At 43.5% G+C, this 126,595-nt stretch overlaps 3 protein-coding genes across 3 annotated transcripts; 1 reads left to right on the top strand and 2 right to left on the bottom strand.

Annotated features, from left to right (window-relative positions):
- Window positions 1–34,011: 34,011 nt before the first annotated feature.
- Window positions 34,012–55,590, bottom strand: ADPRHL1 (ADP-ribosylhydrolase like 1). Its single transcript, XM_084280580.1, has 7 exons — window positions 55,233–55,590; window positions 51,313–51,477; window positions 44,632–44,757; window positions 41,910–42,050; window positions 39,369–39,496; window positions 35,756–35,888; window positions 34,012–34,480 (listed from the first exon to the last, which is right to left on the bottom strand). Exons 1-7 carry the CDS (start codon window positions 55,444–55,446, stop codon window positions 34,323–34,325), a joined length of 1,065 nt encoding a protein of 354 aa, XP_084136706.1. The 5' UTR covers window positions 55,447–55,590; the 3' UTR covers window positions 34,012–34,322.
- Window positions 55,591–63,368: 7,778 nt separating this feature from the next.
- Window positions 63,369–88,683, bottom strand: DCUN1D2 (defective in cullin neddylation 1 domain containing 2). The gene is made up of 7 exons (XM_084266592.1): window positions 88,646–88,683; window positions 85,971–86,187; window positions 82,718–82,886; window positions 79,967–80,097; window positions 67,054–67,136; window positions 64,926–65,022; window positions 63,369–64,204 (listed from the first exon to the last, which is right to left on the bottom strand). Exons 1-7 carry the CDS (start codon window positions 88,646–88,648, stop codon window positions 64,125–64,127), a joined length of 780 nt encoding a protein of 259 aa, XP_084122718.1. The 5' UTR covers window positions 88,649–88,683; the 3' UTR covers window positions 63,369–64,124.
- A 3,625-nt stretch (window positions 88,684–92,308) lies between these two features.
- On the top strand, window positions 92,309–123,239 carry TMCO3 (transmembrane and coiled-coil domains 3; the record flags this gene model as incomplete). The annotated part of the gene is made up of 12 exons (XM_084270556.1): window positions 92,309–92,755; window positions 97,648–97,827; window positions 101,577–101,768; window positions 102,561–102,689; window positions 104,483–104,575; window positions 105,725–105,911; window positions 106,823–106,940; window positions 107,496–107,691; window positions 113,829–113,979; window positions 120,522–120,601; window positions 121,104–121,253; window positions 122,871–123,239. The coding sequence occupies 12 exons, from the start codon at window positions 92,309–92,311 to the stop codon at window positions 122,982–122,984; spliced, it is 2,037 nt and encodes a 678-aa protein (XP_084126682.1). The 3' UTR covers window positions 122,985–123,239.
- Between the last annotated feature and the right edge of the window lie 3,356 nt (window positions 123,240–126,595).

Here is a 126,595-nt window from a genome sequence, read left to right as displayed (position 1 = left end):
GGGTAAGCAGCCACAGTGGGTCCCGGCAGGGGGGCGGGCGGGCACGCCGGACCCTCCGGTGGCCGCTGCCAGGCACCCGCCTCAGAGCCGGCGCCCGCCACACGGGCCCGGGGTGGAGGAGGAAACGAAGCGCCGCCGCCGCCGCCGCTACCGCCAGCAGCTCTACCTGTACGCCCAGTCCCGCCCGTCCTCTCGCCCCTCCATCGGCCGTCCGCGCTCGGCCTCCCCCCGGCGGGGAGCGCGCCGCCTCGGCCGCGCGGCGAGCGCTCCTCAGACCGACCGGCAGCACCCCGGCTCCATACGGAGCGGCTCCCAAGTTCAACTCTCCTGCCGCCCTCCGAGGGGCGGAGGCAGCCGCCGAGTCCCGCCTCCCGTGCTAGGGGCTGGGCGCCGGGCAGGGCAGCTCCGCGCCCGCGGGGCCGGGCGGCAGCGAGGCGAGGCGAGGCGGTCTCAGCCGCCCCCGCTCCGTGCCCGTGGCTCCGCCTAATCTGCGCGGCCCCCTCTGCCGGGTGCGGCGGGCCTCCGGCGGGGCGGGCAGCTCGGCGGCGAGCAGATGTTGGTCTGTGCCGATGATGCTTTAGATGTGCGTGCCTCACAGTTCCGACGCGTCTTGGGGGAAATCCAGGTAGTTTAGTGCGAGGGAAATGCCTCCCTAACGCAGGGTGAGAGCGGCCTCAGGTGCGGCCCAGCCAACCACGGGGATAGCCAAGGAGCAGAGGAGGTCGCATTAGTGTTTAAGTTCGCCTTGATGCTTCGGGCTCTTTTCCCCGGAATCCTGACACTCTTTCATTTCATTTTCCCAAATAATTCATTAAAGTCAGTGCTTTTTTTTATTTTTACATAAAATACTGGTAGCTTTAGGTCCTGATGACTTGTTTCCACCATCAACTAACCGTCATTTAAATGTGATTTAAATAGTGAATGGCAGGTTGTCAAAAGGGTGGAGTAATAATACCCAAAATAATTCCCAAAAAGGCTTCTCCGTTTCCAGAGCCCACCACTGACATTAGGACACGGCTCTTCGTCTTCAGAGGTGTGGAACAATCCCCGAAACCCACACAGGCTCTGCCCTACCTGACTGTCAGTGAAGTAACATACTGCCGAACGGAAAGGAGCAGAAATACATCCTCCCTTGTTCTTTTCAAATCAAGTTCTGACTTTGCACCCAGCAAAGTGCTTGGAAAATTACAGCTACTCCCAGAGAAACATTATCTCGTTCAACCAGGGAGTAAGGGTTGCTAAAGACAACAGATGGGATTTCACAAGGGAGATCAACAGTTGTCCCCTCCCAGCACACTCCTCGAGACAGCTACCTCCTTTCTGCGGGATCAAAGGCAGATCACACAGAAATGTGGAAGTAGTTTGACTGCCACAGGAGGGAAAAAAAAAATAAAGATTTGTTCTTGGTTTAACTACCATCACAGGGTTGTAAAAGTTTGTGATTGTTCAGCAAAACTTTTTTTTTTTTCTTTTTTTTTTAAAGAGAAAATTCTGTGCTTCAGCAAGCACAGGGCTTCTCTTGCAGGAGGGTGGTCCTGCTCAAATTACTGTGCGGCGTCACGAACACGCTTGGGTACTGGCAGGACTGGAACCTGATTACAAACCAGCCCAGGGAGAGCCAGCCGGTGCCTGTGCCAAGCCTTTCCTTTGACATCCCGCCAGCGTTTCCTTGGCGGAGCGTAGGCAGAGGCACGCTCTGCAAACAGCTCTGCCCCAGTGACTTGGTCAAAGTTACATAGAAAATCCTTGGCAGAGCTGTGAATAGAAGGAGGCCATGCTGTCTCATGGAAGAGGAGGAAGCGTCAGTTCGGCAAAATACCCCCTTCTCCCCCAAAATCCTGAAGCCTCAGGCTTGTTTGGTAACAGGGCTATACTTGGCCTAACAAGGCCAGGCTCTTTGATGCATGTTCCTTTAAAAATGGATCCTTCAAAAGTTCCCTGCAAACAGCAGATGGTTTCTGTGATTAATTAAGGGTACATCTGCAGTGCATCAAGGGTAGCCTTGTGTATACCGCGGTGCATTTTTACTGTCAGCAAGCCTCAAATGTTATATGCAGTTTCTGTTGCTCTAATACAAGCATAATAACTTTGTGGTTCGCTCAGATTTATGCCTGTTTCACACAAAGGCTCCTATTAAGGAACTTGATGTAACCCCGTTAAGAAAGCTACTTAGAATATTAATTGATTATTAGAAATAATTACTAAACTTCAGCAGTAATTTGTAACTATAGTTGCATCCCCATATTGCAACTGATAACATGAACCAGCCTACTGTTTGGCAATAGATAATACCTTGCTTGTCCTTCAGAGGGTATCGATGCTGCTCTCTTCTGGGCAGATTATACATCATACTGATTTTAAAGGCATTCAGAGAAACTAATGTACATACCCTCAAATCCGAAAAGCGCGTGTGCTTGGTGATGTGATCAGCAGAAACGGGTACTATTTACTTTCAGTCCTTTACTTCTGAAGGAGTTGGTGGCAGCAGCAGCGTGCAGGAGGGCAGAGCTAGGTGACATTCAAACTGGTGCAGCTCACAGCCTTCCTACCTACCACCTGGCTCAGTGGAAATGTATCTTATATAACTTCCCCCCCCCCCCTTTTTGCATCTGAACCTTACCCCTGAATTTTTTTACAGTATGGAGAACATGTTAAGTAGAAATTCCCATCCCACTGCTGCCAGAGTAGGTCCTTAAAATAGCGACTTCCCTTTAAGGGTAGGCATTTAGATGTGTTCCCTGCAAAGGCAGATAAAGACAGCAGACCAATGTTTCACAAGCTGAGGCATTCAAAGCTCTGCCTGTCTTATACCCTGTATTTTACTGAGGAAGGCTTCCCTACTTGTGTTTGCAAAGCAGTTGTTGTTAAATAACGATACAGCCTTACCAGGAATTAGGCTGGGGTGCCTTTTACACTTTCCAGAGCTGTGAAATGTGCACTATGCCACATGTGCTTGGTGTATCAACAGCACTGAAACGTGGTCCAGCTCCTCACATACCACCCCACAGCCTGTCGTTACTTTTAAGCCAGAACTGGGGAAGGAGCATCAGGAGAAAGCCTTTGATAATATTTGTGCCTGGAAGTATTTCCTTGGTTGCCTGAGGGGCCCATAAGGCTTCTTCATCTATCCAAGAATTGAAGAAATATCTCTGTTATTTTATGTACCATAAAAATGCCAGGTTTTTTGCCTGAGATTCTTTTCACTCGCTGCAGTGAGGTCAATGAAGAGAAATTGTTAGGAGTGTGTGCAATAGAACTGTGAAAGAGATAAGGTTTGTGTGGATATAGAAGGTGTACGTGGATATAGTGGGCCTACTATCTTTAGGACAGCATAAGTGAGTCTGTTTGTTGAGAAACACCTGTGAGAAACAGCATTTCCAGCACAACTAGAAGCTTTGTGTTTCCAGACCCCAATAATAGGGTTTTAAAAAACCCTAGCTGCTCACAAAACAGTTAATAGCCCCTGTTTAAAAAATATGCACCAGCACTGGAGAAGAGATAGATAATTCTTGCTACTGACTGAGTGTTGTAGTATCCAAAACAAGTGATAAAACCCCCACAGCATACGTGGCTTCCCTAGCTTGTGTGGTTTGTCACACAGCCACTCATCTCTGTGCCCATATCTAGTAAACCACTCTGTGCAAGCCTACCCTGCTTTGGTGGAGCTGCATCCATTTGGCTTGAGCTACTTTCCTATGAGCAGAAAAAAATCTGCTACTCCATACTTGGGAGAAACTATTCAAATTAAGCAGAATTGGCAGTATAGAAAAAAACAGTAAAAAGTACACACACATATATATCCCAGAATCACAGAATCATAGAGGTGGAAGGGACCTCAAGAGATCATCGAGTCCAGCCCCCCTGCCAAAGCAGCTCCCCAGCTCATATTGCACAGATAGGCGTCCAGATGGGTCTTGAATATCTCCAGAGAAGGAGACTCCACAACCCCCCTGGGCAGCCTGTCCCAGGGCTCTGTCACCCTCACTGTGAAAAAGTTCTTCTGCATATTGGTGTGGCACTTCCTATGCTCTAACTTGCAGCCATTGCCCCTTGTGCTGTCTCCACAGACCACTGAAAAGGGGCTGGCTGATTCCCCCTGCAATCCATACCTAAGATATTTATAAACACTAATTAGGTCCCCCCTTAGTCTTCTTTTTCTCTAGGCTGAACAGTCCCAGCTCACTCAGCCTTTCCTCATACGGGAGATGCTCCAGGCCCTTAATCATCTTCGTAGCCGTCCTCTGGACTCTTTCCAGGACATCCCTGTCTTTTTTATATCAGGGAGCTCAGAACTGGACACAAAAAATACATATATATATATATATATATATATATATATAAAAATCAATGCAAGTGTGTATTCTAACCTAGGCACAATATGCTCCAGGACTAGACAACTCATCCAGCTAACGAAGGAGCACCACCATCGCATCCAGATGCCTTTGGTTCCTGTTACAACCAGCTACCTACCAAGTTTAGTCAACCTTCAACCTACGTATGGGTAGACACTCCTGATGGGTGATGAAATGCTGCCATTGCTCCCTATTTTTGTCCCAGAAAATTGTGCCATGCTTACATAATTGTAGTCTGCTGGCCTGATTAAACTTCTTCATGTGAATGTTTCCAACAGCAGTCACTGAACTTTAGAACAGACTACATAGCAAGCATGGAAACATATTTAAAAAAATTAATTTCCTCTATTCCCTGAAGGCTTCACAGCTTTGCATCTATGAAGGTTACTACCTGCTAGGACAACTTACAAACCCATATATAGTCCAGGAAATGCCAGTATTTTGATTACTCTCAGTATGACTGTGGCCTCAGGAGTCAAAGCATACTGATAGGAGGAACTATAAAAAGGAGCTCTAAAGCTTGCTGCGTACCACTGCAGCTGCCTGGAGAATCAACATTACCCATGGAAATCTCTGCAGAAAGGTTTTTGCACTCAGCTGCCATCTTCCAGCTGCGTCATAAAAGAAGGCTCAAGGCTGTAAGTGACAACACTGGAAACAGCAGGGAAAGAGAAAGGATATGATAGTGCCCTTGGCGTGAAAAACACAGCAAAATTTTGTGTCAGAAGTGATATGGAAAAAAACAAGCAAAGATTATTAGCAGGAAGGGTTCCTAACACAGAGATGTCCTTAGAAAAAGGTCAGTAGCTATCACAGACCAGTAAACTAAAGGTATGGAATTTAAGTAAACCAAAAAAAGAGGTCCATAGTGGCTAATTACTCAGTGAATCTAGCTTAGTCAGGCTGCAACTTTGTAAAAAGTATTTATTATTTCAATTGACAAAATGAAATATCTTCCAAATGGCTTTGGTTTTGGGGGTTTGTTTTGGTTTGGTTTTCCTTATCTACTTGAATGATCATGAGGGGTATGCTGAAAGCACTTTAAATCCATGCTGATGATGTTTATTTTCTTGGCTGCATGAGGTCAAAGCTAACTGAACTTGGAAATTTCACACGAAGAGATGACAGACAAGATCAGAGAATATTAAGTCCTCCTTACCTCTTTCATCCCCTTTTTCTTTCATGTACTTGTGAAGGCATCATGCCTAGCAAATCCATCAGCTCCAAGATCAGTTATGGGGTTCAACCTGGATGTTCTTAGGGTGTCTACTATGATTTTACATCTGGTCCTAGTTGGGAAATGTAAAGGCAAACCTTCTCCTGGCCTTCCCTTGCTTTTGCATTAGGACTGCTGCAAGGACTCTCATTTTTCAATCATCACAAGCTGTGTCTTTTTCCATGAGGAACAGGCAGAGTTATCATTGCAGGTATTTAAATATAGTCATTGCATAGAAACGCCTAGTGTTAGCTGTGAATAACATTATCTATTTTGCTTAGTTGTCTCTATACAGATAAAAGTTTCTATAAAAGTCATGCATTAATGAAAAAAGATCCTTAAAATAATGACACAGTTTGGTGTAAAAAGAATGTATAGCTATCCATTCAGGAAGAGACATCCATCCCTTGTGTGGAATAAGGAAGGAGTTTTCCATGAGCACAGTTAATCCTGTTTCTGTAATTAAATACTATTTTGTAATGCATAGGTGCCAGCGCACCGAGTTTAGGTGAGATCAGCATATTCCCTCTCCTTAAGTTCCCAGCTTTGGAGTGCTGGTCTCTGCAAATTTAATCTGCTCCTGAGGAGGTTGTTGTTCACTGCAGCTTTCTGCGTGTTTATTCCTTACACATTTTTCAAAGTCACAGGCTGAAAGACAAGTGAGGTTTGTGAACACCCAAACTTGGGTATGACAACAAGAGCAGCTGCAGCTGCTTTGAACTGCAGGGTTATAGCAACAACCATCGGTACAGGTATGCATCGGTATTTATATGTAATCAAGGTGTTGGCTGAACCATCATGTTATTTTAAAGTTCCTTAGAAAGGGAGGAAACTTTGATTGCAGCATGTGGGATCAAATTATGACCTCTCCCTGGCTTACTATGTCAGGTTACAGATTATACCCCATGACTAACAGTGGAGGAAAAATTAAGTTCTCATTTTGTGTTATTTTGCAGATAAAGGCCCCCAAACAGTAATGTTACCACTAGCTGATCCACTGTCAAAATTGAACTTATTTCATTTAAATTTCCTTTTGGTATTTCAGGTATTTTTGACATGGTTCTTTCCTGTTTCAAAATAGTCAAATTGAGGAGGGATGTAAAGCACTGGAAACTATCAACATTTTGGCATTTCCATGCTTTGCTGAATAATACAATCTCAGCCAGCTTTTTGATTCTTTTCCCCATTGTAGCTCACATGTCAACAACACACCAGATTTTTTGGATGGAGAAATTCTATTTTAGCTATGTGTGAACTGAAGAAAATTGGACGTTAATTTGTCTTTATATCCAGTCAGCCACAGGACCCATTGCATATGACCATACTCCATATTTGTATTGCTTCTGCAACAAGTACCTGGTATTTCTCTGTTTTCATATTTCTCAACAACATATTTTTCAAGGATTTTCTTTTCAGAAACTCTGATAGTATCATATTTGTAATAATTTTCTTTTTACATGACATCACCACCAGTTCTCCATGAGCAATTGATAAACTTCTGAACACGATCAAGTAAGCTTTATGATAACTGGCTTTCCTGATCCATGCAAAGTTATTTTTTCATGATTGTAAAAGAGCGTCTTCCCATTAGATGCTGATGGAAAATTGATCACAGCCATAACCCATACGTAGATGCAAATCAACCTACCAAAATATCTAAGTAATACTTAGAATTGACATTGGACCATTACAGTTTTGTTTGCTGTGGATATGCTTTTGTGGTCATTTAGCCCTGTTTGGAGGCCAGACGCCCTCCAAAGCCACTCGATCACTCCCCTTTTCAGCTGGACAGGGGAGAAGATACCTATTGAGAGGCTTAGGGGTTGAGATAAGGACAGGGAGAGATCATTCCTCAATCAGTGTCATGGGCAAAACACACTCAGCACAGACTAAAATGAAGGAAAAAAAGCATCTAATTTATTACCCTACACTGCGCACCCAAGTGAAACCAGAGTCAGATAATAAGTAAACTCAGATCTTAAAACAGCTCCCCCCACCCGTCTCGTCTTCATGGGCTCAACTTTATTCATGATTTCTCTTCCATCTCCCCCCAAGGGTGGCACAAGTTGGGGGGGAAATGGGAGTTTCAGTCAGTTCCTCACAAGTTCTTTTCCTTCTTAGTCGTGGGGGCGGTTGGGGGGGAAATTCCTCACACTCTTCCCCTGCTGCACCACGGGGTCCCACCCAGGGGAGTCAGTGCTCCACAAACTTCTCCAACGTGAGTCCTGTCCCACAGGACTTCAGTTCCTCACCAGCTGCCCAGGTGTGGGTCACTGCTAATGGGGCACAATCATAGAATCATAGAATGTCCCTCAAGTTTCTCAGGCCCAGACTGCTCCAGCCTGGTCCTCCATGGAGTCACAAGCCCTCCCCGCCAGCAAACCTGCTCTGATGTGGGCCTCTCTTTCAATACTCTCTCTTCTCTCTCTTCTCTCTCTTTCTCTGACTCTCTGTAGGCTGCAGGTCCTGCCAGGAGCTGTGGGTCCTCTATATGTCCCCACTCACTCAAGCATGGGGTCTCTCTACAGGCTGCAGGTGGGATCTCTGTTCCACGTCACCTTCCATGGGCTGCAGGGGGACACCTGCCCCACCATGGCCTTCTCTGCAGGCTGTAGGGAAATCTCTCTCTGGTGCCCAGAGCGCCTCCACCCTGCTTTTCTTCACCAACCTTGGTGGCTGCACAGTTTCTTACATCTTCTCACTCCCTTCTCTGGCATCAAAAAAGTGTCTGTTGTGTTTTTTTCCTCCTAAATGTGATTCCCAGAAGTGCTATGACCGTTGCTGATGGGTTTGGCCTTAGTCAGTGGTGGGTCTGTCCTTGAGCCCAGTTGGTGTTTTTACTCTGTTTGGCCTAGGGAAAGCTTCTAGCTGCTTCTTGCAGAAGCCACCCCTGCAGCTTGCCCTCCTCCATCAGAACCTTGTCATGTAAAACCGCACCACTTTGTAGGGGCCTGCTCCTCCACCCTACCCTACTCTGTTACAATTTAGCCCATGAGATCTACATATGATGAAACCATTTGGTATTCTGAAGAATGATGCTGTAAATAATCCCATCTGCAATTCTCCTACCTACACTGTGTTGGAAATATCTCTCAGACATAGCTTTTTTTTCCATTTCCATGTCAGTAGAAATGCCCTGTATAAAATTTGCTCAGAATTACAGACTTTGAATATTTAATGATTCTGTCTACGTGCAACAGGTTAGTTTGTGTAAGTGATCAACTACCAGCAAAGAAAGCTCAGATTCAATCCCACAGAAGTCATCAGGGACGGGGGGAAGAGGCAGGCTGAGTGTTCATCACACCTCTTTTAATAATTTTCTGTCCTTTGTTTCAGCCTGTGCTAGCCTCTGGGATTCCAACAGCTGTGACAACACAGCACCAGAGATCATGTGAATCACTCAAGGAAAGGAGATTATCCCCTTCCAGTATGAAAAACTCTTGCTCAGTATATCACCTAAGGAGAAAAAAAAACAAAAAAGAAAAGAAAAAGTGAATTGTCTCTCCAGCTCTGAAGCCAGCCCAAGATTTGGAGCCCCTGAAGGCTCAACATGGGGGCTGCTGAGATGCTGCTGGGAATCTCTAGCACTCCTAGCCAGAGATGTCCACTCCCTGCCCAAAGGAACAAGCTGACTCTTGCAGAATATATTACAGATGGCTGCTCTTTCTCTCACATGGCATTTCCTTGCTTGTGTTAGAAAAAAATAGAGGCTGGGGGGTATATGTTACAGAAGGCCAGGTTTTAAATGTGAAAGTAGAGCCACAATTTGACTTCACATTTGAATAGCCAGGTAAAGCAAACATGAAGGAGATGCAAGTAGAAAGCAAGCATATTCAGCTGTCCATCCAGCAGAGAAAATGCTGGTGTGTTGGATATGGTGCAGAACACTGTGGAGTATTTCCCCTGCACATCACAGGACCAGATAGATCTCACAGGTAAGCTGCAAGTCTAGCACCTATATGCAAGCTGAGAATCAAATGGCTAGATACCAGGAAGATGGACAAGTGCCTGAGAACTTCCTCAGACACACTCAGTGCTTCAGAAAATTAAAAAGAACCAAACAAACAAACAAAAAAAAAAGGTGTTTCCACAAAGAGGACTCTTGGAAGTTCCCTTCTAGGAAGGACTCAGCCTTTCAAAGTGTGCCATCTGTATTTTACATTGTGAGTGAGGAGCGGCTGAAGGAACTGGTTAGCCTGGAGAAAAGAAGGCTGAGAGGAGACCTTATTGCTCTCTACATCTACCTGAAAGGAGGTTGTAACCAGGTGGGTATTGGGCTCTTCTCCCACATAACAAGTGATAGAAGGAAACAGCCTCAAGTTATGCCAGGGGAGGTTTAGAATGGTTATTATGGAAAATGTCTTCACTGAAAATGTTGTCAAGCTCTGGACCAGGCTTCCCTGGGAAGTGGTGGAGTCACCATCCCTGGAGGGATTTAAAAGACATGTAGATGTGGTGCATAAGGACACGGCTTAGTGGAGGACTTGGCAGTGGTTGGTTAATGGTGAGCTTTGATCATAATGGTCTTTTCCAACCCAAACGATTCTGTGACTCTCTTCTACCCTGGTGGCTCTTTTGTTGGCAGTGGCTTCATTTTAGAGTACTGATGTGTGGTTCCTACAAGGGATGGTTAGTGTTCACACAAACTCTGTAGTTTCTAGCCTGAAACACATGCCAGATCAGCAAGGTGGTGTATTTCCCACAGCAATGATTATGTGTTCCTGGCAATGCCATTTGTATTCCGAGGGGAGAAAACTAACACTGAGCCTTACAGTCACGTTTATGTGGTGATAATAAAGAGTACTTAAAAACCTTGCAGTTGCTGTCAAAGTCCCTCACAAAAGAGACACTTATGATGCAACAAGAGACAGCTCTGATGAACTGTTTTCTGTGAAGAAGTAACTATTAGGTAACACTCAGATCACAATCAACGGCTGTTTTTAGCTTTTCAATGGTCTATTTTGCTGCTTTAACACCCTTCAGTATCTTCTGTAAATATGTCCTCCTGGCTTCTGAGACTTGTGCTTCCCAGAGTCACAGAGCTATCTACAGGTATTTGCATCTGGACTGTGTTTATCATTTCTGACTAAAGAGTTTGGAGGAACAGTGGAGTATCATCAAAAAGTATTAGAGAAATTCACAGCAGATGATTGCAAAGAGCAAAGCTGTGAACGCTGAAATATTGATTATAAGGACATGCAAGGCACAGATCTTCCCCCTTCTGTTTTAGCACTTACCTTTAATTAAACTGAAAGCTTCTGCTGACCAAATGCATCTGAGACCTCCTCCCTGAGCGTGGGTACCTCAGTACAGTAACCAAGCTGATGGTCTGTACTATTAAAGAGGGGTAAAAATAGGTTAGAGTAAGGTGAGGTAAAATCCATCTTAGATGAGTGTGAGAAGAGACAAGGCAGGGCACCAAAGAGAATCATGGCATCGGGGTTTCTGCAGCTCAGATTTGAACGTGGCTATTTTTAGAGGACCTGTTGTACATACCAGCAGCACTAATGACTGCCAACAGAGACAACCACATTCCTGGTGCCAGTGACATCGTGTGCAGCTCTCAGGGTTTAGCTGAAGCATGTTTTTGCCAAGTAGATGTTAAGTAATTCATTCTATTTGCTCCCATCAAATAGAATTATGCTTCTCTTTTACCTCTCTTACCCTCTGGGATGCCATTTTTTAAAATAAATCTGCGTGGAGCAAAGGACTTACAAAGAAAGGCTTGAGAGGTATTAGCCTGAGATGAGTGATGTGGAGCCAAGCCGAGATGTTGGGAGGTGAAGCAGTCCTTCCTGAGAAATTTGTCCCCCTAATTACTTAATCCTGAGAACAAGCAGACAGCCAGACTCCTGTAATCCCTAGCAGGGGAGATGAAAACACCACGTTTTTCTGTCAGATGGGTGCCCTGAGCTGGCCCAGAGTAAGGCAACTGTCACAGGACAAAATTCCTTCAGCTTTGCTAAAGGCAGATTTCTCATCACCATTTACTCTTAGCAAGCTGTTTGCTCACAGATCTACCCGCAGCAACGAATGACAATATCCAGAAGTGATCAAGTAGCCTCGCCAGAAAAGCTTCCAACTGTGGCCATGACTGGGGGATGCAGCATTAGCAGTGGTGGGGCGTCAGGGGGAGCACTTTGATCTAGGCCTGCAGCAGAAAAACAGCCAAAGAAATGTCAATAAGGGGCTTGAAGCAAATCATCCAGTGTTTGATTATTGATCTCAGCAAAGCAACCTCCAGACATTTTCAAGTTTGGAAAATGGAAAGAAAGAACCAGATCCTACAAAATGCAGATGCTCTGGGTAGGTAGGCTGTTGGTTTGTGCTCAGCGCAGTTACTGAGCCCACTGCAGACATGACATCAAAACCCTTTGCCCCAAGGTGGCAGGACTTTGCAGACATTGGGGTGGAGGCCCTCCAGAATTATTTTTGTGGTGTGGAGGGAGCTGGTGTTCTCACTGGAGAGGGTTTGCCAGGTGTGCAGTCTTCCTCTTAGGCCTGCACCATCATGTCATCTAAATGACCCTGGGGTTTTTTGTCAGCAGTAATTTGGAGCAGCAGTCAAATGATTTTCATCTTGAAAGATATAAGAAGATGCTTTGTGCCAAGTAGTAGTGGGGCTTTTAAGACCCCAGTGCTCCAGTATTCCCGAAACCCTGTAGCTCCTTCGCTCTCAGCTGAGCCTGGAAGCCCTGTGCACATTGGGAAAGGCAGAGGTAGAGGCACAGAGAGTTTTACAACAAAGCAAGAAGGTTTTGTCAGCCAAAAAATGCTGTGCATGCAAAGGGAGTGCCCTAGTCTAGTGAAATATGCAGGTCTCTGCTCCCCTTAGCTCTTTAACTCCTAGGTCCACAGGGCCCTTCAACCATTGTGGGGTCAAAGACGAGCTGTTAAGCCCTAGAAATGAAGTAGAGTCTGTGGGCAGCAGGAAGGATGAGGTACTGAATGATGAACACGTTGGTAGAGCTCAGCCCTCGTGCAAATATATTAGGCCTGGCTTCTCTGCAGTGCATTTATGGTCCAATAGCTGAGAGAGCATCCTCCTGCAATGCAGAAAATGTCATAGGGGTCTCTGCTACCTGCTTTGTAGCCATTCTGGAAGCAGGCAGCTGCCTGTCTCTTGTTGCTGCTCAGGGCTCTAAGATGCAGAAGGCCCTGCCTTTCTCTTCGCAGAGCTTCTCCTGCAGCCAGGGTAATGGCCAAGGAAAAACCCCAAGCTATCCACGGGTGAGTGGGAGCCGCACTGGAATAGGAGGAGTGGCCAGCAGGGACAGGTTGGTGATTGTCCCTCTCTACTCTGCCCTCGTGAGGCCCCATCTGGAGTTCTGTGTCCAGATCTGGGGCCCCCAATACAAGAAAGATGTGGAACTGTTGGAGAGGGTCCAGAGGAGGCCACGAAGATGCTTAGAGGGCTGGAGCAGCTCCCCTACGAAGAGAGGCTGAGGGAGCTGGGCTTGTTCAGCCTGGAGAAGAGAAGGCTGTGGGGGGACCTCATTTGCAGCCTTTCAGTCCCTGGAGGGAACATACAAACAGGAGGGGAATCAAGTTTTTCAAAGGGTATAAAATGGCAGGACAAGGGCGGATGGACTACAGCTAAAGGAGGGAAGGTTTAGACTAGATATTAGGGGGAAGCTCTTTACAGAGAGAGTGGTGAGGTGCTGGAACAGGCTGCCCAGAGAGGTGGTGGATGCCTCATCCCTGGAGGTGTTCAAGACCAGGTTGGATGGGGCCCTGGGCAACCTTGTGTAGATCCAGGCCTGGAGGTTGGTGGCCCTGCCTGTGACAGGGGGTTGGAACTCTGTGATCCTTGGGGTCCCTTCCAACCCAGACCATTCTGTGATTCTATGATTATATGAGTGGAAAAATCCTCCCTCCCCTACCCAGTGTTTTAGTTATTTGAGCACCAAATTGTCACCAAATTTGAGATGTGCAGCCAGAAGCCAGGATGTTTGTGCATTTGTGTAGCTGATCAAAATAGTGCATTGAAAATGTTTTCTTTAATGGCTGCTTGTACTTTCTTTAATAAAATGCCAGCGAAGCTTCCGAATGGAAAGATTACTGCATTACTGAAAACTCTGTTTGTTTTAGGGATTTTCCCAGGAATTAATGAGCAGCTGCATGTTGGAAAGGAATTCCAACTCATCATGCAGCTCTCAGGAGGGCTCAGAAATTTTTATTGGAAAGTAAATGGAAAATTCAGAGCAGGTTCTCTATGTATCTTGGAAATATGTGATTCACATTCCAGACTTATTTTGTAGCCCTTGGACAGGGCAGAAATGTAAAGGGAAAGGTAGGAAGGTGGAAAGGAAGAGAGGGAAGCTAGCAATAGGAAATGTGTGTGTCATGGGATGAACTTAGTGGAGTGCTCATGTGCACAGTCAGGGAAAAACATGTATTATTGTGTCTATTAAAAGCACTTGACGTCATATTTTTACTGTTATGAAGTATTCATATTTTTGCTTTGGTGAATTGGTGAAGGAGCCCAGATGAGTTTAAAACACAGATAAGAATTTTGAAAAACAAATACAGAAAACTGGTTTTCCTAAAAATATGTGATGATTCACCAGGGCCCAAACTCAACATTTTTAACCTCCTTGGAGAACGTGGCTCATGGTGGCCCAGAGGTCAGTAACTGCGAGTCATTGCTTGAGTCTTAGATCTTGCTGTGGGATGGTTGAGGATATGTGTATCTCTTAATTCATGTCAGTGTATTACAAAAGGGGGGATGAGAAAATCACAGCATGATCAGCATATACTTTTACTTCATCTCCTTAATTTTCAAGATTCTTGTGCTGTGGACTGTGGCTGCTGCTGAAGTGGGTGGTGAAGTTCCCTATTTCCCTTGCAAATAATCATGTTTCACCTTCAGCCACAGTACTGATATTCCCATCTTCGGGGGCAATAGCCTCACGCCTAGCGAGCAGCTGGTCTTGCACACGAAATTAAGCACCATGGAAGAGCTGTTAGGGAGGGTAAAGTGTTAACTCGAAGCTACCATCTTCACTGGTGGTTGCGTTTCAGCTTCCCTCACCAGGCAGGGCTCTCTCCCCACCTCCGAATGGCAAACTCGCCATCTGCAGGCCAGCAAGGACATTCACAGCGACCAGGGAACAAGCTCGGGGACACCTTGCTTGGGATTCCCTCTGCTTTTACACACCAGTTAGCAAAAGGCAAGTGCCCTTTTTGCTATTATCCCAAAGTAGTTTAGAGTGTCTGTCTCTGGAGCTTAATCTTATCCCAGTGGATTGTTGAAAAAATGTAAAAAAGGAAAAAAGATTTAACATTCTTCTGCAGCAGGCTGCTTCTACCCTTGCTACCCGAGTCCCTGGTCGCAGCTGCAAGGAGAGAGAACGCTGCTGGACTCTGTCCCCTTCGACTTCCCGGCCCAGGTCATAACACCCTCCTCCTGCTACTGCAAATGGAAACATGGTTTTGATTGGAACATACTGTTTCTTAAGCATTTTTTTCCATAAGAAAATGTTTTCTTTTTGAAAGATAGTAAAACACTGTGCTCCAGGAAGCTTGAGCTTTCTCTGTCAGGCTGGAGGAACATTATTTGAGTGCCTTTTTCTATTTCAAATAAGTTTTAAGGAGAAAGGTTACCCTATTTCATAGTGAACCAGAGAATCTGCAGCCCTACCTTTGCCAGCCCTGTAAGCCATGTCCTAAATTCCATCATGCAGCACACTAGTGAGAAGCAGCAGTGCCTTGTTACTTCGATGCCTGCCCATAATTTACCGCCCATTTGGCCCCACTGGTCCTAACAACTATAAGCAAGATGCAAGCTGGTTTGCCATGGCCTCCTCTGGCTCTTGTCCAAGGTCTGGTGGTGGTCTTGTCCTACCTGGAGCTTCTGCTACAGAGGGACCTGCTCTGCTGCCATAGGGTTACAAGGAGGGCAGCCAGTAGGTGATGGGCTTACCTGCAAATTTGTCAAAGCTTTGGGCTCCGGTCACTGCTAGTTAACTTAATATGCTCTTACAACCCTTCATTAGTCACAGGGCACTCAAATTGCAATTTTAATGATCTTTACAGAGGCTGTCATGATCTCATGGCCTTCAGAAGGGAAGCTGGGTTGTTCTTCAGCTCCTAGGAAGTGGAAGCTTATCATAGTTTAGCCCCTGAGATTTGCAAACAGTTGATTTTTCAGTTAAAGCTGGGTTTCTAAAGGAGAAAGTGGAAAGAAAGATCCGATTTTGCATTTCTGTTTGCTTGGAGTTGCATGCTAGTGGTGTACATGGGGCAGCAGTGGCCACTTACTTTTAAAAGATATTTAGAAAGTCGGTGAATCAATTTTTCTATACAATACTAAGCTGTGGTGTTGGCTTGTTTGAAAGGGAGCACCCAGAGGTTGCATCTGGGCCACACTTCTGTGGCTTCCAGGTGAATTCTGAAAACAAGGGACTGGAATTAATAGAAAATACTGAATGTAATCTTCAGTCTGAGTTTTCACATTGCCTGGAAACTTCAGGTGAGCTCCTGGTTGTGGTCTGATAAGTGGTACCTCTGCACATGCACACTTGTTGCAGATTGCTATGGCCCAAAGAATTTACATATCACGTATATAAAAATGGGCACCAAGGTGAGGGGAAAACTCATTCATTCCCTTTACATGGGTGGAGAAGCAAGACTTAGAAAAGAAGCTGATTCTTTTGATATCAGAAAAACTTCCTGTATTAGGGTGGGAAATAAAGACTTGCCTGTTATTTTCATTATATTTTCTCAGAAACAGCTTGTGCTTAAGTGCTTGCTTCCAGGTGGTACTGGTACAAGTCTGCTGCTTCTAATTCCTAGTGATGTTCAGCCTCATGCCCTCTCCTGCCAGGAGTCAGGCTCCCACACACTTTACACACACCCTTTGTGCTTCTTTCAAACATGGATTTTACAAGCCAGTGAGAGAAACACCAGAGGAAAATGAGAAGTCCCTGAGAAACTGCTAGCATTGGTCTGAGTAATGACAGAGGGGGTGCAACTTGACTCCATACACAGCTGAAAAAGCATTGCTGGTGTACAGGATCACTCAGATAACCTGCTCGCAGGGGTTGTCTCCCATCGCAGCTCTGCCCACTCTCCATCACACTTCTGCTCAGAGGCCACCTCACCTATGCATGTCCCCTGGAGAATTAAAACTGAAAGAGCTGAAGGGGAGGATCAGTGGTGATTGTTTAGGAAGAGGAATCTCATGCACAGGATAACAGCAAATGTGGCCTGGCAGCCTCTCTGCCCTGGTTTCCCTGTACTGTTTGCATCCAGGCAGTGGGTCCAGGATGGGTGCTTGCTGGACCCTGGGCACAGCTGGCAGCCAAGCTCCCTGCTGCCTGCAGAGTATGTCCTCTGTTTTGCAGGGAGAATGCAGAGATGGATTAAGTGCCAAACATTGCACAGGCCATTTGTGATAGGAAGGAATGGAACAGAACTTAACTCCTCCAAAACATCTTCAGATGAGGTGGGTTGAAGCCACAGCAAGATCCCTCTCTTCGCTTCATTTGCATTTGCAGGATCAGAGGCAAGGCCCAGCTCAGACAAAGGCCGAAGATCTCTCCAGGGCTTCCTCCTCACAGGCTAGCCCTGGATTTGCCCAACTGCTCTGGCCGAGCAGTAGGCGGAGCTGAAGAGCTCGCAAGTCACCCAGAAACACCCTGTGTGTAACGGTATCTCCACAGTTAAAGGTTCGGTTCTGTCCGAGTTTCATGTTTTGAGGGAACAGCATCCAGCAGTCTCAACAGTTAAGCTGTTTTGCTTAAAGGTTACATATATGAAAGGGTAGCTCCTTGAGGGCCTTTCTGCAGCTCCAAAGCACTAATGCAGTCATCAGGATATTGGCTTCTCCTGCCAGCCTTGAATCACAGACAGCCAAACCTGATCCAGCCCTGCTGTGACACCAGGCTTGTTTCAGGGGTGCATTTAATCACTCCCACTACCAAGCAAAAGCAAGACAGTAAGTCATGTCAGGTCACACGGCCCTGCCTGGGTATCCCCACTCTATGGGCAGCATGGGAGGAAGGAACTGGTCCCACCAACTTGCTCCTTAGCCTACCACTGCTCCTATTTTGGTGGCTGGTGTCACCCCCCTGGCACACAGCCCACTCTTTGCACAGGTCCAAGGAGCAGCAGCAGCACAGCAGCCAGGAGTAAGCCACAGACAATACAGTTTCTCATGCCCTTTCAAAGCCATGGCATTTGCGTAATTGATGCTCCATGTTTTCTACCTATTCCCATCTGTCCCAGGGAACTCAGCATGTGTCAGCTCTCATGGGTGTAGGGAAAACAGTTTTGCATGCTGATGAGCTACTTCCCAGGCGCTGTTTGTCTTTGTTTCTTTGCTCCTTCCTTGATAAGGACAGGATGATTACAAGATTGTATGCTCTCCTTGTTTCCATCTCCTTGACGCACAAGGAAGACTCGGTACAAATAAGGAACCTATCTAAGAAGGAAAACAGCTTTATTAAGAAACCTGTGGTATGACAATGGTACAGGCTTGTTACGTGATGGGTATAATTTAAATGAGTTAATAAAGAAGACATCTTTTGGGGATTTCTGTGCTTCTGCAGTAAGTTACCCAGAGCCAGGAGATCGTGAGAGCTGAGATACATTTGGTGGGACCTTGTTTGGACGCCTGGATCACCGCTGCCCACACTGTTCCCATTCTTCAGAAGTACAAAAGATGTCAGTAATGCAGGCTAGCAATTCAGAGCTGCCTTTGGGTGGTTCATTGCATTGGTATGAATCCCAAGGGACCACAGGCACTTAACTCTGATGGTGTAAGTCAACTGAACATGGTTGCTTCTTGGTAAGGATGGACTGGATCTCCAGTGTCCAAGAACTCGTTTTCCTCAGTTCTTTCCAGAAGCCTTGGGGAACACAGCGATGGGAAATACTCACCTTCTTTTTAGGCTGAATCTCAACCATATAAGAACTCTCCTACTTCCTTGCAAGGGCCAGAATGACTGGCTCAGCACCTGCTGTGGTGGAGGCCAAAAAAGTGTGTGGTCTGCAGAAAGTGATTGTAGTTCCTTGCATTGAAAGCAACGTGCACTGGCTGCATTCACATTTGGTGGGACCTTGTTTGGATGGCTGGATCACTACTGCCCACACTTGTCACAGGGCTATGACAAGCTGGCAAGTTCTTGCACAGCAATTTTTTTGTTCACAGCCTTTGTGGGTTGGGGTTTTTTTGATAGATGCAGGGGCAAGTAGACACCTGTGAAACTCTCCTGTATATCAGAAATCTGGGTCAATTTTTATAGAAGGGGCTTTGCTTGCCTAACATGAGGCATCTAATGAAAGAAGCTTGATTTTCAGAGAGCACGTGCTGAGAACTTACCCAGAAAATCAGATCCTTTGATAAAGAGTCCCATGATGGATATTTGGAGTCACTAACCATTTTATAAAATATAGGCCCTAACAGCTGTTTGGTGCCTCTTTGTGGATAACCAGACCAGTGCATTATAGATTTCTAGGACTATTTCCTCAGGAAATCTTCCCTCTGCTGTTGCATGACATGCCTCATTGAAAGCCTTGCTGTCCTGTTTGCTTGCCAAGTGAGAATTCCACCGTCTTGCTAAGTGGTTGCACTTGCAGCTCAGTAGAGTACAAGCAACTGAAGGTATGTTAAGGACAAACCAAGGACAGTAAGAAGAGGTGTGTAGCAATTCCTCAAACTGTTTCAGGTCCTTCAAGCTGTCAGTGGTAAAATACTGACCTGCCAATTCTGTCACTATTCAGTATTCAAAAAGTCTTGGCAGGAGAACAGGCACCCAGCGAGACTTTTTTCCCCCCATGTTGAAAGTTCTCATCAAGGAGTGAAAAATGCTTCCTTCTATAAAAAAGAGATGCTCATGGAAATGAAAAAGAGAAATCAAGGCTAGAGGACATGATTTATTTTGGAAACCACATAGGGAGTAGTTAAAATTGTTTCTGCTGATAGCTGATAATACCCCATGCTCATTTCTCAGTTAACAGATTTCCTTTAGTATTCCAGAGCAATCCTCCACCCTGAAATCTGTAAGAATCTTTACTTGTAAAGTTATTCTGGTCACACAGACAGGCTCCTTTTGGGTAGTGTCCGGTCCTTACGGGCACAGGAGTAAGAGTTGAAATGATTCTTCTCCTGGTTTCTCCATGCCACAACACTTCCCTAAACTTCCTAAACTTCCTGACTCATCCCACCAGTATTCCCATTTCTCCTCCGCCTCCAGCACTGCTTGTTTGCAGCTTTACACATTCAGCCGTTAGATGGAGTCTTTCTACTGTCAGCGGCCCAGGGATTTCTGCTGTGGCATTTCGGGGCTGGGAGGGATGCCTTACCTAAGTGCTGAATACTCCCTGCGTGGCGGGTTATGCTGGCTGCGGGTCGAGAAGGCAAAAAAAAAAGAGGCTAAAACGAAGGGGGAAAAAAAAGTCTTTTAATTATTTTTTTTTCTGTTGTCTTTAGTGTTTTCTTCTATTACCAACTCTATTGAGACACAAAAAAATTACAGCAGGAGACAAATCCTACAACTTCAGGTCTTGGTATCTATCTTTTCTGTCATGCACAAGGTGTTAAAAGTTGTCTGAGAAACAACTCTAGAAGATGCTGATGAATTGCTAAGTTATGTCACAATTCAGAGCCAGAAGTGTGCATTCATTAATTTTTGGTTGCATTTGAACAATTTAGAATCAGCCCTGCTGGGACAACTGTTTCTTCCAGGGCTTTGTGGTTTCTTTGTTTTCCCTGGACCTGGCCTGGTTTTGTCTGTCTGTACCTACAGCTAAGCCAGGGCTTTAAGGAAGCATTACTAAAACTGGCAAAAAAATAGTACTGCTACATTTAGTTAGGACTAAGGACTTGATGCCTTCAGGTACACAGGGAGATGGTTGCCTTGGGAGATGTGTCTGAGGAAAGCAGAGGGCTGTGCTATGGTGGAGGAACCAAAACATACAGAATTGCACCTCTCATGCAAAATCATGAAAGCCAAGAGGTGTTCCAGCAAGAACCATAAAAAATAGCTGTTACCTGGTCAAAGTGAAACAGTAGTGGGGTGGTGGGGGGAGTGGTGGGGAAGCTTCCTTCACTGCCTCTCCTGGGAGATATGTTTTAAGGAGAACAGAGGCACAGGTCCTGTCCTCCTGGGGTGAAGGAAGCCAGGAAGAACTCCTGGAGACTGAGAATCAAACTTTGTCGTCTGTTGTCTCCCTTGGGCAAGAGTCTCACCAGGTTCTAGCCTGACTGCCTGCACACCTTCTGGCACAGCTGACATAGGTGAAGGTACCCCTCCTTAAACTCCTGTTCTTTCTGAAAAACCCATTTCTGTCATTTCTTTGCTTATCACCAGTGCTAAATTTTCTGCAGCATGGTGTGGAGCAGTTTGGTTTGGGCTGTTGAGTGCAAGGCACACCAGTTCTACTGCTCTTCTAGCCACTGCCACTGGAATTTGTATGGCCTTGCTCTCTCCTTTCCTGGAGGGTTAATTGTGTTCACTCCTGAAAATGCAGTGATTTCCATAAATGAGGCATTACCCTTAAGGATGTGATTAGTGCAAATCCCTGTCATGTTTTAAGTGCACTTCAGGGAGGAATGGTCAATTGACTTGGAAGGACAATTTATGTCCTAACAGCAGACATTAAGGCATGCAGCAACCTGAAATTTAACCCCCATGAGATGACTCTGCCTGAATTCAAGTGTTTGAGGCCAGGTTGGATGGTGCCTGGTCTAGTGAGAGGTGTCTCTGGCCATGGCAGGGGGGCTGGAACTTCATGATCTTTAAGGTCCCTTCCAGCCCTAACCATTCCATGACTCTATGATTCTATGGCTTGTCCTGAACACAGGTTATTGCATCTTAGTCTCCTAGTGCAGTATCTCTGTTGAGAAAAGCAGATATTGCAGGTGTCATTTGGAAAAGTTGAGGGCCTCCTGATGCCAGCTGACTCCTGGGGAACACCTGCTTAACATTTGGATAACTTTCTGGCAAACAGAAGTCCTTTAATTTGTTGCAGGGTAGTGATCTTTCCAGGTGTGAAAAAGGAGCAAAACACACACACACACACACACACACACACCCATCCCCTAAATTTCTTTTAAAAGATTAGAAAAAGCATAATTCAACAGCTTCTCCCATGCTGGTAGGATAAGCTAGCTAATAGAGAATTTACTATTTGAGCCTGGTACAAATGCTCTGTGTTGTAAGGTCTTTTCTCAAATGGGAAGTGAAATCATGGACAATAAAGAATAAATTATGGTTTAGGTTTAGTACTAAGTGGCCTTTATGGCTGCCAGCTCATAAAAGCTCGGTGGGTGAAACACACCTCTGCACAGAAGGGCAGTCTTGTACCACCAATAAATTCCTTTCAGCCTCTGTTTTGATGACTGGTGTGATATACATATGTGATTTTAATTTTGTGAGCCTTGGGATGCCAGAAAGCCTAGTTCTTGGCATGTTGTGCAGGAAAATAAAGTAACCTCTTCAGCAGCCAGGGGACACAATGTTCGTGTCCCCTCCCTCTCCTGGCAGCATCCCTGGCTGAGCCAGACCAGTTGTCACGTGTGTGACTCATGTGCATTGTGCTGGCAAATGAGTTTGATCTCAGCTTGCTGCCAGTCTTCTCTTGTCCTTGTTCCCTTGCTGGCAGTGGGTCAGGGTGCTTTGCCAAACTGGGCTGGGGGAACATCCAGCCCTCGGCTGTACAGTGTGATCATAGAGAGCATCTTAAATGTTGAATGGAAGGCACTGCCACAAGGGAGCTGGACCTCAATTTCATAAACCCTCTCTCTCCCTGTGTAGATCTACAGCTTTCTGTCCTTAGGATACGCCTTTGGAGTTCTTCCATAATAATTTTAACCTGGATACATGGTTACAATGCTAAGCTAAACTGATGCATGGGAGAGTGGTGCTGTAAGAGTTCTTTCTCTGTCACAGCTATGACACCCAAGGGAACTGCCTTGCCCTCACTTCTCCACAGCAACATTTATCACATGCAAACTTTGTGCAGAAGCTGTTATTACTGTAAACACAAATAATCATATCCCCTTAGTAGGATTCAGTGGCACTGCTTACTGCTGCGTTTCACACTGGGTTGTAAAGTAACTTCCTAAGACTTAACGTGAGCTCCAGCACCTGCCTCATGTCTGTGCACCCCAGGATTCAAAGTGGGGCAGATGTCCCATGAAAAGCTGAATTGCACCAGCAAGTTGTTGAGTCTCTCCTGATTACACTGTCCTCGGGAGAGGTCCTCAGGGCATTTCAGCGCTGAGCTTTTCTGAGCTCTTAAATTTGTGGCGTGCTCATCTGCAGCCATTAAGAACCCCTTGAAATGCTGTATCTTTACAGCAGTGATGCAAACAGTGTGTGGCCAAAGTGCAAACAGCTTCAGAGGAGGTTAAAGCACTATTTTCTCAGTATTAATATTAACGAGGCCGAATATTTGCATCCGTAGTAAATCATCTTGTAGCATCGACGTCCTTTGGGGATTTTTCCACAGATAAATGAAGCATTCCCCTTCTTCTCTCACTACTTCTGCTCACAGCATCACTCAGTGTGGCAATAGCTTAACGGTTCTCCTTAATCTCTGGAAAGGCAGAGCTTAGAACAAGTGCTTTTTGACATTAAAGCTGTCACTCTAAGCCTTCCACCGTTCCTGGAAGAAGTACTAGTGGAGTTTCATTAGAATGAGTAAATACAAATAGAGTTCACCCTGAACAGTCGTCTTTGTTACAAACAAAACCCAATAGTTAGCAAGGAGAGTCTGGAGCAGGGCTGAATTCACACTGATCTCAAAGTCCTTCTCATATTTAATTTATAAACTGATGATTAATTCAGTGATTAGCTAATTCACTTGCAGTGATTAATTTAATTCATGTCTTCAGGCTAATGTTTAAGAAAGGAAAAAAGCCCAGCTCAGATACATGCACATCAATGTCCTTGTGATTAAAAAATGATAATATAATGCCCTGGAGAGGAAAGGAAAGAAGAAAGATTGAGAGAATCGGTGGAGTGATCAGTTGTGAGTCCTTGCCTAAGCTGCAGCTGTAGTTTTTAGCTGTGATGTTTAAATGTGTCACTTACTCTGATGATCAATGGTTTGAAAGATGAATCTAAGGGTCTTTCACTGTAGCTTTCCACTGTGTATTTTGAGAACGACGCTGCTTTAGAGCAGTCCTCCGTTTCTGCTTTGTTCTCACTTATATCACCAGCTGCCTGACGCCTCCCCTCCCTTTCAGCAACATCCTTCTCGTGTCTCACCAAATTCTTTGATGAGAGCACTTGGTACTTCTTAAACCCAGGCTGTTTTTTCCTATTTTCAGTAGGATTTTTCTCATATTTTGATGCATCATGAAATGGGGATGATTTGGGGGAGTTCTCTGTGTTAGACAAACTGGTCTCTTTTGGAACAGTGTTGCTTTTACATTCTATGCCGTCTCTTGGCAGTGGAGTTTGGTAGGTCTTGAAGTCATCCACAGGACCTTCCTTTCCCAAGCCATCACTGCCGTGCTTCGCTGAAGAACGTAGCTGGTATTTCTCTCTTCTCTCAGGTCCACTCTTCTTTTCTGGACTACCAGTTTTAAACATCGTTTTTTCATCAGGTGGTGGTGGTTGCTTCTTTTTGGCTGTAACATTCTTTTCTTGAGGCTTCACCCGTGAATTTGAAGGTGGGGACTGGAACAACCCAGAACCTGCATCATTGCTTTTATCTTTTACATCACTTGCATCAGGCTTTGTAAAACTTTTAGATAGAGTTTGCTGGTTTTCTCCTCCTGAAGTATTTTTGTCAGGCTTTGCTGATTTACTTGAAGGAGGAAAGTGATGGTCCCCAGAATGCTTGCGTTTATTGTCCTCTTTCACAGCCTTCACTTCAGGTGACCTGATGTCCTCTGCTGCTGGTGTCTTTTGCCTTCTCTCTCCTGAAGAATTTTTTTCTTGGGACTTCACCACAGTCTTTGAAGAGAGTGACTTCTCAGAATTTGAATCTCCATCTTTTCCTTTTACTGCACTAGTACCACGCTCCTTTAAACCTGCAGAACCTGATTTTTGTTGCTTTTGTTCTGGAGTATTTTTTTCTTGAGGCTTAACCAATGTTTCTGATGATACTGATCGGTACTTCCTGAAACCTGGAAGTTTCTTCTCTTTTGCAGCATTCCTATCAGCCATCGTAAAATCTTCATATGTTGTTTGCGGCCTTTCTCCTCCTGGAGTGTTTTCCTCATGCTTTGCTGGTTTTTTTGAAGGAGGTAACTGGTACTTCCCAGAACACTGGTGCTCATTATCTTCTTTTACAGCCTTTGTTTCAGGTGACCTGGTGTCCTTTGCTGCTGGTGTCTTTTGCTTCCTCTCTCCTGAAAAGCTTCTTTCTTGAGGCTTCTGCACTTTGTTTGAAGAAGGTGACTTGGGCACTTTGTTTGAAGAAGGTGACTGGGGCTTCTCAGAGTTATGTTTAGTCTTTATTTCATCCAACTTAGTTTCAGGCTCTACAACGTTTGGTGATGTCTGTTTCTGTGTTTCTAGAGGGGACAATTTCTTGTTTTGCTTTGACGATGAATTTGGTAATGGTATTTGTTTTTTAGGATCATATGAAGTATTCCTCTCTCCCTCACTTTTCTTATGCTGCACTGGTTCATTTTGCAAATTGTTAGAGGTATTGTCCTCATCAGTGGTCTTTTTGTCCTGCCTTGATGTATTTCTTGGTGGCATTGAATAATTCTTGAAGTTTAACTTAATGTTTTTTTCCCCTGCACTATCATTTGCATGTTTCATTGGTTCCTTTGATGAGGACAGGTGGTGTTTCTCATTATTGCAGCAGGTGTTTTCATCCACTGTCATATCATGTTCATGCTTCACTAAATCTCGTGAAGGTCTTAGATACTTCAAACTCTGCCCAGTATTTTTTACTCCTTGAATGTTGGTATCATGCTCTGATGAAGGCAACTGCGATGTGAGAGGTCTGTGAGCATTCTGCTCATTTGAAGAGTTATTATCATGGTCCAGTGTATCTCTTGGTGTGAATACTTGTTCCTCCTCAGATTTACGCAAGACATTTCTCTCTTCTCGCTCCTCTGTCTCCATCCTATCACTCTCATTCTTCATGTTGTCATCTGGTGACAAGAGCTTATCCTTTGTATGTTTGGTGACCTTATTTCTACCTTTTCCATGCTTCTTTTGGTCTGAGACCAGCTCAGTTGATAAAGGAAACAGGTTGTCTTCCAGCATATCGCTTTGTTGCTTGGCAGTATAATCAGAAGTTGGTGTTTGATCCTTCTCCAAGGGTAGTAGGGGATTTCTTGCTAGCATAGTTTTATTTTCACGTTTTCCTGGCTTCTTGGTTGAAAGTGAAAGACAGTTCTCAAATCTCTGATGTGTATTTGTCTCTTCAGCTGTAGTGGTTTCATTTTCTGTTGCATCATTTGAGGGCAACACTTGGTTCTTAAAATCCCACACAGTTTTATTGTCCACCATCTTATCATTCCCATGATTTGTCAACTCATCTGAAGAGACTGATGGAGGCTTCTCACAGCCATGGCTGGCATGCTCATCTCCCATATCTCCAGCTCCCTGCCTCCCCAGATCAATAGGTGGGGTGGCTGGGGGATTTCCAAGAGAGTGATGGATTCTTTGCCCTGCAATCCCACTCATTGGTGTTGGTAAAGGGATTGATGAGGGTGACTGCCATGCCTCAGAGTCAGGCCAGGGCATCTCATCTGCAGTGGCCTCTTCACGGTGAAGGAAAGTTTTGAATTGATTGTGACAGGTCTCCAGGTCAGTCAAGGTACTCCTGCCCAGGGCTCTATTGTTTGCATGATTCATTTCATTTGAAGAACATAATTTGTCCTTCCCAAAATCTTCTTCTGCAATGTAGAAGCGGTGCTTCACAAGGCCACCAGGCAAAGGGCTTTGTGTCTTTTCCAAATGAGAAGAGACGTGCTCTTCTTCTGAAGCACCAGGCTTCTGCTCATGGATGTCATTTGAGGAGAGTGTGGGTTTGGTCTGGTTTGCATTTGGATTTGATATATCAGCACTGGAATTACCAAAGTTATTTTGTGGGCTGGGCATTTGAGGAGCTTGTGGCTGCTTGGGTTTGGATTCATTTTGCATTTGGCTATTGGATGTTCTAGTCTCCTCTTCCTTTTTAGTCGGGGCATCACTATCACTTTTGCCAGAAGTAGAGGGTATTTTCTCTTGACTGTGATATTTCACTACTTCTTTGGCTTCCTCAGAACATCTGCCTTTTAAATCTGGTGCCTCTTGTTGGACAATGGGTAGCCTCTTGCCAGAAGCTGGTGTTAGGGGAGTTATCTGTTGATCATTCTTTGGAGTCTCAGGCTCATGAGATGCTTGACCTCCCAGAGAGTGAAACGGCAGAATGTTTTCCAGTGCCTTCAGCTCTGGAGAATGATTTTTGCCTGCAAAGAAAGGATCCTTTTCTGGCTGTTCAAGCTCTGTGTCATCTTCCTCTGAACTGTACACATACATAGTTATTTCAGGAGTCTCACCAGTTTTAGAATCCTGAGGACTTTGTTCATGGGATCCTTCAGCTGTGCCAGAGTAAGGTGAGTTAAAAGGTGGACTGTCTTTCTCAACAGGTTGCACAGCATTGGTAATCCCTAATATTGAAGATGTATCAGACCCAGGGGACATGTTATTCCTGTTGCAATCCAGACTCCGTTCAGACAGTGGAGGAATGCCATCTGCTAGAGCTTTGTTTTCACAGGTAGTAGAAGAGCTATCTAAATTAGGGCTGAAGTCAGGTCCTTGCTTTGTGGAGTCAGTTTTAGCCTCAGCATGATCCTTTGCAGGAGACATGGCCTTGGGTGCCAGTGTTAACTCTTCTTTGTCCTCCCTATCCTGTGCTGCATTTGCAGGTGTTTTGTTTCCACCGAGCTCCCTGTTGGACCCTACCTTTTCCTTCAGGGCTGGGTCATGACCAAAAGGCTGCTTTGGAGCATTGTTCTTTGACCAGCTCCAGGGGTGGTTAATCTCAGTAGCGATGCTGAGTCGGGGTACGGGCACCGTGGAGCACACTAAGTACTGTGACTCTGGGCTGTTTATACCCGTGGCTGTCACCGCTGCCGTGCGCAGCACGCGGACCTCTGGCTTCCGAATAGCTTTTCTGCTCGGCAGGTTCTTGGTCTTCTTCTCCCCCTTGCGCAGGAGCGACGCTCTCACCTCTGTGGCTGAGCACAGAGCGTTTTGTTCAAACTTCTCCTTCAGTTTGGAGAAGACTGAACTCTTGTTGACTATTTTTGGCAAGCCACTGTTGGGGCCTTTCTTTGTCCAGCTGGGGGACTTGTCCTTGGCTTCTTTTTCTTCAGCAGCTAAAAATTTCTTCAGGATATTCTTCACTGTGTTTTTCCCAGCCATGCTGCTCCACTTGGCCCTCTCGCTAGGCAACGTGTCTGCATCCTCCTCCGCTGCTTTTCCATCTCCTTTCCTGCTTCTGTCCAGCTTGTTACCAGCCCTGCTCACCCACAGCTTCTCTTTAATGACCAGTTTGCCAACTTCTCTTCTTTTCTTGGTGTACGGCTCACGATTGTTGTTTAGAAACCTGGACCGCAAGAGCTGAAATCTGGTGGGATACTGGCCCCTGCTTGGATCTGGACGTGGCTGGTTATAACTCACCTTGTTCTCTTTACCTTCTTCCCACTTTGTCCTCTTGCGGCTGAGCTGCGGATCGCCGGCTGTGAGCTCGGTGACGTACAGCAGCAGGCTGCTGAGAACAGCAAAGGCCCCTTGCTCTGTTGCCATCCTATTGAGCTTCTTCTTCAGCACCAAAGGGTCTACCAGCATCTTATCATCTCCACAAAATCGAGTGCCTTCAGTGCTGTGCAAGAAAAAACACCAATGTTCTTTTCAAGTCATCAACATTGCTGCTACCTCCTTATTTTACTTTACTGGCATGCTGCCGCGCAGAAAATGGAAAAAAATGCTTCAATTTAGAACTTCTCAACAGAGTTGACATTAGTGGCCTGTTAAAAAGCATGCAAAGTGCTCTACAAGCTTTGTGAGGCACGGTGTAGTAGGAGCGCACAGGGCTTCACACGACGCCACACAGCACCGTCTGTTCGTTCTTCTGTGTTTTGAGGCCCGTGGAAGCACTTAGGGGAGCAAGCAATGCTAGGCAGGATCTCTTCTGTGCCATTCCTCACCCATTTAGTGTTACCGTGTCCTAATGCGAGGGCAACATCGAAGGAGTTTTCCTCTCCTGCTAGGCAAAGTGTAGGCAAAGATAAATACAGTGAGAACGTGGTCAGCAGGGAAACATGGTTCTGCCTCTGGGTTACAAAAACAAGAGTCAAACCATCAAACCAAAGTGTCAAGGCTGGAGAGCACAAATGTGCCACTGATAGTTTTCGCTGTGGGTACAGGTTAGAAGTCAGTAGGTGCCTCTCCAGAATAAAACAAAAAGCCCCCACAACATAGGGTTTTCGTGATTTGCTTTTTGGTAGCATTCAAATCCCACACCAGAACCATGCTCTTAAATAGGCTTTGTGAAGCATACCACCACCACAACAACCCTGGTGATGCCCCATGACTACAGCCCCCTTTAATCTGAAGCAAGGAGGCTGGTATGTTGGACCCACACTTGAGTTTGAAGAATCAGGCCCCTGGACAGCTGGGGATTTAGGCAATGCTTTAATTGGTGGGGATCAGTTACTAAATAAAATACTGAACTCAGCACAAAAGCTGGAGCGTGAAGTCAATAACAATAGATGAGACTAGGAAGGGAAAAACCAAGAGGTGTCGGCTTTCTGACACCATGAAAAGCTGGAAGGTTACTTCACTGAACAGTAAAATAGCTTCACGCCCAGAATGCAGCCTGCATACTGGGAGAGGATTAATTTTTATGAGCAGAAGTGGAATAAAAAATACTTTAAATTAAGTCCACATGTAGAAAATGAAGAAAGGCCGCAGAGAAGCTCATCCTTCAGGGAGTGTCAGTCATGAAAAGCTGCAGAAGCCCCAGCTGTGCCCCAGCAGCTGGTACCCCATGGACTCTGAAAGAAATTAGACCTGGTCCCCCCGCTGTGAAATTATGGGGACTGTTTGCACAGTGGGGGGTGGTCCTCCTTTGGTCGGGTAGTGACATTTGGATTCCACTTGGCTGCATTTCAAGTGCACATATTGAAAATTACATCCCTCAGCAGTGGGATGAAGTTGCCATCTTGAATGGAAGAAGGTCTATTTATGACTTTGTAGATATTTTTAAAGGCCAATAAAAGAAAAAAGCGTGACAACTGGCCCGTGTCTAACGTGGCAAACAATACTTGGTAGGTTTTGATTGGGAATAACCACATTTCAGCACAGCGCAGGTGGACGCTCCCATGTGCACAGTGTGGTAACGCCCACCCTTTCCCTTTACTGGTTTGACCGCAGCCAAAGTGTTACGCTGAAGATCCCTGTTCGTCACAGCTAGGGGAGTTTTACAGAATTCAGGGTATAATGGAGGATAAAAATACCCTGGTTCACTCTCCCTCCTCTAACCAGTCTGCTGACAGATTGAAAGCTTGCTGTGGCAGAAGACCACTCCTCCCTAAGAAGTGCCTGGCATGGTGCACACGTGGGGCCAACAGCCAGCGTGATTTAGGGTCATCTCAGATCTCTCAGAACAGCGGTGGAACTAGGTGCCCTGTTTACCTTTCCCTTCCAGACTACTTTGGGTACAATAAATGGCCAAAGGAAAAGATGGACTAGTCCTCTTCCAGTGAGGTCAGCATAGCCAAACTACTATTGATTGTGAAGGGAATTCCAGACCCTCTCTGAAAGGAATATTCACAGCAATTAATTGCTTATGAGCTACAAAACTCAAATAGCTTCATTAAACTGTGTTACTAGTGAGCTCTGTTCAGAGTTTTCTTTTTATGCTCTTGGAAAAATATATGCTAGAGCATTCTTACAGGGTGCTGCCTGAAAGGTAGCATTTATGGGAATATGGTGTTGTCTTAAGTACCAAGATGTGTTGCACGGGTCGAGTGTTTGATCTGTGTTCATCAGCAAGCAGCAGCAGAAGAGCAAACACCTATGGCATCAGTTTAGAGAATCTGCAGTTCTTCCAAGATGACCTCTCTTGCAATCCAGCCTTATGAAATCTGAAATGTGTTCTGTGTGAGGGCAGTAATGCAATGACACTGAATTCTGAGACCATCGCAGAAAATGGAGGTGGCGATGAGGATGCACTGTCCTCTGTGGCTGTAAACCAGAGTGCTTTCCCCTTGGGGAAAGGGCAAAATTGGAGGGTTTCTCAGGTTTGGGAGCATGATCCAAACTCGTGACCTATCAATGAAATATAGTCACCTCTATATCACCTACTTGATAACTCTAGTCCCATCTATGGCCAGAAGGAACCAGGCAGGTACCTCCAGTGCACAGGAGGAACCCCATGCCAGCATAAGTTACTTCTCAGCAGTGTGAGTCACCCCAGATGACAAGGCACACTTGACCTGATGCTTTGAAATGACCTAGTATGGACTTCAGCCTCCTTTCCTCCCCTGGAGACGCTGGTTTTCACTGGTCTGAATGTGCATGATGCTGCTTGGTTTTCAGTGTCTAGAGGACAGAGTGCTTGGACATCCAGAGGAGGCAAGGCCACCTTCAGAAGCTTCCTGTCTTCTTGGCTCAGGAATAATTAAGATGCATAAGACAGGCAGCTTATTTATTTATAGGTTCTTTGGTGCTACTTATCATGGCAGGATCGGAGTGGCAACAGCCTGATATGCTAATGGGTGGTGGTGGTGCAACCCTATCCCTCTGGCCAGCCTGTCCCAGGGAAACCTCTGCAGCAGAGACTGCCACGTCATGGAGCAGAGCAGAGCCGACATGCAGTGGCAGAGGAAGATGAGCTGTCTCTCTCCCCCAGCCATGCTCACACCCTCCTGCTCCAACATGTTCCTGCCTTCCCTCTCTGTTAGGGCTCCGGAGGCTGCTGAGTACCTGGGGCTGGTGGTGCCCTGTGGGTTTTGCTAAAAGCATATGGCTGAAGGAGTTCATGGTTTACTGTCTTTGGTGTGGAGAAGAGAAGGTCCTGTCTCTTAACCCTGAATGGCATGTTAAATATCTGACCATCATTGTGCACAGCCTGGCAACCCAAAGGACTAGCTGTGGTGGGGACAGTGCTCAGGTCAGGGCATGGGCAGGAGGAGGAGGCACTATGGAGAGTTCATCAAAAGAAAGGAAAACAAAATGGAAAATACTGTTTTGACTTGGAGAAGCTGACAGAGATGGATGGATTTCTCTGACTCGCTGTTGGTTGGCTCTGGGGAAATGGCTACAAGCTGGAGCACGTGAGGTGCTTCAGACTGTAGTTCTCCTCATCCCGGGGCATCCCCATCACTACTGAGCTCTGTGTGGTGTTTGCTTCAGTGAGCTGCCTGTGGGTAAGCAGAGCAACTGGGAGCAGCTCTGCCTGCTGGTTCTGAGTATTTTCAGGAAATAATGGCCAACAAAACGCTGCCAGCCTCAACAGATTCAGAAATGGTGCTTTATGGATTCAGTCTCTGGGAACCACCTTTTAAATGAGATTCTCTTATTTATCTCTGAAACAGAACTTGGTCCTCCCCAGCCTGGATAGAAGGTGAAGTGGGAACAGTTATGAATGCTCTTCATTATTTTTTTTTTGGTGATTATTTTTTCTAAAGGCAGAAGAGAAGCCAAAGTGCTGGGGGAAATCCTACCTTATGCAGGATAGATTCGTCTGTCTTCTCTATTGGTGAATTTATTACAGGTATGCTGGAGGCATCCTAAACTAAAAGGAATGTGTTTAGAAGGTCTTGGTGTTCTCTTAAATCAAAAGCTACTGACACAAACGCTCCTTTTGGTTTAGGGTATCTCCAAAGCAAACAAGAAAGCACCTTGCAAAGCTGCCAAGACATGCTGAAAACAACAGTGTGTGAAGTAGCTCAGAGTATGGAAAACCTTTTCATACAGATATTGTCATGCAGGCTGCTATTCCTAACGACAGGGACCACCTGCTCCTCTTTCTGCCACATAACGTCCCAGTGACGAGTCCAGCAATTGTTTACATGGAAAAAGGGGTAGGAAAGTACTTATGTATTTTTAGCTATCTGTTTAAAATGCAGTTCAGCAGCTGAAGAAATACAGGAGAAACCAACACCATGTAGTCAATCACAGTGAAGATTAGAAAGTGCCACATCAGTTTCTGAACTTCTGAGGTAAAACATGAGGTTAAACACCAAGGACAAATTCTGTGCTCACTACTTCTGTGTCATTTCCTTGAGGAGTCCAGATTTGTGCCCATGCTGCTGCAGGTGCATCAGAATCTCCTTCAGCAAGGTCTACTGTTTACTTTGTCTGCTGTATGCAACTTTGAACTGAATCACAGTTTGTTAGTTTTCTTAGGAATTAAAAATAATTTTAAAATTAAAAAATAAAAAGAGAAAAAGGAAAACAGGGAAAAGGAAGAGGAAAGGGAATAAAAGGAAAAAGAAAAATTAAAAAAAGGAAAAAGAAAAATGAAAACTAAAAAAGAAGAAAAAAGGAAAAGAGGGAGAGGAGAGGAAAGGAGAGGAGAGGAGAGGAGAGGAGAGGAGAGGAGAGGAGAGGAGAGGAGAGGAGAGGAGAGGAGAGGAGAGGAGAGGAGAGGAGAGGAGAGGAGAGGAGAGGAGAGGAGAGGAGAGGAGAGGAGAGGAGAGGAGAGGAGAGGAGAGGAGAGGAGAGGAGAGGAGAGGAGAGGAGAGGAGAGGAGAGGAGAGGAGAGGGAAAGGGGAAAGGGGAAAGGGGAAAGGGGAAAGGGGAAAGGGGAAAGGGGAAAGGGGAAAAGGGAAAGGGGAAAGGGGAAAAGGGAAAGGGGAAAGGGAGAGGGGAAGGGGAAAGGGGAAAATGACAAAGGAAAAGCAGTTGTATCTGTTTTCTTTCTGGGGTTTTTGTGGTGCTCAGACTTGTGAAATGTATCACAGCCTGACTGTTGACCTATTACAACTGCTTGAAGACCTCAGCCAAAAATTCTGATACTGATACAGCAACACATAATCTTCTCCATCTAAAAATAAAGAATGATGCTTAGAAAATAGTGCAAGATTAATTTATTTACAAATATTTCAGCCAGTCATATTTTTTAAAAAAGCTTCTGAAGACTGAAGAAGTATAAAAGTGTAATTCGGAAATTTGAGACACACTGATGCTTTGCTGTTCCTTGGGGGGTATTTTTAGTGTTGGCTTTTCCTTTTCTGGAAGCTTCTAATGTAACAATACCTTGCACCACAGCGCTGATGTGGGGATCAGTGGTTCATTAAAAGCTAATCCGTGAGACATTAGGTTTACAAGTGTCACAGACACATTAGATTTGAGAACAACGAGGAACACAGTGCTGAAAGGATTGTCAAATATACAGACAATATCCCCAGAAGTGGGTACTGCCATTAGTTTTGCGGGAAAGCATTAGTTCTGAAAATTAATTTCCTAGGTGTAATTACTGGTCACAGCTGTTTAGGAAGTGGCATTATAGCAAGTTAGACTGAAATCAGTCAAAAGAGGTTTTATTGATTTTTTTCCATTTGAGATTATCTCACTGGTTTTAGCAGCACTCTTTATACTCAGAAATCCCTACATCTGTAAAAAAAAAAAAAAAAAACCAAAAACCAACAACAAACCACAAAGACTGTAAATATCTAATCAGCCTGGAATAATTCACTTCTCTTTGCTGGCACGCAGTCTACACAGAGCCTTTCCAACTAACTCTCTCTGGGCTAATTCCTTCGCTGGGAGCATCAGTCAGTTATCTACAGGGTTTGATATAGTCTGTATAGGAAAGAGAAAATGCCAGAAAACGCTTTACTTTTCCTCCATGGATAGTCGGTACAGATTCTCCCCCAAGAACTCGAGCCTCTCCCTTTGCTCCAGGTCCTGGTACAAGCCTTTGGGGACCTTGCTCAGGCCGTAAACCAAGCCGTAGAGGCAGCCGGCGATGGACCCAGTAGCCGCGCTCTCTCCTGCGGGTTTAAGCACAATTGCAGGGGTGTCTCACACTCACCTTTGTGTCTGCACCCGAAACCCACGTGGGAGGAAAGGCTGCACTGCCAACAGAGCGTGGTGAGGGGACGTTGGGTCAGCCCACTCCTGCCCTAGCCCCTGGGTGCCTGGGGAAGGGAGCGATGCCAAGGAGAGTGATGCTGCAGCGGTGTGCGCTCCTGGGCATGGGAAAATACACTCCAGCACAACGGCTCTTGTGAGCAACTAGCCATCGCTCGGAAAAAAGGAGGGAAGAGTAATCGCAGGGGTCCCTGCTACACTGGCTACAACTTCTGCCCTGGTCAGGCACCACCTGGAATATTGTGTCCAATTCTGGGCCCCCTGGTATAAAAAGGACAAGGATCTCCTGGAGAGAGTCCAGCAAAGGGCTATGAAGATGATTAAGGGACTAGAGCATCTCCCCTGTGAGGAAAGGAACTGGGGCTCTTCAGTCTTGAGAAAAGAAGACTGAGAGAGGATCTGATCAGTGTTTATAAATACCTGAAGTGTGGGACACAGGGGGAAATGGGCAGCCCCTTTTCAGTGGTCTGTGGGGACAGGACAAGGGGCAATGACCTCAAGTTGGAGCACAGGAAGTTCCGCACCAACATGCAGAAGAACTTTTTCACAGTGAGGGTGACAGAGCCCTGGGACAGGCTGCCCAGGGGGGTGTGGAGTCTCCTTCTCTGGAGATATTCAAGACCTGTCTGGACGCCTCCCTGTGCAATCTGAGCTAGGGAGCTGCTTTGGCAGGGGGGAGTTGGACCCGATGTTCTCTCGAGGTCCCTTCCAACCCCTACGATTCTGTGATTCTGTGATACACGGCAAATGTCCCGGACTGGCAAGTGTACCTGCCTTCCCCACAGCACCACGTGGCACTGCACACGCTGCAGCAGTGGCTCTCTGTGCTGTGTCCTGCAGCGGAGGGCTGTGAGGGCTCTCGGTTTCACTGTGTGTAGTTAAAGGCACTAGCATTTTGGTGGGGGAAGATGCCAGCCCTTTACTACACGGTATTGGATTTACTTCTCGCGAACTTCTCAGAACTGTGACACTTAGAGGGAGCAATATTAGAAAAGCACCGTAAAGCAGCTTGTGTGGCAGCTGCTGCCCTAAGAAGTGGGGTCAGGGTGTAAAACCCGGGGTGTAGAAATAACGGGCGGCATGGCAGACTGGCCAGAGGTGGCAGCCACCAGCCAGGAGGGCTCTCTCCTGTCCCCAGCAAGGGAGCGGGGGTGGGAACCGCGGCGGACCCTCACCTCCATGGAACATGGAGCGGTTGCAGAGCTCTGTCCAGTCCCCGCCACAGCCCATCAGGGCGTCGTAGGCGATCATGGGGGCGTCATGGCCTCGTCTTCCCCCCCGGCCTTCAGAGCTCCACCTCCTGTATGTCTGTGGGAGGGATGGCAGCGTTAGGGTAGGGCACTGGAAATGGGGACACGGCACACACGGCCGTGCCTGCAGCGTGGGATGAGCCAGCACAGCTACCGCAGCCTTGGTGATGCCTGGTGTGCAGGTGTTAGCCTGCACCCCAGCCAAGAGTGCCAAGAAGTAGGTCGAGAGATTCCAAGTTCACACCCCAGAAACTCCTCATTATTTTAAAAAATTAGGGTTGCTAAGGACTTTCTTTGTTAATCCTCTTCCTGCATCCTGGAAGTATTCTCAACTCCCCTTGCCACACTTGTGCACAGGTTTCAATTAGTCGAGCTTTACATGGGGGGAGGGGGTGTGAAAAAGCTCTAGTTTGGTAATTTCTTTATGGGGGTCAGTCGCAGACTATGTTAATTCAAGTCCCCTTCTCTGACTTTTTCTTGCCAAACCCTTTCTCTCTTCCACAAGCATTGTTGAACAGGAGGGAAAATAATTTGCAAATGTAAGAAATCTTTCTTCCCCAGGAGAAGAAAGAAGAACCCCACATCTAGGTTTGCAAAGAAAAAACAGATTTTCTTTAGAGGATGTACCTCCAGAACTCACATTTCTTGCCCCAAATCCCCAAATAAACTCCTCGCTGATTGAGTAAAAAAATAGCTTCCTTTAAAGGAAATGGGCAGCTTTATTTCCTGAAGTTTAAGTTATGGTACATTCAATTGTTACTGCTTGGCTGGATCTTGACTTCTGCAACACGTATGAAGGGTTTGCATTGGTGTCTATGGCAGGTTAAGGGTGATGGTTGCACCTGATGATCTAAAGGGTCCCTTCCAACCAAGACAATACTATAATTCTATGACCTCAGCCATTGCATCCTTGGCTATCTGCATGTACATCAAACAAGGCAGAGATGGACCTCAGCTTTGCTCTGCTGCTTGCCTTTTGGTTTTGTTTGTTTGGGTTTTGGGGTTTTTTTTTTTTGCAATCTAGAGAGTGTATTTATCCTGCATGCTCTCCTTGGACACACACAAACTTTCCAGCCTTATTGCTGCCGTTTGGATGCTGGTGGAGCAGTGCTGGCACACGTGTCATACTACTGAAGGCAAGAGGACTAAGCGTGGAGGTGCTATTCTGGGCGCGCAGGCAGGCGTCTCAAGTGTCGCTCCCTTTAGCCCTTAAGATCGATGGTGCTCTGCACACATCTGCTGTCACCTTACCGTCCTGAAACAACTTTACACTAGGAACTGCTGTCCTCAAGACAGAGTCTGAGGGGACTGAACTGAAGCAAGGCAGCATTTCTCAAACTTTTCAGAAGTGCAGCTTCCCTTCGACTCCTGTGCCTTCCTGCAGCCCTGCCATGTGGCACCAGCCCAGTTCCTTAGGGTGGGCTGGCGGGCGAGGATGGGGTGTCAACACACGCTCTCTGCTGCTGAAGGCACTGATCTGCTGCCAAGCCCTGGAGGTAATTCACACATCCCTTGCTCGCTGTAAACCCCTGCAGACAGTAATTACAGCTGCCTCTGACTTCCTCACCCTCCAGGAGCTGGCCTGATGCTGGCTAGCACTCCCTTTTCACCCTTCTTGTTTCCCTTTCTGGCTTCTTTCACAGTGCTGGTTTAAACAACTCCACTGTAAGGGGACGAGACCCTTGGAGTCAAATTGGCCTGAACGACTTTGGTTTGGTTCCTCTCTCCTTTTGCCTCATATCATGTCCAGCATGGGAGAGAGAGCAGGGAGGGTGATTTGCTTGCAGAAGCAAGGCTGACCCCCAGTGCAGGACAGTTTCTATTTGTGTGTATCTAAGGTGTGCCAAATGAGTATCACTGAAAAACGACTTACCCTATGCTGGCCCACCTGGCATTTATACATTCAGGAAGGGGTCATTTGTCCTTTATCTCCACATTTCTAGTTACCTCCACACTTAAGCTGTATACCTGCTTATACAGAACATGGTCTTTGCTGCTTAGCATTTCGAGGCGTCCTTTCCCTTAGAGAGGGGAATGACCTTTGCAACGTGCTGAGCCCAATCCGAGCTGTGCTGGAGGGCTTCGCCTTCACAGCTGGCCTGTGCCTGCAGGAAGGTGCACCCAGCCAGCCGAGTGGGACCGTGCACACGCCAGCTGGCGGGAGTAGTGCCAGATATCGGTGCTGGATTAATTGCCTGCAGGAAGGCAATCAGCTATCTGGCAATCAGCTATCTGGCAAGTTAGTTTGGAGGGAGGGCAAAGGAAAGCCCTCCTGGGAAGAAGGCGGGCAGGGTGGTTGCCTTCTCCTCATTTATTCTTCCCATGGCTATAAGCACGCCCGGCTGATAAGCAAATTAAGGCTCTCAACTTCAGTCAGGCTGCGATTTCTGGCCAGTGGTGGAGTTTGAGGGCCAAGCAACATTTTGCTTTCCTGTGCATCAAAATAAATAGCTCAATAGGCTGAACTAGTTGGTCTTGGGCAATGGAAGTAAATTTTGTTTTTCTGCATTAGGAATTCATGCAGTTCTCTCTTGAAATGGTCATGGGAAAATCGTGTTGAGTTTGATCTCTCCTAAAGCTCTGCTAAGACTCCAGTAGAACTGAAAGGAACAAAAAAGCTAGTAACAAGATCATGTCATGTTATTAGTAAAATAAAACTGGAAGGAGATCTATTCTTTACATTTAGAGCAAGCACTTTCTTATTATTCCAAATCAATCTATCTTCCACTGGCACCTTTCACTGCGTAGATGAGCACCTAAAAATATACAAAGTGCCTTCTCAGAATAGAACTATGCTTTCATAGTCTGGAAAAAAAGGACTGATTTATGGGAAAAGGTGACAAGAACCACATACTTATTGCTTAGCTGCTAAGTGGAGAGCTTTGAGAGGTGCCAGCACATGTCAGAAAGCTGTAAACGCCAGAGAAGACACATTACTTCTCTTGAGTAAAGAAGATATAACCAGAAGTCATGAGGCAAAGGAAAGATCATGTCTGCTATAAAATAGCATCCTATGCAATGTGGTGAAACACCATCTCTCGAGACACTTAAAATGATCCAGGGCACAGCCTGCCTCTGCAGAGAGTTGCTTAGGACAGCTGTCTTCTGTTCAAAGGACCATTACGGAGCTCCTGAGACCCCGGGAGTGTTCTGTGGGATTCAGACCACAGGTCCATGAGGCTTCAACAAGTAACCCTGGTGAGACGCTTGCCTTTTCCAGTCCTCAAACAGCTGTAGCTTATGTTTTGTACATGTTCTGGGCACCAACGCACCTGACCCTTCGTTCTGTGCCTCTTCACTGTTTCCTCCCATTGCAGCAACCCCAGGATGGGTGGCAACTGATTTTTTCTATGCTTACACATACCTGAGCCAAGGGTGTGAGCTGTTTTATCTTTCTTGAAATTTTACAATAAAAACTAAAGACTTTCTGACATCTCTGGCACTGGAAACAGTTAAAAAAATACTGGTGTGTCTGTCTCTCTGAAAATACACTTCCCGGTTGAGGGCCTTTCCGAGCGCCTCCTGAAGTTGCAGTTACCTTTTCTCTCTCCTCTGCGTCATAGTTGTCTGGAAAGACGGGTTTATTCTGGTTTTCCTCATTGATTTCTCTCTCCTCCAAATAAAACTGCCACTTGGCTTCGAAGTAAAACCAGTGCTCCTGATATTCTGAATGCAAAAGAAATAAAGGATGCAGCATTTCATCTTGGTGGTGTTTTCAGTTCTACTGAAATAACTTTTAAAGGAAATGATAGTATTGGCTGACCTGAAAAGTGGGTATTTTACAGTGACATACACTTAACAGGCATGTGTACTAAGCATACATTTTAATATGAAGTGGATCATCTAACTGGACACTGAGGATGTGAAAGAAAAATATTTTTGGGGTCTTGTGCTGTTCTTATGGTATATTAAAATGACATTAAGATACATCAAGGCAAAATTTTTAGAGAACTTTCTGGAGAACACCCTGATGGGGAAAGGAATTAGAAATTGGTGAGACGGGAAAGACCTCTAAGCATGGCAAGGCGAACTAGCAATTCAGTATGGGACTATTGGTGTATAGTTTGAAATAAGATTAAGCATTGCTACTACTTCCCTGTCTCTGTCCTGCTTGGTCGCTCAGTTATGTGCTGCAAGTAGCCGAGGAGGATGCACACAACTAAGCTGCTTCTCTGCTTTTGCTGCTTTGCCTAAAGAGCCATACAGGTGACTCTCTTTGACAATTAAAATCCATCAGGTGGTTCAACTCCACATTAAAAAAATCCAAGCAGCCTTGCAGGACGTGATACTTCCACAAGGTTGCTGGTTTCCCTGCCCTATATGCCTGGGAATGCCCAGCTGCCCTTTTCCTGAGTCTATGCCCCAGTTTTGCCTGTTTACAGGGAAACCATTCACTAGAGCCTTAAAAAAATGGAGGGGGTGTTTAGAAAAACAGGGTGAAATTGCACTCATGTTCATCAGGCCAAGGATAGCATCTTGAGGGAAAAAAAGCAGTCACACAAAGGAAATATTGTTGGTTGAAGTAAACTACCGACACTCTCTCCATCTGCTGGGCACAAGACTGCTTTTAGAAACGCAGGTGACCTTCATGGTTTTTTTCTTATTTCCCCCATGGCCACAGAACACCAATGTTTTCTATGCAGAACCTCAACAAGCAAGGTGACGTGATTATTCCAGCACACAGGCTCGGAAACAAGGGCTCAAAAGCAGTTGCAGGAGATTTTGGTTGCATGGATGACCTGTAGAATGGTCAGAAGTCCCACGCCACCAACCCTAGGGAGGGTCTGCCCCATCCCTTGAGCCCAGCCTGAGACAACGGTAACACTGAGGTCCTTGGGACTACGTGGCAAGGAACTGCAGCTGCGTATGAGAGGGCTGCTGAGTCAAGCCCTGAGTGACTGACCACTTTGTTACCCATAGGGGATAACACAGCTAAAAAGGAGTTTTCTAAAACTGGAGGACTCTGGCAGGATTTGTTTGCAGTGCCTCTCACCAGCTAAGGAGCTTAACTTTAATGCAGGAGACTTTTCCTGCTACCAAAATAGGACGAAGCTCAACAATACGGGCAGTAGCCAGAGAGCGTGCCTCAGGAGTCCAACGCACATACCTCCACGCCGAGGGGTCTTGCTGGGGTGGAGTGACAGGGACCTGCTGCAAAGCCATTCAGAGAGGATCTCACTCACACTAATCCTGCACCTGCTCCTCATAGGTCTTGGCTAAAAAAATCCTAGTGTGCAATGAGGCGCAGATGAAAACGAGGGGTCTTTCAGAGAGGCTCCCTGGTGCTCCTTTCAGATTTTAAAGCTGGAGCTTTTCTTCCTGGATAAATCTTAATTTCTGATTTCCAGCGGATTCAACCTCTCTTAACAGCTGAACAGCAAAACCTCTTTCCTCCATGTTTTAATGTAATGACACTCGCCTCCACAGCAGATCTCAAACACATCAGTCCCTGGCAAGAGGGGACTAAAATACCTTCGTGCTGAAGATCACATACATTATTAGTAAAGTAGTGATATCAAGTTTGGTACTTGTGTTACGGTCAGTCGCCTTAAAACAAGGATGCAACAGGTTGTATCTTAAATATTTTCTCTGAAAAGCAACAAGTCAAATCTACATTCATAGCCAAAAGCTAACTCCTGGTCAGGAGGCATCTGCAGGTGAACCTTCCCTGGCCAAATAAGGAAGGTCAGTGGGTTTTCTTACGGAAAATATTGGACTGGGATAATTAATGGGAAGGAAGTATATAATTCATCTCTCAGCAGTTAGTTTGCCTGATAACCTGCTAAATATAATCTCCTCCCTCCCCCTGGCCAGAAATCCTCAAAGACTTCCTGAAAATAAAACTGTGCAGTGGGGCACTGTCATTGCTTTTCCTCCTTGCACTTTTGCCACCGATACACCGGGCACCTAACAGAGGGTAGGAGGAGCTGGTACCACCTGTGAAGAGTGGAGGAAGCAGGACAGCCTGCGGAGATGGGAGGGTGGGGGAAGCAGCAAAAACAGAGAGACTGGGAGAGAGGGGATGTCTCTTCAGTGTCTTTCTAGCTGAGCACAGTTTTAAGAAAACAACTCATTTTACCTGCCATGTGGCGAATAGTCTTCTTGCAGTATTCTTCAGCCATTGGCACAACTTTCATCATGTCTCTTCCCCACTGCACAAGAGGTTTCCCTTGTATCGCATACGCCACGAAGAGAGCTGTGCACAGGGAGCCTAGAAAGCCTGGAATTCATAGATAACAATGATTATTGCCAGTGTGCAGTCTGTGCTCTTACCATCCTTGCTGTGCCCTTTGTAAAATCATTAGCAGAATGGCAGATGTGTAGATTAATGTCAGGTAGATTAATGAAGGGACAGGCATCACCTATCTCCACCAGTTTGCAGGCTGGCTTGCAGCACGTGGAGATTCTTGAGGAATGTGCCGTGCCTGTTGGTTTTCAGCTTATTTTACATAGAAGGGAACTTCTGGTCTCGGGGGTGTAACGTGACAGAAATTGAGGTAGGAGTCAAAAATAAACATCATCCACTGATGCGATACTGAAAATCTTTTAATTGAAGTCACATGAAATAACTGACTTGCACAAAGTGATTCGATATCACCTTGCTTACAGAGTCATCTAGCTGGAGGGCTGTGGTTGTTATATCTAACACTATTCCTGGCTCATTTTCCTCTAAGGAGTCAAGTCCTTGTCTTACTGGGACAACTGCTTCTTTTCTTGAAGGAGATAAGGCCCTGTTCCCTTAGAGGAAAGAAGCCATTCCAAATAAGATATGCAATCTGGCTGCCTAGCTAGGTCTTCCTCTTTGGCTAGGAATATACTGAAGATGAACTTTCATTAATGAGCACTCAACAATTCCCTAATGTCAGAAACAGAGGGGCTTGTTTCCCATGCCTGCTTGTGCTCCTTGGAATTCTGTCAAAGGCAACAAAACCAACGCAGTGCAACATGCAAAAGAAGGTTAAGAGAACAAATCAGTTGTTTAAATAAGCCCCAGGTGAGCAAAGGTATCGATGCTTGTGCTTCTCTTGGCACATGGGTCCGAAAGCGCTCACTCATGCACAGACGTAAGCATGAACTTGGTGCATTTCCCTGAAGGTAAAACCAAATTATTTTAAGAAGTTGCAAGTTCAGATGAGGCAATTACTCATACTTTCTGCCTTAAGACTGCAATACTAGGCCAAGCCAAAAGTGTGTCTAACCCAAGGTCCAGCAGAACCTTTCAGAAAGAATAAAAACCAGGTAGAGCCAGCTCAGAGGATAAACAGCATCTAACCCAGCTGTCACAGAGATCCTGGAGTGTCACATTCAGCATGAGGGTGGCATCAGAGGGTTTAGAGGGTGAAGGAAAGGGCTAGCCAGGGGCAGTGAAGAGGGTGATAGAGGCTGGGGCATGCCCCAGGAGGTTTTTTGGGGGCTGTCGGTCTCTTCTTGCCCATTCCCCAGACAGACTCCTCCCCCTGATGTTATTGCCCAGTTCCTGGCAGCCCTCATTGTATCCTCCTGCCCCTCTCCGGGGAAGAAAGCATGTCCCAGACGGGGCTTCTGGCTCTGTAAACAATGCCAGTACAGAGTGCACCCAATTGGCTTGGATTCCCTGCTCCCCAGAGCTTCCAGACTAGCTTAGGGGCAATTTTCATAAGGGAGCTTGATTGCTTTTAACAGCGACAGCCCTTCCCATCCGCTTGCCTGATCCCTTTTGAACCCAGGCCTATCTGTGGGCTTTGCAGCTGCCTGTAGCACTGAGGTCTGCAGCTTAACCATGCACAGCACGGGGAAGCGTTTCCTTTGTCCGTTTGTTTCTGTCCTGGCTGACGCATCGGTTGGGTTTTCCCTGCCATTTCCCTGGCAGCCTTCAGGTTGGCAGTGAGGTCCGTGGTGGTCCTTCCATCCCTCTCCTCCTCCCTTCCCCACCCTGCCACTTATTTCTCTTCCCAGGAGCTGAAAGCTCCTTCTGAGTATAATTTCTCCTTGTGCAGAAGGTGTCTGATGACTCAGATGCTCCTTGCTGCCATTCTCTGGCTCTAGTAGGTCCGTTCTGAGGTGGTAGACCCTGAACTGCAAGCAGTCTTACTGCTGCTAACACATCACGGACTTTACATATTGGCCAAATGATATTTTCTGCCTGCCTTTGAAGTCTTTTCCTCTAATTTGAGCCCATTTTGATGGGTTTTCTGACTGCTTCAGAGCACTGAGCGTGCTGAACATGTCACCCCTCATTACAGTTTTAATTATCGCTGTTTAAAGCAGACAGAATGAAAACACACTTACATGGCATAAAATTGGGATGATAGACCTAAATATTCAAAACATGAAATCTACTTATTTCTTTTTTGTTTAAAGAACACTTCGGACTGTGCCCTAAAATACACCAGGTTACATTCTTTTGGCTTTCTACCTTTACCTACAGTGATTGGATATGGCAAAACCTGTCAAGAGGAAAGTGTTGTTATCATCTCCTGAACTGTGAACTTGCACGACAGCCGTTGAGTCACCTAGAGGCACGTGAGTCCTAACATTTGATCAGGGCAAGTGACTTGAATATGCTTTGGCCAGCACGGGTTGTGGTTAGTCACTGGGGCTGCAGGTGGTGTGCCTGAGGTGGTTGGTTGTGTAATACACAAGCCAGTATGTAAGCTCATATGGGTAATATACACTAGGCAAGCCACACTCCAACTGAGGTCTCAGAGTCTGCAAAGCTGAATCAGTTTAACCAGGTGAATCCACAAGGGCTGTGATAGTCCCCACGGAAGTGAAAAAAGGCCGTAGGGACCTTGGCATGTTGATATGTCAGCGGATGTTACCTGTAGGGTGGTTATGGGTCATTCGTCCGCATTCAATGCTCACTTCTATAAGGGACTCCAGCCTTTCTGGCTTCCAGTATCGCATCCCTAAACACATGGCTTTTGTGGATGCTCCGAATCCGGAACCTAAAGTAAAAAGATAAATGCCAAGCATTTAAAAGGAGACTAATGGTATACAGATAAGTTGATAAAATGTGAAACAAGCACATTTTATTTATTTAAATCATGTGTGGGAACTCCCCAGGGAACGGGAAATTAGCAGCAAAGCGAGCTACAAGTTTTCACAGAATCACAGAATCATAGGGGTCAGAAGGGACCTCAAGAGATCATTGGGTCCAACCCCCCTGCCAAAGCAGGTTCCCTAGGACAGGTCGCACAGGGAGGCATCCAGACTGGTCTTGAATATCTCCAGAGAAGGAGACTCCACAACCCCCCTGGTCAGTCTTCTAAAGTGTTTCGTGTGGAATTTTGCTTCTACACAGTCACTCTGGTTTTACAGATAGATTCCAATGTTCTCAAGTGCTATGAAGAGCACAGCAGGTTCAGAAAGCAGTGTGCTCTCTTGTCACAGCACTTGTTTGATTCAAGCTCTCACGCCGTCTTTACTCATTCTTGGCTGACATCACTGTTTTGCTGGAGAAGCCAACAATAGAAACAGAAGTTCAATAGAGAGACGCAGCCTTATTTGTTACTACGTCCTTATTTTAGTAGTCAGCATGCTGAAAGCACAAAAATTAAAGCATTTACATAAATATCACAGCTGATCTTACAATTTCAATGCATGTTCCATCCAGAGAGCTCCACGGATAGTTCACAGAATAGTTTCTGCCACATACAAAACTGTGCCCAAAGAAGAAACTAAAGGCCACGGAGCCAGAGCCTCCAAACTGAGGTAATATCAGAACTGAGGTTTCCCATAGGACCTGAAATTAGCACTTGTGCACACCCCCATTATGTTCCAGTTTGCCCTTACTGAGCTCAGGCTTGGGAATTTATGCCTCGTGCAGCACAGCGTTTATTTTTTGAGTAGCTAATTCAGTATTTTAATCCTCAGCATTGCCCCCACAATCCCAGGTGTTCAACTTCTAAACACTTGGTTGAATGGAGAGTCAAATTCACTAATGAGTTTCTCTGCAGTACTTATCACAGGAATATCAGGATCCCACAGAAGTTTTAATGAGCTTATCTTCACAAGGCACCAGTGAGGTGATTATCTCCTCTTTGCAGCTGCTGAGCCAATGCCCAAAAAAAGCATTAACTCCTTGCAGGCACCCACCCTGGGATGGATAGGGTTTGATTTTTCAAAGTACTTTTGGCATTTTTCAGCACTGTCTTTGCTCAGTCACACTTCCCAGTGACCTTGGGTGTAGTTGAGAGCAACCAGCATTTCTGTACTTGGTTCCTGGAAGATAAGGGGCTGCCTAAATTTAGCATCTGTGGAGCCTGCAGTAAGAGCACACTCTCCCTGCCATGCCCAGTCAGGCAGCATGGAGGAAGGCTGTATCTCCATTAGCCAATGCGATGGCATAGTATGGGGAATCTGAGAGCCTGAAGATGCCAAGGAGACATGGTTGGGGTTGTCACCTACCTTCAGAGGACCCCTTGACTGCTCCCCTGGGCTGTGCCTGCGGTGGGTACAGAGTACCAGGGCCTCTACTGCTTGCTGTTTTGTATCATTCCAAGAGGCTCCAGCTCAGGTGTCCTAAGACCACGAGTGTGAACAAAGTGTGGTAGTGGAAGTGGCAGAAATATTTGCTTCAAAATCAAGGCAAATCATGGATTTGCCTGAGCCAAAATGTAACAGCCACATAAGCCACCCATTGGCATCTCCAGGTGCAACACAGACCACCCTGAATTCCTCTCTGAAGAGAAGAGCTGTTCTCCATGGAGAGCATCTATCTTTAGTGAACACTCTGGTTAGGGGATCTAATTAGGTGAGCTGAAGACATTTGTTTCCTTCCTCATTTGAGTCCACTGTGCAAATTCTGTGTTTGGTAACTATTCCAGGGGGGTTAACTGCCAAGGGCAGTCTAAAAAAGGACAAACATCTGCTAAATGTGACGTGAAAGGCTTTGCAAAATACCATTTTATTCCCTGCAAGCTCAGAGCTTCCTTTCTCCTTGCCAGCTTTCCTAATAATAGTGAAAGAGACCTTTCTGGGACACCTTTGGCCTCTGCTCCTGATGAAAAGGCTGGACACTTGTCCAGGAAATGGTGTGTTTGCTCCTGTACCTCACATACATTGCACCTGTAGTCCCTGGTTATTAAGGAACCAGGGTGGATAAACCTGTTTGCCTATCCAACAAATCACAGAGAAGCCACAAGGAAGAGTCAAGAAGGAAATCCAGTCTTCCAGAGCACCAGCTTAGCTGGGAGAATGTATCTTCTCCCGCTTGCAAGACAAAACTCTCCATGAAACTGTCTGCTGCTCAAGAGCAGATTAGATTCTTCTTCACTATGCAATCCTGGCTCCTCCAAATGACACAACCCATCCCAGTAATCCAAGAGGGGAGGGTGTAGTGCTGAACAGAGCTGCTAATTAAATAACATCTCTTAGTATATCCCAAGTGGAGGATGCACTACAGCAATCTGACTGCTGAAGGTGATCGTCTTTCCAAATTTATGTGTTCCTCCAGTTTAGGAAGTTGTATTTAAACATTCTGTGGAATCAGTCAAGCAATCCTGGTAACAAAAATATTCCATCACATGGAGTAACTTTAAGCCTAGAGAGGGCTTGAGGTAATTAGCAGCTGTTAGCTTCCAGGTCTCAGTATCTACCATCTGAATCAATGAATTAAGGGACAGCAAGAGTAGTCCAAGCAAGGGATGAGACTCATGTTCCTGAGGACTGTCCTCCACAATAAGACCAATGATTGACCTAACTTATCATGTCTGACAGTGACCAGTGGAGAGGGTACTTAAGAAAGAGTAAAATAAAAGTAGGATGATGCTACCCCTTTGTACTAAGCTCTTGATAATTTGTCTCCTTGATCCAGCAGGCAGCTGCCTGTTAATCTTTCTGCTCAACAACTCTTGAAAGGTTTCCTTGTGCTTTTTTGAACTTGTATGAACTGTAGCGCCCACAAATTGGCATTAGAAAATAGTTGTGCAGATTAATGAGGTGTTGTGTGGAGAAGTCCTTCCTTCTGCTTGCCTTGAACTCATGACCTGCCAGTTTCATTTGAAGTCCCTAGTTCCTGTGCTGGAGGAGATGGTAAGGTTATTCTGTCCCTATTCACATTCTCCAAATTACCTGTGACTTTACAGCTCTCCGTGGCACTGTCAGATGTCACAGCCTATGGAAGCAGTCTTTCTACTAATATAACTATCCTTCCTTATGTCCTTTCTAGTTTTCTTGACTTTGCTGACCCACTTGGCATTTGCATTTCCAGATACTTTGTGGATGTGTTGAACAACAGAGGTCCAAAACAGGTATCCACCTTGTCTATGGAGAAGACAGCCTGCCATCTCCTCTGCTTCATTTGCCATCTCTTAAACAGCTGTCTATCCTCTGGAGGACCTTTCTGCCATCCTGCCTGTAGCAACTTAGTGCCTCATCATTTAGTGCCCTTGCTGCGGGTCATGTTGACAGTCTTTTGGAAATCCTAGCAGACCGCCTTCATAGTGCCTCCTTTTCTCTCCTGTTTCTTGGCTATTTCATGAGCTTTCTAACAGAATTCTGAGGTGTCACCTCTTGTTACAAAAGCTGTGATGACACTTTCTTATTACATCATTTTAGTTCATGTGCTACCTTTTTCCTTCTTATGATGTAATACCTCAGTGTGCTTTTCTTCACATCTGTAGAATATCTGGGATCAGCTTAATGGCTGTTGAGCCATGAAAAGGATGCGTCTTTTGTGACTACAGACTGTTCTGCATGAGAACTAAGAGCCCGGCACCTTTATCTCCTGCCCATCTGCACCTTACTCTTCTCCCCATTTTTGCTTCCCAACTTTCTGCATTTAGCTCATGCACCTCTGCCAATGCCACCAGCAAAAGGGCATGGCTCTCAAGTGCTACTAGGAAGCCCAGCAGCTGGTCCAGTAGCTGTAAGTAAAGACCTGCTTGGATGCTGCAGCCTCAGCCTGACATACTCATGATACAGGTAAAGCCAAGCTGCTCTTTGGCCTTTCACAGTGGCACATCTCTGGCTCAAGGGGTACCACCCAACTCAGATTTGGGTTCCACCTCTCAAACATCAGCATGTATCTTCTGAACAATTTGAGGGTTTGGTGGTGAAACAATAAGTTTTTACCATGTCTCAGAAACAGCAGACTCATCTGCATCAAAACTTTAAACAGATGCAGATGGATAAGCAGAGGCAAACATGAACATTTTCACCTTGAGCTTATCAATGTCACAAACTGGAAACAAGATCTTAAAGTGGAAGGTGTTTGACAGCCTTGGGCAGGTCACAGGAATCTCACCAGCCTTTACCCCTTCAATGAGCGTGGCCATGAGCATGACATGAGGTGGCAATGAGACGCACAGGGCAGTGTGCTGACTACATCCACAAGAATTTGAGCAGAGGAGCATCATAAAAGCAATGCAAAATTACCTAGGCTAGGATTTCAGTGGTTCATGGAGGCTGGCACAGGAATTCTTGTTAGAAGAGAGATAAGGTAGAATGACTACAGGAAAACAACATTTTGGTTCCAGGCCATCCGAGATATCACCCAACTGCTACGCATTCAATGCCCGTGGAATGTTTTTGCCTCAAGAAGGAATTTGTGAACATTCAATTAAAAAGTTAATTATGTCCACAGCAGTGTCATGTCTCATGGGAAGCTGAACGTCTCCACCTCAGGTCACTGGTTCTTTTGCTCTCAGAATGAAAAATAAGACTTCTCTAGATGTTGAGGATGATAGTTGTCAGACCTGATGCAGAAGGTGGACTTAAGCTGCCAGGTCTCAATGCAGGAATTTATCTTAAAGCCCACTAGCCTGGAGTATCATAAAAGCAAACAGTTCATCGTGGAGAGCTAAAGGAAGGAGGAAAGCTAAAAGAAGAGGTGTACCTCCAACACAGCAATGTGCCAGGGAACAGCCACACTGCTGCTGGAAATGTTGAGAGCAGCTCAGGGCCAGGAGCAGCTCCTACAGTTATTTTCACCAAATTTTACTTTCTGCCAATCAGAAAACATATGAAAACTGCCAAAGGAGCACTGTCTCAGCTGTGCCTGGCTAATAGTGGGGTGGGCAGCATACACGGGGAGGGGATCCTTTTCCCTCCCAGCAGCTGTTGTGAGGAGTGGGGGCCGAGCGAGGGATGCTTTTTGTGTCAGAGAGAACTGACTGCAGAGACCCAGGAATAGCCATGGCACTGTGCCACCACCGGCCCTCTGCCACGGGGCTGCATCAATAGGCAATGCTGCCGAGCGGTGCCGGTACGTACTGCAGCGGTAGAGCATCACGCCACCACTGTGCAACATCTTGTGTGAGCTGCTGTCATCTTTTGGCTGTCTAAGTCTACCTTCTCTGATGCTGTGGTGTCCCTACAGACTAATTAATCAAGATTAATTGCACCCTGTGGGTATATGTGTATGTGTGGGCGCATGTAGCTGCATGCGTGTTCTTCAGCTCGAAGTAGAGATTTGATTAACCATAAAATGCAATGATTGCAAGGAAAGAAAAAGAGAGAGGGTTGTGCTTAGGGAAGCAGGGGTAGGACTGTTAGGGATGATCAGCAACATGGTCACAGTTGTTAGCAGGGCATCTACCAGGAGAATCACAGAATCACAAGGTTGGAAAAGACCTTTAAGATTATTAAGTCGAACCATTCCCATCCTATGTTAAACCATATCCCTAAGTACCTCATTTACCCTTTTTCTAAACACATCCAGTGATAGTGACTCAACCCCCTCCCTGGGCAGCCTGTTCCAGGCCCTGACAACTCTTTCAGTGAAAAATTTTTTTCCTAACATCTAATCTGACCCTGCCCTGGCACAGCTCTGTGCCATTTCCCCTTGTCCTGTCTCCTGTCACCTGGCTGAAGAGACCATCGCCCACCTCTCTACAACCTCCCTTCAGGTAGTTGTAGGCAGCAATAAAGTCTCCTCTCAGCAGCCTCTTCTCCAGGCTAAACATCTGCAGCTCCCCCAGCTGCTCCTCATAGGATTTGCCCTCCAGCCCCTTCACCAGCCTGGTTGCCTTTGCACTCGCTCGAGGACCTCAATGTCCTTCTTATGGTGAGGAGCCCAGAACTGCACACAGCACTCAAGGTGCAGTCTCACCAATGCTGAGTACAATTTCTGTTTTCTCTCCAGTGAACACATTGATGCTTAGAGCGATTTACAGGCTCAGCTTTTTGCTTCAGATCTGCCATCACCAAGAAGATTCAAGACTACCAACGTTTAAATGAAAAATGGCAGAAAAAAACCCCAACCCTTCTTAAAATAGCCATTAAACTCAAGGACAAAGATCTGGACCCCGAGGCACAGAGCCAAGAACAAAGTCTCTTTAAATAGATGTTAAAGAGGGAAGGGTTCGTTTACGAGAGGACATAGTGCCCTACAGAAGGAATTCCTGGCAGATCTCTTGCCATCCTCAGGCAAACATGGAAACGTTTCAGGGGCCTTTGATCTCCAGGGGGGAAAAGGAAACAATTTCCATCCAGCCACAAAGCCAGAAAGCACAGGTTGCTCAAGCCAGTTTGCTGTGCAAAGGACAGCGGTACCGTACCCTTTTCATTGAAGGGCGTGTGCCAGGCGAGAAGGTAGTTGTCTGGCTTTAATTCCCTGCAGCCTTCGATGGTGGCGGGGTCTGGCCTCCTCCCCGAGAGCTTGTCGATAGCATCCACGTAGCGTTTCACCAGCTCCCGGTACAGGTCTTCTAAACACCAGTAATCTGCAGGGGGGGAGGGAAGAGAAGGTAGCTGTGTGAAGGCAGAAGAGAGCACTGCAAACAAAGAAGCAAGCTCACCATGCACTGAAGAAATGCTCCTATTCACACCTCCGATACACCGAGTCGTGTTCCTGGGGCCGCTCTCAACACGTTTTTGCACAGTGTGCAAGTGGGCTGGAGAGAGAGCAGTCCCATCTCTCTGCTCTCCTTTTTTCCTGCTTTCCTTTCCACTTCAGGCATTCTGTGTCAGCAGTAGCTGCTCAGGGGCTTTATTTAGGCTCTGGGGTGGGAAGTATCTGCAGAGGTGTCTAAGAGCATGTGTGCTGCTGCTGGGGGGACTGGGTGTGCACACAAAGCCAGCGATGCCTGTGTCAGCCTGTGCCTTTGCCTTCACTGGTGGACACAAATCCAATTTTAAAATTAAAGCTTTTTTTTGTTTGTTTTTAGTGACCAGTGAGTTAGTTTAAAGAGGTGCACATTATTATACACAAAAGAAAAATAGTGATCTTAATGATTAATCTGAATTTAATAATTATTTTGTCTGTAATTTGTAGGTCTTTCATGCAGGGTTCCCAGTATCCTATGTCAGGAGAGTAACCAGAACAAATACATTTCTTTCTGGAATAAGTTCACTAGCAGCATCTGTTAACTGATTATTTTTACTCCAGGCTTACAGTCTTGCCTAAGGAGGACCCTTTCCCCCGTTAAACATGAATTGTTTCTTCAGTAGAGCTGCTTCTCTCAGCTGTTGCTGTGTGTTGTCAGGCTTGAAGAGCCCTGCCTGTGGTCCTTGCTGAGGAAAAGCTTCCAGTGGTGTCTATTATGGTTTAGTAATTAGTTTTTGTAAGCACTGAGGAGGCCCTAAGGACCAGTCCACTTAGATCTTTTCTATGTACTTAAAGAACCCCCAATAATACTTGGTTTGGCACACAGATCAAATGACACAGCAGGGGAAGTTCTTCTAAAATTGTCTTCATTTTGTCAAAGATCAGTGATTTCCTGAAATCCATCAGAAAGGTTTAATTTAAGAGAAAGTTTGGAGCCCTGTAAAGCCAGAGCCACTCAAAAGTACCAGTCTGGCAGACAGGTGAATAAAGCAGCTGCAGGGTAAACCCAAGGTTCCCCTCCTTTCACACGAGGGCATTACGCTGGCCGCCTCACATACAACCCCAGAGGAACAAGATACTTTCAAGCTGCTGACTCTTTCCAGATTTAGGAACTGAATGTCAGTTTATCCGGATGGGAACCAGGAACAGGATTGACCACCCAGTTGCTTCTGTAGAAGCTTTGCCTCTGGAGCCAGAGTCCCTGTGGTCCAGCAGCACTGGGATGCCCAAGCTCACCACAGTTCCTGCACCTGGAGCCAAGCTGCTGCCTTAGCCGGCAAGTCAATAGGACGGATTCCTGCTGAAAGTAGATGTTTTGTTTATCCTTCATGGTGGGATCAACCCTCCTGCCTGGGCACATGGCAGATTTGGGGAGCACCAGCTCCGTCTGCAGCAGTCCCCACAGCACCCGCTACTTCTGACCAAGGCCCTCCTGGGATGTCCCTCACGCAGCTGGCAAAGCACTGGCCAAAATCACCTCCCTGGGTGAGAACTGCCTTCTTCCTTAACACAGACCTCCACATGCTTGGCTGCTGCAGCCTCAGACTGGGAGCTCTCCTGAGGGCAGTGTCCCAGCCATGGGACTCCATGGTGAGCCTAAGCCCTGGGCATGGCCAATCCAGCAAGCAAGCATCCTGCATGTACCTGGATACACACAGAGGATGCTGCCTGTGGCCAGTGGACAGCCAGCCAGCCAGGTGAATGGGACATGCAGGGAACAGGGCAGTGAGGGACAGGAATATTTTTATTGCTTATTCATACTGCTTATTCATACTCTTTCTCTGGGTTTTTGGGGTTTGGTTTCTTTGGCTGGTAATGTTCCAGAGGCACAATATATTTTTTACAATCTCCATTTTACAAGCCCATGTCAGTGAGGGCTCCCCATTGCAGGAGGGCAGGTTCCTAGAGTCAGCGACAGCCACCTTCAGCCTCACAGACATTTTAACCTGCTTTGGCAAAGGGGTTTGGACTCGATGATCTCTTGAGGTCCCTTCCAACCCCTACAATTCTGTGATTCACCTTCTTCAGCTTCATTCAATTGACTTGGGTGGTTTGGCACACAGGCTGAGCCACGAGCAAGCCCAGTGGCTTTTTTGCGGTCCCCCTGCCAGGAGGAGACACTGCTCCTGGCAGGAACAGTTCTGTTTCCCTGGTGGGAAGCAGAAAGAAAGGCTTGCTTTCCCCCATTCAACAATGAAAAGAAGATTTCTTACTCAAGATTTCTTTCCCCACATGAGCTTGTTGTTTTCTCCCCAGTATAAAAACACCTTTTGAAAAAGTTTGTCTGATCAGACCAAAGCAATGAGAGCATAGGGCAAGCACAGCCGATGTGGGTTAAATCTGAGCCTTTTTCTCCTCTAGAGCCACAGACCTCTCACTATATTTAAGAAATAAGATTTATTATTCTACTGTCAGTCCAACTGGCTCGATTGCCCAGAAGACACGGGTTTAGAGAACTCAATCAGCAAGAAGCATACGATACGTATTTCATCATAGCCTATATTCAGAAATATGTTCATCATCTTTTCTTCTCCATAGCCTGACATCTTGCCCTTATCTTTAGGGTATTAGCTACCCCTTCAACCATCAGTTAGCTCACAAACAGCCACGCATGAAGCGTCCAACACACTCTTCAACTGAGCTTTACGTCCTAAATTTAGAGCAGGTTGGGAGCAGGCAGATAAAGCGGTGAAACAGAAGCACAAGTGAAGTTTCATTGACATGAAGGGTTCTTGGCTACGTGTTGAGCTTCTGCTGCTGTTAGTTATCCCAGGTTATGTGTGTAGAGAAAAATCAGGAATATTTTCACAGAGATTAAAAAAAAAAATCCAATTTGAATTGCCAAATGGTGACTGCCCTCCAGTGTACTTTTGAGGATGGGTTTGACAGTCTCATAAAGCTCTAGTTCCACGGGTAGGGTATCAATATAGCTATCATCGCGTCGTGCGAAAGACTAATCCTGCCTTGAGAGAAGCCAAATGTTCTCTTTCAAGCGACTGTGCTTTTAGAAGACAGGTATTAATGACCCCCAATATTCTGATGAACTTGATGATAATAAATATCCTACCTTAGAATATTTTTTGGACTAAAGGCCCAGAGCTCTCCTTATAAAGCAAATTGTTCCTTTCCTGGCCCTGCAAGGTGCAACCCTTTGCCCAAAGAGCAGCAAAGAGGAGACGGCGCTGGTGATTTTAGCTTGAAAGAGGTATTAGGGTGACTCTAACTCCAGCCTGGAGTTGTGGGCACAAACAAGTTAAAACTGCGCTTAGAAGAGCTCTTATCTTTTACAGAAGAATTTCTAGCAGCTGTATTACCCCCTGACGTATTCCAGCACACAGATAACCCACTTAGCTATTATTCCTGTTGTACTGGACATGCATCCTTAAGCTTTAACCAACTGTCCAGACCTAGAGGGAATACAGGGAGAGCCCCTCCACACCTGAGCAGGCCAAACTCCCCAGCAGGTGCGATGGCTGCGGGGTTATGCCCGTGGAAGAGACAAGCTCATGCCCATTGTCATTCGGTGAGCAGCAGCTCTGACACTCTTCCTCACAGCTTCCCCAGCACTTAAAGCTGATTTTAAGAAAGGCAGCAGCCCTGACAGCTTTTGTTCCTTTTCCAGCCTGCGTCCGGGAGTCCTGCCGTACCTACCTGTGATGACAGCCTCCGCTGTAGCCATGTGCATGAGCGTGTTGTCACTTACTGGCCACTTGTCAGGGGAGAGCACCAGGTTCTCGAGCCCTCCGATTTCCTTCAGCTCCTGCTGGATTTTTGCTCCTAAGGCATTGTTTTCTCGGGAGAAATTGCGGTAACCGAGAGCATCCCCTACCCCAGCCAGCACGAGCGCAGCCTTAAATTTATCCATCCCCAAGAGACACCTTCTGCTTCCCTCTTGTCCGGGGCAGCCACCGAATCTTGATCTTCCTTTGTTCCTTTGCCTTCGGCTCAGCTCCACCGACACTTTATATCAGCCATTGTGTCACACCGAGAGTGCTCTCTATAAGGCAAGGACTTCCTTTTCTGGCTCTGCAGATGCCATCTCTTGTCCAGGACCTGATGGAGAGGAAATATTTCATAACCCAGGGGTTTTTCAGGGGCTTTGTTCAATGATACTGCCAGAGCAGACCTGCAAAGCAAAGTGCAAAAGCCTCCTTTCTCCAACCCGGCGTAGAGCACGCCAGGAAATCCTCAGCCCTACCCGGCGTAAGTAACTCTACACCCAGAAAAACAGATGCCTCCACAGGGGTGTTTATTTATTTAATAACTTGTAAATTAATGCGTTTTCCTGCCCTTTTCTGATATGCTGGAGCCAGCCTCCCTGTCAGGGACAAGTCAGAGGGAAAGCCTGTGACAAAAGGAGTTTCCAAACTCTGTAAGCACTGGAGTGAGAGGTTAGGCAGTAAGAAATCCAGGAGGGAAGGAACCTGCTCAAATGCAGCAACCTCTTCTATTTCTAATTGTGCCCTATGGTGATATTCTGTCAACAGCTTTCTCCCTCTGTTCCACCTACTACAAGAATGTTTTGCTAATTCACTGCATCCCTGGATAAACACGGAGCGAAATACCAACTTTAATCTCACGCCTCTTACTCCCTGGCAAAGCCTGACTTTTTCCTAAGGCTGAGCTCAGGTGCAGCCCACATTTGGACTCTGGAAGGAAACTATTTTGGAAGATGCATTTAAATGACATTGTCTGAGTCTAAAAAAGTTCATGCATGAAGAAATCTCACTGAATGAGAACCAAGCTTTGCAAATGCCACCCTTTGGTACTTGGTACCAAAGGCAACTATGTGCTTCATTCTCTCACCACAGGTTTTTCGCTGTGCTTCTGCCATGCAGCACATGAAGGGGCTCTCTAGTCTTGCAGCTTTTAAATGGCATTTTGCCCACAAACATGTCTCTCTATAGGCTCAACATCTTCCTTTGAGAGGTCTGCTGAGACTGTGGTTTCAATCATCATCTGTGCTGCCCTAAAAACTCACAAATTGCTAATACTATACAGATAGAAATGCAAATGTGAATACAAATTTAGGTAGATAAAGATAAAGCCTTGATTGGCTTGACTGTAATTTTGATAAAGGCTACCTGGGGAAAGGTCCTTTCCTTTCTTTGATCTTTTACATAAAGGAATAGCAATTGCTGTTGGGATGGAAAAGCCAGCAGCATAAAGGATGAATCCTCCTACAATCTAGAGAGTTCACAGAGTCACAGAATCACAAGGTTGGAAAAGACCTTTAAGACCACTGAATCCAATTGTTCCTGTCCTAAGCTAAACCATATCCCTGAGTACCTCATCTATCCTTTTTTTAAACACATCCAGGGATGGTGACTCAGCCACCACCCTGGGCAGCCTGTTCCAGGCTACGACAACTCTTTCAGTGAAAAATATTTTCCTAACATCTAATCTGACCCTGCCCTGGCACAGCTTTGTGCCATTTCCCCTTGTCCTGTCTCCTGTCACTTGGCTGAAGAGACCATCGCCCACCTCTCTACAACCTCCCTTCAGGTAATTGTAGGCAGCGATAAGGTCTCCCCTCAGCCTCCTCTTCTCCAGACTAAACATCCCCAGCTCCCTCAGCCATTCCTCATAGGATTTGCCCTCCAGCCTCTTCACCAGCCTGGTTGCCTTTGTCTGGACTCACTCCAGGACCTCAATGTCCTTCTTACGGTGAGGAGCCCAGAACTGGACACAGTACTCGAGGTGCAGCCTCATCAATGCTGAGTACAAGGGCACAATCACCTTCCTAGACCTACTGGCCATACTATTTCTGATACCAGCCAAGATGCCATTGACTTTCCTGCCTGGCCACCTGGGCACACTGCTGGCTCATATTCAGTTGGCAGTCAACCAACACCCCAGGTCCTTCTCTGCCTGACAGCTGTCTAGCCATTCTTCCCCAAGCCTGTAGCGCTGCATGGGGGTTAAGCAGTTAAATGGAGATAAGCAGTTAAATCCTGGATTGTGTTATTGACACGTGTAGAAGTATCACTGTAGTTCATAAGAAACCCGGATGGAGTCGCAGACCACAGGTAAGCACTGCCATCCCTTCTCTGTGCTTTAAGAAGCAAGGTGCCACAGTGGTGAAAGTAACCTCCACTAGTACAGGCCTCATTTCAAGTTTAGGGGTTGGGTAACAGAAGAACTGAGTATTAAGAAGATGACACCACGAGTGTGACTTCTTTGCTAAGAAGGAACAACTCTGTACTGAAAAAGCACAAGGAAAGGGCAATTACGGCTTAGGATGCCGAGGGCACAGTATAGGTACCAGGGGAGATGCAGGGCCGAGTGTCCTATAGCGGGGCTGTGGCCAGCCTGCACCAGAGATGGCTCTCCACGAGCCATGAAGATGCCAGCCCCCTGCCCTGCATGGCTCTGGGAGCAGGTCTCACCTCCCACAACAGGTACATTTAAGCAATGTAGAGGTAATCAAAGAGTCAGGCCTGTGCTGTCTGAGTTGCGGGGTGTCAGAAGAACATCACTCAAGATGGAAAACTAAGGCAAAGGTGGCTTACACAAACCCCTCCAGGCAGCAGCACTGATGTCAATGGCTCCATTACAGGTCCACGTGCCCTTCGGCAGCATTCTGTATTCCCACAGAGCGTCACAATTTGGAAGCACATGGGAAGCTGCACTTGCAAACCAAGGGCGGGAGAAGTCACCTGCCGAGGCACCGTGGAGAGCACGTACGGGCCTCATCGGATGGAAGGTTCCTTCCTGAAAATGGGCAAAGCTATTCTTAGTTTTCCATTTATCTCTTCCTTCCGAACGTGGCTGGCAGTTGCAGTGCCCTTTTGCCTCCCGTGGACTTCACCCCGTTGCACGCACACTTGGCTGCTCAGAACACAGCCCAAATTGGGAATAAACTCCTTGGCTCTGGAAATAAGGCTGCAATGAAACCCAGAGAAAGTTCTGGTTTTTTAACTCTGCAAACCAGAACATGAAACAAAGAATTAAACTTTCATTTAATTTGTATAATTGGACATGATCTCCTTTTCATGTAGTACTTTCAGGTACTTTCTGGGCAGAGGTAGGTTAGGCACACTGATACCTACCTCTGCTCCCCCAGAGACAATTATTGGTAATATCTCATACTTGGGTATCTTAAACACAGCCAAAATACAGCTCTGTTAAGATAGGTAGGTATCCACCCAGCGTACATCTTCACAACAGGAAAAAAACCCACCACACAAAACCAAGTAGAGCTGGGAAAAATGTTTGGTAAATGTTAAATCAGACAGAAATGTAGCTCTGGTGTCCTCTCATCAGTGTAGGCGTGACTGCTTCCAGATGAGGAGAATACAGAGGAAGAGGAGCAGGAAAGCAGGACAGAGAAAAGAACTTTGTGTTGGCGGCAACACACTGTTGTTTCAGCTCAACTGCATTTGAAGCCCTAGGTGAGACCAGAACACCCCTTCAGAAAATGGGGCTCCACCTGCCTCCTCCACCTGACGGGAGGTGAATCAATGATCCCCACTGCCCAGGAGAGGGCTATATGGGCACTGCTGTCTTTTACCCATAAACGAAACAGCAAACAGGCTGAGACTGCTCTGTCACCACAAGCCCTTCAGAGTTTTTAGTAAATGGAGATGACTGCACCACAAGTGCTTCACCCATGACTTAGTGATTCTTCTGCCATCCCCAGACACTCAGCAGAGAAATGGTCTCAATTCCAGGTTCACCCATTCCGGGGGTGCAGAGCCATATCCTAGAAAACAATGGCTGGTACCAGATAGGCGTCAGACTTGTGTGAGAGCTGCACGTTTGCAGCTACTGAAGTGAAGGGTTTCACTTTGGCAACAGGATCATTAAGAATGACACTAATTACAGACCACAATCATTGAGGTTCAGGAAAAAATAGACTGGTTTTACTCAATTCTTTAATAGTGGGGATGAATCATTTCCATACAGCTCTACACCACTGCCCTAAAGGAAAAATATGCCTTCAGTAGCAGGAACTACTTCTTTACCCTCTTGATAGGAAGCCTATGTTATGACATAAAGCCTATGGAGTCTGCCTCACAACAGAGCGCATCACTTGTTGTAAAAGAGGCACAAGAAAAGAACCTATGTGATTCTGTCAAGTACACACACCAACAAGAGGTGTGTGCAGTAACTGTAGCTGCAGTTGTGGACCCCTCCATCAGCAATTGATTACAAAAAACCTGTTTAGAGTTGTCTCATCCTCACCGAATCCTACCAGGCACAGCGTATAGACCGCAAAGGTCAGCAAAAGGGTTGAGTATTTTAGAAAAAAACAATGTTCTCACTGTTGTATAAGATCATTATTCTTCCCCTTCAGAAGGGCTGGGCCTTTGAGTGTGCCACTTGCTGGTTGGCATCAGCTGAGGGAAGCTACTGGTGGTGACACTGGAAAGGAAAAGAGCTTGCTGTGGTTCAGGTATGGGCATCGACAGTTTTGCTGTTACAGGAGAAGGAAAATGGACTCGTGATACCAAAGTAGCCAGTGGTTGGTGAAACCTCTGGAGAGGAATGCCAGCTGGGAGCCTACAGAGGACAACTTGACCTCACCTGGAATCCAGCTTTGGAACCCACAAAAGAAGGACATGGATCTGTTGGAGTTAGTCCAGAGGAGGGTCACAAAAATGATTAAAGGGCTGGAGCACCTCTCCTATGGAGACAGGCTGAGAGAGTTGGGCTTGTTCAGCTTGGAGAAGAGAAGGCTCTGGGGTGACCTTACAGCGGCCTTCCAGTACCTGACAGGTGCCTATAAGAAAGCTGGGGAAGAACTGTTCACAAAGGCATGTAGCAATAGGACAAGGGGTCGTAGTTTTAAACTAGAAAAGGGGAGATTTGGTTGGATTTTAGGAAAAAGTTCTTCAGTCTGAGGGTGGTAGATCACTGGAGCATGTTGCCCAGATGGTGGAGGCCTCATCCCCGGAGACATTAAAACTCAGGCTTGATGGGGCTCTGAGTGACCTGATCTAGTGAAGATTCTATGATTCTATGAACGTAGTTAATTGGATTTAAGATTTCATAAGAGAATTGAGCTGAATATATACCTCTGAAGGTCTTTGTGGAGACTTTGAGTGCACAGCTTCTCCTATGGAGCTCAGAGCCTAGGACTGAGCAAGATGTTCCCTGCAATTACAGCTCTCATTGCCAGCACAAACTAAGGACATGAATTGGGGTTTTGTGGCTAGCAGGGGTGTGTAGTAAGTGGATGCAGAGCTGCAGCAAGCTTCTTAAAAGCTTTAAGGTGATAGAGAGGAGCAAAGCAGATGTTTATTAAAAGTGCTCCAAAGTCCACACGTTACACCCTTGCCCTCTTCTGACCGATGCAATACCAATGCAAGAATCTATCAAACTGATCAGAAGGAACCGAGCCCCACCAGCCTTTCCAAGGCTTCCAAAGCAGAAAGCTGACAAAAACCATACAGACATATCTCATAACTGACTTCAATCCTTGATGTTGACAGTCCATTTATTCCTTTTTCCATTGTCACAGCATTTACATGCATACAGCTTGCTCAGCAGCAAATCTCAGGTGCACTGAGTGAGCAGCTGCCTGCAGGTTTGCTCTCCTTGGCATGATGTGCATGACAAATTACATTTAAATTTAGAATTGGCACGTACAAATCCCGTGGCTCGGCTTCAAACACTCTAGGATGTAAAACCAAGCAACTTGGCACCATGTTTAAAAATATATACAGCATATCTAGGAACTAATACTGTATGCACTGAATGACTTGAAGACATCCGTATCACGTATGATTATAGATTGATCAGCCTAAGCACTACCACTGTACCAGCTTACCTAAAAAAAGCAAGTCAGGGCACCCTTGACAGCAGCAAATTACTAAAACACAGGAGGAAGTCATCATCTGAAAGCAGTTTCTTTGAGTTCATTGTTACGACTGTTCAAGTATGAAGGTGTTACTCCATGCTGGTACTTAGGGGAACATGGAACGCACACTTCAGGTGGGTAGGAGACTAGGAAGAACAAAAGCAAAGGCGTACTATACCTAGGGAGCTGGCCAGTAAGGAACAGCAACTGTCTTGAGGCTATTCCACTCACTCTTCCTCTGTTGGAGGTGTCTTCCATGAAGTATTCTCACACGAAGGAGTGTGTAAGCGTGTGTGTAAACACACACACACACACACACACATATATGTTGAAACTGAATGTTGTTCTTCCTCAGATTAACAAAGCAAAAACCCTTGGACCCACAGGCATTTTTTACACTCTATCTTAAAAGGTAAAAGGTTCATCAGGTCGACCTGGGGACTTGTCAGCATGAACAAGTGTTTCACAAGCTCTAGCCCTACGAAACTATCCGGTTACATGACACTCCTATAGATTAAAGTACTTCTGGTCAGTTGCACTATAGCTTTATATTTTAAGTGGCAAATATGTGAATTGCAGACACTCCCCCAGTTTGGGCTGGAGAAATGAACTCAACATTACGAGATGCTGTGTGTCTCCCAATTCCTACAGCACTTGGCATAGACATATGTACCTATATATCCTATACAGATACAGAAACTGCTTTGGGAAGGCAGAGTAGCTAAATCAAATGCATTAAAAAGAGCGCAGGAGCATTTTAAGTCTCTGTTGACTGCTGCGGAATAGCCAGCCTCAGGAGCACCACTGCCCTCCCACAGAGACGGGGTCACAACGCAGCAACTAGGCCCCACCTCACTCCCGAAGGCGGCAGCACGCAAGGGGCAGCTGGCAGCCGGGACCCTGACATCTAGCGGCTGCCGCACCAGGCCTAGCACCCTCGAGTGCTGCGCTGCTGCCCCCACACATCACCCGCGGGGCATTCCAAACCAGCCTGCTGGGTTCTTGCTAACAGAAAAGTCGCTTAACTGTTCAAATTTGTCCCAATCCCGCTTTTTAAGTGTCACACACACCTGCGATCCTCCCAAGCCAAAGTGCGAAGGCAAGCTCTCTGCACGCAGCCTGTGCTGACACAAATGGAAGCTGACTCCTTGTATGGGACTCTAAATATTATTGTTCCAGAGAATATTGCAAACTTTTAGACCCTCACACTACAAAAATCAAATAGTGGAGTGATACCCAACACTGACATGACCTGATGTGACCCAAAGACATATAAATTACATAGCTTAACACATTATTTTCTTCAGGCCTCTTGCCTCTATGCAGTTCTGATTACAGAAAATACAGTAATGCTAATTAGGAACTCCTCAGCATAGCTTTACAGTGGCTATGACAAACCTGTTTTGATGAGGTAGCATTTAAGAGCTCTATGTGAAGGCATGTGGAACAGTTTCAGGTGAAATCTTTCTCTGTGCTTAGACATCAAGGACGGTGCTGAGGAAGAGGAGACTGACCCCTGCATACTTTGTAACCAGTGAAAGGGGAGAAGAAAATGACAACAAATTCAGATTTAGAGAAAACCGACCCAAGTCCACTAGCTTTGAGACTGATGATACAGCATTAATATACTATTTTTTCCCTTTAAATAAACACTACTGAACGCACAATGCACCCAGAGGCATGAATGCTTATCATCATTCATGTAAAGTCTTCTTACCCCTCACTATTTCCCCAAAGTGGAAGCCAACTAGTTAAGTCTTAGGGCTTACTCAGATATTTTTTTCCTGAAAGACAGGTCAGGAATTGCATTTATAACCAAGCTGCATTTGCCCAGAATTTTCAGTACGTTTCCGGCTACAAATACAAGTTACATCCCAGCAGGTCTTTATTTTAAATAAACAAACCCCATAAGTGAAGACTAACTGAATTATGATAGTCAAACATGAATTATAAAAGCACCTTTGGTTGTTTAATGCCTCCCTTGAAATGGTGAATACAAACCAAAAATAGCTGGACTTACAACACAGCACAGAGCAGCAGCCCTTCCTTAACAACAGTACTGTCACATGTCCAAGCACTTCAAGAAGGATGACGAGGAAGTTAATTGCACTGGGAGAAAAATGAGAGGCTGGATGCAATCATGCTCTAGCTGCTCTAGGACTTAAAAATAGAAATTTAAAATTTGGTAGTAAGTGAAAAAAAAAAGTATGGTTTCTTTGTTTTGTGACAATTCCATATTAGGACAGATCCACAGAACGAACTTTTATAAAAATACAACGTACTGCAATAAGTTTTATTTAGGGATTTAATTTATATACCACAAATACTGCTTTTAATATAAGTACAATATAATACAGCTTTATTTAATGCAACTGCTGGTGTTCACTTCAGATCATGAACTGAACGGCATGCTGTGCTGTCAAAACTTCAGTAAAACAGCCTCTAGTTAAACTTCTCCAGAGTATAAAATCATGCAAAAATCTACATCCTATATGATACAACCAGTACAATAATTGAAGCCAATAGCCTACAAACAGCCTGGACTATCTTCTGAGTTCGTTCCTGAAGCATCCGCAGGTCAGCCATCGTTTGCTTTTAGATGGAAAGGAAGAGTTTCGGTTTTGTCCACAGAATCTCACCACAACCACTGAAACCAGCAACCAGTTATCAGTCACCAAGTCTTCGTTACCTAACGCAGTTCAGAGCGCAACTTTTAGTCCATACTGCCAGGCCTGGGGTTAGGAAGTTTTACGTTTCCCTCCTGTGACTACCGGCCGTGCGTATTCCACAAAATCATCTATGAGAACAGGCCACGCTCCTAAAGAGAAGTCAACAAAGCCATTCAGGAGTTAATGTGTCGTTATCAACAAAGAAATTGGTGTAGCCTCTAAATTCAAAGGATCAAAGCTTATGCTGACGTTCCTGGCCTGGTCTAGTTTTAACAGATATGACATAACACTTGGGAAAAAAAAGCACATGACTAAAAAATTCAGACATCTGAATCCCTTCTTGCAGCACTTCTGTACACCTGGTCCCACTTCTCATTACCTGACTCTGATGTCACTGGGTGTGCAGTGCAGTGCCAAAAATTAGAGTTTCTTTCCTTTCTTCTGTGCTGAGTCTGTTTTGCCTGTGACAACGATTGCGGAATGATCTCTCTCTGCCCTTATCTCAACTCCTAAGCCTCTCAATAGATATTTTCTCCCCTGTCCAACTGAAAAGGGAAGTGACAGGCCGACTCTGATGGGCGTCTGGCCTCCAGCCACGGCTCAACCACCACAGTAGTATAACAGGTTTGTTCAAACAGCGTGTGCTGCACCATGGTGTGACGGTATCTTCACTTCTACTTATCTATTACAGCAAACTAGTTAACTTCCTCATCGTTCCTGTTTTGGCAACAAGTATGACATCATACCTGCAGAGGAATCTCTAAGGGTAAGCAAATTAAGACAGAAGGAGGCAGTGCATCGTGTTGTTTGTTTACAGCAGGATTTTAATTCTGCTGTACCGATTTTTAAAGATACTTGAGTGCTACTTACCTTCTTCATCATAGTTGGACATATCATCTGCAATCATATTTCCAAAATCTAACAGAAGATTCCAAGTATCTTTTGGAATTGATCTTTTATGATGCTCCTATGAAAAAATGAAGAAGGTACTGCTCAACACAAACTATTTTCATATGCACTATTTTCTATTGACATACACATAAATACACGTTTTACAAATACTTCTTGCTTCACTTCTTTTTTCCCTTTTCTTTAAATAGAGCTCAGAGCTTCCAAAGAAAGCAACACATTAAATTGCAACTAAAGAAGGCAAAAAAGTGTAGGATGTTTTTTTCTTTTCTTTGGTTCTGCTTTTAGGGCATGTGTCCCTAACTTGTTATGGAAAAGAATAAACCATATGTCACTTCATGACATCCATTCGAGGTTCTGAAACTGCAGCTGTGGGTTATCATCCTGCCACTTCGACTTGAGTCCTTTTTTCCTTATCCCTGTTCACTTACACTTACCCAGTGTCTCTTCCAACCTGTTGGTTACAGTTGCACCCACACTCTTTCCATTTACTCCCAGACTGTCAGGAGTAAGGGAGGGGAAGGAAGGGGGAGAGACACAATCCCACACCTGAGCAGGTTTGTTGGGGGGTGAGACCTTGTGATTTCATGGGGGACCAGGATGGAGCAGTCTGCATCTGAGAGAGATTCTGTGATTCAATGACTGCACCCCATAGAAGTGACCGATGCCTGGGCAGCTGGTGAAGAGCTGAAGCACTGACAGAAAGGACTCTTGTTGGAGAAGTTCATGGAGGACTGACTCCCACAATGCAACAAGGGAATTCCCACCCCTACCCCAGGGCTAACAAGGAAAACAACTAGTGAGGAACTGACCAAAATCCCATTCCCCGCCCCTCCCCATCCCACAATGGGGGGAAGAAGGGAGCAAAATCACAACTAAAGTGAAGTTTGCTAAGAAGGGAGGGGTGGGGGGAGGTGCATTAAGATCCAGTCACACTTCCCATTACCCAACTCTGGTGTCACTGGGTGTGCAGGGTAATGAATTAGAGAGTTTTTTAAATTGAATGTTGAGTCTGTTTTGCCCATGACGCTGATTACAGAATGATCTCTCCCTGTCCTTATCTCGACTCCTAAGCCTCTCAGTATGTATCTTCCCTCCTGTCCAGCTGAAAATGGGAGTGATAGAGTGAGTGGCTTTGGTGGGTGCCTGGCTTCCAGCCAGGGCCAAACCACCACAGGCAGTTAAAACGTGAAGTGTGTTCACAAGTTCTCTTGATGAAACTGGTACATCATTCAGTGAATAAAACAAACATACTGTCCAAAAATTTAGGAAAAAACTTCAGAAAGTACTGAAAAAAGTTACTTTCCCTATTAAGCACTGGCAATTATGGCACAAAATACAAAAAAGACTTTGCAATTCACCCAAACTCCAGACAAAAAAACAAATTAAAAAAAAATCAAGATAAACTACACATTATGTAATATGATATAAGGGGAGGTGGTTTTTTTGCAAGTACATAAAAATGCAAATGTAGAAACGTGGATGAATGAACCAGGTCTTTAAATAAGAACATTTTGCAATTTCTAATGTTTAATTTACACATCTTTACTTGAGTGCCCACGGAGTTGCACTGGTAATAGAAAACTGTCAAGATCAGTTCACAGCTATTCTCTAAAAAAGAAAGAGTCAAAATCATTACTCAGACAAGAACTTTCACTTAAAAAGGAAAGTCTCTCAAGGTTAAGTCAGTCACACCAGGACTGACATTTTAAAAAGAAGGAGTTTATGCATTAATACCACAAAAGGCAGAGCACGGTGACATACACAGTCGACAACAATCATGCCTGTCTTGAGAATAAAGCCAGCTCAGGTCCAATCTACAATCGTGGCTTCATTTCATGAGGACACAGCATCAAGCAAGCAGAGTGCTCTATTGCTCTGCTACATCTTTTTGCATTCTTCTCCATTAGAAAATTATACCCAGAAGATTTAATTTGGCTTGATTTGAGACTAATTTGTATCAGTTTTCAAAAAGGAAAAAGCTCGAAAGGAAGCAGTCAGACAGCCTGTCCTTCACCCTAAGCACACAGCCTACCAGCTGGGCTGCTGTGGCTGGAGACAGTCAGGTAGGAACGCAGCGTGTACTTACCAACAAAAATTTATTCCAAAGGTCTAGAAATTTAAACCTTCCTGACAAGACTAAATTCCAATATGCAATTGCCATTTCTAGATCTGAAAGAGACAAAACAACAGGGTAAATATTACACCAGTTATATACAATAACCTTATATTATATATATATATAACACCGTATAGTTATAGGCAAACCCCTTATAGCTAAACAATTAATGCTACATCCAGTATATTGTAATACAAATGAGTATTGTGCTTTTTAAATCGTGACAAAAATAGGGAACTGTTTTCTACTCTCACTGACCCAAAAGGAGGAAGACAAGCAGTAAGGGTACAAATTGCATATTGATCACTGCAGTCATAAAGACTAAAATCTTTCTGTCACCACCCAGCAGCACCAGATTAAAGATACTCTCAGTCTGCAGGAACAGAATTTATCAAGAACTCTGTCTACGAGTAGTAACACAAACACAGCAAGTATGGGCAGAAACCCAAACATTTGAGTTTGCAGGTGCCAATTCCTCTTTAATTTACCATATTTTAGGCATACTTGACTTCAAAGGGAATTTAAGGACATGAGGGGATTAAAAAAACCCAGTCTGTCTGGGGCACGATAACTCTACAGCACCCCTTACAGCAAGAGCTCTCTTACTCCAGACTCATTCAAGAGACACACACCTACAGCCAGCCCTGATAACAGAAGCCCAGGGAAGCATCCTTTATTCTGCACCACAACTACAGAGCTCAGCTCACTCATGCCAACAGGAGGATGTGGCGCTGCCACACGTCCAAGCGGAAAAGCGGGAGCAACGTTTGGAAGGATGTTTTCTTGGAGGCCGCTTTTCATTCTCAGCCACTCACAAAATCTAACAGCCCCCTGAGCTTGGTCCCACAGGTAACAGCACCGAGTGTACCACGTGCTGCTCCGAAACCACAAAATAAGGCACAGCCTTTCCCCAGTCCCAGGGTAAGGTAACCATGAATGGAATATGGAACTTAATGGAAAGTCTTGTCACAGCAGGTAAGGCAGAAGCTAGACCTCCACCTACAAGAAAGGAGCACGCTGTTTGAAATTATACGTATCACGTTACAAACCAAAGGACATTCTGGCACCTGAAATCAAGTCTCAGGTCTGAAAAACACGTTCCAGACTTCCACTCAGCCTGTTCCCCAGCGACCAGAGATCACAGAGTGCCAGGGCCCAAATGAAGCACAATAGTTAAGATGTAACGAAACGCAGTACGCCTATACCTAGCTACACAGACTCAGGGCTGCAGTGTTTGTGCTAGGATCAGAGTGCCTTTCAGTACAGAACTTGCTTTATCCCCTAATAAACTTCTTTCAAATCCTTCCTGCCTCTGCTACCACGGTTGCTTTTCACAGGAAAGAAGTAGAAGAGAATAGGTAACAGCATTTACTTGCTATTTAGATATGCAGGTTAATTACCTATATCTGTTAACCTGAATTGGAAAGAAGAAAACTGAATAATCTTAAGGGTTTCCAAACTTCACTGCTTTGTGAAGTGACTGGCTTTGATCCCATTCACTCAGGGTTCACTATGAAGACTCAACCTTTCCAAGCCAATCTTGTAAATCTATCACGCGACAACATTAAGCAAAACACTCTTCGAAGAAAGACACTTTAACAGCAGAGGAATTCTTTTATACTTCTGATTAAATATTCCATGGAAAAAGGAAGAAGGTGCAGGCAAGGAAACAAAGATGGTTAAAGGTGCCACAAAAAAAGTTAAAAGGGAAAGAAGAGGCCACAGTTTCTTGGTTTGCTTTCATGTTAAATTTAGTGTGATGTTAAGGTGAACTTGATTATTGTGAAACTCTCTTTACCCAAAGCACGTCAAATACTATCTTAATGGTCGATACTTGAGGAATATATAACATGTGCATGCAAATGGATTTTCTTGCTCATAGATAAAGAAACGATGGACATCAAAAGCACATCCTGCTCAGGATGCCACATCTGTAGTGGCTGAAACAGATCCATGCTGGAGCTGCTCACCCCATTAAGAATGTCGAGACAAGTCCTGATCTTGGTTAAAAGGAGGTCAAGGGAAAAAGATGAAAGGTAGATGTTCCTCACCTGCTTCCCTACAGTCGCACAAACCCATGAGCTAACACAAGAGATATTTGAACAAAAGCAGGAGATGGGACTATATTAGTGGTGCCAGTTTAGGGAGCATCTGAGCACGTTATGCCTTCAGGCATGCTATGTTCTTGGGGCTTACAGGTACACGTTTGTTTGAAGGTAATTCCCTACCTAGGCTGAAAAAACTCAGCACTGGAGGACAGAAATGAGGATGATTCTGCTTTAAAGGGAAGACAGTCACATGGAATTCCAGCTATACATTACGATGCTGATAGGTGTATCCATAAACAGCAATGCCCTGAGTTTCTGAATCTGCAGAACTAAAACAGGAACAAAACCAAAAGCCTCTATGCCATGGGAGTTCTGAATCCCCACAGGAAGATGCTTTTGAAAGGTGGGGATTTCTTAGGCAGTCTTAGGAATACCTATTCCAATGCTGCATAGATAGGAAGTTATCATCACTAATAAAAATAAAACTACAGTTACAAAACTATAATGGTTTTGTGCCCGAAGGTATGCGTCCCACAACACAGACTAATAACTAAAGGTCTTACCAACAGAAAGGAAAAGACAGATGCATGAACCTCTGGAAAATAATGCATAAGCAAGGACCAGTTTAGAAAAGACAGCACTGAAACCATGTACATATCCAAAACATAAAATTGCTAAACAGCTAATGTTTAAAGAATATTATAAAAACACGTCATACACTCTCAAGTATTTTCAGTGTAACTAGTGAGTGTTGTACATCGTGCAGCCCTTTCAGTAGTCCAAAGTTCCTGCATACACTGGAACAAAGCTTCAATATCCAGATACCCGGCTTTCACAGAATCGTAGGGGTGGGATGGGACCTCCAGAGATCATCAGGTCCAACCCCCCTGCCAAAGCAGATTCCCTAGGACAGGTCACACAGGGAGGCATCCAGATGGATCTTGAATATCTCCAGAGAAGGAGACTCCACACCCCCCTGGGCAGCCTGTCCCAGGGCTCTGTCACCCTCACTGTGAAAAAGTTCTTCCGCATGTTGGTGCGGAACTCCCTGTGCTCCAACTTGAGGCCATTGCCCCTTGTCCTGTCCCCACAGACCACTGAAAAGGGGCCAGCCATGTCCCCTTGTGTCCCACACTTCAGATATTTATAACCATTCTGGATGTCTTGTCTAGCATCTACAAACCTTCTGTAATAAAACCTTAAGAACTAACCAAGGCACCTAAAAGCGGCATCAATCACCACTACAAAATTATTAAAACCAAAATTACTTAAAAAAAAAAATCACCAACCTATTTAAAAATACATACAGTATCTAAGTAAAACAAGTTCAAGAAGGAAGAAAAGGTTAATAAGATATTTTAATTATTTTAAACACTGTTTTGCCAAACATTTATTAAACATGTTTTAGTGTGTTTTAAAAGGAGCTCTTTACACTTTTGAATTATTTAAACAATCGGTTTTTCACAACCATAAGCATTTTGTGTGCAGTATAATCTATCCTGAATCATCAAAGCCTCATTTCTAAAGTTCTTTTTAAAAAGCCTTCAGCCTCTCTACCCTGATTAAACAGAAAGCCTGATGTGATAACAAATTAGCACGATTAATGCAGAAGGAGAAATACTTTATCAGTTAGACAGCCCATGTCTACTTTCAAGATCTGATCAAACGCTTCTCCTGGTAATAAAACAAATTATTAGATTCCTGCATGAATTAAAAAAAAAAAGAAAAAAGAAAGAAAATCAAATGAAGTTCCTTATCCCTTCGCTATGATTTTGGACAAGGGCAATGAAGTCATTGCACACAAGTAATCAAGGAAGTGAGAAAACAGAAAGATAAATCAGGAGATAGGAAGGAATTGGCTGGAGGGCAGGATTTATCAGGAGCATGAAATGAAGCTCATTTCGCCCTGCTGTGCCCAAGCAGCACTCTGGGACTGCAGCACTCGCTTGTCATCCTCTGCCAAATACAGCTTCCCGGCCCTCAGACCGCCCTACCAGCAGCCTGCTCAGGCAGACAGGTTTGAAGCTCTGATTGTCAGAACATTAAAACTAATTCACCTAAATTACTGATACAACTTAAGAGGGGGGGAAAAAAAAAAGGCTAAAGTCGTTACATTTACCTCCTAATGACATGTTAATGTTATTTTACATGAGCTTGAAAGTTATCTTACAAGCACGCTTTAATATCAGCCACTATTGCTCTCATAATCCCTAGTTAGCATATTAACTAGGTTCCCTACATTAGTATGGTAAAGTTTATATAATGTTTTAGTGCTTAGAAACAATTTATTTTAAATTTCATCTTTTGAGATGAACTGATTATCCCAGTATTGCCTTTTTCTTCCCTCATTGATGTTTAATCTTCTTATTGATACTGTAAAGCTTTGCTACTTTGTACATCACCTCTGTGAGGGACTTTGGGCAGGTTGGTATAAGTTAAAGCTTTATTCAAAGAGTACTCTCTCAGGCTACGTGGGCAGCATTTTTATTTATTTATTTTCAAAACAGCAGGGTGCCTTACCCTGCCCACCTACGAACACAGACCAACAGATTAGTAAAGAATGTAACAATTCTTGCAGGAGGAGAGAGTTACTTTTATTAGACCTGTTAATAAGGATGAAAAACAAAAAGAGAGGTTTCTGAAATAAAAATTTCAGAGCCAAGAGCTCCTTTTTTGAGGCTTTCTCTCCCCAGTGCTTTAAGCAAAGCTTGCTCTCTAGCTTTGAAAACAAGAGAGTAGCCAACATACTCTCCTGTTCCCAACACTGCATGAAAAATTAATCTGGACAGGTGCAAGACACAGAAACCTATTTTATCAATCAATGTAAAAATGCATTTAGCCTCTGTGAGAGATGGACCTTCAGATGTTTTCTTTATAGTACATAATTTGCCCTAAAATGTCATTTGGTTGATATTCTTCCATCTCTTCCCTCTTCTTCCTGCAAGCATGCTTCTGTAAAGCTAAACCAAACACCACATTGCACACAATTACTTTGTTTCAATGAAACTCCTGGACACCACACCAAAACTGGTGCAGATGCGGGAACAGATTGACACCAGTTACCACCATCTTGAATACTGGGCTATCACACTACCTGCCCAGCAAACATCAAATGAATACTTGCAAGATTCAGTGAGTTACTTGATTCCTTGTTTCCTCATCTCTGAATGACTTTAACAGTCGTCTTTGGTCTCCAAATTACTAACAACATGGACACAAGAATTAGTTTCCTAATCAGACCTCTGTCTTCTAAAACCAAACAAAGTCCACATAGCAAAATAACAAGAAAATACCATCAAGATTTAACCTAAAAACCCTTCACCAAATTGCCAAAGTCCTTATCCCACAACTAGGAGCTCCCCCACATAAGGAAGAGAAGGGGAAACAGAGATAAAGGTTACAATACAAATACTGGAAGCAGCCAAGCTCCAGATCTAGCTGAGTTTGGTCCACTGATCCTGCAAAACCACAAGCAAAGAGCTTCCCAACGCTCAGTGTTGAGGGATGCATAATGCCAAGTGTCAGGCTAAGTCCCTGTGGTGGGCAGGGAGGAGAGGTGAAGCACATCACGTGGATTTCAGAAGAGCTCTGCAGGAACTGGGAAGGGTCTGGCTGTGCCTGTTAACTCTGTCTCAGCATCTGCCACGCTGAAGTGGGCTGATTCCACACAGAACCTTTCATGCTTATTTTTTTGCTCATCAACTGCAGAAAAGCTGGTAAACTGCTTCTGAAGGGGAGCTAGGCTTACAAGAAGGTAGTTACCTAAACACCAGTCTGAGTGCAGCCTAACGAACCTGACCACAGCCAGATTCAAAATCCTGCCAGCTCTGCAAATCTCTCCGGCCTAAAAAACAGATCAACTACAATGGATGAATTGAAGTTGACTGGATATATCCTAAGTAAGAGCTAAACATAAGTAAAAGAACTGATGAGGCAGTTATACCACACCTTTGCTGCTGCTATTGTCCCTTCTGCACTGAGCTTCTCTTAAATTGCTGGCATTTTCAGAAAGAAAAACAGAAATAAAGCAAGGACCATACATCAGATCAGGGACATTGAAACACCCAAAATATAGAATTCACAGACCTATTCCAAATTAAACATGGTATCAATTTACTGAATTTCCTCAACTTCTTCCATCTACTCACTCCTACATACATCCTCCAAATAGATCAATCCAAGTCCTCACTGAAACAGAGGAAGTGTTGGTAACTAGTTAGGAGGGAAAGACAAAAAGAAAATAAAAGGAAAAATATCCTTCCCTAGTGTCTAAGCATCTCTTCAAAGAATCCTGAAAAACTGCAATGATGAAAGCCAAAGTTGACGATGCTTCAATTAAAAAGAGCACATTATACTCATCTGCTCATAGAAGATGCAACCTCCTTGAAGTCCACATACCGGATGCAAAGATAGTCATTCTTCTGGTCTTGAGGTAATATTTGATTCAACTCTGAATGCCCTCCTCATGTATCATCTCTTGCTTGATCCCAGGAAACTGGCAGAGAGAAGGAAGCACAACCTTTTGAGCCAGCAGACAGGCGAAGGGACCACAAAGGAGTGAGGAAGGACCAAATCTGCTTTTTGTTTCCATGTTGGAAGTTGAAGACCATGAAAGAATGCATTAAGTTCCTCCACTGTGCTGAAACCAGCTGCAGTAAACTCCTGAGCATGAGAAACCTCCTGCACGTATCTTGCCAGGGCTCCAAGCAAGATCCATTAAGAGACTCACAGTAAGTATTAGGTTAAAAAAAACCCCAAACAAAACCACCAAAAACCCAAAAACAAACCAAGGGGAAAAAATAAAATAAAAGGACAGTAAGATGGAGCTAAGGCCTTGTTTTTGAGCTGCAACAGTGTCCTTTGAGATCTGAACTGCTCTGTATACAACATGACTAAAGATCTATAATCCTATTCTTTAGTTCACTTATCAACCAAGAGCTAGGATGCAAAATTTCACTCAGACTGCAGCAGAAAAAGCTAAAACTTGGAGTAAAAGGAGAGAAAATCTGCCCCATGCAAAACAAAGGTTTACTGTACTACAGTACCAAGAATATGAGAGTGCAGATTAAACAGACCAGATCAGTTACCCATAACAATTCTCTGTTATGAGAATTGTCTGGATCCTGGCGATCCAGACTGTGGTAAACTGCACCTTTTACATTACCTTGGGATGCAAAACACTCAGGTGAGGTTTGATATATCTAAATATTATGCCATCCAGGTTCACTACACAGCCATTGAGATGGCACTGCTGTGTTGAACCCTTGCTATGTTTTGCTCCTGAATTCTATCCACAACTTAAGAAAGCAAGCCATAACCATCCATCTTTTTCTTAGATAATACTAACATCTATTCAGACATATTTGAAAGACACTTGACAGTCTTGAAGAACATTGATCAGAACATAATTTTCTGCTTAAAGATAATAATGGTAGATCTTACACAACATGCTTTTGCCTCCTGCATCTCACTACTTAGACCAGCTACCACATAGGGGGACTAGTACTAGGTTTAGCTTCTTTAAACACTCTGTGTCCAAACTTGAAGCACACTACTTGGCAATATTAAGCTAATAAGAGTAAATGGTAACATTCAAGCTGAATAAGGCTGTAGAGACAGAAGTCCTGTAGACATAGAGAGAAATACAAATTCCCTACCATCACCACAAGATCTGTGGAAGACAGACTTCTATAAAAGGCAGTCCTATTTCTAGGAATGAGTATTGGTGCACTGAACTCTGCCTATTTTGGGGCATGACAGAATAGATGCAACTCAATTTATGGGATTCTTCCCCTCCCATTAGGTAAAGGCAGGATTTCTTGCACTGGTTTTGAGAGGAACTGCAGAAAAAGGAGAACTTTAAAAGGCCCCAGAAGACAGGCTGTTCTAAAATTAAGTGAAACTGAAAATTATACATGCACACACACACACACCTGCCCTCAGATGACTTTTCTGGAGCAAAATCCATTGCACTGTAAGGGTGACTCTCGAGCATCACCGAAAAAGGTTCTAAGAAGGGCTTCTGTGCCTTCCCACCCCCTCCCTTACAAACAGCAGCTGGTGCAATGGAACATGCTACATGTATCCTGCTGGTATCTTCCAAAAGAGAAATGTCTGGGATACACAGAGGTTATTTTTCAAGATATGCTCCAGGCAAAAAGGTTGAGTGAAAAATGACAGTAATCTCAGAAACAACATTTAGAAATTCAGTCTGAAAGCACTGGTGCCCAAAGCAAAGCCAGAACATGCTGAAACAATCTCAAACTGCTACCTAGTCTCTCAGACTGCATAGAAGTCAAAAGAGGCCCTGGAAGAACCTCAGTGGTTCTTTGCCAAACTGGGAGAAAGTCCATGGGAGTAAGTTCAGAAAACCTTTATTAACTCTGCAAGTTACACAAAGCCTGAAAAAAGCACAGCATGGTAGAGTAGAATTCAAAGCCATTTAGACAGATTGAAAAATGACTTGGAAGTAAATAAGAAGGATTTCATTAAAGAGAAGTGCCAAGTCGTACAGCTAGTAGCAATAATCAATTGCAAAAATAGGGCAGAATAACTGGTGGATCGCAGTTCTGCAGAAGCCCAGTAACAGAACCCAAACTGCAGACAGCATTGGTGTTATATAAAATAAGCAAACTTAATAATGGGATGTAAAACAAGGAGCAAAATATCGAAGGCACGCGGAAGCGCTCTTGTTTGGGCACTACAAGACAAGAGAATGTTGTTGCAATTGGATTGCAAAGGAAAAGAAAGCTGGAAGATACAATTCCAGTATCAGAGAGTTAGGGTAGTCTGTTTTACTCACTCTAGAGACTACAGGAACACACATGCACAGTTGCTACGTATGTAAGAAAGCTGTTAGTAACTGTAAAGAAAAATGCATTCTTTGTATTTACTCTGGCCGGGTAAGTATTGAGCCAAAGAATTCAGGAACGGAGATTTAAATTCTGTACTAGAAAAAAAGAATCTAAAAAGTAGTTGGTTTAGGCAAGCACAGACACAGATGTGGGAGGCTTGCCATCAGAAGTTTTAAGATGACACTACGTGAAGACACTGACTCCAAAACTTTTCTGCCAGAGGACCACTGCCAATCAGATCTCAGATCTTGCTGATAGCTACTGAAACTGAAGAGGCAGGTGAGTATATATTGCTAGCACGCCACTGAACACTTGGCTAGGAAAACATCTGGAGGGAATGGTTTTGGCAGATGTTGATCCTGCCTGGCACAAGGGAACACACCACATGAGCACTTCTCTATCCTTCAAACTGAAAGACAACCTGGCATAAGGAACCCGTGAATCACTGCATTTCCTAACGCTCTTCAGGGGACATGGCAAAAAAACCAACCCCAAACAAAAAGACCCTGCTGCTTATTACTTCTTAAAACAGCAGGAAGATATTTAAAAAGTAATTTGAATCGTATTAAAATACTCAGAGCAATGAGCATGACTTATAACCAAAGCATCAGTGTTTGGGAATTTTAGAGGTATTCCAGTAATTTGTTACCTTTTGCATATGTTAAGATAACAACCTGAAAAACAAGCCTTTCTCTGCCTACCTCAGACATTTTTCTGATGAGGTATAGTCTCAGGTGTTATTTCTGTTTGGAAAAGATATGTTAGCTCTTAGCCTGAAGGGAGCCAACAGAAGAACCATTATCATTATGTCTTCTTTTACAAAAAGTTTCTATTAACATTCTGATAATAATAATAATTTCCCATTTGTCACTGGCACTATGTCAAATTTGCTTAATTTTCAAACAGGCATATTCACAGGTCCTGTTATACCTGGGAATCAAGCAATACTCTTTTAGCCTACAGATCACTCCCTTAAAAGATGAGTGCAACTGGTACCAGACTTGGTGACTTCAGCTCTGAATACAGGAAGAGGATGCACTGGATACTTCACACTCCAGAAAAATCACATTAAAATATTTTATAACTGAAAGTCAGGAAATAATCCCTTTGATTACCTCCACTTAAAACTATTCACTGGATGGTGTCCCTGCCCATGGTAGGGGTGTTGGAACTAGATGATCTTCTTGAAGGACCTTTCCTTCCAACCCAAACCATTCCACGATCCCTGCCTTCCACAAACTTGCTGACCCCTTGGTCATCAGAGTCGTAATTCAAATATGAATGTATGGGGACGAGTAGGTCCCCATACAAGCACTACCATGGGAGCACATCACACCAGAAAGCAAGCAGCTAGGGCAGCAGCTTAGCAGCAACCTCTGCTTGGGTAACGCTGCATCTCATCTAACGTGCATGTGGGGAGGAAGGGAAGGTCAACACCTCAAGACGACCTAGGCAGAGATTTATACCAGCTCATTTGGTAACAAATCTAATTGTACATTCTGTTAAACTATCTGGACTGAATTCAAAAAAGCATCTGGAGCCAGGGCCCCAAACTTAATGAGAAACAGACACTGCACATGGATGTGATTAATCCCCACATCACCTTGACAATAGGGCACAACATCTTTGGGACTCAAACACCAAACACCTCTACACAAGCTGGGGAGACGAGATGGACAGGTTCTCATGCTGGGAGAAAATACACAGTGTATACAGAGAAGGGGATGTAAAATAAAAAAGCACCTAAGCCTAGATTAAATGCAGCAGAAGCAACTAGAATTCTCCGCTCACACAGACACTCCTGTAAGATAGCTGACTGAAGTTTTTTGCCCGCTGAATGCTTATTTGCTGAAAGAGAACAAACATAACTCTTGGAATAATTGGAGCAGGAAGCAGAATGTTGTAAACAACCTGTAATTTCTTTTTTCCTCCATCTCTCTGCTCCACTGAATGTAATGGCATTCCCTGAAAGGATTCCAGCTCCAAACTGATAGACTGTTTTTATTTTTTATTGATGTTTTTATTTCAATTATTTAATTTTTATTGAAATTTTCATTTCAATAAGCTATCACTGACCTCAGGCACTCCAAAAAATAATATCAGTCAATATGCTTGCTTGCTCAGCCCCCCTCTTTCTACTTGACCTACAACGATCCAAGTTTACACCATCTCCACTGAAATACGAGCAGTGGTACCCACTTATATTCATTTAGTATCTGGAATCATCTTAGGAAAAGCATGAAAAACATGACCAATATACTGCCATGTAAGGACTAAACACTACTTGAAACTAAGAAATGGTAAGTATTACCAGAATTATTTAAATTCCTGAAAACTGAAATCAGCAACAGCTCCAGACAACTCTTTCTACCGTTTATTTTAACTTAAATTTTTGCACTTCTTGCTTTCTCCAGCTAATACTTCAACCCTTAGGACTCAGGTGTCCTGTTGCAAAAAAGTACCGTTCTTACACAACAGAGAAGACAGAATTACAAATGAAAAGGCCTCCATACTGAATAAACAGAAGTCATGGAGAACAAGTAAGCTTCCTTTTTCTTCCTCATGTCAAATAAACAGAACATTCAGTTCCATAATCCAGGTTGGGCTGCCTTCCCCCCTTCTCTCTTAGTACAGGCTTAGGTGAAAAGCTTTTGAGATGTGTTTCCCAAGTACATGAGTTTTGCATTGGGACTGAGCCAATTAAAACAGGAAGCCAACTGTAATATTTCTTTAGGTATCCCACAAATTCCAACCTCCACTGTAACTGACTTACCTCTTTGCTATCTGAAAGCATGTGAGGCTTTTTAATGAAGAAAAAGAACAATTAACTAAGGGACCTGAATTCCAACCAGCCTCACAGAACCACTACAAGCCTATTTCTATTTTTTGTGTCATGAGACATACGGAAGAGCGACACGTGTAAGGAAAAATGAAAATGCTGGGGATGGGTGGGTGGGGAGAAAAAAGAATGGAAACTGGCTAAAAGTTGCCCACAGCTTAAGAAAAAAGAAAACAAAAGGGAAAATAACAAAACAGATATTATTCAAAATAATTCCCAAGAAAGAATGTGGAACAGATAGATGCCTCTGGTTGAGAAGGTCTACATGAATATTCTGCTCCTCCAGTATTAACCTGCTTGCCAAGCAACGTTGTCAGTTACAGTGGCTATGCTAAAAAACCAACAACCCAGCTCCTCTTACCCATGGCACAAAAAGAACAGCAATGATAGTACAATGCTATTATACACACAACACAGTTAAAATTCCTTCCTACAAACCTTTTTGTACAGGGACAGAAATCTGAAAGACCAGATTTCCCCCCCCCCCTTCCCCCCCCCCCCCCCGCCCTATGCCAAAGCTATAGATATTTTTGATTTAAAGAGAATAAGGCACTGGAATTTAAGTAATGTATCTATTTTACTCCAGCAATACAAGGCATTGATTGGGACAAATCTCAAACTTTAATAGAGAATAACAATCTAATCCTTTATAAACTGCATGCCTATTTCTATTCTCTAGCTTTGAGCCGACATCATAATATTCTTTTATCTAAACTTTACATAAAAATTGTGAGCTAAACCTAAAAATTCTTAGAAGAACAAGTTTCCCCAGTTTTCTCTCTTGTTAAAACAAATGGACGCCTTGTTTCAGTTCTCTTCTGAACACAACAGAAAACACAAGGGGCTGGCTAGCTCAGCCTTTTTTAAAAACAGTTATGATAGCTCTTAAAGAACTGCAGGAACGTCCTTTGACAAGAGGAGAGAGAATGTCAATGCTAGCAGAAAACCCCATTAAATTATCTGTACCAAGGGGACAATTAAAGAAGAGATTAATTGAAAGAAGATGGGAAAGAGCAGGAGTTAGTGAAAGAAATCAATAATGAATTTACTACACCGTCATCAGTGAGAAAACTGTATTATTGGAAGTATTTGGAATTAACTTCACTGTCTGTAGACATTTGCTCAATTTTTTTTCTACTTACCTAGACCTTTTTGTCCAGGGTTTTTAGCAAAGTTAAAAGTAAACTGATAAAAATCTTTGAACTTTGTTGGATCCTTTAGCTCTTGTTCCAGTCTTGGCAATAGAGCTTTTAATTTTTCTGTGGTGTCACACCTGTTCAAAAAAGGTTATATTGTTTGTAAACATTTAAGATTTCTTACACCTTTTTTAATTGGGTATTTTTTTAAGTTTTAAGTTTCAAAGCAAACAAAACTGTAGGTTATGATAAAAACCTCAAGTATCTTTCTGTTTAGAGTTTTAAAAAGTATAAACACCCATATGCCTTTACTAAACAATTTCAAGTGGAACATTACATCTAGACACCTATTAAATACACAACCCAAGCACGATGCAGTAATTTAACTTCTTCACTCAATCTCTCCATGAGTTTATGAACTCAAACAATAGATGTTATTCAGTTCCTGAAGAACATACAAACCTCACTGTAACCTGCTATCATTTCCCCTTCATGGCTGTAGTAACACACGGGTGTAACATTTTTACTTTAACCTAGATAGAATGTTATTTATTCCCCACTCTAAATGAAGCACATACTATGTGCTAAGGTTTACATCTTAGCATTATTAGAGGACTTTCCAACAAAGTGAACTATTATTTGCAGCCATCCTCTCCCTACCACGGAACACTTGGAACCTAGGAAAAAAAGAGGAGCCTTTGACAATAGCTCGAGGGCTAACAAAGCCTTTCACAGCCTGGCACAGGTAAGTCAAGAGAGAATCAAGTTACTGAGATTCTAACAGAAACACATCACGTAGTAACATTAAGACTGGAGCATTTTCACTGAAAGCACCTGAGCTGACAAGATGCCATTTTAAAAGAAAAAGGGGTTCCCCCACATCAAGGAATCAAAAGGAACCTTCAAGGTTTACAGGATACTACCTGCATTTTGAATTGTACCTAGAAACTCAAAGAGAAGGAAATAGGTTTCAAAGAAGCAGCTATCAGAGCTACCACCTTGCACCTGAAAGTTCTCAGTAACTAAACGTTTGCATTTATTCTCAGGATGCAAGAATAATTTTACTGAGGGATGAATAAGTACAGCAAAATCTGAAAGACACAGTTTTAACTGTCTTGCGTGGTGCAGATAAAAGTAAAGTACCTTTCTGGCCTCCAGCAGGGCCTGGCAGAGCAGAGATAAGGAATTCTGCCAACAGTCTTCAACCGGGAACTTCAGCTTCAGGGGGACGTGATTTAGTTAGCAATGGGGACAAGTATCACACCTTCCCATAAGCATCCTCAGGGTGCTACTGGGACTAAGCCTCAGGGAGTTTCTTTTCATCCAAACCTTCCCCTGTGGTCAGTGCTAAAATCCACAGCACCAGTTTTGTTACTGCACCTCCGGCACGCAACAAAACGGTTCCAAATGCTTAATATGCAGCACACCGGTGGCAAGCAGGTAGGATGAGATTATGCTCCCTAGGGTAAGATTATGCTCCCAAGAACACCATCTAGGTGAGTGCTGAGCCAAAAGGGATGAAAATCTCAGGCCTCTGTGGAACTGTACCGGAGACAGTCACGAGGACGTAGGAGCAACGTGACAGTGAAGTTACAAACCAAAATCCAAGCCAGAAGGCACAGGTGCCTTAGCAAAACCTTTTAAAATCAGTTGTATTAAATAATGCTGCTGGCAGCCTTTAACATTAACAACACAAACACTCGATTGCTGTCCATGGCTAGAAAATCATAATTATCCTTATGGTCTCTACCCAACGGGACAAATTAAAGCAGAAGACTGCAGGTGATATCAAAAGTTATTTCATCACAGTTTCTGAATGCCCTTACCTAAAGAGGAAAGCTTAGAAAGAAGGCAGTAACTGATGAGGCCAGTAACCACAGACTGCTAGGACCCCTGCTCAAGAAACAACCACCACATTTGCTAGTCGTTGATGTACTGTAGAAAGGTATTGATAAGGCGCCATTCTAAGATCAGATGAAATTATTTAGTTAGAAAAATATACACGAGTAATAAACTGTAATGCTCCACCTATCTAATTCAATCTGGTTTACATATATCATTTTGAAACGTCTACATATTAGAAATATTGCATCTTCTCCAAAGAAAACACAATACTATTTTATAGTGATAAATGCTAACAGAGGCAATGTAGTTCAATCTTGAAGCCTATTATCCAGAACAGCTCCATAATCCACAAAGAAAAAAAATCTTAATTTATCAGTTACACCAGTTAGACTAAACAACCTTTTCTACTACCAATACCCTTAGTTTTTTTCAATTTCTCATAGATATTCTGTATGAATAAAGTACAATGTATTCTGTATAAATAAAGTACATACAAGGCAATGAAACTGTTCTGTAAGACTGGTAACAAGAAAAAAATAGTTGTATTTGGTGGTGACAAGGTAAAAGGAAAGAGTTGGGGACGGAGGTGGGGTTGGTTCTTTCTCCTCCATACATCTCCAGTGGCTATTGGCTTTTAACAGCACATGGTCCCACTCGAAGCCTTAACACAACCATGCGTACGTTTATATGGACCACATGAAAAGATCAGCATATCTGCCTGTCTTCCTTGCCATATAGGTAGGGATTATTTTGCTTCACCCTTACTGCAGTCACTGTTGAGGCTTTGCAGTAGAGCACCTGTTCATCTTGGCACCAGCCTTACCACCTTTTTGAAGCTTCACACATAATTCAATTTAAACAGGAACCAAGCTCAGGCCTTAGATAATGAGCTATGCAGAAATTGATACTTACCCCAAGTCTGTCATGCCATCAACAAATTCCTTTTTACTGAATTCACATTGAGTTGCTGCCCTGAACTTCCACGCTACAACCAGAACACTGATACTGGCAGGGTCCAGGCTTAAATCATCACAGAACTGTTGAATCCCGTCAATGCCAATTTTATTTTCATCTTGTGGGTCTGCAGTTCAAAATACAAAGAGCAGAACTGTAATTATTTAAAAAATAAAAACAATCTGGAGAACTTTAACATGCTGTGTAACATGGGGTCTTTATTTATGAAGCAACTCTTCAAGGTGCTTCTAAAAGTAACTAGATTTCAAGTGAAGACATTTGTGAAGCTTATCAAAAAAAACCAAAGGAGCCTACAAACTTCCCTAGGAATTGGTTTGCAACTTTTTTTTTCCTAAATTCATCAGCTAACATTAACTATCTTCTCTCCACCATTCTCTATAAAAGGTCTGAATGAACTGAGGAGATGCCTGACTATACCTCAAAACAGTAAGGTGCAACATTGGTTAGCATCTATTTAAAAGTAAACAAAAAACGAACCATAAAAGCCCCAAACCAACAAAAACATACCTACCAAGTGAGCCTACAGCTGGGGTTTATTTTCCCCTGATAGAGACATATGAGATTCCACTATAACTGTTTAAAGACCACCGTTAGTTGAGTTTTAATTGTAAATCAGGGAAATCACCACAGCACTGTTCAAACAGTGCCTTAGCATACCAGGGCCTTAAGCTAAAAACACAGCTTAGGAAATACTATGTTTCAGTAGTACTAAGTTTACTACCTTTTGGTATGTCCCAGCCACACTTAGTAACTATCTGTGTCAGGGTAGATGTCATTGTAACCATTCTGCAACTGTACCAAAATTCTCTCTCAAAAAGCCACCCACCCAACCAACCCACCCCCCTGCATACGAGCTTAAATAAATGGAGGATAACACCATCCCCACCCACCCAAATAAAATCATGCCTTTAGTTTTTAAAGCTTGCCAATTTACAAACTACAAAACTCTTTCCCAGCTTTTGATACGAAGACATTTCAGTATTCTAAGTTGGGCTATAGAGAACAGTATCCCTCAAGTACATTAAAGATTAACCCCTGAAACTAGTAAGGTTTTCAGTCAAGCTATTTTTAAAGTCCTCATCCAATGATTTGGTTTTAGAAAAATAACTTTTTTCTTTTTTCTTTTTGGAGGGGGGTAGTGCCGTTGAGTTATGGTCTCTTCCACTTTTCCAGCTAATGCTACAATGAAAGAAATGCTAAATGCAGAGAGGAAGTCAATTTAGCAAACAAAGATTCATGCCCATTAAGCAAAGAATTACACCCATGAGATACTTTGGGGACCTTTGAGCAGGAACAGCAAGGAAGCGTATCAATTCTGTTACGTGCCAGGTCTAGTTTCAAGTCATGTAAAATGCATTTCTTGGGTGTTTGGGGGGGTGGGGGGAGTAACTGAAGAACCAAAGGCAAAGAGTGCCTGAGTGCTGGAATCAGTGGAAAAACTGAGGGATTTCAACAAGGACCATCCTTATCCTGTTTCACGTCATCCAGGTAACTGGGAACAAAACCAAACCAGCTGTTTTGATAGAGCTGCTGGATAAACAGATAGGAAAGCTAACACAAGACAGCACAGAAAACGAAAAGACCTCTCTCATCTCAGGTTTCAAAGACACTGCCATGTATGTGGTATTCCACAGGCGCTGTGGGACAAAGGAATTTCTGTTGTTACCAGGCCAGTGACCCCTAGTTCAAGCTACATGTAAGAGGAATGGTGTTTAACCAAAACTCAGATTGCTTTCCCTCAAGTCTTGTGAAGTTTTTTGTTCAAGTTTTCAACCTGACTTAGATGCTGAAGTGTCAGAACTGTAAAGGTGTGCTGCTAACCAAAACACGGACAGAAAACAGACTGGACTTGCATTCACAGAAGCCAAGTGAGGCAGTTTGCCACTGCTAGAAAATTATGTTTAATAAATAAAGTATTGGTGTATTTTTAAATTTTTTTATATTTTAGGTAGCCTTTACGAATTGTATGTTTTTGGCCCAGCAATCTCCGAGATGGACATGCAAGGATCAAGCAAATGATGTGTGCATTTACACTATACATATATATATATAAAAAACAAATTAAAAAATAGTCCTCCAGTTAATTTTTTTTCAACAAAGGAAATGCTCATTCTTTGTCCCTACACCATTAATTACTGTGTAATAATTAAAGACTGAAGAAAGTCTATACATAAAATAGAACACATTACATAAAGAGTAACAAAAGACGTGGAAACAATATCCTAAGGACAAGATAAAGCGTTTACCAAGCATCCTACATACTGCAAATAAAGAACAATTACTCAACCATGATTTTAGGTAAAGAACTAATTTTTAAAGACATGAGGTGTAGGGATCTCAGTAGGGACTGGCGATGATTTCAGCCCACTCTGCTCTAACATGCAACATTAACACAACATGTGTGTGTTCATGTCAGAGGGTCACACTGCAGAAAGCACTGTTACCTGGATCACGTACACTCATATTTCTGTGACTACCATTTCCATTTTCTTTTTCCAGGGATTTTTAACAATGCTGTAAAATAAAAATGCATGGGAAAAAAACCCCAACATGTCTCCCTTTAATTCATCTACCTGAGGTCCTCCCTCCAAGCCTCTCTGAACAGGCACGTTGTTTTTCCTGCAAAATGCCAGCATAAAAAATTAAATTAAGGATGGAGTTTCCATTACTACTTTTGAGTTTTCTGCTTGGACTGTTTTGCCAGACTAGTAGGTATAATGTTATCTGAAACATTTTCTTATTTTAAATCTTTTTTTTTCCCCTAAGATAGTAGCATTTAACTCCTCCAAATGTTACCATAAGGATGATATGTATTATTTTGCCACACAAAGTGCATTGTATGTGTATATAATAGCAGTCACTGGCAGCAAATCAACTAACTTGCATAATAAGCTTTACTCTCCTTTCCACCGTACTCAGCTGACACTATTTCCTCATGATAGGTTCAATTTCCTACTGTGAATTTACTTTAAACTCTACAGGAATATCTACAGGAGCTGCATACTGAGCATTATGAGCATTTAAAACCCTTTTCATTCTTATCTCAATACTGCAAACACAGAACAAGAAGCAATAGCTAACAATCTTTCCTCATAAGTCTTTAAGAATGGCAGAGGGAAAAGCAGAAATACGACCCCAACAAAACAATTAGACCCCCTCCCAAAACCCACAACAAAAAACCAAGCCTTACCTTTGTATCGATTATACAATTGTTCTAATTTCTTCCTGTCTACTGAATTTTTCATGGATTCTTTGTAGTACAAGTCTGGGTTCTGGAAGTAGTTGTCTGTTGCCACTTCTAGTTTCCATTCATTCTGCATTAAGCAGTATATAGCAGTCCTTTCCCCAGCCTGGGTAAATGCCATAAACTGGCGGACCTTGTCCTTCTGAGACGATTTAAGCTTATGCTTTGGGATGCAAAAGAAGCAGGAAAGCCAATGAAGCTAATCCAGAAGTTCGTTTCAGCATCCTACCACTAATACCTATCTTTAAAAGGTTTTACTTTTCTTGTTGATGACAACTTTCACTTCAGAATTACAGGAAGACAAAGCCTTGTTCTTCTGCAGCTAAAAAGACAACATTTTCTTCTGAAAATTGAAATGACAGCATCTATATATACACATTTTTAGCAGTATGTATTCTGGCAGTAATAAATCTGCATTTTTGCTTTACTGCTCACATATGCATTAAGGGGTTTTATGCTGTTCTGCAGCAAACACAGGTTTCACCATACAACAATATGGTTATCTTCAGAAACACATGCCCAGTGGTGGCACAAGCAAGAAATTACAAAGGCCCAATTTACAGATTCTCAGATTCTGTATAAATCCTTCAGACACAAAGGAAAACTCAAAACAGTTTTCCCACTATTTTCCAGCAACAATGAACGATGCAAAGTTTAATCGTTTTAAGTGATCAGCTGAAAAAGGCAGAAGCCTTTCTCACATCTTTATGTCAGAAACCACTGCTAACAGAAGATACACCACAAAAAGAAGGAAGATAAAGCAGACCTGTCAGAGATTTGCCTAACCTTACAGTGAGGCTATGAAGTTGCTGGAAACGTGTTCTAAAACTTTAATTAAGTCTGCAAAACATTTTTAAACTATTAATTCTTTAACAACAAAGCTGCCTGTTGCAATGGTGTACAGGAACCAGTTAAGATGTTTCTCCTAAGGGAAGCTAATTGCAGCACCTCATCTACACAACATCCCTAAACTTCTGGAAAACTAGGAGGCAGCAATAGGGATTTAACTGGGAGAAAAGTCGCTATTAACAGTCAATCGTTATCCCTTATGTGAATCTGGAAGGAGGGGGAGGAGGAGATAGGTTAAATCAAGCTCTGGGTTTTATTAAATTCTGATACTTCCCAAATTCTGCTAAATGACACTTAACGTGTGTCCCAGGCCTACAATTAAGCTGAGAAATTCGTCCTTAAGTTCCTCACTACTGCTTAAATCATCAGGTTTAAACAGAAGAATTGCTGGGGTCTAAATTAAAAGATGAGGGACGCCCAGGGGAGCAAATCCCAAGTCAGCAGGCAGCAAGCACAGGGACCTTCAGCTTACTCGTTATCTCTTGTACACACACGGACAGTGACATCTTGCCTGCAGATGGTCCTGAGACAAGAAGCACGTGTAAACAAGATCAGGACTTTGGTCTTTCCTACGAGCTCTTTCCAGTGTGTAAAGTGGGAAAAGAGCTGCAAAGACAATGGCAATTTCAGTGAGAAATTAATAATCCTTTCCCTGTGAGCTGTGTGACCTCCCTCCCCAGTTTCCACTGGGGGGTCTGGCTGTGAGAGCCCCTCTGCCCCCCTCTGGCACTGAGCTGCTTTCGGGCAACGAGGTCTCCGACGGCAACTCCGAAGCGTAAAGCCCGTGACCTCTTACAAGCCTGCTTACGCCAGGCAGTTAGGGGTGTTTTCCCGGTTCAGAAGGGAAACCTAAGCTAACTGAAGAAACGCGAGAGAAGAAACGCGTCCGACCCCCCTCCCAGCCCGCCGCCCCCCGCGCCAACGCGCGTTTCGTGCCCTGCGCCGGAGGCAGCGGTACCCGGACCCTCTCTACGGGGCAGGCGGGGGAACTAACGGAGCCCCAACAAGGGGGATGGGGCACTTCGCACCAAGGTGCGGTGAAGCCCCGTTTGATGAGCCCTCCCCAAAACCAGCCCTTACGCCGCACGCTGAAGCCGAAGGCGCGCAGGCTGCGGCGGAGGCACCACGCGGCCCTTCCCGGGGAAGCTCCGGCCGCCGACCCCCTCGGCGCTCCCCCTGCCTTCCCTCCATCCCTACCCCACCGCCCCGGGAAGACAATTTGTACCGCACCTTCCCCGCCGCCGCCGCACCTGCCGCGTCCCGGGATGAGAAGGGTGGGAAGAGAGGAGCCCGCGGGAAGGGATGGACCCGCCCGGTGCCGGAAGGCGGAGCGGCGGGAGCGAGGGACACGGGGCTGCGGCAACCTGCCCCGCGAGCCCGAAGCCCAAAAAAGGGAAAGGTACGCGCCGGCTGCCGGGGACGGCGCTCGAAATACCCGCGGCGGCGGCAGCGCCCGCCCTGCCCGGCCCCCTCCCCCCCCGCCCCCGGTGACCTTCCCCGCTCCCGGCGCCAGGGGAGGCGGGAGGCCGACTCCGCACGGGGTGCATCCCCTCCTCGCCCCCGGCCCGCTTGTGCCCTCCCCCCTCCTCTCCCCGCCGTGCTTAACACTATCCCCTCCCCGGGCAGGGGAGCGGGACCCGGCGCTGAGGGAGGAGAGCGCCGGAAAACCGCGGGGCTGCCTACGCGCGAGTGTTCAGCTCGCTGGCTCGGGGCTACTTGAAGGGGTTTCCCCCCTAATCCCTGCGCCCCCTCCCCCCGCTCCAGCCACCTACCATTTTATCACCGGCGCTTTGACCAACTTCACCGCGCGGCGCCGCCTCCTGCGCAGGCGCGCGCCGCCCCGCGCTCGCCGCCTATCGCCGGCTGCGCTCCGGCCACCGGGCGCGAAGGCGGAGCGCGGGGCCGAGGTGCGCTGCTGCTGCCGCGGCGGCGGCGGGGGAGCCGCGGCCTCCTTCCCTCCCTCCCTCCCCCGGCAACGCCAGCCGCGGGGAGAGGGGATGTCGGCGGGGACAGGGCACAGGGGAGCGGTGACTACGCCTCCCGGCGTGCACCGCGCCGGAGAGCGGCCGGAATGGCGGGGAACGTGTGTTTGGGGGGGGAAATGTGGGGAGGGGGGGACCTGCGAAGTCCCACGACGCGCCGCGAGGAGGCGCTCGGACTACAGATCCCGTCTGGCTCTGCGCTTAAAGCTGCCGCACCGGCGCTGGGTGAGGGGGGTGGCTGTTGGCAAGGACGGAGCTCACGGGGCTTTCTGGCAGCGGTCGCCGCTATCCCTTCCCCCCCGCCCCCCACACACACCCCCCTCGCCCCTGTGTTGCGCTCCCCAGCCCGCTGCCACCCCCCCCTTCCCTGCCGCAGGTGAGCGAGGCGGAGGGAGGAAGCAGCGCCCGGGGCCGGCCGCTGTCTCCATCTCCTTCCTCAGGGCGGATGGGCCGGCGCTGAGGTGGGCGCTGGGCGGCTGCCCGCCGGCCGGGGCGGGGGGTGTGGGCTACGAGGAGGCGGCGGTGGGTTTGGTCCTCCTGCCGCCGGGCCGGGAAGTTGAACGTCGCTGCCGGCAGCGCCGAGTGGTCTGCGGGCGGCCGCCGGCCTCCCTCCCCCCGCCGCTCCGCGGCCGTGAGGGGGCGGGGAGGGGGCTGGGAAGGGGCTGGCCGCACCCGCGCTCTCCTGATCTCTCTCTGCTTTCTCCGTCCTTCCCCCTGCCAGCCGCCGGCCTTCCCCGCGGAGAGGTACCGGCAGGCGCCGCCCGGAAGACGGCCCGTGGAGCGAGGCGGCGGCGCAGGGAGCTGCCCTCCGGCGGCCATCGCGCTCAGGTGGGTGCGTGCCGGGGCGGAGGCGCCCGGGGAGTCAGGGCAGCGGCCGGCGGGCCCCGCCGCGGGCTGCCCCGCGGGTCCTGAGGAGGAGCCTGTGGAAGGATCCGCAGGCGCTCTGGGAGAGGGGATCCGGGGTCGCGGCGATCCGGGGTCGCGGCGGCGGCAAGGGGCTGATGCCGGCTTGATGGAATCCGGTGCGAGGGTACCGCGTCCGGGCAGGAATAAAAGGGGAAGATGGGCTGCGATCCATCCATCCCTTAGAGAGCGGGCTGTGCCGGCCAGAACTCCGAGCGAGAGGAGCTCTCTCTCATCTGGTAACTGCTGGCGCACGGAGAGGAGCCTGGGTTCCCTCTGGCCTCTCCGATTGCCCGCTGAAGCACATCATGTATTTTTATATGTGAGGTCATTATTCCCTTGAGAGCTTTTGAGTGCTGCTGCTGGTCCCGCTGTCCTTTTCCTTTGCCAAGGGAGAAATCGCTGCTACCGGAACAAAACCGCACTGTATCTGAGCCGCGATGGTGAGGGTGCAGCGACGGGCGGGCTGACACCGCCGTCAGCCCCTGCTCCGAGGCTAGTTCTGTGGTTTGATGTTCCTAGAACCTGCAGTAATGTTCTGTTCATCTGCCTGCAAAGGGAAGCTTGGATATGCGCTAGCTGCCGCCTTCTCCCTCTTTCTTGCAGGGAGAGGTTGTAACGTGCTCAGCAAAATCTCTCCCCCATTCACGTTAAAGAGGAAGACTGCTGCTTTGTGCTTTCCAGGTGACAGGTGATAGGACAAGGGGAAGTGGCAGGGATCTGCTCCAGGGCAGGTTCAGGCTGCCCGGGGAGGGGGTTGAGTCACCATCCCTGGATGTGTTTAAAAAAAGGGCGGATGAGGTACTTAGAGATAAGGTTCAGCATAGGACAGGAACTTGATGATCTTAAAGGTCTTTTCCAACCTTGTGATTCTGTGTATTAATGAAGACCTATTTCCTTAAATGCCACTCTAGAATTTTGCCAGCTTGTGGGGATTGTTACTTTTTTCCTGACCTCTTAAAGTGGTAAACCCCAGAGCTTTACCAAAGTTCTGAAATATTTCTACTTCATTATTTTTTTTTTAAACTAATGCGATGTAGCCATGTGTTTGCTACTTCAATTACATTTTTCAGTCTTAATGTTAAATATTTTGGGGCTTCATCTTGTTAAACCCTAGCCATTAGTCAACTATAGATAGCTAAGTACTTTGGCTTCTATTTCGTGCACTGAAAAGAAAGGAACCAACAGAGAGACAGGTTTTCTCACTTCTCTGGTGCAGAAACAGGAATGCATGTCAAAAATGAAGGTAGTGCATGGTTGTGCATCTTCCCTTTCCATTCTACATATTGACAAAGGCTGGCTTAGATATCTGTGATTGCAGCTGCTACTGCATTTTGGGGAAAGAAGATTCTCTCAGAGGCAGACCTGCTTCAAGATAACTCTCAGATATGTCCGTGTGTTGGTTCCTGATTAAGTCCATTGTCCCAGAGATCAAGATTGCAGCTGAAGCTTTAGGCAAATTCCTGCCCTTTTAATGATGTACCAGCATGTGGTGTGTGCTGGGCATTTTTAGCATGCTGTGCTTCAGTGATGAATGTGTGTTTTGTACATACGTTTATACTTCATTATGTATAACTTTGTGTGGGGTGTGTGTGTTTGGTTTGTTGGGGTGTTTTTTTAAGAAAATGTAACCTTGTTATCTTACAATGATGTCAGTATTTTCCTGTAGGATCTGGTGAAAAAAAATTGGTTCATAGTTTTGAAATTCTACCCTGCTTGGGGTTAAAAGCAAATACTGCAGTTTAAAGATAGATCTTTGAGTGGCTTCTGGGAAAGGAACTTGTAAATGAATTGATTTTACTCTTACAGTTCTTATATCCCTGTTTTTAAATCCTGGGAATCAATAATTAGCTTTAAAGTAAAATGCCTTGAGGCCATGCAGCCTTGAAGGTTTTTGATCCGAACTAGTACTGCTCAGAAGTCCAGGAAGTTTTGCTGTTCCTTCGTTACTGTAGAGATATTTCTTTCATGAGTAGGATTTATAATGTAATCTCTTCCAGTTAAGCTTTGTTTCATTGGGTTTTGTATAGTTGAATGTGATAATGCTTTTGAGGCTGTATAAATAACATGATTATAACATTTTTTTAGGATAGCTATGAGAAAATGCAAGCAGTTTACTGATAGATAAGAAGAATTAATTCTGGTATTAGGTTGCATTGCAGCCCATGGCATCGTGGCTTAATACTTTTAATGTCTTTTCCCTCTTCTAAGAAGAAGCACAGATGACTACCATGTGATATGACTAAACTTTCCATTCAGTGTTTATAAAAGAAGATGATCTCTAGACGGTGCTCTAAGGGAAAACAAAAATCTTATCAATAATCTTGGGCTGTTTCTTGGTTTTGGTAACGGCTGATGAGAGACCATGTTAAAGATCATAGTGCAGGATGCAGCCTTAGGTATGTTTTCTACGTTCGTTTGACCTAATGCTTACCACGTTTGATAATCTTGCAGCCTGGTGCCTGCCCTGGAGATGCAGAAACCATGTAGCAGACAGCTGTGAGCAGCTGTGGACTACAGGTCTCTCCCAGCAGCAATAAGAAGCGAAGAATGAAGGTGGCTGGGTTTATTTCCTTATGGACGTTGGTTTCGCTGCCTGGCGGCCAGTCAGTGAATCCCGGGGAACACGAGGACGTGGTGAAGCACGCGATAAAGCTGCACCGTGGGAAGGGGGCTGTTGTCACTCAGAGGAAGCAGTGGGTGCTGGAGAGCTGCAGGAAACTGTCTGGGCTCCTTCGCCAGAAGAACGTTGTTCTCAACAAGCTGAAGAACGCGATCAGGGCGGTGGAGAAGGACGCGGGGCTGTCGGACGAAGAGAAGCTGTTTCAGGTGCACACCTTTGAAATCTTCCAGAAGGAGCTGAATGAAAGTGAAAACTCGGTCTTTCAGGCGATCCACAGCCTCCAGAGAGCTCTACAGGGTGATTACAAAGACGTTGTGAACATGAAAGAAAGCAGCAGGCAGAGACTGGAAGCCTTGAGAGAAGCTGCAATTAAGGTCAGTTCCCCCGTGTGTGATTTTGTCATCCCGTGGTTGCAGCCTGTTCTGATAAGAAAGTGGATCTGCTTGAAACTTGCATTGCTTTACTGTTTAAAATGGATTTTGAATACAGAATTTGTTCTCATTAGTAAAATCAGAAGTAATTCTGGTGTAGAGCTTTGAACTTACCGGCAGCCAATAGTTCTTATTTCAAAACCAAGCTCAGCATAATGGTAAGACCTAAGGCAAATATTGTGTTAGAGCAGAAGGAATACAAGTGAGTCAGTGGGCAGAGCAGTTGCACTAGATAAACCCAGCGGGGTTATCAGAGTGGAAAAAATGCCATGAACTGGCAAAATACTAACTTTTCTCTACTTTAGATGGTAGTTGCTCAACCAAAATCTACAATTTAAACAAAATTACTTCTTGCCTTTTATTTTCATATTCACACCTAGATGTGGGTAAAATCGACATGCAAAATGTGAAATTACTGAAGTTTTTAACCACTGTGTAGCACTCCTAGCCTTGAAAGTGCAATTTTGAAAGACAGTGCTTCTGAGAGAGAGCTGGCAGAAATGACTCTACGGAGGAAAGTACAGTTGAGCAGAAACACTCCATGGAAGATTTGAGTTCTTGTGTCAACACGGACCTGCTAGGGTGTGTACAGTCTGCTACTGCCAGTGGACATGACAGTGCCATTTATTTGGTCTGATATTTAAATTGCACTTTTCTTTGCTCTACTTCTCAACCACTGGAGGAATATTTTAAGTCTTCCTCTGTTCTCTGGCCTCTAAAAGAAGAGGCAGCAAGAGCTTGTGCACAAGAAAGGTGGGTGGCAAATTGTGGCAAGAAAGGCTGATTGAAGTAGAAGTTAGGATGCAGACTTGGGAGGCTGGAGTGGTCTGTATGGTGAAGGCAAAGACTGAATTATGACAAATGTGGATAGGGAGTAGCTTGGATCAACGTGTGTTCTGATGAAGTGCTCAGTATTACTTTGGTATTGGCACTTAATGGTAGTGCCAACATCTGCTGCACAGAAATGGGAGTAATTGTCAAGAAAATTACTACTTTTTTCTCTTTTTCTTTTTTTTTCTTTTTTTTTTTCCTCTGAGCTTTTAGGAGTGAAGCTGTCCAGAATCTTCATTCTCATTTACCTAATTCTAGGCAATGTGTCCTGTCACAACTTTACTTTTGCAGAGGTGGATTGTGTAGGCTTTATTTTAATATTACCATATGAAGATATCTACTTGAATGGCTAATCTTTTACATCCTTCCTTCTTTTGTCATGCAAATGATTATTTAAGCAGAGTATTTGTTCTAACCTTACAATTGTTATATAAACCAAAACAAAGGTAGCAGAGAAATGCATGTCAAAAAGATGAAAACATTTTTGGACTTCTTACTTCAGAACACATACATTAGGTCCAATTTTGTTGCAGTTTCATTTTACTGTAACCCTCAAGACTTCCTTTCCACTTTTTAAGCAGTGATTGAATGGAAAATACTGTAGAAGGTGCTGGACACTTCACTTCTGTTGAGCTGAACTATTTGGAAGTCTTTAGTGCTGGGATATGTATTCAGGTCTCTGATGCATTTTTTGCTGTTTCTGCTGTAGAAAAAGGTAGAGCAGAATCATTCATGGTGGAGGTGAGAAGGAAGGAAGAAGTGTTGAAGGTAGCTTCTGCCTTCCTTTTGCTCTAGGAACCTGTATGGAAGTTCAGGAAAAAGCAACAAAATCATACCTATATTTTATCAGCTTCTAATTTCTTGGGTGCCTACTGCTCAGACATTGATGGAAAAAAATAGCTCTCAAGGAGTGCAAAGATGCATCCTCTTCTAACTGTACTTTATCTTCTCATCCCTGATGAAACAGTAGTGAGCACCAGCAACACTGTTCTTAACCATCATTACCCATCTTACCTCATTTTCCTCACGTGTTCCTTGGTGTTCTGGTCTCCTGTGAAGTGCACAATCCTTATCCGTATTACCTTGCTTAAAAGGCTGCCTGGTGTGTGTCTGATCAGATGTCTCCAATCCCTGTGTGAGTTCCAGACTGGTGTTTTGTGCTCTGATGCAGGCTGTTTGAGGTAACGTGGTTTTCCATGGGCACCACTCCCGGTGATTGCCCAGCTCTGCTGCCGGGACGCTGGTCTGTAGGTGAAAACACAGATGCCACTTTAATAGACTACAAAACCATTTGTCTTCATTAATTACAGGAACTTACAGGTAAAAGATTTTTCAGAGCTCTTCTACCTTGCTTTTCAGAGCAAGTTAACTTCTTGCAAGTTAAAGCCTCATTTTTTTCCCCTATAGTCTCCTCTTGCACACTTATTTCTGCAGTTGAGTTTGGTTCAGCCTGATTAGCTCCTTCCACCCAAAACCCCTTCAGCTTCAGAAGTGAAAGAATTTAACCCGTATCTATCCCATCTCATGTTCTTCTTTGTTGCTGACTGAGGGAAGAATCTGCAACTCATACAGGGGTTGTTGTTTTACATCTTTCAAGCCATGTCTGCTAGCAGAGAACAGACAGGGAATGTTCTTCCTTGAGGCTGTATGAGAGTGACCATGTCTCCTGCTTATGTGTTGCATAATAGCTAAAGCAGTTAACACTGGGACAAACACATTAATAGTTAAATTTTCCCCAACTCCAGTTATTTTGGGAACTGGGTAATTTTCATCATGTCTGTTGGTGTTTAGAATTGCCATGGCTACACGGGCAGGAGCCAGCAATTTGGTGGTTTCATCACAACCAGCGGCATTGGAAGGGACCTTGGAAGATGATCCAGTCTGACCCTCGCTGCCCAGCTGCCAGAGCAGGGTCACCTACAGTAGGTCACACAGGAACATACCCAGGTGGGGTTTGAATGTCTCCAGAGAAGGAGACTCCACAGCCTCTCTGAGCAGCCTGTGCCAGTGCTCTGTCACCCTCACAGTGAAAAAGTTCACACGGAACCTCCTGTGCTCCAGCTTGCACCCGTTGCCCCTTTCCCTGTCGTTGGCCATCACTGAGGAGAGCCTGGCTCTGTCCTCCCGACACTCGCCCTTTACGTATTTACAGACATTGGTGAGGTCACCACTCAGTCTCCTTCAGGTTAAAGAGGCCCAGCTCCCTCAGCCCGTTCTCATAAGGAAGATGTTCCACTCCCTTAATCATCTTGGTGGCCCTGCACTGGACTCATTCAAGTAGTTCCTTGTCTTTCCTGATCTGGGAAGCCCAAAAATTGGTACAGTATTCCAGATATGACCTCACCAGGGCAGAGTGGAGGGGGAGGATAACCACTCTTGACCTACTAACTACACCCCTTCTAATACCCCCCAGGATGCCATTGGCCGTCTTGGCCATGAGGGCACATTGCTGGCTCATGGTCATCCTGCTCTCCACTGGGACCCTCAGGTCCCTTTCCCCTATCCTGATCTTCAACAGATCATCCTCAACCTATACTGGTATGTGGGCTTGTTCCCCAGATGCAAGACTCTAGACACTCTTGTTTTGGCATCAAGGAAGTAATTGCATTATATGCATCTTCTTTCAGGTGTCAAGGGAAAAAACATCTATCTGCAAATGTGTGGAGGAGGGGACACTGCAGTTACTGAAAGATAGGAAATTAGGATCATTTTAGATGTCTGGGTTGTCCAAGATACCTGTGTGGAGTAGGCAGAAAAGACACCTGACCTGAAGGAGACCTATGTCAGATCCGTCTTCTGACTGGATATGTCAGGACATCAAAAATGGAGAGAGAAACTTGGGGGCTGTTTTAGGAATTCATTCTGACCTTTTTGCTTTATGGTTTTTTTTTTCCTTTATTAACAATATTGTCCCTCTTAACTAATGGATGTAGCATCTCTCTAAATATTCTACCATCCTGCATCTAAGTAGAAGGAAGGAGCCTGCCATTGCCGGTGTTTCCTCATTCTCTCAACCTGTGCATCTTTAAAAGAATGTAGGCATGTAAAGTGAGCATCTCATTTCTAAAACACCTCAAATTATAATCTGCCATGAAACAAAATATTATCTTTGGTTACAGTCTTGGTAACCATGTAGAAGGGTCAGTGTTACGTCCAATCTTGATCAGTAAATAAAACTTTGCTAGTTCTCTTTTTGAACATGAAATATCCAAAAATAGAAATGAAACATAACTTCATCAGGAAAGCTACTGAAATAATTCTATACCATGTCAAACCACATCAGCATTTTTAATTTGCTTACTTCTGAAGCCTAGACATGGATGTCAGAAGTCATGAGTGCAAGTTCAAACTGAAAAGATGGACAAAATCAAGTATTTCACTTCTGATAGGGAAAAGTGCTTCTTGGGACACGTGAAAAGGAACCTGGGCTAGAGTGCCTGGTGGCTCATTTGCACTCTCTCCCAACGGTTGGGGGTGGGTTTTCTTTGTAGCTACTTCCACAGTTATTGTGATTTTTGAAAAGCATACACAGAGCTCTTCCCATGTTTATAAAATGGCTTATAAAAGCGAGATTCATTGTGTTTTCCTCCCAATTTGTTTGTTGTAGCTAGTAAAGCTGTGCTTTCAAGTTTGTTATGCTTCCCTGCTAAAGCACTGAGCTCTGAACTTTCCTTGGCTCTGATACGTTTCCTAGAGTCCCTCAAAGTAATTCCTTTCCTGTATTTTCTGAACAGTGACCTTGGGGCAGCTCTACCATTTAGTGGATTAGAAAAGACAATTGGTGGATATTTTATTTGGCTGTTTATTGGTTTTCTTGCCTGCTTCCCCCAATGAAAAATTGGTACAAGAGAAAGCAATCTTCAAATACCATTATAGAGTCTGTATTGCTTTTGCAGTTCTGCTCATAAGATGGTTTGTGTCAAAAGAAACATACATCTCTGTCAAATGTTTTCCTGGTCAAAGGACTGGCCAGCACTTTATCTGCCTGTGATAAAATTCAACAGGAGGAAATGGAATACGTCGAACTCCTAGCAGCAGAGAAGCATCAGGTTGAAGCCCTTAAGAACATGCAGCATCAGAACAAAAGCCTATCAATGCTTGATGAAATTCTAGAAGATGTCAGGAAGGCAGCTGATAGGTTGGAAGAGGAAATAGAAGAGCATGCCTTTGATGACAACAAATCTGTAAGTGATGTTTTAGACACAGTCTTTTCATTGATGTGTGTTTACTTTTGAGTGGGTATTTGTGCTGTACAGGTGTTTCTCTTGAGTTCAACAGCTGTTAGGATTTTAGGGACTAGCAGAAAAAACCAAACCAAAAAACCTTTGGCTCCACAGTTGGTTTTGCTTCCCTTTCAACATAAGAAAGTATTTAATAGTAGAATGATTGCTAATTACTTCTTTTTGCTAGTGATTTCTGTGGGTTTGATTTGAAAGTCCTTCCTGCAGCTGCCACTTTGGCAGTGACAAGTGTAGTCCACCTCACTGATAGAGCCCAGGAGAGCTAGGACATCTTGGTGGTGGTGGAGACTGTGCTGTGTAGGCTTTGCAGGACATGGAGTTAACGTGTGAAGATAGTCTCTCCTCTTCCATTTTGTTGAGAAAGTTACAGGGGAAGAAGAATCCCTGCAGTTAGTTTTCACAGTCTGGGAAAAGATAACGTTGTTCAAGGTAAGGACTTGAAATGTACCTGTGCTGTTGCTTTCTGCCAGATCTGACTCCCTCTGCTTTTCATACCTGGGCCTGTTTGTGTTGTTCTTTCTGTGTTGTATGATGGACAGCATCCCTCCAGTGAGGCTGTCTGTATTTGGAGCTGGGAGTACATCAGTTGATTGCAGTGTCCCATCGTGCTGTCCTCAGAGACTGTCTCTAAACTGGTGCTGTTTGCATAAACATGTATTGCAATTTTATTGGGCTTTTGCTTTAGAAAGGTGTTTGCTGCTTTGCAGGTTGACTTCTGAGGCAGGCATATCCCTTGAGTTCTGCTGAGGAGAAAAAGCAGTTGCTCTGGAGGAGAAAGCCAGGACAGTCTTGTGACACTGTGCTCTGCTGAGAGAAAGTGAAAGCACCTTTTCATTTTGTATGCACCAGCTCAAAAAGCAGTTGTACCTGGTGGGAATCCTGTCCGAGCAGGACCAGCCGCGGGAAGGGACGAGCTAGCTGGAGTGCCCTCTCCTGTTCCGCTGGGGCATAACGGCAGGTTTTAAAGGAGCCCAGGGATGAGGGTTCTTCTGCCACACCTGTTAAATGGCAAAATGCCAACGCATCCTTCCCCCGCCCAGTGTATCTTTTCGGTTTTCTGCTCGCATCTCTATTCACAAAAGAAAAGGAATCACTTACAGCTCCATCTTTGTGAGAAACATCTACTGTGTTTTCTCTTAATAAGCTACAAGGCTGGAACATCAGAGCAAGGAAGCTGTAATGGAATCACCAGTAGTGTTGTAAAGATACAAAAGCATCTATTAAAATATAATCAAATAGAGAAATGCAGTATGTAGAAATGAAAAAAGAAACCCAACCCAAAACCAAACAAAACCATGAAAGGACCCCACCCAAAAACCCCAAACCTGGAGCACCCCACCCAAAAAACCCAAAACAAACGCCCTGAGTTCACCCACTTAATGCAAGAGAAAGAGTATTTATGCACCCCATTCTGTTATCTATAACCTACTTTCAGGAATTGCTGGTTTAGGATATAAAATCCTGAAAAGAACTGTCTTCTCTCATGTCCTAAAATTTATTAGTATTTAAAAGCTCATCTGAACCTGTGCTGTCTACTCTTGCTCGTCTAGCCTGTTCTGTCTTGTGTCATTTCCTTTGTCTTTTGTAAAAGTGAAAATGCACCATAATATCCACACAATGTATTATTTATATATATAATACAGAAAAAAGGATTGTTTTTCATAATTATCTTAATCTTTCCTATATTCCTTATATTGTTTCTGACCTGGACTCTGAACTCAAGGATTGTATTTGTCCAGTTGCATTGATTTTATGTGATCTTTGGTACATAATATCAGAGTTGGACTCGCTGATACTTACGGGTCCCCTCAGGACATTCTGTGATAATACATTTTTAATTTTGATGCAGATAAGTTTGTTTAGGTTTCAGACACACAAACTACCGAGTACAAAGGAACATGTAACAGACTGTATATAAATTTGGAGGTCCAGAGCTTCAAACTAGATTCTTCACTGCTCGTGTATATTATAAAATAATCTTGCTTAGTGAACACTATCACTGCTGTCATAACATTACATTCTCAAGAAGATACTAGAACAGATCTTGGCTTCTTATTTTAGGCAAAGTAATTGTCATCTGCAAGATGGCAACACAGCTCTGAACAGTGAAATAATTCCAGTGTGAAAGCCTGTAAATTGCAGAGCCAACATTTAACAGCAAGCTCTGTGTTCTGTTTTGGTATCCCTGGAGTAGCAACGAGGGTGTGGGAAGAGGGAATCAGGAGTAAAGATGACAAAAGAACATTAGGCTTGGGCACTTTGTGTGTATTTTGATTAGAAATAGTTCTCCACATTTGCTGGCTGTAGGGAAGACTTTCTTCTCACTCCAATAGTGTGAGAATAGTTTGCATGTATGTGGCATGCAGCTGCTCCTACTTTCTCCCACCAGCTGAAACCATGGTTTAGTCTCTTAGACTAAACAATGGACACCTCATTCTGGATTGCAAAATAACCTGGTAAGTGGGGAGCTTAGAGAGTAAAACCAAAAATACATATAAAAAGAGGTTTGGGGCAAAAAAAGGTGAAAAGACAGTTTTCATGATGCATGAAGAGAAAATGGTCATCAGTCTCTCACTCCATCAGCTGAAAGTGCTAGTATTTGAAACAGCTATTTTAATGCTTCTAGGTAATTCTGTAAACTTAGTCATTTGTTTCAAATTCCTTTTTCCCTCCCTCTGTCTGACTCTTAATGACTTCCAGTTCTTTAGATGCCCATTGTATTGCATGATTTACAAAAGCAGGGGAAGAGATCATTGTTATGATTTAAGATTTTATTTATACACACAAATTCAAGGAGTTGAAGAAAAGGTTAAAAGTTGCAGGTTAAATATTGCATTTTAATATTCAGTGTTTGTCTGCCTGGTTTGGGGAAACGTGCAGGGGAACCAACAAAGAAGAATAGGAAACTGTTTTACAGGTGGCTTGTGTGAATGCATTTCTTCATCATTTGGGCAAAATATGGCAATCTGGGAAAACTGAATCTTTTGCAGTTAGTCATTGGAATGACAACAGCCTTTCCTCTTTAATGAAGTCTAAAAGAACTAACAACCATAATTGTTTCTGAATATTGGGAAAAACCAGATTATTTAAAACACAGGGAATAATGAAATCATCCTAGCATATTCTACTTTGTAATTACAAGCTCTGAAGATGGAGCTGGTAGACACAGTACTTACCACATCTCCTTCAAATTTACGGCACAGTAGCTTTTGCTTGACTCAGAATGCAGTCATTATTTCACATTTTTGTGAACTGAATATCACTTTGTAATCTCTATTCTTTTACAAAGAAATAAAATGTTAGACTTCAATATAGAAGACAAAAGGCTAGATTGAATAGAGCTTTATTAAAAACATTAAAAGATAAGATTAGATGCAATTAAAAATACTGAATTGTAATTTTACAACTTTGAAACCCTGTCTGTATTTTTTTTGTTTGGGTGATTTGGCCAAAGAAGTTTGAAACCCCCCTCTTATTTAAAATGTAATCCAAATTAGAACTTTTTCAGGTGTGGACCTCCAGTTTTGATAAAGAGGTTGAAAGACTTCTTTAAGTAGAAACTGCAATATATTTAATCATTGTCAGCTCTTTCTGGACCAACTTCAAATGCAGCTACTAGCGTTTTCCTTTTCACTGTATGCTTCATTGATCCCTTTTTTTGGTTATTGTAACTTGCTTTCTTTTTCTTACAGGTAAGAGGTGTAAACTTTGAAGCAGTTTTAAGGGTGGAAGAAGATGAAGCCAACTCCAAAAGAAACGCTTCAAAAAGAGAAGTAGAGGATGACTTGGGTCTTAGTATGCTTATTGATTCCCAGAACAATCAGTATATCCTTACCAAGCCCAGAGATTCAACCATTCCTCGTGCTGATCATCACTTCATAAAGGTGGTAATTTTAGAGGCGTTCTTGTCATTTCTTTTGGCAAGACTTACACCCACTAGTCTGCCTGCCAGTGCTGCTTGATTGGATTGAGTGTTCTTAACATGTGTCCCTCTAAAGTTACCCTAGCATTTATGACTTCCCCATCTATTGGTAATCTGGCTGGTGTGTTCCCTACACCTAGTGTAGTCTTCACAAGACTGTGATGCTGCGTGAATCCTCTCTGGTTGTATTTGATTTACCTTGTTCCACGACCAAGGCAGCATCCCTTCTCTCAGACTGCACAGTGTTACAAGCAAGCTACTGCTGCCCCTGATTAGCCACTTGTGTGTTGTCATTGGAGAGAACTTACCCGTTCGTGTCTTGTGATGAAAGAAGGGATGCTGGAAAAGACATAAACATGTCTCTTCCTGTAGTTGTGCTTCATGAAGAATAACTGCATTGAGATTAAAAACCAAACAAACAACCCCCCAAAATGGATGTTTGAAAAATGCTTAAAGTGTAATTCCCCCTACAATTCACCAGGAAACTGTTTATTTCCATAAATATATTTAATAGATTGATCAAAAGTCCCCAGAACTGCTCATTACTTAAGGTCAGTATCTCATCTACAAAACTGCACTGCTTGGACTTAACACAGATGCCTCAGAATTTGTTTACTGAAAGTGTATTTTCACAGGCACTAGTCTACATTTAATTTTACAGTGCCATTTGTCTTTGGTTTCATCACAAATTTATCTTTCAAAATACTGTTGTGTGCTCTTTCTATTAATACATTTCTAAATCTTATATATTTAGGATATTGTGACAATAGGAATGTTGTCTTTGCCATGTGGCTGGCTGTGCACAACAATAGGATTGCCAACCATGTTTGGATATATCATCTGTGGAGTACTCTTGGGACCATCAGGGCTAAATAGTATCAAGGTAAGTGTGCAAGTTGTTTCTTGACTGATTTCATTTGTTGAAGTCTTTAGAAGTAGTTTTAAAAGGATATGGTATTGCAAACTTCAAATGTATTTTTTAAAAAATCCCAAAACCTGGACCTTTGCAAAATGAGGCCTTAAAATTTTATGTCTTTGAATAATTTTGTTTTCAATTTTATGTTATTTTTCCTCCTGCATAACCTTAATATAAGCAATTGTTGAACATGAAAGCTGAAGGTTGTGTGTTGTGGGGCTTGTTTGTTTTTCTTTCTGTCTTTATTTATAAAGCATCACACTTGAGAGACAAATTATTTAAATGACATGAAATATTCAGAAACCTGAAAAAAGTCAGTGGAGGAAGGATTTAAAAAAGCAGTTCCCTGAGTAGCATAGCTTGGTTTCCTAGAGAGTTGTTTTGCATCTCTGTGGCTCATCCATCCATCCTAGTTGCCCTTGTTCTTTTCCAGTCCCCTGCCCACATTCCTGAAGTCTCTTGAACCTTTCTAGCTCCATCACGTGTGCCCTGATTACTGGCCCGATGTGAAGCCGTGGGCTGTGGTTGGTTAGACATGGCACTCATTTTGATTAGTGAGCTGGTGTGCATTAACAGATTGCTTAGCTAGCAGGCAAAACAGAATGTGTATTACGGCTGCATGGTAATGTTTGGTTGAGTTACATGTGTAACTGTTGCACTGATAGCCACTGATAACATGATTGCAGCCTCTGCTCTTATGTGGACTTCTGTTGGAAATGACTGTTGGGCTTGAAGTTAAGTAGGGATGAGCAGAAATTGTAGGATTTTGTCAGTCTTGTATTGGAATAGAAGGCCACATATGCTACACTTGCAGTAGGTCATATTCCAAAATTGCAATTAAATAATAACCTTCGTGTTATACATAATTTCTGAGCTGAGAAGGTCTGGAAAGCTTGGCTGCTTAGACTGAAAAGCAAGTTCGTAAGCTTGGCATTAGAAGGAGACTCAACAGTGCATTTTGAGACCTGCACTGAAAATTACGTGGTCAGAACAGAGATGAGGAGGGTTTCTTTACGACAGTTTCTTAGTGAGTTGCCTGTTTCTTGTGGAGCTGTGATTAAGTGTTATTCATCTGGATGATGCTCATGTTGCCTGGGTCTCTTTCCTTTTGTTGCTTCTGTACTTCATAAAAAGTTGAATGTTGGATAAACTGAGGATGCAGGCAGGTAGTTTCCATTTCCACTTGTCTGTGAGTTGATGTTAGGTCCTGTCCTCTCTGGACTGGAAATACACAGGAAAGAAATGTTAGGTGTTTTGGTTGTGACAAGGAAGAGAACCGCTTTCCTTGCTGTTGCACCCCTCTCTCTGAAGTGGAAAGGCTGGTAGTCGCACTGGTCTGAGGTGGATGCATGGAGTCCATAGGGTGGAGAGCAGAAAAGCAATTGCAGTCTAGCAGAATGACTGTACCAACAGGCCAATACTGTAAGTAGCCAGAATAGCTTCTGGAATGCAAACCTGGGGGGTTTAATGGCATATGCATAAAACATAAGATTTATTTTCAACAAGTAAGCACACTTACCTAGATCAATGCACGTGTTCATTCTGACCAGCACTATCTACACAAATTATCTAGGAGCAGGCGGGTGAATGGGGAAAAATGTTTGAACTCTAAAGATGCTGAAGGAAATTCTGATGTCATATGTCCAGCAAGTGAACTACCTATGCAAGCATAATAAGAAAAATATTTTGTAAGTGGTCTTATAATTTGTATTGTAAATAGACTGCTCTGCACTGATTTTGATTTTTATTTTTTTTTAAAGTCTATTGTACAGGTGGAGACGTTAGGCGAGTTTGGTGTATTCTTCACTCTCTTTCTAGTTGGCCTGGAATTTTCTCCTGAAAGATTAAGAAAGGTACTTTTTGTAAAATACCTCTGTGTTACAGGACGTACTTGCTGATGTTCAAGTTATCAGCTCTATTTCAGAGTTTTACATTGTCCCTCTAATAGGCTAATGTAGCTTTGTACATGTTTGAAAAGATAAATATTGCATTTGCTTCTTCTCTCTAACTCCTTGGAAAGAACAGGATGCATTATTTATTCGGTGTCTGCACAAAAAAAATTGACTATTCCTCTTCATTTTAGTAAATCAGTTTGATTACTAGCAAAAGCTCACACAACTTGTGGCAATCCATCTCTATTTTATTTTAACATGCAGTAATATGCAGTTGCTGTTAGAGTGTCTAGTCCTGTTATTAAAAATTCTTTAAAAATCAGTTTACTGCATGCTGAATTGAGAATACATGCCAATACTGGCTAATAAATGATTTGGCCAGCATGTTAGCACAGTCTGGTATATTACATAACGTGGCCAGCAGGATTCAACAAAAAGGTACAGTTTTCTTTTGGTCTTACTTAGAAGAAAACAAAAAGTTATAAACCAGCTAGAATTTTAATAGTGGAAAACACTCCTGCAAAATACGTAAGGACTGCATGGATGTTAAGGGTTGCATTGCGTGATTTGGTTTTGAGTTTGTAAGACTATAAAAGCTTTAATTGAAATGTATTTAAAATTTGAGCATTCAGCTTAATCTGCTATTTCTGGTCTGTGTAAAGTCAAAGATAAAAATCAGTAAGTCGAAGATTCCTAAAGTCTAGCATGTAGACCGTTAGTCCTGAGTCGTGTACGCAGGAGGGTGGAGCGGGGTCTGGTATTGATGATGGTCTTTGCCACTCCCATTTTCTCCTCACCCTAGAATCACATCAATTAACTCATCTTCCATTTTATGTTTTTAATGTTGTTCAACCCATATGGCGCTTTGGCCCTTAGTTTGTCTGTGAGCTCTGGGAAATTTACTTAATACCTGGTAATAAGCCTTCTGTCATAGACTACTACCAACTAGGTATAATAACTTCAGAGTTTTAGGGTGTATTGGATGACAGCCCATTACTTTTGTGGCCCAGATCATGCATCTTTACCTGCTTATTTGTGCTCAAAAGTCACTGTAACTTTTCAGTGAGAAAACTGTAATCAGCCTTTATCAGAAGTTGTTTTCTTCTCAAGGTTTGGAAAATATCTTTGCAAGGACCCTGCTACATGACTGTTCTGATGATTGCCTTTGGTTTGCTGTGGGGACACTTGCTCCAAATTAGACCAACACAAAGTGTCTTCATTTCCACTTGTTTATCTTTATCAAGCACGCCACTGGTGTCAAGATTTCTCGCAGGTAGCGTTCGAGGAGATAAAGAAGGTAAGCATGATTTTTAAGTATGGACTGCTGTAGTATCTACCATAAAGTTTGAAAGACATTGATTTGGTAATATTAGGAGAGAAGGTAGTTAAAAAGTGAAATAAACCAAAACAAACCCCACTGTTAAGTCTGTGATCATCCTCCTTTAACACTAACCAGTGTTGTGTATATCCTTGTTATGAGGTGTACCTGCTATTTATGTAGCTGATCCTCTTTGGAGAATGACACTGTTGCCCAGTCGGTACTTTACTGAGGGTCTGGAATCTTTGTGCTTTTTTTAAAGAGGTTTCCAGGTTAGACCATTACCTGTCATCAAGGCAGAAAGGCTTAAATGATTCACATCCTTCTTCAGCAAACTAAGACCAGCTTGGGTAGTCTTTTGTAGCTAACAGATCTTCAAATAAGTACCCTCAAGTGCCATGTTGCTAGCTTCTCAAAGATTTCTAAATGTTTCCTTTCCAAAATTTTGCCACTCTGCTTTTTTCCACTTAAATCTCCCTCATACATACTGCATTGAAGTTCTCCCCACCCCCTAGAACATTTTTATTCTTATGTCTCAAGTAGACATGTATATTACACATGCTGGCTCTCAGGTGTGTCTGTTACTCTTATGCTTTCAGTAAAGGAGTTACAGTAAATGCATAACTAGTGCTTAACTGCTAAGCAATGTCTGTATTTTCACTGTCTCATGGAAGCTTTATATGAATATTTTATTTATATTTTTAGTATATCTTTATAGATTTTTAATTAACTTACTGGTGGTAGGTAAGCTCAGAATGCTTTGAATTACCTCACCCCATTAAGCACTATATTTTAGCCTCCTTTTGATTAAGAAATGTCTAGATTTCTGAGCACTGCAAGCATTTGTAGATTCTGATGAGTGTTTCCACGACTGATTTGTTGGTGTGCAGGGGACATTGACTACAGTAGCGTACTGCTTGGCATGTTGGTGATGCAGGATGTGCAGCTGGGTTTGTTTATAGCTGTCATGCCTACGCTTATTCAAGTGGGAGTAAGCACGCATTCCAGGTAAAAAACATATTGTGTGTATCTTCCCCCACCCCCCTTCCAATTAGTATGTAGATTGCAGACATGCATATGAGTGTGGCACGGTTAATGGCAGCTCCATGAAAAATACACACTCTGGTCTGTGATTTCCCTTTATTGTTTGTACTTGTGGACATTCTTTCTGCTCTAGTAGCCTTAGTCCTGCCAGTACTTAAAATTTGTAGTGAAAACTTGTTATTTTAAAAAGTAAGTACATTTCTTCAGTTACTTTATTCCTTTGAGACATACTTTTGTCAAAGACTGTGTGATAGTATTAGTGAGCCTGATGGTTTACCTTGAAGATCAGTCAACAAAAATGCATTGGAATCAACATGGAAGTAAATTCTAGGCTGTAAAAGAGGTTGCTGGGCATTCAGCTGAGGTGGTATTCATCTTGCTTAGACATGTATCTAAATATCTTAACTGTAGCTACTTAGTTTTGAACATCTGTGGAATTAGATCTTTTCACTTAAGGGGAACTGGTTGGGAGGCATGAGAGCACTTGAAGGAAATGTTCTGTTTGTTCTTCTCTTCCAGCATTTTCAAGGAAATACTGAGAATACTGATACTGATTGGCCAAATTCTTTTTTCTCTGGCTGCTGTTTTTCTTCTATGTCTTGTTATAAAGACTTATCTCATTGGACCGTACTACCGCAAGTTGCACACAGAAAGCAAAGGGAATAAAGAAATCCTCATTCTAGGAATAACTGCTTTCATCTTCCTTATGTTAACGGTAATTTTGTTTTTAAATTAATAAAACATTTTGATTCATGTGGCAATTTACTGCATCAGTATCACAAAAGCCATCACACTTACTGTTGTTTTATGAATGTGCACCTCTGTGGTTAATTACTTGGTTTTAAAGTGTTGCTTTCAAACAATCCCAAAGACACTGGTGATTGATGCATCACAGCAATTATGGGTAAGAACACATACAATTTGAATGTCAATCAGCTGAACTTCTGCTGGTAACTTTTAATACAGCCAGTTAAAGAATCATGATGCCAGTGTTAATTTTGGACTACTTTATGCATTTAAAAATAATAGAGGATGGGTTTTGAGTTACTGATAATGACTGATTGTTACACTTGCTTACAAGTTTCTTTTCCAAAGCAAATTCTCAGCATAGTTTTTATTGTAAAATACTTTTTCTGTGGGAGATAAACACCTTGTGATGAGGTTCAGACAGTAGAGAAACACCTTAAGGTTCATAGGTTTTGATATCCCTTTCAGGTTTGGTTCACTTTCCTCTGAATCTTTCTGTTTGTTTCTATCTCAAGTTTCAGCCCTCTGAAAAACTATTCAGCTGGAGAACAGAATGTGACAGTTGCTGATAGTGTTGTGGGTTTGAAACTCCACTGTCCTCGATGTGCAGATTGTTATGTTCTCTGAGAATTTCTGAGACAAGTTATCCCAAAATGTTCCTGTGTATGTGCCTTTTTTTTTTTTTTATTCTAGGGGTATTTGCTTAATTATTAGAAGTCCAACAGAAAAGCTGAACTCCTTCAGGAAGAAGGTGAAGAAAGGAGGTAGTGAGAGTGTAGCTTTACAATTTGCTGACTTCTGTTGGATAGGTTAGATGCCAGGAGTGCCATCTAATAAGAGAAGGAACAGCTAGTTTCTCCTTTTTACTTTTTAACTAGAAGACATAACATTTGTAGAGCAGAGTCAATAAAAAAACAATCACCACCAAGCCTCAGAAAAAGGTATAAAGTATTACAGTATAGCTTCATTAAAAATGCAGTGTACACAGACTGATCTGGCTGAAATTGGCATAGTGTTCCCAAATCACTTATCAAGTGTGCAAGGAGTTTGTCTACAGGACTTTACGTAATATATGTGTATATATAAACTTGAGGGAGAATCTGTTTGAGTGTGTTGGATTCGTACAGCAAACCAGAATGCTGCTTCAGCTTGGGAAGCATTTGTGAAGGAGCACATTTTCTGTGTACTTTGAGTGAAAACAGTTTTCCTTTTAAAGTTGATAAATAATGTATCAAAGGGAACAGTACAAAGGATACTGCACGTAACCTCAGTAAACCAGTTGAGATGCTCGATACTCACTGACACTGATACATTCATTATGGTAATACTACAAGTTGTGCTTCGAGCACAAAGACTTTAAAAAAACCCCCACCCAAAACAAAACAAAAAGTATTTGATTGTCCAATTGAACAGTTCAGCAAACACATCTGGAAAACAAATCTTAATTGCTATAGGTGCCCTACTGTGCCAGAAATGAAAACATAGGGTGCAGGATGGCAATCTAATTTGAAAAAATGTTGCATGTGTTTGGAAAGGATAAGTTAGGGCTTTTTGGGCACCAGGTAGGAAAACAAACTGTTGTGGTTCCTGCAAAGATCTTCCTCCTTTAAAAACCAAGCCTCAATATTTATGAGGTTTGTATAATTATCTGCAAACACAGAATTTTCCATACTAGTGTCATTCTAAAAAAAGACTTTGAGTTTGTAGAGGGAGGGATAAGAGTGTGCATATTTTAGTGGCCTTAACCAAAGATGACTCTGTGGCTCCATTTAGAAAACCTGAGAGACATTTTAAAATAAAATCTTTTAACTCCCTGTCTAGCATACAAGTTACTCTGCAGGCCATACCCTTTCCAATACATGACAAAGGGGGTGGGGATGATACCATATTCCTGCTTCATGCATACAGTCACTTGTTATGTGCTCCAGTGCTGACTGGATGGCTGGGGTCGAAGTTTATCTTGTATTGAGGTTCATCTGCATAACATCATGCATGTTATATAGAAACTTAATTTACTTGTTTCCTGTGTTTGAAAATCTCAGATGAGTAATTAAACAAGAACTGCTGTTCCTCTACCTTATTAGGGCAAATTCTATATGGCAAAACAAGAGGGAGAGGACAGGAAAGGAGTAAGCAATTTTGATGTAAGGAATTATCTTGTCAGTTGAGGAGCTTCTGTATGGAAGTGACTTTAGAGCATTTCTGAGCTGTGTGGCTCGCTTGGATAACATTGCAACTTACTAAATCTGAATCAGCATCTCAGATACATCTCTTCTAATAAACTAACTTAAGAGAGATGCAACAAATCTTGAATATGAGATAATTTTACCAAGGTTTGGAGTTTAAGACACCTCTTTCTCTTCCCAGATGCTCTCAGAAGTAGCTGAAATTCCACCCCCCCCACTTTGTTTCCCCTCAGCTAGGTGGGCAGGCTGGGAGGGGGAGGTTGTGTCAAGTGCCAGTCCTATGAAAGCCCAGCTGGCTTCAAAATGCACAAGTGTGCATCTTTCAATCATGTACCTTGTCATCAGTACCAAAGATTTGGTAGATGATTATTATGCTTTCAGCAACTCCTTTTCAAGCTTTAAGTTATGCACATACTGCTTTTTTTCTTTTTTTTTTTTTTTTTTAATTAAATTGGGGAAATTGCAACAGAGGGAGCAAATCTAGCTTAGAGTTTTAAATATGACCATTTATGATTAATGGCCAAACTGTTACTTTTAGGTTGAGAGACAGAAATGAGCCAGAGGCTTCACGGGCATAGCGTTGCTTTTTCCTGTTCTGTAGGTACAAGGAAAATTGTTCTAAACACTATTCTGATAGTGAATTGCTGTATTGGCTGTATGTAGCACAACACTGGTCAGTTTTGTTATGTTTTAAAATTAAGTTACTAAATGTTATTAAGGAATTAGTGGAGGAAAAAACCCAAAAACCTGACCTGACAAGAAGGGTGACAGTTATATTTACATGCTTATAGGATTCTCCATATGTGGGGAGGGTGGAAAGCAGCTTCCAGTTTGACTGCATTGTGGTTAACCTAGGATGGTGGTAGCAAAAGGAGTGAAATTGCCAGCTTGCTTTATATGAGAGAAAATACAGCTATGTTATTGCAGCACTTCACATATGAGAGCACGCATACTTTTTCCTGCAGTGTATTAGGAATGTCATACCTTGTTTGCCTGGAGTACTTCTTGGAGGCTCATAACCTGCTTAGGAACCCTTTTCTATCAATTTAAAAGGAGCAGATTAAGGAAGAACTGTAATCTCAAATATTTAATTATTTAATAAAAGACAGCTGAGATGGGAGTTTTTACAAGGCTTACTGAAAATTGCTTCCATTTCCGTTACGGCTTTACTTCCTTAAAATGCCAGCTTATAATTCACCAGATTCAACTTATTAAAGCCTGAAATTCTAATACGTTTATTTTCATCAAGGATTTCTTAAATTTTACTGGCTTACCATATTCATTAAGCTTCTATGATGATTCAGGAGTAGCAGTAAGGTACAAATTATTAGAGAATATAAGCAAAACAACTGATCAAATGGCTGAATTTCAACTGGAACATGTTATAGTAGTTAGTATAATGTTAGTATAATGTTTGTTTACGGCTGTGGTAGAACACTTGAACACAAAAATCCAACATTGTGGTGAAAGCAAAGCAAACCTTTGTGAGTAAAATGGGACCTTTGGAAACAACTGAAAACTAGAATGTACTGAGGAAAACGTGTAAATTGACAAAACATTTTGTTTCATTTTGACTGAAAAAGCTTTCTGTGATGTAGGAGTTGAGAAAAGGGCAGTGCAGAACCCAGGGATTAGTAATTGTACTAATTACAGAACACTGTGTGGTAAAGGCAAAACATTAAAAGTGATGCAAGCAGAGGGAGAATACAAATACTTCCCCAGTTTTGCTTATATAAGACATGTTGGTGAGAAGGTCTTCCTGCCAGTAAAATAAACCCTCTGCAGTGTGGGAGGGTGGGTGTGTGAGCACACGCACGCATCATATGTAATAAAGCCTGATGATGCTACATGTTTAGTTGAGGAAACATATCAGCTTATTGTTAATGGTACTGGACAACCAGGGACCACGATGGGAATAGTAAAAGGAGTCTCTGTGTAAATCTAGATATAAATTTGAAGAACAGGCTGGGGGGGGAGCAAGGGGGAAGGGTTGAGAAAATAATAATGACTAAATTTTTGATTTTTGCCCTCTCATCCACCTGACTTTTACATATGTAGAATGACCTATAGAGTTTTGTAGACCTAAGGTTGTGTAGAATTTAGAGAATACACAAGAAATAGCAAAATTTGCCTTTTTATCTACTTCATGTAGTGAGAGCAAACCCAGACAGACATATTGCTTGCTCTGGCTGCATTCAGTGCTTTCTGAACAAGCATGTTTCTTTTATGCTTAAAGTGGTCCTTGCTTTGATGGTGATTCTGCTAAGAGCACAATATCCATGCAATTAACACAAGAGATGCTAAATCACCTCTGTCATGGTATCATAACCATGCACATGGGAGCACTTAAAATGCTAGCTGTAGAAGTTTTGATCTGGAGCTCTGGTATAGCTGAAAACTCTAAGCGGGGGCTGATTACAGCTGAATTGTACAAATAATTCCAACTTCATTTGAAGAGGCTCCATTGGATCTTAATCATACAGATTACAGTCACAAGAGCTTGTGACTTTTAAAACTACTAATGTATGATTGAGAAGAATTTACATGTTTCCTATTCATAACCTTTTTCTTTTGTCGTCTTTATCTTTTGGTGATTTTAAAGCCTTTCATATATATATATTTCCTTTTCCCCTCTTACAACTTCAAATGGTGGTGAAAAGCATTGGAATTCCTTTTGTTGTTTCAAAACAACAGGAGAGGAATATCATAGTGTTATTTGTTGGGTTTGCCTGATCAGCAACTGTTTGCATTAGCTGACAGAACCAATTCATTTTCTGAAATGCCTTGCAATAAATTACAGACTGTTAGCACACATGGAGTTACGTGATGAGCATTCAGACATTAATACTTAAATACACAAAAGTTTGGTCTTTATTTTTAGGTGGCATTTTATGCAGAGCTTGGAGACTTGTTTACTGTGTCTTTTCCTCTTCTCCATTAATTTTAAATCACTTGAGTTTTAGCTTCATACCTTACATTGCAACACCGATCGAGATATGATGAATCTTGTCCATAAATGTACTGTGGTGTGTTGATGCTTAATTTAAATTGGTATGGAAATAAGTTTTCAATTTTAGATGTTCTATTCGTATTAATAACATTGCCTTATCTCAGTAAGATGAGCATCTGCAGCAGGCAGCATGGTTTCAAAGTAATTCTTTTAAAATACACTTTACACTGCTTAAAATGCTGCTTTTTTTTTTTGATGTTCTAAGCATTGCCTTAAGCAGTTTCTTTGGTTTTAGTTCAGTCTCTTCCCATGTGTTTCATCTCTTCCTTCTAGTACCCTATTCAAACACTAAAAAAGAATGAAGAGCGGTCTGAATTCTTCTAACCAGACACGGTGCTTGGGTACAGCAGTTTACTTCACATGCTTAAATACATCCCTATTTGGTCAAGCAGACAGGCATGTTTAAGTCCAATTTACAGTAACAAAATGTAATTTATGCCTAGGACTCCTACTAAATTGAGACTATTCTCCCAAATTACAAGCTTTGATTTTTATTCCCCACCCCCCGCCCCTTGTTTGACAGCTGGAAAACACGCTGTTCTTACTGCTTTATTTCACCACCTGAGTGTATTATGCAATCCTGACTCCGAAACTGTTGCACTCTTTCTTATTTTTGTGAAATCAGATCCTACCCTAAAGAGTGACACAATGTAGACTGACGTTTATTTTTGGATTTGTGGGGAGGTGACACAGAGGGGGAAACTGGTTTTGTGAGCCTTCTGTACAAATTCAACACTGCAGAATGCTGAAATAAATACGTTGGGCTCTATTTGCGGTTGAACTTTCATAAAGACGTAGTAATTCACTGCATTCAGGACACTGAATGTTGTGTAATTTCACTGTGAAGTGATGCCTAAAGCCACGTGGTGCTGTGGAACACCAATGGGCTTTTCTGTTCTTCCTTGACAGATCACAGAGCTGTTGGATGTTTCAATGGAGCTGGGGTGCTTCTTGGCCGGAGCGCTGATCTCTTCTCAGGGTCACATGGTTACTGAGGAGATTATGTCCTGTATTGAACCAATACGTGACTTCCTTGCCATCATTTTCTTTGCATCCATAGGTAACCTCTAAGAAAACTTGCTTTATTAATTAACATTGACCTACACATGTGGGAGAAGAGAATCAAAAAATGGTGTCTACAAATTGGGAGGGGGAGGTTTTTTGTTTGGTTGTAAGCAAACTTGCACTCTCAATTCTTGTTTCAATGTCAGTTTTTCATTGTTAATTACAAATTTGGGCTTTTTAAAACATGTAACTAAAAACTTAAAGGCAAAAAGATTATTTTGGTTTGGGTTTATCTGGGTTTTTTTATGTTCTTTTTATGGTTTTTTTTTTTTTAAATGTTCTTCTATCTTTATAGTGTATGTATTTGTACCTTATGCTAAAATAGTGTTACTACTTTGAATTGGTTGGTAGAGTAGATTTAAGGTCCTTATGGTTTGGTTTTCTCTAGAAGCAAGATATGATAATGGAAGTGTCTTTTTTTCTTTAGTTAGGAAAATGTGATCTGTGTGTTCTCAATGCAGGGGGGAAAAATAATTTAACAAGATGTATCTCTACCTGAATGCCAAGTGAAATGCAGCATTGATGCCTGAGCCCAGGAGAGTAACTCATCGTGCTTGTTATCCAGAACAAGTTAACTCAGAGTATTTACAGCTGGTTGGCAGCTTCATTTTGAACTGCTGCATTCTGTCTCTAGCTGTGCCCCAGTAGCTTCTCTGAAGGAAGTGGAAGGTGATTGCGGAGACAGGCCCTGTGAAAGCACTGGCCTCCCCCCCAAGGGTTATGTAGCAGATGTGTGTCCTATCTGGGGGCATTGGAAGGTCTAAAATAGGGGCTTAGAGTGTGGGCTGTGGCACAAATCCAACCTCCTTCAACCCATGCTTGCCTCAGAGTCTTGGGGTTTGTTTTGTTTTCCCAAGACCACCTTTGTTTTTTATGGTCTTATCTGAAGTACTCAGTTGTTCTTTTTACCTCCGTGTATTCCGACAGTAGTGAAGCCCCATCAGCAGCTTAATTCTAATGCCCTTCCTTACATACCTGTTTGATACCCATGGTTTCATAACAGAAACTAAAACTGTTTCTGGAGATTGTCAAAGTATAAAGGAAATAGTTATGCTTGCCAGTTGTTTTTGTTGCTTGGGGGGTTTTGTTTATTTTGTTTGTTTGTTTTACCCAGTCTATGATGATAATTCATGCTAGTCAGTCAGATTGCTCAGTAATAGATAAGTTTATTTGAAGAACTTATTTTTTTTTAATAAATGGAGGAAAGTGGTGAGCTCTGGTGAAGCTGTTGACCCCATATAACTATCAAGGTTGGATGAGTAATTGCTAAAAGCACACCAATTGTTTGTGTGTTTTAGTAAAGATGGTGATGGAGTGGATAGTATTACCAGAGGTACAAAGCATGACAAGGAATTAGAAGCCCCAAGTTAATTTTACAAGGGACTGAACAATATACTGCCCTATGCTCTTGTGGCTGCATAAATGAAGACTAGAGACAAAACTTTGGTACAGATACAAGAAAACAGTAAGACCTCAGTTGGCGTGGTGGCAGCACTCCATATGGCCTATGTTATACCTTAAGGAAATTACTTTTGTAGCTTTTTTATAGAATTAAACCAAAATCTTTTATACTGTTGTTACCATTATAATTACAAGGAGGGAACGAAAATCACCTAAAAATTTTACAGAAATATGTGTTATTCTTGCCTCAGAAGAAAGTTAGCTAAAAATCAATGAAATGAACCCTCATGTAGGCCTCTCATAAAATGTGATAGTTCTTGCTTGTAAAGAAAGCACAGAACAACAACAACAAAAGACCCCACACCTTACAAAGCCCATTCTCTCACAATAAACATTATCCCACTTACTTCCCCATTTACTTTCAATGACTTTCAAATTTTGTAGTTAATAGAAAGTTCTGTGGGGTGGCAGGCGGATTTTCAAAAGGAATGCTCTCATCTTGCAAAGAAAACCTGAGTCTCATAAAAAGTGTTCCTTAATTTCTTTTTTTAAAAAAAAAATTTGAGTAAAAAAAGACTTCTTGCTTGCTCTCTACTTGTATCCTTTGCATGGGTACATATATGTATCTCTAAATAGACAGAGATTTACTACATGGAATTGAGGCTACAGGGAAAGTTTTGCTCCCCTGACTAAAGAGGACGCTTATTGCTATATGCAGTGAGCACCCTATTATAGAGAGCAAAATCACTTGAGCTCCTAAGGTGGGGTGGTATGCCACTGCAGTAATACAATTTCTGTTTCCTTTTAGAATAAAGGAATTAGGGGAAAAAAAAAAGGCTTAATTGAAAAGTGACTATAAATATGTCATTTGGAAAAGTTCTTAATTTGCCCATCTTAAGTGCCTGCTTTTCTGTTCTCACTGCAGAAATCCTGGTGTGTAAAAGCTGAGCTGAGTAGTACTTGTTCTTGTACTGTCTACAACAGTGGTGCTGCCTTTAGCTTGACCTGTGTAACGCTACTGCTTTCAAATTCACACATGGATGCATTTGTGGGAGTAACACACCTTTGTAGTTAGGCATTAACAGCTGTACTTTGGTTGCTCTCCATCTGTACCTTCATTTAGACCTGTGTGTTCAAGTCTTCTGGCTCTCTGTGCTATCTGCTGAGGCTAGAAACTTCCTGTTTGTCCTCAGTAATATTTCTGAGAGCACATCTGACTAATCCCTTGGAGACACACGTTGGTACCTAGTACTCAATCCTTTCCACCTCTGCACCATTTGCCTTTCTTTTGGTTGCTTTTTAGAAAGATGGGATGCCTCTTTGCCTAGACTGTTCCAAATATTTATTTTTCTAAGGGCTCCACTGTCCCATTTTTTTGTCAGTCTACAGGGCATTTAGAGTTTGAAATGGGGCATCAGGACTGTACCTGCCACTGGTGAGGAGGCAGATTACTTCTGCTGAGAAAGCTCTGTGTCTTCAGTGTGCTGTACAGATGTACTCACTGGTCAGGCACTGTGATTCCCTTCTTTGAATGCAAGATGCTGCAAACCCTTTCTAAGTGAAGTCTTTTTCTTCAAAAGATGGGTGATGCTGACACTGTCAGCTATACTACCATCCAGAATACAGTGTTTCTCTGATAAGCCTCTTAACATTTCTGTTGAATTTGAGAGAAAGCAAAGGAAGTTCCCATCTGGAATTTATTAGGTGACGTACATCGCCTTCTCCTTACCCATCCAGCTGTATTACTTTGCTGTCCTGTGCAGAACACAATGAAACCTGGGATGTTTCAAGCCCTCCAGAACTGATAGAAGAATCAAGAGGACTTTCCCCTTGGCAGGAAAATGGAGCTGAATGTTTGTTTTGCCCTCAGCTATTTAATCTAACCAGGGCTGTAGCATTTACTGCATTTGCTAGCCGTGATCTTAGGTTCGTTAGCAGACACAGATAATCATTCTTAGATTCTCAGCAGATACAGCACCCCAGTGCATCACCAATTTCATTTTTCTGAGTGATATTCTGGCTTGAGGATGTGTCAAAAGTAATTCTACTGGCTTCAATTTGACCAACAGATTTCTGGTTTCTGTAATCTTTTTTGCTATCAAGGATCTCCAAGATTCCTTTTCTCGATGTTGGATCTTACAGGATGTGGCCATTTAGATCTTCACGTGCTGTTTAACAGCCATCCAACTGACTGGTGGCATCTGTCTAATTGGCAGGGAGGGAGAGTTCCCCTGTTAAAAAAAAAAAAAAAGTACTTGCAAAAAGAATGTGCAGCATCTTGGCTGTAATAATCTGTAGATGAACACGTGCCAACTTACATGAGTGAACTCTGCTTTCTGGCTTGACAGTGATGCAAGGCCATGCCTGATATTCCAGAATACCACTTAGAATTGAAGTCCAGTGGCTAATATTCAGCTCTGCAAAGACATAGTAAGTGACATCATAGTTATTGGTGACAGGCCAACATGTCACACGCTACCTGATGATGGTGCTGCAGTTCTTGAATTATTTGACTGAGGTGTTTCCTCCATCTGTAGTCACTTCTGATCTTAGTCACAAAATCTGATTAAAACCATTGAAATGAATGCCCATATTCATACACCTTCTGTCTGTGATGTTAATCTTTCTGAGGGCATTTGTGATGTTGGGGAGGCTTTGTGTGCTTGTATAGCAGTCTGGTAAGACTTGTGGCCTTATCCTAAGTTTTCCTCTAGGGTTGGGGCAAAGGTCTGTAATCACCATGAAAATCCACTGTGGTGGGATATTATTTCCCCCAAAACACATCTGTGTGCTGGGATGTTTATTTGTTTGCTCAGAATAGTGTATGTAACAGGTTTAGACACTTCCTTCCCAGGATTAGCATAGAAACCTGTTGTAGTTCGTGCCTCATCTCTTTCAAATACAGTAACAATCTCCTCACGGGGAGGCTGTGCCAGATGAACCTCAGACTGCCTGTCTGCTCCAGGACTGAAACGGTAGATCAACCCACAGTGATAAGAGCACTGTATTTATAGCTTCCCTTTGAAATCTTCCAATTCCAGATGTTGTGGTGTTGGTCCTCTTGTCAAACACGATTGTTCTTACAGGCCGTGTTTCTGTAGTTGCTTCCCGTGGCTGTTTCTGAGACCGGCCTACAAGTGAATGAACGAGCAGCGTGCACATGACAAACAGCAAAACACCCAGAAAGCTACTTGCCCTGCCACGTACATGTGTGCACACATGAGGATTTCTTTTTGTCAATGTCAAGTTTGTGTCTCATGTTTTGCCATCTCTCCCTTTATTCTGATGGTCTTTTGTATTTGTGCTTCAGTAGCTGAAAGGAACTGAGCCCTCATTTCAAGAAGGACGGGGAACTACTTGAAAGGGTCCAGCACGGGGCCACCAAGATGATTAAGGGAGTGGAACAGCTTCCTTCTGAGAACAGGCTGAGGGAGCTGGGTCTCTTCAGCCTGGAGAAGACCAAGGGGTGACCTCATCAATGTCTATATATATATAAAGGGAGAATGCTAGGAGGACAGAGACAGGCTCTTCTCAGTGATGGCCAGTGATAGGACAAGGGGCAAGGGGCGCAAGCTGGAGCACAGGAGGTTCCATGTGAACATAAAGAGGAACTTTTTCACTGTGAGGGTGATGGAGAACTGGAACAGGCTGCCCAGAGAGGTTGTGGAGTCTCCTCTGGAGACATTCAAATCTGCCTGGATCTATTCCTGTGTGATTTAGTGTAGGTGATCCTGCTCTGGTGGGGGGTTTGAACTAGATGATCTTTTGAGGTCACTTCAAACCCCTGACTTTCTGTGATTCTGTGAAATTCAGAAAAGAACCAGGGTTTGTGCATGCTGACTGGGTAGTACTCATCAAAATGTCATGTACCTAAAGTACATTTTCATCTACAATGGAATGTGCATATGGACATCATGAAGTTACTGTAAGCGGTTTCTCTTGTGCACTCAAGAATAGAAAATGACTCTTCTGGCTCTGTGACTCTGTGGGGCAGGGAAAATTAGTGAAAACTTGTCTTGCATTAAAATGAGACATTACAGCATCTATTTACATGCCTCATGGCAGAAAGGCAAACTCTTGTCCTTCACCAGAAATAACTGGGTTGGAGAACTGCCAACTATTACAAGTTTATCAGGAAGATCACCACAATTTTCGTTCCTCTTTTTAAGAGCTTTTATGAAAAAGGAATTAGTTTCCAACAATACAGTTATGTTTGCCTGTACAATTTCCCCATACCCTAGGAGGAAAAAATGGATCTAGTCAGCTGTGAGTAAGCTTCTTCCTCAGTGACTTCAGGACTTCTCCAACAAATACTGCTTTTTATTCTGTCCAGCATTAGTAGGAAGGATTTAGCTTTAAAATTCCGTGCTCTTTATGGTTCTTGTTGTCTTGCTTCATATAATTAGGAAATAAAAATGAAGAAAAAAATTGCAAACACCCCCCCAAATCACCTCCCTTCCCCCCAAAAAGCCCCCAACAAACCAACCCAACGTCATAGCAATGGGGTTTTATGTAGTGTTAGACCATGCTCAGGGGGTTATGACTTTACCTGATTCCAGTCTAAGTGACATTTCCAGTTCAGAGAACAGTTTCAGTGTTTGCATGTGAGTGAGGGTCATGAGATTAAAACAGTTAGGTTTTCTGTTGCTGCAGTCTGTGCAAATACTGACTGTGGTGTTCCTCCAGTAGGGATAGTCCATTACCCTGTCATACAAATATGTTAAACAGCTAGTAAAGTGTATGGTACAATCGCTCTGCAGAACAATGGAATTGTTTTCCTGCAGTGTGTTCCTAGCTTTCATGAGAGGTGTATTTCAGTTCAGATCCTGGATTGCTGACTGGTGTGGGGGAGAGAAAGCTTCCTAACTGGAAATGCTCCTGCATCAGTTATATACAATCAAACTCCACTGGGAATATTGTTTGTGCTAAACCCATCCAAAGGAAAAATGGTTGGATAATGCAGAAAGTGCTTTAGAATGAAGTAGGGAGTGTTGGTAGGTATGTTAGGGTTTTTTGATTGTTTGTTGGTTTGTACTTGAGACTACAGTCTTGCAATTAAATCCACTGTTAACTCAGAAAATTGTCATAGCTAGATATTTGCCATAAATTTTTAAATACTGTTTTCTTTCCTCCTAGGACTTCATGTTTTCCCCACATTTGTAATATATGAACTTACAGTCCTATTATTTCTTACATTGTCTGTGGTCATAATGAAGGTATTTTCTTTTTCTCTTATCTTTTAATAGTTTAAATAATGCTTGTGCTGCATGCCTGAATGAAAGTTCTGTGCAAGAGTTGAACATCTTACATAGCAGAGAATATTACATCTTTACTGTAAAGGTGTATTTGGAGAAACCTCACTGACTAGAATACACTTTGATAACGATAACAATATTCTTAGGATGCTAAAAAGATTTTAATGCTAAAAGTAAGTTGCACATGGAGAAATGTCTGTTTAGCTTGGGATTTGCAAGAAAGTTAACTGTTCTTATTATAGTAAACAAGATACTATTTTTTGCTGTGCTATGTACGTCTCTTTTGACATTAATACAGAAGACACACCTAGAAGTCCACTAGTCTATTTGATGTCCAGAATTTCTATATTTAATGCCATGTATCTTACAAATATTGTACTATCTCATAATCTATTGCATTTTTTGAATATAAAAAAGAGCCCAGCACAACAACCCCCCCAAAAAAACCAACATGTTTTTCAAGTTTGTCTTGGCAGTGCTTGTGCTTTCTCTGATCCTTCCAAAGACCAGCCAGTATATCAAGTGGATTGTCTCAGCAGGACTGGCACAAGTCAGCGAATTCTCTTTTGTTCTGGGAAGCAGAGCACGCAGAGCAGGGATCATATCTCGGGAGGTAAGCTCTTCTATAGTTATTAACTTCAATTTTTATTAATTTTCTTTCACCTAACCAACTTACTGGGGTTTTGTGTTACAGTGTACTTAAAATGTCAGTACGCTTCAATTTTATGGCATCTCTCAGCTGTTAACAAGTAGAATCAACCTGTACAAATGGTGATATGAATGTCCCTGACAGGGCTCTTAGGTTTTGGTTTTTACTTGTTCCATATTGTACTTTTAAATAGCAGGGTTTACTTTGAAATAGCATAATTATAGATGCTTTGCCGTAACTGCTTTCACTTACAACTTCCTTAGTAAGCGGTGAGTTGTATGTAGCACCCAGGTCAGTAAGACTGAGAAGCCTTTGCTTTTAAAAATCCTGATGGAGCTGTAGAAAGAGGTACCTGACAGTAAGGGTTTGACTAAGGAAATACCAGTAAATAAGAACCAGGGAGCAGATATGGTGAAGTGGAAATTGCCTTAATATTTAAACGAGCAAGCAAACTTGTAATCTTTACCTGCAAAGCTTGTTAATTTAAAATCCTCTGCAGAACAATCAGCTTTTTCAGTCCTCGTAGAAAAAACATCTCCTAGGAAAGAAACCTTAAACTCTTTTATATTGAAACTGTGAGAGTGCTATACTTTTCCAAGTTGAAGTCTGTTTTGTGAAATAAAGTAAACGATGGCTGTGGGGATACAACAACTGACTTCACTGTCTACTACCAGCTGCTTTCTCCTCTGTGGTTCTGCTCACAAAAATACTCTGCTGGTGCTCTGAGCTTTTCATTGTGTGAGCAAGTGAGCTGTAGGACGCTGGAACCAATTCCAAATAAAGCACATGTGAAAAACTTACACAACACTGTTCACTTGTATAGGTAAAGGTGATTCATTTTCATGTCCATTCCTGCATATAACTAGGAGTTATAAATATTGTGTGTTTGTATAGAGTTTCAAGATATCCATAGGTGATCACAGAACCAGTTTAAGGTCCCACCCACTGTGCTTGGAAGCCTTTAGGCTTGCATTTTTTTTCTCTCCTGTGGCAGCTCTCCCGTGATTGCCCGCTGCGTAGCTCCATACGGCTCCGAGATTCCCAAAACTCAGTCTTCTGTTTGAGACTTCAAAACTACTTCCTGCTGTCGCTTTATTAGACTCTATCAGAATGCATAGTTAGGGTCTTATTTCAGAACATGTGTAGTACAACTTAAAGGGAATTTTTGTTTGAGGGTTTGGGTTTTTTTTTTAGTATGTAAAATAGTTCTGCACTTTGTCACTACATCATTAAGCCAGGATAGTTTGTGGGGCTTTTATAAATAAATCAGTGTTTGGCCTTTGACCTTTCAGCAAATGTTGAGCTTTAAAACCAAATCTCTTAATTATACATGTAAATTACTGTTTTTCTCTAAGCCCATAATGCTGGTTTTGTACTTGTATCTTCACACCAGGTAAACAGATACTAAATAATTTGTGCACACACTTATTTGATGTTGTGACAATATGCAGAGTTGGTTAGGGAGACAGGTGAAATCTCCTGAAAATACTGTCCAGAAAAGTTTGATCTCAAAGTTCTAGTCACTTCTTAGTTTACCATATCACTAAGAGAAGTAATAGCTTTTATATTTCCCATTTTCAGGTCTACCTTCTCATTCTGAGTGTGACTACTCTGAGCCTTTTGCTTGCCCCTGCCCTGTGGAGAGCTGCGATTATGAAATGTGTTCCGAGACCTGAAAGACGCTCAAGTACTTGATTAAGACTTGCACAAGTACAAGCATAGATCTTCCTGCAAGGAATATATATTCATTGCTCGTTCTATTTCTATGCACTCAGAAAACAAGAGGTTTTGAGTAGTCAGTCCTCTTAATGTGCACTTGGTTATAAGCCTTATACTGATTTAAAACAAAATTCAACATGAGACAATAATTATATAATATGAATTGCACACCTTTTACAAAACTGACTTGCTTTCTGACAGGTTAGAATCTGCCAGAATATTTGTTCCTGATCCAGCCAATTATTCAGAGCATAAATTATTATTTTTTTAATTCTAGCATCATGCAAACTGTGTTGATCTTTTTTTTTTTTTTGCCTGAATGTGCCTTTTAATTTACATCCTATTTTGTTACTGCTGGTTCATCGCCAGATTTTGTTTAAAAAGGAAAAAATAGATATGTATTATGGTGCCTATGGTATCTTCTTTCACTAAATGACTTGAGTCATTTTCACATTTAGGGAGTTTATTATACTAGTATAAAATTAATCAAAACCCATATTTCTAATAGTGAGTAAAAGTGTAGTCCTCTACACAAGGAAAGGGTTTAACAGTTTTAGCATCACAATATTTTAAGCAGTCAAACATGTATTCCAGATGATGCAACCAATATTGTAAGATGTTCTATTCCAAACTACAGTATATAAGGTATTTTCTTATAGTGGTAACTTTTATTTGTGTTAGTTCTTGTATTTATATACATTTGACAAAAATTTGATGTTAGGAAAGGGCATAACTTAAGTTATATATGAAGATTGACACTTGTCACCCGTTCTTGTTGCTGAGGTTACAGTCATTGTTTACATGTTTGGGTTTTTTCTTTTTTTTTAAAATCAAAAATAAATCTAGTAAAACTGGGAAGTCTTAATTTCAAGCAGATGTGAAACACATTAATTCTGTAACTGGGGAGGTCAGATATTATTGACACTGTGCTAGACTTGAAATTATTTTAAGTAAATTGATTTGCACAAAGCTAGAAATGGCAGACTGGTTATGTATTTGGAACTCCATGACTTCATACTTTGCGTTTACATTGAATAAATTGTCATCTCTTTAAAACATCATGTTATTTAAAAAAAGAAACCAACAGTGTTCTGAATGTGAGCCTAAATGTGTTTTGTTTTAAAAAAGATGATATGTAATAGGATAAGCCTTGTAAAAGATCGTTGTTTAAGTGTCATAGAGGAAGCTTACTCATAGATTGTAGTCTCGTCTGACAATTTAAAAATCATCTTGAGGTTTACCTGCTAAAACCAGTTAACTATTAAAGATATAGTAACACTTTAGGTCACTATCATACTTACCTGAAATAACTTGGATACCCACAAAATGGTTAGAAAAATGCATGTTATGCAGGTTTAAATTGCCAATTAAAATGAAAACTGTCCTCCAAGTAGCAAAAACAAACCTCTGGATGGATTTGTGTACTTTATACCTCTTTCCTTTACCACAGTAGCCTCAGTTTCCTCCCATGTTTTCTTTGCATCTGCTGGGCTTGTCAAAATGCAGCTTGGACTAATCGTGAGGGTGTGTGCACTGTTAGGAAAGGGTAGGGGTCATCATGTTTGAGTTCTAGCTCACTGGATTCAGGGCTTTTTCTCCATGCACCGATGCTTCCAAGAAGTTGCAGGAATGCATGGAAATCTCACCTCTCCTTGAATGGTTTCAAAAGTTATTGAGGAACAGCAATGAATGCAGAGGAAAAAACTGCCCTATAAATAGAAACTTTGACTATAAAATGAATCTGTGACAGAAAGAACTGGGAAACTCATTTGTTTGTGTACTTTAGTATTTTTGTATTCAAAATACAGAAGTAATTCAGGAGTTTTATGGTACTGCTTATCAGTCCACTAGCTCAAACCTTTTCCTCCTTCTCAGGTGCCTCACTAAAATAATTTAACTTGGTTTTGTAACTGTACTGGGGGGAGAAATCTTGCTCTGTCCGCTGACCTAGCACATAGTTTCTGCTTGAAATACAAGCTTCTCTGCTGAATGCTGCATTTTGGTTCTGAAGGCTGCTTATGTCACATGTATTTTACCACCTATATTTCAAGGGGAAAAACAAAGGATACATGAAAGACCATGGTAGAGATCTCTGTATGGTTTCCATCATGTGTCTTAGCCTTTCAGTCTATTAGACAAAGTCTTATTGCTGTAAAGAGTAAGCCTTTTGCCTAAAGTTGCTGTGGCTAGTTGTATTTCATGACAAAATTCCAGTGAGGAGAGTAGGAAATACTGATGGTTTGTGTCTCTTAGAAGAAAGAAAATATTTTCCTAATAACCTTCTAAGAGTCCTTTTGGTACCAGGTCCAAAATCCAAAGCAAGTATCTAGATACTGTACTGGCTGCCTCATCTTTGTTGCTTCTTTCCCAAATAATTTTTGTTTCAGCCATGACTTGGCTCAGCTTTTGATGAACTAGGAACGAGAAATAGGAACCTCATCTGACTGTCAGTGTTCTGTGCCTCTTTGTTGACATAGACTTTGATTTCCTGATTATTAGATACCAGTTCAAATTACTAATCTTACTGGACACATGATAAGTTTGTTTACAAGCAGATGTTTGAGATTGTCTCATAGAAAGCTGGAGGCATATTGAAATACTGTACATCTTTCCTGAAATGCAAATAATGGCTCCGTGCATAATTCCATATCAAAACGGGGTAGGCTCATGGTACAGTCTTAGGATAGAAACAACAGGTCTTATTCCTGAATGATCAGTCATGCCTGTATGGAAAGTGGAGAGAATTGCAATATGGAAACATGCAGATGACACCAAATTGGGTGGGTGTGTTGATCTGATGGAAGATAGGAAGGCTCTGCAAAGGGGACTAGACAGGCTGGATCAATGGGCTGAGGCCAGTTGTATGAAGTTTAACAAAGTCAAGTGCTTGGTCCTGCAGTTGTGTCACAGCACCTCCATGCAATGCTACAGGCTTGGGGGAGCATGGCTGGAAAGCTGGCAGGAAAGGACCTGGAAGTGTTGGTTGACAGCTGGCTGAAAATGAGCCAGCAGTGTGCTCAGGTGGCCAAGAAGGCCAACAGCAGCCTGGCTGGTATCAGCAGGCCTAGAGAAGTGATTGTCCCTAGAGGAGAGAGATGATTCTGCCCCTCTACTCTTTCTCATGAGACCCCACCTTGAGTACTATGTCCAGTTCTGGAGTCTCCAACATCAGAAGGACAGGGAACTTTTGGAACAGCTGCAGAGGAGGGCCATGAAGCACTGGAGCACCTCTCCTATGAATACAGGCTGAGACAGTTGGGCTTGTTCAGCCTGAAGAAGAGAAGGCTTCTGGGAGATCTTAAAGCAGTCTTCCAATACCTGAAGGGGCCTACAGGAATGCTGGGGAGGGACTTTTTCAAAGGGCATGGAATGATAGGGGAATGGTTTTAAATTGGATAGGGGTGGATTTAGATTGGATATTAGGAAGAAATTCTTCATTACAAGGGCGGTGAGGCCCTGGCACAGGCTGCCCAGAGAAGCTGTGGCTGTGCCCTCCCTGGCAGTGTTCAAGGCCAGGTTGGGTGGGGCCTTGAGCAACCTGGTCTAGTGAGAGGTGTCCCTGCCCATGGCAGGGGGTTGGAACTTCA

The sequence above is a fragment of the Gallinula chloropus genome (assembly GCF_964237585.1).
Source record: "Gallinula chloropus genome assembly, chromosome: 1".
Lineage (NCBI taxonomy): Eukaryota > Metazoa > Chordata > Aves > Gruiformes > Rallidae > Gallinula > Gallinula chloropus.
This window is presented reverse-complemented; position numbering and strand designations above follow the sequence as displayed.

Bases quoted from the DNA above. Each gene is read 5' to 3' on its own strand.
- ADPRHL1 (XM_084280580.1), bottom strand. From the start codon at position 55,446: ATGGATAAATTTAAGGCTGCGCTCGTGCTGGCTGGGGTAGGGGATGCT. The intron at 51,478-55,232 runs GTAGGTACGGCA...CCCCCCCTGCAG, and splicing joins AGCGGAGGCTGTCATCACAG to ATTACTGGTGTTTAGAAGAC. The intron at 35,889-39,368 runs GTAACTGCAACT...TCCCTCCCACAG, and splicing joins ACGCAGAGGAGAGAGAAAAG to ACATACAGGAGGTGGAGCTC.
- DCUN1D2 (XM_084266592.1), bottom strand. The intron at 67,137-79,966 runs GTAAGTAGAAAA...TGTCTCTTTCAG, and splicing joins CCCTGGACAAAAAGGTCTAG to ATCTAGAAATGGCAATTGCA. The intron at 64,205-64,925 runs GTAAGTAGCACT...ACTTCTCTTTAG, and splicing joins GTCCAACTATGATGAAGAAG to GAGCGTGGCCTGTTCTCATA.